This window comes from Haliotis cracherodii, unplaced genomic scaffold, assembly GCF_022045235.1.
Source record: "Haliotis cracherodii isolate W230 unplaced genomic scaffold, xgHalCrac1.p SCAF_1, whole genome shotgun sequence".
Lineage (NCBI taxonomy): Eukaryota > Metazoa > Mollusca > Gastropoda > Lepetellida > Haliotidae > Haliotis > Haliotis cracherodii.
In genome coordinates this window covers 27,701,392-27,845,570 of record NW_027266264.1, presented here as the reverse complement: position 1 = coordinate 27,845,570, position 144,179 = coordinate 27,701,392, and the positions used below count along the sequence as shown (strand labels likewise).

General features: G+C 39.8%; 4 protein-coding genes and 1 pseudogene across 7 annotated transcripts; 3 read left to right on the top strand and 2 right to left on the bottom strand.

Annotated features, from left to right (window-relative positions):
• The first annotated feature begins 1,341 nt into the window (after window positions 1-1,341).
• Window positions 1,342-55,845, top strand: LOC139475416 (protein PHTF2-like). Of its 2 annotated transcripts, none has more exons than XM_071258638.1 (17): window positions 1,342-1,419; window positions 14,869-15,028; window positions 33,221-33,277; window positions 35,636-35,711; window positions 36,038-36,134; window positions 37,494-37,605; window positions 38,846-38,973; window positions 39,781-40,900; window positions 41,253-41,441; window positions 43,585-43,633; window positions 44,274-44,529; window positions 45,619-45,715; window positions 46,944-47,075; window positions 48,124-48,210; window positions 48,511-48,666; window positions 50,907-51,002; window positions 51,496-55,845. In XM_071258638.1, the coding sequence occupies exons 1-17, from the start codon at window positions 1,406-1,408 to the stop codon at window positions 51,646-51,648; spliced, it is 2,979 nt and encodes a 992-aa protein (XP_071114739.1). In that variant the 5' UTR covers window positions 1,342-1,405; the 3' UTR covers window positions 51,649-55,845. The 2 variants fall into 2 exon arrangements, with proteins under 2 accessions (XP_071114739.1, XP_071114734.1); XM_071258633.1 differs by having other exon boundaries at window positions 1,356-1,419; window positions 14,866-15,028.
• A 13,839-nt stretch (window positions 55,846-69,684) lies between these two features.
• LOC139475384 (kynureninase-like) lies at window positions 69,685-124,908 on the top strand. Of its 2 annotated transcripts, none has more exons than XM_071258612.1 (12): window positions 69,685-69,878; window positions 107,911-108,080; window positions 109,265-109,385; window positions 110,025-110,107; window positions 111,083-111,144; window positions 111,717-111,788; window positions 114,436-114,510; window positions 114,899-115,144; window positions 116,851-116,977; window positions 117,315-117,400; window positions 119,035-119,274; window positions 124,517-124,908. In XM_071258612.1, exons 2-12 carry the CDS (start codon window positions 107,921-107,923, stop codon window positions 124,673-124,675), a joined length of 1,431 nt encoding a protein of 476 aa, XP_071114713.1. In that variant the 5' UTR covers window positions 69,685-69,878; window positions 107,911-107,920; the 3' UTR covers window positions 124,676-124,908. The 2 variants fall into 2 exon arrangements, with proteins under 2 accessions (XP_071114713.1, XP_071114706.1); XM_071258605.1 differs by lacking the exon at window positions 69,685-69,878 and adding an exon at window positions 105,675-105,750.
• On the bottom strand, window positions 74,485-78,463 carry LOC139455080 (uncharacterized; annotated as a pseudogene).
• Window positions 82,421-106,126, bottom strand: LOC139475400 (putative ankyrin repeat protein RF_0580). 2 transcript variants are annotated; one of them, XM_071258619.1, is made up of 3 exons: window positions 106,039-106,126; window positions 84,184-84,340; window positions 82,421-83,667 (listed from the first exon to the last, which is right to left on the bottom strand). In XM_071258619.1, the coding sequence occupies exons 2-3, from the start codon at window positions 84,329-84,331 to the stop codon at window positions 82,535-82,537; spliced, it is 1,281 nt and encodes a 426-aa protein (XP_071114720.1). In that variant the 5' UTR covers window positions 84,332-84,340; window positions 106,039-106,126; the 3' UTR covers window positions 82,421-82,534. The 2 variants fall into 2 exon arrangements, with proteins under 2 accessions (XP_071114720.1, XP_071114726.1); XM_071258625.1 differs by lacking the exon at window positions 106,039-106,126 and having other exon boundaries at window positions 82,421-83,757; window positions 84,184-84,274.
• Window positions 124,909-134,975: 10,067 nt separating the features above from the next.
• LOC139462610 (uncharacterized) lies at window positions 134,976-141,856 on the top strand. Its single transcript, XM_071244447.1, has 7 exons — window positions 134,976-135,071; window positions 136,675-136,720; window positions 137,012-137,162; window positions 138,543-138,696; window positions 139,396-139,604; window positions 140,268-140,416; window positions 141,633-141,856. Exons 1-7 carry the CDS (start codon window positions 135,032-135,034, stop codon window positions 141,775-141,777), a joined length of 894 nt encoding a protein of 297 aa, XP_071100548.1. The 5' UTR covers window positions 134,976-135,031; the 3' UTR covers window positions 141,778-141,856.
• The last annotated feature ends 2,323 nt before the right edge of the window (window positions 141,857-144,179 follow it).

Below are 144,179 nucleotides of genomic sequence, written 5' to 3'. Positions count from 1 at the left end.
TTATATTTTGGAAAATGTATCTGTCGCATATAATACGCACAGACTCTTCTTTTGTTTCATTTCAGGCTGTTAGCATAAATCATGAAATTTACGATCTTAAGAGACCCCTATTTCTGATTTTGAGAGCGCCCTGGGCGCTTATTACGTCGAATACGACATATATTTCGCGGTCATCATGCAGGACCACGGCTATGTGTTACACCATGGTAAATATGACGTTTGATATATCTATTTATTTTTTTTAATTTGAAAAGAGAACATTAACACTTACAGGAAACTCTACACACCACACTCTGCCAGATATGTCTTAGTCTCTCTCACAGTCCCTGAACCATGGTGTTTGAACCCATATTAAGTATTAAAAGCGAAAAATCAATCTGTTCAACACTTCGAGTGGCATCAGTCGTCTGTGTGCAAAGTCGAAAAATCTTTTGAATTACAAGAAACAGACCCCTTAGTTACTTACAGGAGTGGAAACAACTTGCAGATAACATTTTATAATATATCAAAGGTATTATAATGCGTGTCTATTGCCATATGGCCTAATCTAATGTCGATTTCCATTTCAAGTTGTTTTATTTGTTAAAAATGTACATGTATCATCCGTTGCGTATTAAACGCAACAATCATCCTTTGCGTATTAAACGCAACGTATCTATCTTGGGAAATAATCAAAAATAAAATATTAAAAAAATTAATTTTGTTTGAACCTTTCCCCTCAACCCTTTTGGTAATGCAAAAGCCCTAGATATAGCAAGTCTATATTTTCCTCAGTTTTTGTTTCTTTTGTTTTTTAAATTTTAATGGAGTTACTTGTTTATATCAACATTACATGTTTTCAGAGACTAAGCGTTAGTTCAAATCGGTTGCAACGATTGTTGTTTCGATCCTTTCATATAACAATCGATTCACTTTTTTATCTGATAGATTTCTTGTGCTGTGTACGTAGATAATGCGTGTATAAGTTAATATAGACATATTCTGACCATACGACTAACAACGTGAACATCGGATAAAGCCATTCAATCAATATTTCCGACATTTCATTCGTAACGTGGGTAATCGTATCGTGGACATTAGCTGCCTACTGTTTTAGATTACGGTTGTTCATAAGTGAATACCCAAAAATATCTGCTCAATAGCATGTCGAAGCTACATTTGCTAGATAAGTGGCCACGCATTTATTGATTATAACAACATGCATAAACACGTGACAGGGCGTAACCTATTTCGTAACTGTCTATCAGAGGTCCGTTGTGGCGTTCGTTCTTATTCCGACAGTGGGTAGGAGAATAGTATGACTGTTCTGGCACTCTTCAAACCACCGAGATAGGAAAATTTTACCCTTTCAGTTTGACAGGTGTTACTGGGTATTGTTATCATCGAGAAAGTCACCGGAACGTGAATGAAAAAAATAAGGTAAATACGTATGTTTGTTGATAGGATGACGATTGAATTTCTAGTGTTTCTTAGTAAAATGGGTTTTGAGTTCTTTTCGAATACGATCTTGTACATTGTCAATAGGTCACATTGACACTGGGTGTCCACAGATGTTCCTAGTTTTCAGCGAGTGACATTGTTTTGATTTTGAAAGCATATAGTTCTGCAACGATAAGATGGTTACATGTGGTCGATTTCTACAGAATGCTCAATCTCTTTTTCCGGTCTTCCTCCGTTTGGTCAAAGGTGCTACTGTATGATTGTGAGTGTCAAAAACTAACTAAAATGTCCGGTGTTTCTTTCTCTCTTTTTTTTCAGAATCAACACATGATCATGTTTTGGGAGAGCAATTAGGCCTACTGACTTGAGATATAGTCTCATTCTTGGGTTGAAGGTCCTTTGATGGGAGTTATATTTTGTAACTTAAAAAAGTTATATATTTGTATACTGGCCACCAATCTCATTACAATCAGATCTGTTACTCCGATATGATACCTCTCCGCGTGATGATCTTAGCAAGTCACGTCAGGTGAACCTTCTAATCAGACTATCAACATGGAGGCTTCTAAATTCTGAGTGAGAGAAGTTTTCAGACCAGTGTATCTAGTTTCTGTATCTCAAAATGAGATTAAGTGACATTTCCTGAGTGTACTCTACCACATAATGAAGGCTTTATCATCGAATTGTTGTGAATATCTTATACACTCTGTCTTTTTTTAGCTCTGTGTCAACTACCATGTCTACATTTAAAATGGCATACCATCAAAGGCATGTGTATATCCTGCAGGGTTTTTTTTGTTTTTAAAAATTGAAATTTCCGAAGTGAGTTGAAGTGAGAGAAATGAAGCCAAATCATTTTGGAAAGCGTGACATCTGATTTATCAAGAACCTGTGCCTCCTTCATTTTGTGTGTCGAATCCAACTCACTCACTGACAAGTTTGTTTTGATTGGGTGGTCATTGGTTGCTCAGGGTTCACCTGACACAACCTTCTATGAAGGTGTCCTCATGTTAAAACTGGGGGACGGGTGGCCAAGTCGTATAAGGTGCCGCACTTAGCTGCTCAGAGTTGCGATCCTTGGGCACGCCAGAAATCTATGATTGTGGGTTCGAATCCCGGTTCACTCCAATAAGGTTTCAAGGCTTGTCAGCACCATACCCTTGCTTGTGGGTTTCACCGATGTGGTAAACGTCTAAGACCTTCATCACTTCGAGCTTTCCTCCCACATTAAGATGTCATGCCGTGATATAACTGGAATACTGTTAGAAGCGGCGTTAAACACAACTCACTCACTCATGTTAAAGCAGAGTTATGGTATTAGATTATTATAAGATCTTTTTTAACATGTTTAATGAGACTGTCTGCATATGTCAACTGAGCAGTTGTCATTATTTTTCAGAGTTGTTCTGAATTGTTTCAAAATATGAATTTGAATGGGTTTTTTTATCTAGAAGCAAAAGTCTTCATTTCGGATCGTGTAAAGAGTTGGGTTTTTTTTCTGTTGTTTCGTAATGAGGGAATGAAAACAGTGGAATAAAACATTTCTGTCAGATGAGTTAATACATGGTTTATAGTGGTTGATTAATCTATTGGCTATTCAGTTGATCAGGGCATTTAAAATGACTATCGATTGCCAAAGTGTTTAATCGATAAAGCAAGGCTGTGCACTACTAGCCATTGATCAGATATTGCAATTTTTTCTGTGTTATATCTGAAATATTCAGAAATTTAAGTTTACTTTGCCACCTACTTTGATTTGTTTTACAAGCTCTGAGTGTGATGTGAACATGCACAAGCTTATTTCAATCTGTTAGTGGAGCGGCTGAGCAGAGAAAATGTGCTTTTAATGATAAAAGCATGAAACTTTGCGCATTTATAGACTGATGCTTAGGGAACATTTTCAGATGTCGAGGCACGCGAAATAATTTCATTTTGCACATGTGCAGTAGATAAAGAAAATGTTGCTTTTCCTGGCTCCAGTTGTAGCTTTGTAACTACCTAGCATGCACTAAAGTGACGGTTTTATGAAAATATACTGATCCACATACTGGTTAAATGTGTTGAAAATAAAAGAGTCAGGTTTATGAAAACAGGTCCTCACACCAACAAAATCCTCTGTATTAAAGTGAGGGCTGTTTGCACTTGCATCAATTGTTACACCCCTTTCTGCGTCCACAAGAGACCAACTCTTGACAAGATTTTGATGCGTGGCGTAGTGTCACCGAATTGGGAGTATACTGACCACTTTCCTTCTGTCACAGTCAGTTGGAGATGTGAGTTCAGGCTGTGGATGGAGTGACTGACCATATATGACCTGCCTGGTAGCTGCCCGCGTGACAGTGACATGCTGTACAAGAGTTGCATGCGTTGGATGGCATGAATTGAGTATTTCATGTCAAACGGTCTTTCTGGCTTGATCAACATTCATGTCAAGGCTTGTCATGTCACACATCAGCATTGATCAGTATGATGAACCTCTCAAAGATGTTCAGCATCTGTCATGCTTCCAGGAGCACAAGACAGAGCAACTAGAGCCTGCATGACTTCTGGAAAGACTTGCCATGTAGTCCAGGCCATCTTCGTACCATGTCTTTCAAAGGCTGAGACAGTATCACATCCTGTCAGAGCATGAAACATTGGAAAAGCACATGATTAATCTGGTCCAAGACATGCTTTGATTTCATGATCTGCCAAGTAACGGAAACTTTTTCCTGTCCAAAAGGCTAGCCACAGTTCCAAATAAATTGACAAGCTGATGTGGGAAACCATAATTGCAAGCACTACAACATCTGTATCTACTGTTCGCATCATATTCTTGTCATGGCCATGTTTTTCAGCATGAACAATGTGAAACATCTTTGGCTTCTGCATGGTTGCCAGGCAGTTCATGTTACTGAGGAACACTCAGTACCTGTTCTCCTTCTGTGACAACAACTTCCATGTCCTGCTCCTGGACAGACTGAATAAAAGCCTTTGACAAAAATTGGAAAAAGTTCCTATTTGTTGCTATCTTCATGTAAATAACTCTGCTAGTTTCCTGGTAAAGTTGCGGTGCCAATAACACGACTATGAACACCTGAGCCCCGTTGAGCTCTGACTGCTGCTTTCAGACTGTTGTTCATGTATCTATCCCAGATCAGATCCACAGTGTCACATTTCGTAGCTGTACATGGATGAGTGGTATGAATACTTCTCCAGCATATCCATCAATTGTGTTGACAGTACCAGGTTTCAACATTGAACAGTTGCAGCTCCATCAATGAACTAGTAACAGAAGGCGCTTCAGATGTTGCTGCAAAACTTGTTTCAACACGGATGGTGGAAATGTCGGATTTTCATGATGGGTAAAAAAAACATCTAAAATTTCCCCCATGTGTTTGACATCCAATGTGCAACCTGGACAAGGGTTCCATGTCAATCTTCATTGTTTTCAGTTCTTCTTCACCAGGATTTACGGCTTTCGGTTTTGAGTTCAGCCATGCTAAATTGTTGCGTGAAATGACACTGTTGATTGGCTATGTTCTCTCCACCAGGCGCTCCTTTTTGAAAAAAACTGCTCTTTTCCCAGCTGTTGTACACACTTGTCGGATTGCAGAATCTCAGCATCTGCTACTTATACAGTATCAAGGACAAGCAAATCCAGACTGTACACAAAGGGCCTTCCGAATTCTTGGATGACAGCTACAAAAGAACAGACATCCTTAGCAAAAGCTTTCTGTACACTAGCAGTCTGATCATGGTGGTGTTCCATTTTGTCTCCCCTTTTGATGTCAGGCATTCTCAAATTCTCCAATCACCCAAGACACCTCTGGTCCAGAAACCATCCAGAGCCTAAGAGCACAGCACCACCATCCCCCTTGACACAGGCATTATTGTGTCTGTCTGACAGATGAACTGGTACCCAACGTGTGTAGTGAGTGCGATCCAAGGCAAAGAACCAAGGAACAAGTTCTGTTGGCACATCCAAATACATGGCAAAGCTTGTTTCCCTTAGCGAACACACTTGTGCCAGAGGCATCACTTCCCTTTGTACACCAAGCATTAAAATCCAAGATGGCATTCCCTTCTAGAGTAGATGAGGTAACACATCTTCAATATGCATTATGCTGTATACTTTTCAGTGAAGTTGTTGTGATTTGATGAGCTTACTTGTGTGAATAACATGTGTTCTGCAGTTTTTGGTGTGACAATCATCTGCTTGTATAAGTGCATGTATCCCTCCACTTCCTGACCTCACGTCACAAGCAGTTTTTAACGCAGCCATTTCAATATGAAGACCCCAAAACATTATGACTAATTTGTTTTCGGGATACTTCTCAGGCCATTTCCCCTGTTTTCCCATGGCTACAGCATACAAAGGCTGATCAATTGTAATGATGCAAAACTGTCCTGGATTCAAATGCTCTACAACACTCTTCACAACATTCTTTGAGCGTTTGATGATTGACACTGTGAGAGCACTTTCCTGAAACAGTGGAAGAACTGATTGGGAAATGAAGTTATCTTCGTTGTTGGCATGATATGCAGCCCAAGATACATTGATGTGTTTCATCTGTTGTCTTGATCATCCTTCTGGTGTATCTGAGGAAACGGAAGGGACATTTGTGTAGTAGTTTGTCAAATGTTTTACTTTCTTGGAACTAAAGTGCCCGTTCATAGTGGTTGTTGCACCATTGTTACCTTCACTTTCAACACTGAGCTGCTGAAGCAGCAATATGCCAGTTCAATGAAACAAATCTTTGGCATTTGACGATCTTGGGTGATGATCAATATTGTCAACAGCAGCTGTGAAGACTTCACTTTGCATTGTTTTTCTTACATTTTGTTGCCTAAATCAGTTGAGATACAGAGTACTCATGTTAGTGGTGATTACTGATAAAATGTAGTGATTTGTGTTTATTCTGTATAATACAGGCGAAATATTTCAAAATTGACTGTAATTGTTTTGTTTTGAAAGATTATCAGCAGTCTACCCCTGTCTGTGACATCACATCCAGTGACCTTTGCACAAACTGAAATATTGCTGTCAGAATTTACGATCTTTATTTTCGTTTTTCTCTCGTCATATTAAACGGAAAATGACAAATGAAACAATCTTCGATTGAGAAGATCGTTAACATTCGCCAAGGCATATACATAAAGACAGTGTAAACTTTGTTGATATTAAAATAGCAATAAGTTATGCCAAGGTCGGGCGAAGTGAGCCATGTTTGATGTTAAAACGTCTGCTAGCATCATGACACGGTACTTGTATTTTCGTATATCGTAAATATTCAACCAAAACACTTGAAATAAGGATTGGTGAATATTTATGAGTCATATATTGTTTCCTGCAAATTTGATAACGTGACATGTTAGATTAACTCGAATGTTCGTATTTCTGCAATTGACATGGTGACCTCGAAAATTTAGGTTTTTTTCTGTTTAACGTTTTGATAATAAATTTACAGAAATGGTTCATAATTTACCATCACGCTGTTATTTACCAATAAAAAACATCGAATTTATACTCGGTTAAAAATTAAGATATCGTAGTCTGATTATTGAAATCAGTTTGCACAAATTTAACGATTTGAAAAGGTTCCTAACATGAAACATAAACCACCTTCAATAACGTAATTCAGGCAAGATCACGAAAATTTACAAATTTTTTGTTCGTTTTGGTCTTAACCTTGGTATGGTTGAAAACATCAGGATTTTTTTACATAGTTATGTGTATTTTTCTATCAGGAATAAATGTGCAAAATATTTCTTCAATTGGTCCGTGTAAAATGAAGCACCAACTGTTTGAAATCACCCACCCTCTTTACGGCACCTTATGCTAAAATTAATCCAGCAGGCAGGGCTAAGAAGTGTGAAAACAATTCAGCAGGCTAAAGGTTAAGAGATGCCAAGATCATGTAACTTGTTGACCAACTCTCTTTTCCAAGTCTGATCATGATGCATCAATGCAATGTAGATAGAGACTGGGGTTTCCTTATGAGAGATGTGTCATGTGTAAGTTGCTGTTGTTGCTGCTGAGTGCCTGTGTCTGACACTGCTGTATTAAGAAGCTGAGGTATTGTAAGTGTTGCTTGAGATGAAGATTCATGACTTTGGTACTATTGGCACCTTCCAGTATCATTCTTGCTAAAGTAACCAATAAACATGGGACATCAGCTGTCGGTTCTTCAGTGTCCTGGCTGAAGAGAGCTGTCAAACACTTACTATGATATTTGGCTTCCAAGGCAACCATAAATTAGTGTTTTCATTCAGTGTTACACATTCTTGGAGCTCTTTTGTCTGCTTCAAATGTTGATGTAGAAATCAGATCAGGCTGCAGGCAGTTAAACAAAGAAACAGTGAGTTTTGTGAGTGTCTAAGTTACAGAAAACACAACTTTTGATAGAGGGGGTGTTCATTGTTTTTAAATGTTATTTATTAGTATATAATTTTGTATTTCTTCTCATTGTATGTCCCTGTAAATGGTTAACTAAGAATTTATTTGTGTTCATTGATTGACGTATTCTTTAAGGTGAAAACTTTAAGGTGAAACTTTGAAATTACAACATCATTGTTTAATTTTCTGCGCATGCGCACACAGTCAAAAGTTTAAAATGTACTGCACATGCGCACACAGTCAAAAGTTTAGGCGCCTCCATATCTGAAATTGTTTAAGACATGTTCTTCTATATCATGACTAATTTTGGCGCTTTTATCATTAAATGCACATTTTTATAATTAGATATTTGTTGTTTTCATTGAAATTTTTGCATTGCATTCTGCGTGTTATTGCATTCATTTCCCAATTAATGTAAAAAATTAAGCCACGCCCACCGAGGCGCACTACTTTTATTACTGAGGAATGTCGGGGAATCCCAATATTACAGTTGAGAGATTTCCCTTTCTGTTCATGTGTATCGACATGCACAGGACACTTAGCAACATTCATGCATATTCATTGTCCAAACTACCCTTTGAAACCAAAGGCAGAGAATGAATGAAACAGCAAATGTGCAGGCTCGATTGTTTTTTTCCACTCGCCTTGGTTCAAATTTCATGTCTTCAGGTTTCATTTCTAACTAGCATTTTGTCCAACTGTTTCCTGTTTTCAGGGAAGAAATGTTTGAATCTGGCAGTAACTGACCATGTCATTTGAAACAGCTGCCTTCTCCCGGACATAATTCTTCCGGTTTGTTACAGTCTGACTGTTGCAGTTCTTCTCGCCTCTTGCCTTAACTGACAGGTCAAATGAACATTGTTTCTATCCTACTCTCCATTGTTTGGCTACTGACTGTGTACACGTGTAGGCGTGTCAAGTTATGTGCATAAATTAAACGATCACCTGATTCATGTCATGCCACAGTATGTACTCATACACCTGGAATGTTTATCAATCTGTTCATTTTTGTCTGCTTTGATATTTACAACTGTTTTTTGTTAAACTATTGTAGATAAAACATGTTTTACGTTGTCAAATTTAATTATAAGCATTGACTGTGTATTTTTTTCGGTTCACTGAGGTATGAATCGGAAAAAAACGATGTGCAAACTGTTTTCCATTCCTTAAACATGTTAAATGGAAACCCAATTTTACCCACTCCACTATGTGGAAAGAGTGTCAGTCAACTTCTGTAATACCACCAACCACGTGGGGATTGCAGGCTGGAATAAGTCCACAGCAAACTGTGCTTGTTGTAAGAAGCGACTAAATGGATTGGGTGGTCAGACTCTGTGTATCAGTTGATAGAATGTCAAAGGGTGTGGATCGTTGTTCACAATATCATCACTGGACTGTTTGGTCCAGACTGCATATAGCTAGAATATTGCTCATTTAAACCACAAAGTTGTACCTCAAAGAGGAGTCGAAACCCCTGTCAACTTACTGTACAAGTTGTGTTGTCATCAGTGAACTGCATGTGATCATGGACACCTCTTCAGAACTACAAATTAATATTTTTATAATCTCTTGCATCACATATACATATTTTTTTCATCAGTCCATTGTGATTAATAAGAAAAATATGTTAGTAAACGAGTCCCCATTAGATACCTTTTTTATTAAAAGTTTATTTTAAAGCATATTTAACAAGCAAAAGTGAGTACGATACATTTTGCAATACACTTGTTATGATCAAAATGATATATCATGATATATGACTAGCCTAAATATAGTATTTATTTCATAGTTCTATGTTGAAAAAAACGTCCCTAAGATAAAGGTGGCGTATGAATGCAAAATTCATAGTTCATATTTGATCATGGACTGTTCTCCTAAAGTGGACACTGGGTATAATATTAAGTGTGCAGTTTTCTCTGTGATCAGTTGTAATAAAAGATAAAATACAGAAGCTAAAAAGATGTTGAAAATACCATAAACACAAATATAACCAAGTTAGAAACATCTGCATGGAACAGAAAAATCAAGTTCACTGATGTCAAACATGCTTCAGTGTAGACGAGGGGAGCCCGAGACACGGTCGAGTCAGTCAGTCATGTTATGTAAGATTGCATTGGTTGATATGGGAGGACATATTTCTAACTGTCCACTTTGGTCAAATTTAAGTGGGGCTACTCTCATTTGAGAAATGAAGTTGAAGGTCAAAAGAAGATGCGGCAATGAATGTTGTGTTTGTGTAATGGTGATGCTAAATTGAACCTTATGATGCCACAATGCTTGCAGTACTGCTGATACAAAAGTGCAGGTCTCTATGATCTCTCTCTTTCAAATGTTTCAACTATTTGTTCACAAGTCCTACACTAAATTACCGTATTCGACGTAATAAGCACCCTGCTCTAATAAGCGCCCACAGCGATATTTGCTAACATATTGGCTAGTGAACAATCCCAATTAGCACCCCTTCAATATACACAAGACTTATTTATTCGCGTACTATAATACACACTCGTGTATTATATGCACCTTTAATTATGGGCAATTAAATTCTGGAAAAATATATCTGTCATACAAAAACATTTCAGGCTGTCACCATAAACCACGAAATTTATCTTTCAACTCTTTTTTTTTCACCAAAATAATATTCTAATAAGAGCACCCTATTCCATAATTTTGAGAGCGCCCTGGGTGGTTATTATGTCAAATACGGTTATGATGGGCAACTGCAAAAAGTCATGGACAAATTCAAAGAAAGTATGTAAATAATACAGGGAATGTTCAGAAGCAGGCATAATATGTCTATGCATCTTTTGAGATTCATGAAAATTGGTTGTGTCTCTCATGATTAGATTATCCGTCTTGGAGTAGAGTAAACATTGTGCACAGAAGCAATGTGCTACCGACGCCCCCTTTCTTTAATAATGATCAGCTGATGACCAATACTGCCGTAATCACATCTGCTGTATGTTTATTAGACAGTAGGGCTGGCTATCGATATAGATTATAGAGATTGATAATCACTAACTATATATCGATCAATTATCAATAAATATTGGAGAAGTAACTTTAAACAAATATTTAAGAAATTTCGGTAAGAAATCAACATATTTCATGCCACTAATAGGCAGTGACACATGCATAGATTATTTCGTGGACATGTGAGATACAACAAAAACAGTGGCTTTCCTTCTTCGACGATTGACATTAACAAGTCTGTTTCGGTAAATCTAAACTTTATTTCATCATTTATGTAAGGTATTATCAATGACAACAATTTCATATCAATAATTGTTCATATTTCCACCCACTGATGATAATTCGGATTATCGATCTTATTCGCCAGCCCTATTAAACGTTTATATCAGAGGAGTAATAAAGGGGTTCAGCAATTTGACATCTGACGCAAAACAGTATTTCCTAGAGCTGATCTCCGCGTGCTTATCCATGACACTATTTTAATACTTTGAATTATGCGATATATGCAGGTTACTCGTGTTTGAAACAAGTGCTCAATTTGGTTCTTTCAGCATGTTCAGGGAAAAATGACAGATTGAAAGAAATGACGGAACTAAAATAATGTGCATTATCTTGTTGCGGTTTTTGTTTACATAAAATAAAGTAGTCACATTACACCCCCAGGTGTCGTTAAACAAGGTGCTTAACTAGCGTATTTGTTTTAGATGTAATGAGTCAATTTTGCATATTATGTCAAGTAATTTTTTCGCCCTCCCAATGAAGACGAGCAAAAGTAAAGTGAGTGGCAATCATGTGTGCGCTATAACAGGGGGCTGGCAATAATTTGTCCTCAGAGATAGCTAGTCCTAACCAGCATGTTTTCACTTTAAAGCCTGACCCACAATTTGCGGAAAGCAATTTTTGATCAGACAGTCGAGCAAGCCTATCACGTAACATAACGATTGTCGTTAATTATTTAAGAATTGACTTTAACTTTATGTGTAAGTTATGAACCTTCATAGAGGAGGTCTAATCTGTGTGAACATTGGAGTATGATTATAAACCTGCCAAATGGATACTGAGGTAAATTTAGAGATTGCTGTAGACTGTCAGTCTACAATGGTCTAGGTACGGTTCAACTCAATATTAGTTTGGGAGTGCATTTCTTCCTTTTGTTCACTAGGAAGGGTCGTAGTGAAGATATTCGTGAACGGACATTCAACGCTGAGTTCAAGATTAAAAGGTCCAAAAGATCAAAAACAAAACTTCTGTGTGTATTTTTGCATGGAATTACCAGGGTATTTCCCAGGAATGTGGAAGTAGCCCGTCAATGTTGATGTTATTTCAAGAAAACAGTCCCATGAAAAACATATGAACATCAAAAGGTAGCTTCATACACTTATGAGGTCAGATTTGTGGTTATATGACAGGCGTCTCATCTAACGGAAAAGATGTATAATGTAAACTTCACTATAAAAAAATAAATATATGTTTTAATTAGCATCTCTTTTATACATTCTTCCTCTTCATTCCACGAGAGATATTTTTCATATAAAAACTTATGGTAATAAATTCTGAGTATTTTAAAGTTAAACATTTTAAATAATAGTATATACAATGGTAAATCGTCATAAAATAATGAAACTGGGCTCTATTTCTTTCCGTCGACTAAAGCCACCACTTCCTAACTTCAGGTGCATTATGTTGTATAATTGCAAAAGGAAGAAACTCCAGTCATTATTGGTTAGAGTGATCAAAATTAAGCATCAAAGTTAAGGATTCACCCTAATACTTTAGACCCGTGAAGATTCCGGGGTAGAATAGGTCTTCAGCAACCCATACTTGCTGTAAAAGGCGACTATGCTTGTCGTAAAAGGCGACTAACGGGATCGGGAGGTCAGGCTCGCTGACTTGGTTGATACATGTCATCGATCCCAATTGCTCATAATATCAATCACTGGATTGTCTGGTCCAGACTCGATTACTTACAGACCGCCGTCATATAGCTGGAATATTGCTGAGTGCGGCGTTAAACACTTAGGGGCTAAAACTTTAGGGGGTCCCTAGTATCAAAAATACACAGGAAAATACCTCAAGGACCCCAGGACTCCCCTTCATTTTTGAACACTGGATTGTTAATCAATTAGAGAGATCTTATTATAAATATGAGTATTCGGGGTAACATCCAGCACTATTACTGCACATGATCACATGCCTCTCTCTGGTAACAGAAATTTCGTTTTGTTTTAATCTCGGGAATAGCATTCATATATTTCACTGATAATGATCTCTATGCATGGGGACAAAGTCCTAAGTGTGGTTGTAAATTCCTATTTTTGTTATGAATCGACAGGACAGTTTGTGCATGTTGTAAGCAGTGAGTGAATGAGTCATGAAGAGGCTATTGATGACCTGTTGTCTACGCCAGCCAATAACAATTGTCCAAACCTGACACAGACTTAACAGAGCACAACATCATCATGTTCAGATTAATATGAGTTGTACTTAGAGGTCAATTGACCATTTACCCGTGGTAATGTGGGGTCAAGTTACAGAAACATATATGATGTATGGCTATGATGTATGGCTATGATATGAAACCAGCAATATTGCAGCTACCAGGGCTATATGCTTGTACATAATGGAGGTGGCACGGGTGGCCCAGTCGTCTCAGCCATCGCGATTCGCTGTGCAGGGTTGCGTCCCTTGGGCACGCCAGAAACCTATGATTGTGGGTTCGAATCCCGGTTCGCCTCGATTATGTTTCTAGGTTTGTCAGTACCATACCCGCGCCCGTGGGTTTCACTGAAGTGGTAAAAGTCTGAGACCTATATCACTTCGGGCTTTCCTCCCACATTAAGCAGACACGCCGCGATATGTCTGGGATACTGTCAAAAGCAGCATTAAACCCAACTCACTCACCTGCTCACTGTACATAATGGAGCCTGGACTAGAAAATCCGGAGACTGATATTGTGAACGATCCAAGGGTATGATGACAAGCAATCAACACGTTTGACCACCCAGTCCAACAACCAATGTAGGTTGCTGGGGACCTATAACCTGGAAGCCCCACACCTGATCATTATGCTCAGAAATAATAAGACATTTGTGGCGTTTTTCAAAGCCTATTGCTGTCAATGTTTCAACTGTTTAGTCACATGCCAAGAGACAATAAAACCATAAATTATCCTGACAACAAAGGCCCACCCATACCTGACTATGCAGTCACTAAGTCAGTATCCTTTGCATTTTACATGTAGGTATGTTAGAAAGTCGTGTTTTGTATGACACAGTACTAGCGTAAACCTTATTTTCCTAGTCAGAGACCTGTGAAGATCCAGGGAAGAATAGGTCTTCAGCAACCCATGCTTGCCGTAAGAGGCGACTAACAGGATCGGGTGGTCAGGCTCGCAGACTTGGTTGATGCATGTCATCAACCCAATTGTGTGGATCGATGCTCTTGATATTAATCACTGGATTGTCTGGTCCAAACTCGATTATTTACAGACCGCCGTCATTTAGCTGGAATATTGCTGTATGCGGCGTTAAATAACAAACCAACCAACCAATCCTAGTCAGAGTTTGTAGCTGGTGCTGCTTTAAGTAGACTAAAATGTTTACAATGTTGACTTTTCTGTTTTATTCAGTTCCAATTTGTAGCAAGACTGAAGCATTGAGAACTGGTTGAGAAACATAGCCCTCAAATGCTACTCGTCAGTGAGGACTACCATATTTTGCTTGTCCTCAACACAATTTAGTAGTCTCAGACTAGCAGACTAGCATGAATGTTTAGAAGGGTGATCATGTACAGTTTTATCATTTGTTGTAAGGCATGCTATTCATGCTTATCATTATATGAAGCATGTCTAGTGATGACTTTGCTTCACTGCATACTAGGGGTGGTCGGGTCGCCTAGTGGTTAAAGCGTGAGTTCGTCACGCCGAAGACCTTGGTTCAATTCCCAACATGGTTACAATGTGTGAAGCCCATTTCTGGTGTCCCCCATAGTCATATTGCTGGAATATTGCTAAAATCGGCGTAAAACCAAACTCAATCACTCACTCACTCATGGCATGCTATGTCTGATTGCAGCAGCAGTTGTCATGGAAATTGTGAATCTTCGTCATGGCTGAATCCAGGCCTGTTTTTTGCCGATTGTGGATCCCAGGAGGGTGAGGCTCCGCCCCTCCCCCTCTCACTCTCACACTTGGGGATGGACAGGATTCAGGATGCTGTGGCGTGGTATCAGAAAAAGGTTGGTATGGAATGTATTGTTTTGTTCATAAGGCCCTGGGGGGCACGGGTGGCCCAGTCGTCTAAGGCGCTGCGATTCGCTGTGCAGAATCGCGTCCCTTGGGCATGCCAGAAACCTATGATTGTGGGTTCGAATCCCGGTTCGCCCCGATTATGTTTCTAGGTTTGTCAGCACCATACCCGTGCTCGTGGGTTTTACGGAAGTGGTAAACGTTCGAGACCTGCATTACTTCGGGCTTTCCACCCACATGAAGCTAAAACGCCGTGATATAACTGGAATACTGTTAAAAGTGGCGTTAAACCCAACTCACTCACTCACTCATAAGGCCCTGAATATCATTACAATTGCTTTCCAGAAGCTAGGTTTCAAAATACAGTCTATGGAATCTGTTGTTATGAAGCCATGAAAATAAATACAATGCCTCTTATTTGGGTTTGCGTATTGGCACAAATTGTATTGCAATATATATATCACAATACGGAGAGCTGTATTGCAATACATAATGCAATACCTATTGGGGCCAATATAATATATATGATCTGTACTTTTCAAATGGTACATCTTCATTCAATAATCCAGACTTCAGATTGCGAGATGGGTAGTATGGATAAACAAGACTATCTATTACATCATCAATATGGAATGTTAATGTAAACAGTGTGAAGTGTGTGCTGTTTACATAGTTTAGATAGAAACCCTGAGTCTTTTTGCTAATTTTCAGAGATATTTCATCTTCACAGTTATAATGGAAACTGTATTTTCAGTACTTGTGACTCGAATAATGTTGCAATTAATGTTACAAGATTATATGGATATATCCTTGGATATCCTATTTCTGAACATTAATTATTCCACTGTGCATATTTAAAAATATTAGCATTAGTATTAACAAAATATTACATTAGTACTTCTATTTCTGTTGACTAATATTTATGTATTTCTGTTTATTGGCGATTTTGTGAGGACAGTTGTAGATCATTAGGAGGCATGATTATTACCATCTGCTGTTCATTTTGTTGGCATGCAGGAGACAACAATCTGAAGTTATCAAATTTCGACAATGTGTGTTTAGTTCGTAACTTAATACAGAGCTCCAGATAACTATTTGAGCAATTGAGTTTTTACTCTAGGGTTTCTATTTTAATTGAGTTATTACATTTTTATTGGGTAACCAATATCTTTTCACTCATCTATTCATCACTCTATTGGGTTTTCCCAAAATTAGTGAACATTTGAAGATTTAAAAAAAGTGAAATAGTATTAGATGTATGACTGTTCTAAATATATAGGCTTAACTCAGAAAGTAAATTAGCTGGTAATTGTGTTTCGGAAATTAGCTCCTTTGTACACATTCTGACAAAGATTCATTGGGTATTTATGCGAGCTGTTTTTATACATTTGAGTTTTTCATTTAACTAGCCACTGACATATTTTGGTCAGACACTGTAAACACACTATTTCTTCTTAGGTTGTTTTGATACATAGGCCCTTTTTTGGCCTACAGGATCAACATAATTAAAAAAGAATTACAAATCTTTAAGAAATTATAATAGAAGCTATCACAGGTGTTAAGGAGAACCAGATTTAGTTCATTCAAACATACTTGCTTTGGAGTTTTGGATTTATGATAACATTAGTTATATACATAAGCCTAAAATGCATTAAAATAGCTGATTTTGGAGGTTTTCAAGATGCATTCTGTTAATTAGGGCTGGGATGATACACCAAGTGTGCGATATGATACGTATCACGATACTTTGTTCACGATCCGATACGTATCACGATACTTGTGTGTGCTCTTATCTGTGTCAATTACCTGCCACTCTGATGATATGCAGCTGGCTGTGTCAAGTATAGCGCAGTGGATCAAAATATATACTTTTTTTACTACTAATTAGTGTTTGGTGTAACAGTCATTTAAGTGAACGATTAAGGCATGAATGGATGTTTTTTACTTAGTGTGCGACTGTGTTCGATACTTGTGTTTGGAAGTAAAATGTCATGATCCAACAATGCATCGGTGTATTACCCCACCACTCCTTTTTATAGTACAACATGAGCAAATCTTTGACCCAAGTTGTGTTTCTTAGGAGATCTGGATAAAGACAGTTCAGTAAAACACGGACAGAGCGAACAAACGGATACAACAAACTGTTAGAAAATCCCTGATTTATCTCCTATGTAATATCATATAAACTTTACGTATATAACGAACTCTCTACAGCGAACTAACGGATACCTCGAACTGATATCTGATCACGGACAAGCCCATCACCTATCACTAACCAGTGATATGTATAGCGAACTGAGAAATGTTACTCAGTGTCAAGTGCCACTGACAATGGCCGTACGTAATCGGATGAATCAACACAATCGCAGCGAATCAACACAACCATCGGTGACGGATCAACCTTGTTATACGTAAATGAATGTTATGAAATGTTATCATTTGAATGCTATGAAGTGATCACTGCTAATACAAGTCAATGCTGCAGGTACGTGTTTTGTGTTTTGTTTTATCCAAGATGGCGGACGTTTCTGAGCGAAAATGTCTATAACAAACTGATTTCTCCGGTCCCTTGGAGTTCGTTATATCCATGTTTTACTGTATAAACAAATCATCTTGCTCATAGTTAGATTTGTTTTTGGAAGCAAACATTAACAGGAGAGAAAATTCTAATTATCTTAGAGGACAACAAAGTGTTAAGATCAATCGGATTACATGCAGGATTAGCATTGTTGTTTTGGCTGACAATGACTGAGCTTACTTCAAAGTGAGAGAACATCTGGTCCTGTCCGGTCTGGTCCAGCCCGGTATGGTCCAGCCCGGTATGGTCCAGACCAATTTAGACAGCTTCTTACAAGAGGACATTGGTTGTTGACATATCTTCCATTTATGTTGATTATCAAGGAAGTGAAATCAGCCTTAAACAGTTATTTATATTCATGGTAATTGTATTTAACAGTAACAGTAATCTTACACAAGTTAGGATTATTTCATTTTTGTGTCATGATATCAAGTGCATCACAATGAATGGTGAGATGTCCTAATTAGGTATCAAAAGAGGCAATGCACTGATGCAAATTAACATAAAACAATCCTGAATAGTGCCAGTGAACTCCCAAAAAGCAGGAATTCTAACTGTCATGAGACAAACTGACTCAATCCAGGTAGCTTGTGCCAAGTTGTGTCTCTGCCAGTAGGGACCTAGGCAAGAGTAGGTTCCCAAGGATTAACTTGGATCAGGTGGTGGGAATGTGTGACTTGCCTGAATGCATGACACCATTGCCCGAGTGGTTGTTGTTCATAGTTTCAGTTTCTGGTGCGTGGCTTACTGGCTGCATTGACAGCTGGCACCCGCTGAATGCAGTCATGTTAACAGTCACTAAGTCGGGAGCCTCCAACATTCTCTTTACCGGCCCTTGTGTTATCATAATTGTGGTATGATCTGTCATGAAGTGTTGGTAATTGATGATTTGTCACAAGCAACCAGGGGCGGTCGGGTAGTCTATTGGTTAAAGCTTTCACTCGTCACGCCGAGGACCCGGGTTCGATTCCTGACATGGGTACAATGTGTGTCCCCCGCTGTAATATTGCTGGAATATTGCTAAAAGAGGCGTAAGACCACTCACTCACTCACTCACTCACTCACTCACTCACTCACTCTCTCTGTCTCACTCACTCACTCACTCACTCACTCACTCACTCACTCACTCACTCACAACCAACCAACCAACCAACCAACCAAATGTAAATAACCAAATGTAAGCTTTCAGAAATATTTTTATAAGCTTTCACAATATAGAGTCCCAGTTCCCTATGCATTTATTGACTGATTATATATATGTCGTGTGTTGTTTTTGCACTGCAATCAACAATAATTGGAGCTATGTGAGGGCAGTCAAACCAGTGATACTGCACTCAACAATATTCCAGCTACGTGATGGCATTTTTAACAAACTACTGACACTATTATCAACAATATTCCAGCTATGTGATGCCAAAAAAAACCAGTGACACTGTGATAAACAATCCATGCTGGCGGGGTACGATGACATGCTATCAACCAACTCACTGAGTGACCCAATCCATTAAGTCGCCTGATTATGTATCCTAATTCCCTTTTGGCAAGGATCAACCTAATCAACATGATCAACAACTGGTTTGCCTGGTCAAGGCCCTTCTATTTTACTCAATCACTCACTCATATTTGGTTTGGTTGACATCATCTACCTACATCTTTAGTACCAAGTCTGCTGTGTGGTATATCAGAGCTCCAGATAAGCTGCGTATCTGCGTGAAATATGCATCAGAAATGCAGAAATATGCAGTAAAATAAAATCCAAGCATATCATATACGCAGCGAACATTACAGATACGCTACAAAAATGAAACTTGTGCGTATCATCAAAATATTGTGAAGTAACCATGCGTATTCGACTAGCTAATCAGCAACTTATTTTGAAATTATAAACGGGCATTCCGTCAACCTTGCCCAACTCAACGATCTGCTACTTTACATCATGATCATTTGCCATCACACTTTCTTGTGGAAGTATCGTGGTATTTTTGAGTCCTATAAAGCTCTCGAACCCACACGACACCAGTTTGCAGGGACTAAATGAATAGTGTTTTTAAATATTTAACTTAAATATCCACATGTGTAAAAACTAGTGGGTAACAGAAATTTGAATACCCAGATAGAGTTACTGATACCCAATGATTTTAAAAAGCATGGGTAAAATACCCACAACACCAAAAGCTTATCTGGAGCTCTGTATATAATATCATGAGGCTTCATTGTCACTTGGTACACACAGGGCTCGAGATAAACTTTACGCATGTTATCACTAACATTAGGTATTTCATAGTGTTATTTGGGTTCTATGCATTTCACTTCCTTGTGTCCAGCCTGTTGGGTATTTTTAGATCTATGTGAAGACATTTTAAAACAGTTCTGCTTAAAATTCTTTTTCGAGAAACTTCTAATTTTCTTCTGTTCGTGTGCTGTGCCTTGTCGTATAAGCTCACATCAGTGGTACATGTCTCAGTTATAATTAGCAGGACACAACCTTTCTGTGCAATACTAATACTCCCTGCAGTAGAGTTTATGAATACGTGATGTCTTCAAAAGATCAGTAAATAATAAAATGTAAAGCTATTCATGTCTGCAAGCTGATAAGGCTGTGCTGGGTAAGCATGCACAGTGTTATACCCGGTACTTTTTTTCTCATGTCAATTGTGTTTAAATTTTTCTAACTACCGTATTCGCCATAATGTGCCTCACTCCATAAAGCACACCCTGACCTGAATAGACTAACGCTTAGAAAATATATAATTTTGAAAGAAACAAACAACTCCATTTAAATTTGAAAGGAGCCACAGTGAGATTGGAAATTCAGAACCTGATCCTGAGATTAATCTAGACTTGCTTCATATAGGACTATAGCATTATAGTAAGGACAGGCACAAGGGAAAATAATATGGTTCAGGGACTGTGAGACTACCTGACCAACTGCTAGACCAGTTTGTAACATGTTATCTCTACAAACTTAGTTGTGTATGGTTTTAAAAAGTGCCAGATGTTTATTATGGCAAATGTGGTAAATCGTATTTATTTGATTGTTATTTTCAGTTGCATATAACTAAAGAATAAGTGGTTTGTAACAGATGGTACAATCATGACAATATTTATGTCAATTTCACGAGTCAGCAGTTTTAATTGTGTGTTGCAACAGGTCATGCATACTTTGTGCATGTCATGCAGCACAACGTGGTGTCTTACAAGGGGAAGTAACTCTTCCCGGAATACTCTTCACATTTATAATACATCGCTGAACTGATAATATTGTGTAGATATCATTCTTTTCAGGGTTTTATAAGTCTGTGCCATTGAGGTAGATCAATGGCCCTGAGGTTTTTTTTGTGTCTATTGGACTTTTAGCCCAACTAAAGATATATAAGGCCTTCCATGAGCTTTCTTTATATTTTAGGATGCTTCAATGAGTTCATGTCACAGCAGTTTGCAAAGAACCTTTTATCAAAGTTTGGTTCGTTTTTTCTAATTAAGCAAAACATGACACACTTTTAAGATGACTAGAAATGTTTACATTATAAAGCTGGGTATTTATCTGACAGACTGATTTTTTTCAGTAATATAGGTCAGAGGCCCGTAATACATATCACTTAGGTTTTTAGAGGCATTCTCTAGCATACTGGTTCATGTTCACATTAATACAGTATTAAACTAATAATACAGGACATCAGTAGAAGGATATTTTCATAATTAATGGTGAGTTTCTTATTTTTTGCACTTTACACAAGCAGCACCCAAGAAGTAACATATTTGTGTTTACACAAAACATTTATCAAGTACATGTTTTCAGTGATCAGTTTGATTTAATTAGGAGATGGGAAAACTTACTTATCATAGGGATACAGAGGATGTACACACACTTAACTTACTGAATATTGAAAGTTGGTACAATGTTCAGAAATTCAGCGGAAATGTATAGTAATACAATATCAAGTTACCGTATTCGATGTAATAAGTGCCCCGCTCTAATAAGCGCCCACAGCGATACCTGCTAATATATTGGCTAGTGAACAATCCCAATTAGCACCCCTTCAGATTGATCAATGTACACAAGACTTAATTATTTTCGTGTAAAATATGCACTCGTATGTTATATGCACCCTTAATTATGGGCAATTAAATTCTGGAAAAATATATCTGTCATACATTATTATTTCAAGCTGTCAGCATATACCACAAAATTTATCTTTCAATTCTATTTTTTCTTATTTTTTCTTATTTCTTAATTCTATTTTAATTTTGAGAGTGCACTCGGTGCTTATTACGTCGAATACGGTAATAATATAAGAGATCAATGCAAAGATAATTTCAAAATTAATGAATTTCTTCTCTTTGCACTTGATACATCAGCACCTAAGACAGTATCATCTTTGAGCAATTTATCAAAAAAACACTTCCGGCAAACCATTTGATGATGAAAGAAAATACTGTACTTGTTGAGGAGGTTTATAACTAGATATAAGATTCACAAACCGTTGTCAACTGCTGTATACTAGTAGTTGGTACAATACTTTTCAGATGTTCAGCAAATATTTCACAGTAAAACAGTATTCAATAAATAATACTGGTGATCGATACAATGATAGTTACAAAAGTAATTATGAATTCCATATATTTTACACTTTACACACATAGTGCCAACGACCACTATCATGTTTCAGTCTTCACAAGCCATTAATCCAATAAACGCTTCCAGTGAACGGTTTGATGTAATATAAGATGGAAAAAACACACCGGCCTTTGTAGGGATTCGTAGGTTTTACAGACCATTTTGTATACTACTGTTTACTAGTGGTTGGTACAATATGTTTTCAGAAGTAAAGTAATTATGTTCACAGTTGGTTGATGGTTTGTTGTTTAACGCCGCTCTCAGCAATATTCCAGCTATATGACGGGGGTCTGTAAAATAATCGAATCTGGACCAGACAATCCAGTGATTAATATCATGAGCATTGGTCCACGCAATTGGGATCGATGACATGCATCAACCAAGTCAGCGAGTCTTACCACCCGATCGCGTTAGTCGCCTTTTACGACAAGCATAGTCACCTTTTACGGCAAGTATGAGTTTGCTGAAGACCCATTCTACTCCGGAATCTTCACGGGTCATGTTCACAGTAATAGAAAGAACAATAGAAAGATAGTTACAAAGTAATCATGAATTTATTGTTTTATGCACTTTATACAAGTAGTGTCCAAGGGACGGTAACATATTTGTTTTCACAAGGCATTAATCAAATAAACCCTACCAATAATGCTCATGGGTACATAGAAAAGAAAAAAAAATTAAAAGTTACCATTGACAAAATATTCCTGGGTACATTTAGGGATGGTCGAGTAGCCTAGTGGTTAAAGTGTTGGATCATCACGCTGAAGACCCGGGTTCGATTCCCGAAATGGGTACAATGTTTGAAGCCTCTTTCTGGTGTCCCCCGGCATGATATTGCTGGAATATTGCCCAAAAGCGGCGTAAAACCATACTCACTCACTCACTCACTAACTCCTGTGTACATTTATACATGATAACAACATACAATGTTGAAATGCATTATTCATGTGTATAATGAGTGAATAATTGAGATATTTGAAGAATTACATGAATATATATTTAACATGTTTAGTGAATAGGCTGACGCTGACAGTTCTATCATCAGAAAGCACTATCTTTTAATGAAATACACCCTCATACTGAAGTATTTATATTTCCTATAGCCAGGGATCCAACTTGGCTGATGCCCACAGGGCCAATGTTAAAGCTATCCTGAGGAATAGTAGAAGTTCCAGCTTTTCGAGGGTGCCCTTGTCCATGACAGTTTTCAACTCTGCATCAGTGTATACATGGAATGATCTATTGATTATATTTGTATATGGTTCAATCTATACATGTTAAGGGGAGTCGTAAAGGAAGCCAACAATTGTTTAATAGCATTTAATACCAGCCGAAACGTTACTGCTAACAATTGACAAAGCAAATAGCATGTCAACAATTCCATGAAGTATGCCATCCCTGTTATAATGCTATTTTGTATTAATATGTGTGAAATGTATTTCTGACTTCAAGTAAATTTTAGTAAGTAAAATTATTCAATATTGTGTAGAAAGATTTTTTGCCATTATTTACTCCCATCAGTCAGATTACTGCTTCTTCGGGGATCGACTTAGGGTGCGATTCAGCGATATTCCTGCATAATTGTCATGATTATTGCATCAATGTTCATTTAGCACGATTGAAATTTGCATACTTCTTTCAATACTTTTATCTGCAATGACACTCTCATTTCTTTGACTTTGTTGATTCCTCATACTCATCAATCACTGGATTGTCTGGTCCAGACTCGCTTATTTGCAAGCTGCCACGAGTTAGCTTGAATATTTATACTGAGTGCGGTGTTAAACAAGAAAGAGGATCACCATGTCTCCTGTGAAGGAAAATTGAAAGTTTGAGCATATCCGATTTTGATTGATGGGAGTGGGTTCAGAGGTACTAAGTAGTTGTAGCTGTATCCCCCCTGTATGGAAGACTCGTAGCGAACACCGACTAACAGGCGTGTATACCCACCTTTGTCATCAATACTAGAAACAGTTGGCCACTTAGTCCTGACACACATTATCATGTGTCAATATTGTGTATTATACACTCTGTGTTACTTGCCATGCTTGCTGCTGGCATGGAATATAGAGCATGGACCAGATTACTTGATACCCAGTGTCCCGTGTTTGGTACCCTGACTTACATGTTTGATGTGTCTACTTCAGTGGGTCCTTGTTTAGAAAATAACTTTATGGTGCAATATGCTGTCAACTTATCGGTAGAATGAAATGAGATAAAATTATGAATTTTCTTTTTTTTTCCATTTCAGCATATTTAAGATTGGCGGTTTGGTTCTATAAGCAGGGTTCTTAAAGGCCATAAGCCTGCTTGTCCTGGATAAAATGTTATCAGGGTTGGAGAAGTTTTCGCCCAAAGTGTTCTAATAAACATCTTGTCCAAAATATTTGTTGTTTAGTGCCATCCTCAGCAATATTCAAGCTATATGATAGCCTGTAAACAGTTGACTCGGGTTTGGCCTGAAGCAACCTATTCTTGTCGTGAGATCAGGCTTGCTGACATGGTGGATGCATGTCATTGTATCGATTATTTACAGACCTCTATGCTATGGCTGAAATATTGCTGATTGCAGTGTTAAACAAATAATTGAGTCAGGAGGGTACAAACCAGTCATTGACATTATGAGGAATCAATCACTGAACCTGACCACTTGACAGCCCAAAATAAATTATCTGCCTGTAAAAAGGTTTTGTGGTTGTAGTGAGTTTGCAGGGTTTTTTCGCAACACACAAATGCGCATCAAGTACGAACAAATGTAGTGAATAGACCAAGGAGAAATATACTGTGTCCCAAGGCATGCACAATAACATTCATAGTACCTACAGCGCATCAAGAGTAGTTATTAGTGTCTGTTATTTCTTCCATCAGTCATGACTACCATCCTTGTGATCATTGATTCATTCCAGGCTCTAAAGTAATTATCCAAAGGTACAGTACACAACACCATTTCATTACTTTGCAGACCCTCATATTGTCTGCAAGGACCCTAATGATGAATTTTGGGGAGTCCCTAGTCTGTCTTACAGACCCTGATACAAATATATATCAAATACAGCCCATGCAAGTCTATAATGTTTGGCAAGTCTAGATCACTGCAGTATCAGAAAATGAAGAGAATCACTGGGCTCCCTTTTATAATATTTTTATAGTTATTTGAGATAACTGAACAACTGTTTTTTCTGTACGATATGTTCATTTCAGAGACTAGATGTTAGTCTAGGGGGTCCCCAGGGCCCCCACTTTTGTAAGTCAAGGTAACACCCTGAGTGTGTACATGGTGTATCTGAACTAGGCCAGTGTCACCAGGGAACACGGAGATGCATTACCACAAGGACACAGAGAAATGTGGAGCAAGTTGTAGTCTATGAGCATGTTTTGAAATGCACCCAAACCCCCAAAGATAGCTCCGCAACTGCAGCATTTGCGACTCACATGTCCGAGGGGACCCCTTTATTTTTTATACCAGTGCAAACACATGTCAAGACATTTACATTGTAACACTTACAGTTGTTCCAAAATCCCCAGTATGTATATATGCATGTTGATGTGTGAGCGCAATAATATGGAACATGGTGTTAAACCCCATTTCCCATCACCTCACCACACATTAAATCACCAGCGGTAGAAATTGACACTAGTCCTATAGTCCTTACCAAACTGCCCAGTAGCTAAGGTATCATCATAAGGCCTAGTAGAAATTTGCCACTTTTAAGAGTTTTGCCATATGTTAGTAAACATGTAACTGGATTCTATTCGCTGTAAACATGATAAAATCTCCACAAATATGTCACCTATTGTTATATGTTGTTTTTTATATAGAAACGGCTCCGTCCGTCCGTCACGTTTCGTTTCCGGAGCATAACTCATAAACTGTTCAATATTTTTTCTTCAAACTTTGCAGGTCTGTCAGGTACATGCTGAACTGGTGCCTTTTGCTATTGAGAAATTTTAGAAATTTGTATTTTTTACGTTTCCCTGGCAACAGGATGGACTTAGGTTCCAAACTCATCTTTTTTTTACAATTTCCATGACAAGTTCCACCTCGGTTAAAAAAAGGTTAGGGTTTGTTTAGATTTAATTATGTCATAAATTCTGCAACAGGGGCGGGGGATATAGCCACGTTAGTTGCAAACTCTTGTTAACTCTGTTTTTGTTATTTCAGATGTATCCCATGAAGGTTTAAGATTATCATCAATATATATCACCTAAAAATACCTGAATATTGTCAAAGCATCACTGATATAATGACAATTGACTATACAGACATGGGATGTCGACCTGATTCAGTGTGAAAAAGGACAAGGTAGAATTAAAGGGCTTGTTTTGGCTCAATAATAAATGTCAAATTTTAAACTTTGCAATATCAAATAATTGGTGTCACAATTATCAGGCATATTCAAATGACTGTAGTAAAAACATGTAGAAAATTGACTCTGTCAGTGACAACAAGAAATGGTATTTTAAAGTACACTCAAGTCTCTTTAATCCGACACTCGTCAATCCGACAATCGGCTTTATACGACACAAATGATAACAGATTGAATCAGTGTTATTTAGACCCGTAAATCCGATAGTCTCGCAGTCTGACTCCGACACACCTAATTTGCAACAAATTGCTGAAATCACTCATTAAATCAGTCTGGTTAATCCAACACATTGATCAGCGTACTCCATGGTCATCTGCCCGCGAGTACACAGCCCCGTGTTTTGATGCGAGACGAGTCTGCGAGTAGCTGCATATTTAAAGGGCTGCAGAGATAAACTTGCTTAACAATAAACAATTACTGCTTTAAATAAACAAAACAGGATTAGTCACATGCCTAGATTACCTCAATCTCATTAAAATCGGATACAAGTTCTCGCTACCGCTGAGGACATCCCATTACAGGTCACGTCAGTTTTGTGGTAAACTTTAGAGGTTGCATGATCAGAAAACATATTCCGCTAACAATGTAACACAACAATATGAATATTTCCTTTTTTTTATTATAACATGTTTGAATCGTTATCAATTGTGTAGTTTCCAATTTTTGATCACGATAAATCTTGTTTATCCGACATACTCATTAATCTGACGTAATCATATGCAACCAACAATGTCAGATTAACGCGACTTGACTGTATGTGTTTTTATATCACAGCAGTAGTAAACTTTAATAAAAGGGAACTGTTAAAAAGTATAAAACAGATAGATATTTAAAAGACTTATACTGGCTGGTATGAATGATTTCCATGCCCTGTTGGTTGTCAGCATCGGCATGCATAGTTTTCGGCCATAAGGTAGAAAATGATATTCCGAATGAAGTATATGACTGCTGTCATTTAATATCTTATGTGTCTTTTTGACAATTTGCTGCTCATAAATTTAGTTACATGTTGAAATTGGGACCTGAGAGTTTGCTTGCTGTACTTAAAATTGTATGTATTTTAGATTTATTTTGAACAGAGAGGCTTCCATACCAATAGTTAACATTAAAACGTAAAATGCTTCGAATAAATGTTCTGTGAAACAGAGAGAGTATTGTATTATCAAGTTTAAAATACCCGAGACGCCGTAAGAAATACAGTGTCACAGTCCCAAAAATGCATTGTGGAAAAGAACAAAGCTCAGATATTCATATGAATAACTTGATAACTTGCATAACAATTTCTAAAAGTTTAAATTAAGCATATCCTGTAGATATAAAAACGTACTTAAAGGGGCACTGATCTAACGCAATTCCCCGGACTGGTTGTTGCCTTTGTTATTGTTTTTCCCCCGTGAGTACCCGGATGATACCCAACGCAACTGAGCGTGACCAGAGACTGGGCTACCGTCTGCAAGGACAGCTAAATAAACTTGGAGGCTGGAGGCAATATTTGTTTTACGAATTTTTGCATAAACACTGATTGGTTAACTGTGATCTATAAAGATTTTGACAAAGGGCGCATGTTAATTACTTTCTTCAGCCTAAACAAACAGACAAAAATAACGGCGGAACTCATCGGATGTCGTCATTTGGAAATACCCCAGATGGTTATAGTTTAATACTAAAAAAAGTATCTATGCAGTGAAAGCATTTTCGGATTTCGGATTGCGTCGATAAAACGATTACTACTCCCTTGTTGTCATCCATGTTTTCTCGTATAACCCTACACTTGTGTATTTGTCGTCATTCACTTGATGCTCAGTTAATGAATTTATTACAGGTACAATTAGTGGTAGCACCACTTAGATTACCTGACAAAGGTTCCCATTTGGCATTTATTGTGTCTGGAGTAATTATTCAATCTAAATCTAGGTTTGAAGTGAGGTGAATTGTGTGTTATGTAATATGCACGTGGCAGACCAGCAAGAGGTGAATGATCAGTTGATTTACTTTTTTTTGTAAATCAACGGATCGTTCCTAGTCATCAAAGGATTAACAGAAAATACGTTGATTGATTAATCACTGTTATTTTGCACAGTGGATATGTCAAAAGTGAGTGTTTACATGTCTAGGTTTACTAAAACAAAGGGAATACACTCATATCATGGCGTGAAGCGCCGATGTAAAAACAACATACTTTGTTCAAAGGTTAACTGATAATACTTTGATTGATTGATCATTGTTATCTATCACTCAATGGATTTTTTATGAAAATAGTTATCACGTGGGCTTTCTCAGCCGACCCTTGAGACTTGACACCTATGTGAAACACTTGAAACAATCCAAGTTATCAGTTGAGAAACGAACACGGGTTATAATATCCCGAAACGATATATATCTTTTAAAATATTTGATTGTTACGGAACGTGACATCGAATAAGTTTCTTTGTACAGCTGCAGACGAGTGGGATATTGTTCCTTTGTGTGGATATTCACGGATACATTCCTCGAACAAGGAAGCTCCTAAAATTTATACACATAAATTTGGTAGGTTGCAATTATGGTATTTGCATTTTGTTTTCCTTCATTTGAACCGATTCGTTCTTGTTTCTCTACGTCTTGGTTAGGAAATTCTTCAATGCGCGATAGACGTTGTTTTCACAGGTCTTTTCCTTTGTAAGCGTGTATATATTACCGTCAATTTGTAAAACGTGATTCTCTCAGGCAATTTATAAAATGTGTAAATATTTCAGTCATTTTGACTAAAAAATCTGTCCACATTCATTAAGATGATCCAAAGGGCCTACAAACATCACAACAGATTATTTTGTAGGATTAGAAGCCAAACAACATAGACATGTACTTTTCAACGTAACATTTTCAGTCTCTTGGTGATGACATTAAACATAAAAATGTTTGGAATTCGTTATCATAATAACACAGATGGAAATGTTTTTCAGTCACTTTGTAAAATAACTAAATTATTTAGACTTTTAATAAATTTGAAAATGTTACACATTTTGACAGTAAAAAAATATACACACTATAAAAAAAGCAATGCTCAGGTGAAATATTTACTTTGTGTTGCAAGTCAAAATAGTGTAAACGAAAATCTCAAAATTACCAAGCAAGTGACTTCGTCACCATTACCGATGCTAAACACAAAGATACCTACATTTCCTTATTATCTCGAAAACTGTATTTAATTTTGTTGATCAATGTGACCATACGCCCTTATTACTACCTATAAAAGTGACTGATGCGCTTACGAATTGCGCAGCAGAGGTCGCGACCTAATCTAGATTTCGGCTATACATCCGGGTACACACTGGGAAAAAACAATAACAAAGGCAACAACCAGTCCCGGGGAATTGCGTTAGATCAGTGCCCCTTTAATCCTACGTGTCCTTTAGCTTAACAGCAGTAGACCCTGGAATCACTGAGGGAGTGTTTCACTGAGGTAGTGTATGTATGTTTAACTGGTGCAAATTGGCATAAATGGGTTAGCCTGGAGGTAGTGTCCTGCATCTTAATCACTTTCTGTCAGCATATGACTGTTGGTGTGAAATCAACATAGTCGGTGTAACAGATGTGAGCGACACTTCCCGAGTGAGCCATAATACATGACGTACACAGTGCATGCACAAACAGTTTTATTGTTTTGGCAGCAATACTTACAGCAGTGGGAGGATTACATTGAAATCCTTCTCAACCAAAAAAGCTTTGAAGACAGACTTGGAATAAATGGGTATAATGGGTATTAAAGACGTTTGTTGGTTATCATCAGACAAGCCTGTGTAGCTGCATGGACTACACTCTATCAGAACACACAGGGACAAGCAGTGTATTGGATATTCAAGTCTGTCGTCAGTGTGAGATACAGCACAACTGTACATCTTCCTGCAGGAAACAGATGAGGAAACGATACGAGAACGAGTACACTGTTTGCTGATGACACGTCATGTGGTAGGAAGTTTTCTGTAGGTTGTTTTGTAGAGGGAACACTGCAGTACACCAGGTGTCTATACCAGTATATGTTGAGTGACAGTGCTTTCTGTATTTGAATGATGTGGTTCTTACTGTCAGTTAAGATGACCCAGAAGCTCTGGAGGAATTGTTTCGATGCTGTGGAGTTATTAATATGGGACATTCTGGATTTAGTGTTCTATCCAAGATAGATGGTGTCATTTGATAACATTAATCAGGTATGGTTTAATATTTCCTTGTCTGGAAAAATCAGGGTTTCATACTTTAATTTGTTGAACTCATTCTTGAGATTCAAATTGTGACAAAATGAATGATTTTTATTTGCTTCAGCACTTGGAAGATTGGAGAATGATGTTGAGGAGGCTAGACTTCTTGCATGTTGTAATATTGTTTAAAATGACCATACACATGATGCATGTTGCAGCGCTTGTGATAATTTATGGAATGAAGAACATAACCACAATAATTGGTGTTTTTGCTTGTTCTCAAAGTATCCTTCGTGAAAACTTAAATATTTTGACAATTTATCAGGTTCCAAGCTGTGCTTCTATGTCTAATGTCTGACTTGCTATTACCATTAACATGCGATAATAAAATACAGATAAATGTAGTCAAACTATATATATATATACAGCAGACAGACATCCACAATGTAGATTATTGCGAAATACAAATCAGGATAAGACAATCGATTTGTAATCAAAGTTGTTAGATACTCCAGGAAAACATCAGTCTTTAGCTATGAGTGAGTGAGTTGGGCTTAATGCCGCTTTTAACAGTATTCCAGTTATATCACAGCGTGTCAGCTTAATGTGGGAAGAAAGCCTGAAGTGATGCAGGTCTCAGACGTTAACCACTTCGGTGCAACCCACGAGCACGGGTATGGATTGGTGCTGACAAACCTAGAAACATAATCGGGGCGAACCAGGATTCGAACCCACAATCATAGGTTTCTGGCGTGTTCAAAGGACTCAACATTGCACAGCGAATCGCAGCGCCTTAGACGACTGGGCCACAGGTGCCTCCTCTTTAGCTATGACATTGTCAGGTAAAGTGTCAAGTAGTTGGAAAAGCTTTTAGGGAAACACTGATGTAAGACTATGAAAGCCAGTAAATGATACTTGATGGCACTTTGTTACATCCCTGACCTATAAGGGCTTGGGTATATCGAAATGCTTAGGAATTTTTCTTTTGTGACCTACCGTATTCGATGAAAAAAGCACCCCGTCCTAATAAGCGCCCACGGCAATATTTGCTAATATATTGGCTAGTGAACAATCCCAATTAACATCCCTTCTAATTGATCATTGTACACAAGACTTATTTATTTATGTATAATACGCACACGTGTGTTATGTGCACCCCTAATTATGGGCAATTAAATTCTGGAAAATATATCTGTCGTGTATAATATGAACTTACCTTCTGTATAATTTCAGGCTGTCAGCATAAAACACAAAATTTACGATCTTTTCAACTCTCTTTTCTTTTCTCACCAAACTTATATTCTAATGTGAGCCCCATATTTCTAATTTTGAGAGCGCCCTGGGTGCTTATTACGTCGAATACGGTAGAACTTGAAAACTGCTTCCTAGATTCTTTTCAAATTTGGTACACACTTTTTATATCTTTAGGGGAGGTGCAGTGAGAAGTTTGATTTCAATATTTGGATTTTCTGAAAAAATACAGCTTTTCCATTTATTACTTAGAATTTTTGTACTGAAACATTTGTGCGACCTATAACTTGTAAACTACTTCATGGATTCTTTTCAAATTTTGGAAATAGTTTCCATACCAATGAAGAGAGGCAGTGCAAAGTTTAATTTTGACATGTGTATTTTCTTTAAAAGATATGATTTTTTTAATGTTTAGAATTTAGAATATTTTTTCACTTCAACATTTGTGCAACCTATAACTTTTCCAATTGGGGGTAAAGTGTCTATCATGTCTATACCAGTAAGAAAGGTGCAGTGCAAAGTTTGATTTTGATAAGAAATTTTCTGAGAAATGTTGCTTTTTTTCATGTTTTAAACTTAGAAATATGTTGGAGTCGATTTGGGGGTATTGTTGTTCTTTGAGAGTCCACTGAGCAATACTAGCAAAAACTGTATCTTTTTTGAAAAAGTTACCAACAGAAGAAAACTTATAAAAGCTGTAAATGTATGAGGTATATTGATTTTGAATTCTTCAGCCTAACTTATTACCAGCATAATCTAGATGTTAATGAAATATTGTCAGAGTTGCATGTAACATGGTATATTAGGTTAGTTCACGCAAACAGTTTTTGTCCACAGTACAGCGGTTATAAGACACTGTGCCTTTTCTCCCGACTACAAGTGATCCACGGCTCATTTGGGAAGAAAACAAACAGTCCTTTCAAAGTTACGCTGAGGGCTAATGGCAATGTCTAACCCAACTATGTCACATAGGACCGTCCTCCACCAGTGTCCCATGTCTTGTGATAGTGTCACTCACAACTCAGCATGATGAATATGTTAGACTTGTTTGTGTGAAAACTGTCACCCAGACAAGACAGTTTACATTTCAGTAAGAACATTCAAGGAGGTTTCGGTAAATATGTGATATGATTAATGACCTGCGTCACTTCGGCAACATGAAGCTAAATACTCAGTCAACGGTTATATTTCAGATTGGTTACAATGACAAGCAGTTGTGGGAGCAGTCTGTGGAGATGAAACTACAGAAGGTAGGAGAGACGTCCTGCTAAGGCGAGAGAATCTTTTTACATTAGTTTATGGATTCAGCTTACCCAGAAATATACAAAAGTAGGGAAATAATGATCTGAAAAGCTTATTTTATTTCACCAAATTTTCGTCACAAACATTTGTTGCATGCAATAGGTTAGTCGCCAAGACAATAATTTACCATGTTTATAATAGTTAATCATTAAAAAAAGCTTTGCTAACAATTGTCACACAACACGGTTCACATAACACTGTTCACATAATACATCTCTCATAACACTGCTCACACAACACTGCTCACACAACACTGCTCACATAACACTGCTCACATAACACTGCTCACATAAGACTGTTCACATAACACTGTTCACATAACACTGCTCACATAATACAGCTCTCATAACACTGCTCACACAACACTGCTCACACAACACTGCTCACACAACACTGCTCACATAATACTGTTCACATAACACTGCTCACACAACACTGCTCACACAACACTGCTCACATAATACTGTTCACATAACACTGCTCACACAACACTGCTCACACAACACTGCTCACATAATACTGTTCACATAACACTGCTCACACAACACTGCTCACACAACACTGCTCACATAATACTGTTCACATAACACTGCTCACATAACACTGCTCACACAACACTGCTCACACAACACTGCTCACATAATACTGTTCACATAACACTGCTCACATAATACTGTTCACATAACACTGCTCACACAACACTGCTCACACAACACTGCTCACATAATACTGTTCACATAACACTGCTCACACAACACTGCTCACACAACACTGCTCACATAATACTGTTCACATAACACTGCTCACACAACACTGCTCACACAACACTGCTCACATAATACTGTTCACATAACACTGCTCACATAACACTGCTCACACAACACTGCTCACACAACACTGCTCACATAATACTGTTCACATAACACTGCTCACACAACACTGCTCACACAACACTGCTCACATAATACTGTTCACATAACACTGCTCACACAACACTGCTCACACAACACTGCTCACATAATACTGTTCACATAACACTGCTCACATAACACTGCTCACACAACACTGCTCACACAACACTGCTCACATAATACTGTTCACATAACACTGCTCACATAATACTGTTCACATAACACTGCTCACACAACACTGCTCACACAACACTGCTCACATAATACTGTTCACATAACACTGCTCACACAACACTGCTCACACAACACTGCTCACATAATACTGTTCACATAACACTGCTCACACAACACTGCTCACACAACACTGCTCACATAATACTGCTCACATAACACTGCTCACATAACACTGCTCACATAACGCTGCTCACACAACACTGCTCACATAAGACTGCTCACATAACACTGCTCACATAACACTGCTCACATAACGCTGCTCACATAACGCTGCTCACATAACGCTGCTCACATAACGCTGCTCACATAACGCTGCTCACATAACACTGCTCACATAACACTGCTCACATAACACTGCTCACATAACACTGCTCACACAACGCTGCTCACACAACGCTGCTCACATAACACTGCTCACATAACACTGTTCACATAACACTGTTCACATAACACTGCTCACATAACACTGTTCACATAACACTGCTCACATAACACTGCTCACATAACACTGCTCACATAACACTGCTCACATAACACTGCTCACACAACACTGCTCACATAATACTGCTCACATAACGCTGCTCACATAATACTGCTCACATAACACTGCTCACATAATACTGCTCACATAACACTGCTCACATAACACTGCTCACATAACACTGCTCACATAACGCTGTTCACATAACACTGCTCACATAACGCTGTTCACATAACACTGCTCACATAACACTGTTCACATAACACTGCTCACATAACACTGCTCACATAACACTGCTCACATAACGCTGTTCACATAACACTGCTCACATAACACTGTTCACATAACGCTGTTCACATAACACTGTTCACATAACACTGTTCACATAACACTGCTCACATAACACTGCTCACATATCATGTTCCTTGCTGACTTGGTTGATGCATCTCATCGATCCCAATTGCATGGATCGATGCTCCTGATGTCAATCAGTGGATTGTCTGGTCCAGACTCAGTTATTTACAGACCGCTTTCATATAGCTGGAATATTGCTGAGTGTGGCGTTAAACAAACAAGCAAACAAACAAAACATATCATGTTCAGATAACCTTTTTAGGAAAAACAAGAAAACTAGATTCTATGTGAAGTGCTATACTTTATGTGATGTATTTGATTTTCAGCGACCTACAGTACTCAATGCTCCAAGAAAAAGTGCACGTTTAAAAACTGAATTCATTGATGTCGACCTCATTCGAGGTAAGTAGTGATGTCATGGTTATTTTATTGATGTCATAATTTGTAGTGTTTCGTAAATAAAGTACTATATTTATGTCATAAAGATGTACTTTGTTCCTAATAATGAACATGATGAAGTAGCACATAAAGGTGGTAAATAATCAGGTGAGTAACAGCACGAGCAACACTCTATCATGGCACTCTCCTCACTCTATCATGGCACTTTCCTCACTCTAATAAATGAGTGGCTAAAGTCACTATGTTATTACCAAAATATTGGGTCTAATTGAAGTTCCTGTCATTTAAGTGATTTCAGTGATGTGAGCACAGTTTCTCCTTTGTTGCAGGCTCCACATTCTCCAAGGCCAAGCCGAAGGTATCATGGACGTCCATCACAGGCAATGCTATCATTCGTGCGTTGCTCTTGCCAGTATACTTCAGATGGTATGAAAACCCATGTGATAATCCATGAAAACCCATTTTGTATTCCATGAAAAAACATGTGATAATCCATGAAAACCCATGTGATAATCCATGAAAACCCATTTGGTAACCCATGAAAATCCATGTATAATCCATGTATAATCCATGATAACCCATGTGATAATCCATGAAAACCCATGTGATAATCCATGAAAACCCATTTTGTATTCCATGAAAACCCATGTGATAATCCATGAAAACCCATATGATAACCCATGAAAACCCATATGATAAACCATGATAAACAGTCCCTCTGCTATTTTGGCTTCACAGGCAAAAGCTCATTGCCAAGACACTGTGGCTTGTCTCGTGCAGTCCTTATTGTTCACAGCTTGCCATAATATGGGCAGGATATAACTAACTTGGGCATTACTCTTACATAACTCACCTGTATTTTCCATGTCCTGTATTTCCAGAGTAGTCTCACTGTAGATTGTTTACCTCTTATTTGATTTGGAACTGAGCATTTTAGCTCGATGTTTCAAATGTGTAAGTAAGAGGTATCAAATCTACAGCAAGACCTACTTCAAATTTCAGAACACAGTAGGATATATCTCTTTTCAACCATAATAAGAATTAACACAAACTCTTTGGTGTTAACAAAGATATGTAAAGCGGCATGGGTTGAGTCCAATGGTTTGAGTTGGTTACAATCTGAACTAGGAGAACACTGATAATAGCCTGTACAATAGACACTGGAAAGGGTTTTGTTGCATTTAGTTGAACAACACTTTGGGTGTTTTTTCATATCATCATGCTTTACTCACTTACATGTATGACTGGCATTGAAAGGGTGTAGCACAGCTATATCCTGAGCCATCATGAAGTGGACACCTAATAAAAATGATGCAAACCTTCTTTTAAGTCAACTCTGCTTGTCACCTTTTTTATGTCATACTGCTCATTGTGACACAAAAGATAAGATGTCAGAGTCAGCTGCAGAGAAGAGCCAAATCTCAAGCTCTCTGTTGACCTCAAAACTTGAAATCTTAGTCAATATCTACTCTGTTTTCTGTTCAAAGTTTATTGTCACACATGCTAGTAGAACATTGTAGGAACGGAAACTCTGCATCCTGTAACGTCTAATTGTATATATCATTATTATAAAGTACCTACCAACAATGACTGAGAAAGAAGTACTGTTCTGTAAATATTAGCTTCCGTGGGAATCTAGCCTTCAAATCAGTTGTTTCAAAAAGGTGGTCATGTTTTGATACCTCTGACTGACCAATCAGAAGGGAGTAATTTGCAACTTCATGGTAGAACATGATCTCTCCCCTGGATGAGGAAGTGTTTGCCAACAGGTGCTTGGTGTTGCAGGTGGGTGCAGCAGTCCTCTGTATTGTTCTTCCTGTTCCTGTTGTACCTCTACACACAACAGCTAGTCACTATGGTCGTCTACTTCAGTACTGTTGGCGAGATCACGGAGGATGTGAGTAGAAACGCTGTCACAGATGTGTTCAATTACATACTCTTTTACATTTGGTATTTTGGCAGCTCCAGTTTTACAGATTGTACTTTGCCAAGTCGTATATGATGCCAAGATGCACATTTAGTTAATATATGTTATTTGTCATAACACTGTTCAAACAACTAAACACCTGTGTTAACCCATGTTAGAATATGTTCCAATACAGGCTGGAAAAGGCCTTCTTTAAATTCTCTAATTTTAAAGTCCCCCTGGAGAAACTTTGATTTGTAGTGTCATCGTTGAAAAGCCTTGAAAATCACCTAAATAGCTTTTAAATCCTTGAATTTGTAGAAAACGACATACATTTGTTAATAAAAGTATTAAAATTTATGACAGGCCTAATTTATTTAATTTTTGTTTGTGAAAATATATCTTGATGGAAAATTTGCAATGTTTTTCTCATGACTAGTATATTGACACACTAAGGCTTATAACCCAACTAGAAAAGCCTTGAAAATGACAATGGAAAGCCTTGAAAAAGCCTTGAATTTTAGTGTTCCATATCTATATGAAGCTTGCTATTAAGTTGGCAGTAACCATAGTAAGCTGTTCTTGTCTTAAACAGTCTGCAGCTTCAGTCACGAGTCCAAAGCCCAAGTCTAGTAAGCTCAGCTAAGAATTGTCCATAATATAACTCTGAGCAATGGAAGGGGGATATAGGAATGAGTACTGTCCGTCCATCACATTTTGTTTCTGGAACAGAATTAAGAAAACAAGAGAGATATCTTTACCAAACTTGGCACATAGATAGGTCTAGTGGTGAACTGGTGCCTTTTAATTGTATGGGATTTTTGAAAAAAATATTTTTTGAGTTTCCAGGGCATCGACTTTGACTTGACTGAAAATGATGGTAGTGCTCCTTTCCGGAGCAGATCTTGAAAACTGCACAATATTTCTTCACCAAACTTGGCACATAGATAGGTCTAGTGGAAAACTGGTGTCTTTTGATAGTTAGGGAGTTTTGAAAAATTTATCTTTTAAGTTTCAATAGCAGCCAGACTTGTCATATAAGCGGTGGGTATATGAGTATTTCATAATGTCAATCACTTCTTTGTCTGATTATTAACAGGATTGTGTGATATAGCTTGAATATGTTGCTGTTTTCTAAATGACTAAACTGAACTTGCCTCAGACTGGGGTAGGCATCTCTGTACAATGTTAACCGTTGACTGGAGGATGTAACTTGTGATGGCTTCTCCAGGAACTGTCTCTGTCGGAGGTGATGATGCCTGCCATACTGATGATGGTGCTGGCTTTGATTCACTCCCAGACTGTGGTGTCACACTTCTCTCACAAAACTCCACACAGGGATCTCAACAAACTCAACAGGTTAGTGCAAACTTCGCAAGCATCTTGATGTTGCATCTGAGAGTCTCTGAATGATCCAGTTCTGTTGTAAGTGCTGTTATTATCGTTTGTCAGGTAGTTTACCACTGTGGTAACTGGTAAGACCTCTATGATCTAGTGGACAGGGTGTATGCTCAGATACCAGGCTCAATTCCCTTGCCATGTCAGACCTAAAGATGTTAAAAGATGGTACTTGTTGTTATCCTGCCTGGTGCTACAACTAGATACTGGTTGGCTCGGGGTCAGTATAATGTGTCTGAGTGGGATATCTATGTTAAACTGCGAAAGTGTATCTGACTGGGTGAAGACTTAAGTCTAAAACCTGCATAACTCTTGACTTGTACAAGCAGCTTTACACGTATGCATGAACATCGCTATATTAGTGCAATAATCTTGTACACAATGTTAAACCTCACCCCACCTCACCTCAACTCACCTCAACTCATCACGGAATATGAATTTGTTTTATTGTTTTCAGCTAACTGCTTTTGGCAATTAATTCATCGCCTGGTCACCATGTTTATAAATATGAAATCACAAATTGTTTCCCTATCTGACTTAGACTAGTCATGTATGTTCTCAATGACCCATATAATTTATAAAAATAAGAAAAGAACTTTTGAGTTCATCAACAGTCTTATATACTAATATTAAAGAAATATTTCATCTTGATAATGTTGATACAGTTTCAAAATCGTCATCTCACATAACACCTTCATTTTGCTTGTTTTGAGTATACATTGATGTTGACTTTTACATGTATAAATATTCACAATTATTTCTTTTCAGAAGTCTCTCTAAATCAAAGAAACGTGTTAGTAAGGTTGGCATTTCTACAAGTAGTCAGAAATCTCAGGACAGCATTCCATCCGATTTGGCAGCGTCACGGTCACAATCAGCAAGGAGTTTTACGGTTGTCTCTGACACGTCCCTGGACAATGAGGCCTCTAGGTCAGGCAAGGGAAGTGCAAGGGATAATCTTAGTGGACAAGACAGGAAGGGCAAACAGAAAAACATGTCAGTTAAAAGAAACCCTCAAAAAATGGAATGCAGAAGAAGTATCTCACCAAAAGAAAAAAATCAAAAGGATTACGTAAAAGTTAACAATCAGAAGAAAAATCAACAAAATTATGTTCAGTTGGAGACTGGAAAATCTGCACTAGAATCTGTCTCTCATGAGGGTCATTTGAATGTTGACTCCAGGAACGAAGATTCTGTAGAGCAGATTTGTCACAAGGAAGGGTTGGATGTGAACACAAAGTGTAAACATTTGTCTGCAAATAGTGCATGTGATAAATTGTCTTCTGTTAATCATATTGATTTTTTGGAGGAAGACTTTTCTTCCTTTGGATCTGAATCTCAGGATAATGATTTGCATTTGCCAGGAGCAATAGGGGAGATAATCCTGAAGGGCAGTGCCAGGGATGGATTGGAGGAAGAAAATTTTGCTGATTCTGAAAGAATTTCTGATGATATTCATTCAGATTCAGAACATGAATCAAAAGTACAGTTAGGGGATTCGGGCCAATTTTGCAAAAGTTCCCATGATCTCAGGGATAGTTGTGGAACAGAGTTACCTCAAACTCAGAGTAAGCAGACACATTTAGAGATCACACGTAGATTATCAGACCTTGCAAAGAAATCAAGGCTGGATTCTGATGCAGAAGATGTATCGGAAAATGAGATTATCACAGATGTGAAGTTATCCATGTCTGGGACATCATTACGACGACGTCGGCGTGTTATTAGTGCCAATAAGAGTGCAGATCTCGGGGAAGTTGCAAGATCACGTGTTGTGCCAAATAACCTAGGACTGTGGCCTCAGTCTGTGAAGCCTGGTGCGGTGGTTGGAAGTTCCTCGGAGAACGAAACTACACCAGGTCCTGCAACTCCAGACACAGGAAATAAGGTGAGTAACACTTGTTGTGTCTGCTTGTTGTAATGCAGTTTGGAATATTTCAGGCAGGTAGTTAAGGCGGATACTGTATGTCAATATGTATGTTGGTAGCAAGGTTGGTGACTGGGTTTGCTGTGCATGTAGTTTTCAGAACATAGAACACATCACCATAAGTTGAGCACCATGAATAGCTGCTGGTGCTGTAAATAGCAATATTCACTCAGAGGTGTTATTGATGTCATATTGATAATTACTTATCATTTACATGCTTATACAATATATTTATGAATTTCAGTCCCTGTGTGCAAAGCTGACTTACATGCATCAAATGCAATGAACTGTAGGATATTGTTGCACTATGCAGGTAACAATGAGTTCGGAGGAGTGGGAGGACCGGATACAGTCGGACGTGACCACCTCCTCATCCTACTCATCGAGTTGCGGATCGGAGGCCGAGCTGACTGACAGCGGAGAGAACCAGGTTGAGAACGACGAGCTGCACACCCAAGGATGGACCACCAGCAACCTGAACGTCATCAACTTGTTACAGCCGGTCAGTAGGTCCAGACATGTTGGGCATAGCCTTTTGATTAATGCACTTCGTATCCAACACAAGAAAAAGGTGTTATAGCCCTCAGACTTCCTTCACAGTTCATATGCATGACTGTCATAACACATTGATTGATCAGTTGCAAATAATTCACCCAAGCACAGTAAGTGTAGGACCAGCAAGGTACATATTACCTTCCTAGCTTTGTCATACAAACAGATATTTATCTACATCTGTTCAGAGGCCATTATTCGACTACAAGTCAGCAAAAATTTCAAATGCTTGTTTATATAATTACAACTAAAGTCATGGCTTGGTCAAGATGGTTGTATTTAACTGATACAACAGGAACAATACAGACATAGAAGCTTTAATGCTTAATCTACATCATATACTTCAGTGGTAAATTAAGAAAAAACTGCTAAACAGTACCAAATTTTGTATAGATAAATTCCAGTTTGCCTGGCAAGTTCACTTAGTATGGATTCCGAGATGAATCCTTGCTTGGGGCATTGTGACTGATAGTACCTGGGTATCCTTGTGGTTAAAACATTTGTGTTTCACTCAGCATTCCTCATGATCCAAGTTTGATTTTTAAAGTCCGTCCCAAGCATGTTCAGTGATATACCTGAGTCCATCTAATTTCGAGTACAGGGGACCCTGAGTAATACATTTCAGGGTCATAGGCTTGTGACAAGAGGAGCATTATATGTCGTAAACTATGTTTGTTACGAACACGCTTATAACGAACAGATTCTTTGGGCGCAGACACTTACCATTGCTTACTGATTAAATTAGGTATACATGCTTATAACGAACTACGGTTATAACAAACTAAAATTAGTGGTCCATTTGAGTTCATTACAACCGAAGTTCACTGTATACAAGAACTGTATGAATGTCATATTGCACGAGCCCTGAAGGTTTAAGCATATTATCGCTTGGGATTTCAATGTCAGAGTTAAGAAAATCATCCATTGAAATCTAAAATACTAGCATCAGGAATAAAGATGTCAATTATTTGTAACATGCAGTTTGCAATTTATTATTTTATTAATGTATGTAGCCATATGGTAAAACCCTGCTTAGGGCGGTCGGGTAGCCTAGTGGTTCAAGCATTCGCTCGTCACGCCGAAGACCCGGGTTTGTTTCCCAACATGGGTACAATGTACCATTTCTGGTGTCCACTGCCGTGATATTGCTGGAATATTGCTAAAAATGGTATAAAACCATATTCACTCACTCACTCACTCACTCACTCACTCACTCACTCACTCACTCACTCACTCACTCACTCACTCACTCAAACCCTGCTGACACACTCACAGTATAAGGTTAGCATGATTGTTATCCAACATGGTTCAATATAGCAAGCAGCTTTGCATATCCATCAATCTCCATACCTCATGAAGAAGGAATCAAGTCATCAACATATCCATTGTAGCCACTGACCAACATACAGACCTAATTTCAGGGCCTATATGCACACAGCAATCATAGCACTTTAACTATTGTAACTTCTGACCAACATAAAGACCTGATTTCAGGACCTACATGCTCACAGCAATCATAGCGCTTTAACTATTGTAGCCACTGACCAACATACAGACCTAATTTCAGGGCCTACATGCACACAGCAATCATAGCACTTTAACTATTGTAACTTCTGACCAACATACAGACCTGATTTCAGGGCCTACATGCACACAGCAATCATAGCACTTTAACTGTTGTAACTTCTGAACTTCAACTTTTAGCATGTTTAGGCATACAATGGTTATAGAGCTTAGATCACTTACCTGGACTCGCTTGCACAAAGCGATCTTAGCGCTAAGATGATCGTAACTCTCACACTTTAAACATAAGCTTACAATAGTCGCAGCGCTAAGATCGTTTTGTGCAAGTTGGCCCTGGTGCCCTGGTGCCCTGGTCCCCTGGGTCCCGTTCCTCAAAGCGATCTTAGCACTACGATGATCGTAAACCTATGTTAAAGTATGGGACTTACGATCACCTTAGTGCTAAGATCGCTTTGAGGAACGGGGCCATGGTGTGCTGTGTTGTGAAGGGGTTTACCGTTGTTGAGAAACTGGAGTAGGGCCATGCGTATTCATTCAGATTGAACTGAACTGAGGTCTCTGTATTGCAGCCTACAGCATCTTCCACTGGTGTCAGCCATATTCCACCTCCTGATAAAGGTAACTTGTTAAAAGTCGCTGTGAATACAGGCATTTTTGTACCTCTTGGTTATTTTAGAATGGTGGAAAACTAAGGGTCATCATAACCCTCTGGTGGTGTTCTGCATGAGAGAGGCATGTAACAGAAACAAATCTAAGCCGCCCAATCGTCATCACTGAACATTCCCACAAAATTATTATTTTAACAGTGTATAAAGGAAAGGTAGGTTATCAAACAGCCAATGAGAGAGGTTGTTGCTTTCCTACTTGACAATATCATCATCGTCCAATCCAACTTCATGTTTTAAAGCGTAATATCACTTCTTAGTACAAGCAGCCAAGTACACACGCATGCACATCGCTATATACATTTTTGTACATCATGATCATGATATCAATCACTGGATTGTCTGGTCCAGACTCGATTATTTTCAGACCGCCGTCATAGCTGGAATTTTGCTGAGTGCTGCATTAAACAACAAACAAAAAAACAAACAAACACTAGTCTATTGAGTCTGCAGACACTTCAGATATAACTTTTAGGACTGTTTTCATCTCTTCCCTCGCAAGCAAGATGTATGCATTTGTCATCATAAGGAGTCATTGATGGTTTGTGGTGTGGGTTTAATACACATATTTGCAATGATGTATATTCTTTCAGTGAGCTGTGTTTTATGGGAAGGCAATGAATGTAAGAAGGTGGATCTGACAGCTCTGGACATTGGCTGGGCCATCATCGACAAGGTGGACAACATGCCCGAGAGCTCCGACTACATCATCATTGGCCTGGTCCTGTCCATCATCATGGCCTGTGTGCCGCTGGTGTTCCGGCTGTATCACATCAAGCAGCTGCCGGATCTGTTCAAGCTGGCCGGGATCTGCAGTTTGTGGGACCAGCTGCAGCAGAATCCCTGGAGGTAGGTGCAGCTGGAGACGGTGCTTCAGGAGGAACTCTGGGTTAGAATCGGGATCCAGCAACCTATGCTGGCTATAAGAGGCAACTCAATGGATCAGTTGTCAGACTCTGTGACTTCCTTGATTGAATTCTATTAAACTCAGGCAGCTCGGTTCATTGCAGTAGCATTTACTGTCTTTGTTCATCTGAATACACACGTCAGTGAATAGACGATGGCTTTTAGAAATTGGTCAAATGTAACATGTTTCTCCACCCCAAAAGAACTAAAATTTGTACTTTACTGAGAAAGTGTAATAAAAAATTTTCCACATGTAACTCATGTCATATTCTACAAGCTGATTTTACTGGACAGTCTTACACTCCCTATTCCTTGTTCAAAATATTTACACACCCACAACAGTACTCGGCCAAATACATCCTGGTATCTGCCTTGCAGATCAAACATCTGATAACATTCAGCACCAATGGCCCTTGATTGGTAATGTACTGCCATTGATCATCTCTAGCCAGTCTCTTCAAAATTAGATATGTTACTCCAATATGATATCTCTCTGTGTAAAGTTCATACAACCCCTTCATAGGTGCTCTCGTCAGATTGATTTTCTTATCAGCCAATCAACGAGGAGGCTTCTATCTTCTTGGTTTGAGCGGACAAAGCTTACAAGCAAGCATCTGATTTCTGTATCTGGATCATGTTGAATATAAATACAATCAAGGAGTTCTGAATGCAAAAACATCAAGCCGCTCTTTTATATTGTCAGCATCTACACCCATAAGGATTGACGGTTGAGGGTATATTTGTGTTCTGCAGCGTTTTTCTTTTGCAAAGATCAAAATTTCAGAATCATGACGGTAAAGAAATGAAGGCCGAATTGTTTTAGTAAGTTGACATCTGTTTGGCTGAAGGAATTATGTATCCTTCTTTTAGATTGGGCAATCAAAGTTTGGAGGGTTCACCTGATGTGACCTTCAATGGAATTGCCATGAGATATTGACACAGTGAGGTATTGTATTGGAGTAAATGATGTGATTTTTAAGAGATTGGTCTTTATCAAGTTGTGAGTTGATGTGTATTCCATCTCTGTTTCAGACGTAGTTTATTTGCTGTGAATGGTGTTACGCAGAGGTTGTGCCTTAGTCTCATCTTCTTCTTCCTGCTGTCTGTGGCTGACAGGACATTTAAACAGGTTAGTTGGGGCATGGCAGTCACACAGATATATCCAGATGTAGTCACTGAGGCCTCTACTTTGTAGGCTGTAAAGTTTCATCAAAGTATCATTGCAATAATTTGAGCCATGGTACAATAATGAAACATGCTTATATAAGAGGACATTTTATATATGCTTCTCCACTTTTAATTCTTTTATCTTTACATGATGCACAAAACTGAATCTCATAATATGTCAAGTGTATGTTTAAATAAAGTGACATACCTCGTGATCCCTATCAAAAGTTGAGTAGTATGGTACAATAATGATTTATAAAATACACCTTTGGGATGTCATTAAAATCAGGTGTTAGTTCTCGCAACTGCTAAACAAAGATCTGAGGACATCCCATTACTGGTCACGTCAGAAACACCTTTCGACCAATCAGAGTGTCGCTTACCAGATCATGAAAGTGACACTCGGAATTTGTTTTCTAATCATGCATCCACGAAAACATTTGACACAGGGTATTTCGAACAACAGTTACATGCTTTATGACTGAATCCATACAATCAAGGTCATCAATTAGACATTCCAGAATGTTCTTTTGTTCAGTTTTCAAATTTTTAATCAAGAATTTGTCAAAATATGTCTTGAAGCGAAACTAGTGCCATAAATTACGAGAAAGCTGCCTTCTGATTGGCCTATGTAGACTTCTTGTCAGGCATTCCATTGGTTGGTCAAAGTTCGCGAAAGGTCATTCTTATGTGACCCATAATGGGATGTCCACAGATTTTTGTTCAGTACTATCGAGAACTAAGATCTGCCTTTGATGAGATTGGGTAATATATATATACATTCTTTCTAACTTTTGATGGATTTAAAGCTGGCTTACTACTGTAGTATCTTTTATATCAGAATATCTTTTTCCATCCCAAGTAAATTGATGATCATCTGACATTTTTGCCAGTTTGAAAAATGTTTGAAATGCCTAATTTGCATACTTGACTAAAAATAGACACGAACAGTTTCTTTAGTGTTGAAGGTTAACCAAGCTTGAACCACCATTCAAATTATGTATGTACTATTACATTTTTTATGCAGTCATGTCTGGCTTGTGTGCTGACTTGTAAAATGGCTTGTTCATGTTATTATACCCTGATCAAGGGGAGATAAGTACACTGATTTCCTACAGTTTGTGTTAAGAATTCAGACAAGATACACACAGACAATCTTATAAAACCTGATATACTTCTTCTGTTTGTAGCGCCTGTTGTATGCCAAGCATTTCTGCTACCTCACATCTTCTCGTCGAGCCCGCAAATTTGACATGCCGCATTTCCGTCTCAGTAAAGTCAGAAACATCAAAACATGGCTGTCTCTGCGATCTTACCTCAAGGTAACATCTTCATCCCCGTCTATCTTGATGTTTTGATGATTGTTGTACAACAGTTTGAGGACATAGTTGTGATGGATATAGGTCAACCACCATATAAACATTACCTGTATATATCTGTAATAGCTGGAATATTGCTTAGTGTGGCCTTAAACAACAAACAAACAAACATTACCTGTGTATCATGGTGCGTGGTTGCAGCAGATTGTGCCAGGGTCTAGGATGGTGTCTGAGTAGTGGTAGGAATATATCCTGCCATCATTCATTCTTGTGTTCAATACACTCTTTTTCAATAATGACGCAAGAATTATCACTCACTCGCATCATGGTTCCTAATACAAAGGATTGTCATATATATACCTCAACATGCATCATTTTGACATAAAATTTGTTAACATGCTTGTTTTGCCAGTATTATATTGGGAAGTGAACAGTGCGTAAGGGTACGAAGCTAGCTTCATCACAGTGTGTGAGGCCTTCATTACACTATCATATCATATCACTGGAATGAAGTATTAGGGGACGGAATCTTGTGATGGTACACTCCAAGGCAGGGTGATTAGCAAACCAAATTGCAAGTGAAGGAGCGAACCAAGCAGAGCCTTTCTGTCGTGATGACAAAACATTGTCCCAAACAAACTGCTTTTTCCAAGAGAAGTGGTTAGTTATATTTTTTTGGCTGCTGTTTGACCAAGAATAGATTTTCCTACAACATGAGTTACAATATTCAAGAAGGATCCATCATTTCATGCAAATAAGTGTTCATTCAAGTTGACAGAAAAGAAGGCTTTTAGGCCCACTATTGACAAGAAAGTGGGGTCATTTCAAAAGGGGAGCCCCAAACCACTTAGTGGCCATAGCCTAATCATGGCATGCCTTGTTTGGAAAAGTTTATAATTTTGAAAGTAATTAATTTCCTAGTTTCTGAAAATTGTTCTTGTATAAGTGATATGTTCGAAAATGTAATAAGAAATCAAGTTAAAGGGAGACTATGCTTCATTGAGTGGTACCAAATTCCTGTCCCTTTAAATATTTTTATTATTTGTTTCAGCGCCGGGGGCCCCAGAGATCTGTGGATGTTATTGTGTCTGCCACCTTCCTGCTCGCTATCTGCATCGTTACACTCATGTGCCTACAGGTAAGTACGGTGTAGTGAGAAGATAAACATGTGTTTTCAGATTTGCAGGTGTTATTGAGTATAATGGCAAGAACATGACTCCAGGACCGAAATTAGGACTCTTTTTTAATGTCCACCATGAATTTCATGAATATTGCTAACAGCCGCTAATAACACAAGTGCTTGTTGATGTGAACAAGTTGATTGGAACAGCTGTCCAGATTAACAGGTCATCACTGTAAGTGTAGAGGATTGTGGTTAAATGTTTGAGATGTTCACGTGTTGTGGGACAGCTGCATCCCAATGTTACCATGGTTACAGATGCTGAAGGATGCAGAAACATACTTGGACTTTGAGTGTAACTGGGAGTTGGTGTTCTGGTGTCTCGCTCTTGGTGTCTACCTCCTCCGCTTCATGACCCTCGGTCTGAAGATCAACAAGAAGTACCGCAACCTGTCAGTGCTCATCACAGAACAAGTGAGTTCCTGTTCTTGCATCATTGGTAGAGATGTCACATTAGTCTTAGAAAAATAAAAGAATTGGTTCTCAGGCAAAGGATTTTGAAAATATAGTGCGGGTGGGCTGTGTTTTGTTTTTTTGTCTTTTTTTTTAGGGAGGTAGGGGGGGGGGGGGGGGGGGGGGGGGGGGGGAATTGTTCAAACCAAATAAAGAGTTGTGCAACCAAATAAACTTTTGCAAACAATCAACCTGGGAAAGGCCTACATAAAGTATTACTGGAATACACTATTTAACAACCCTTAGACTTGGAATATGTAAGGATTTTTTAATTTTTTGGGGGTAAAAATGGAAATAAAAACAAATGTACGGCAAACTTTATGATGATGCGGGTGGTCCCTGAGCACCAAGACTATTATTTTTTTTAGCCTTACATTAAAACTTTATTCAGAAGACACTGATGAATAACTGTTTATAAGCTAAGAACTGTGAATGCCATTGAAATTAAAGGATATTTTTGCATAATTATGTAAATTTGATTGCAGAAGAATTCTTTGTTGGGATTATGCCCAAGTGACTCCTACAGACCTTGTGCAGTGCACAGGAGTACTTCCAGTCAAGTACTTGAATAAAGAGGGTCCGACACACTTCACCCCTTCTCCTTGTGTCTATGAGACTACTGTGTATAATGATCACTTGATAACAGTGTTAGAATCTACACCGAAACGTCACTCCTAATTGTAATAAGGAAGTTGTTCATACATATGTCTTATCCTTACTTAGTACTCCCAACTTCTAAATGCATCTCAAAGAAATGTACTAGGGCTGGGATGAGTCCAATTTACTACCCAGGTACCCGCCCCCTATTACCTGACCCTACCTGGGTACCCGCTTGTAGTTCTCAAGAGATAGTTCCAAATGTCCAATTGGGAATAGTATGACCTCAGCCCTGGTAACATTTATTTAGATAATCGTATGAAACAATCTGGTCATGCATACACTGAAGTTGACTGAAGTTTTATCGTTATTCAAACATATAAAGTCAGAAGGAATGTTTGGATAGTCTGAAAGAAATGCGAACACTAGTGACTTGTTGTGTAACCATGGAGTGCTAGATAATTTTTGCCATTAAGCAATATATAACTAACCACAGTCAGGGTAGTCCTGTGGGTACCTGGGTTCTACTCTGTACCCACCTGACCCGATTACCTGGGTTACCTGTCCCAGCCCTAAAGTACAATGTATTTTAGTGACTATCTTGTAGAAGCTGTGAAGTGAGGGTGACGGATGTCAAATTTCAACATATTGATGTCACAGTGGTGTGAAGTTACATCTGTGTCTCACTTTACATCTTCCTTTATCTCCAACAGCATTACCTTATCTCAGTATAACAGGGACGTCCTTAGTATCAACATTGACACACTAGGTTTGGTTTACCCCCCAAGTAGGTTATTCTACACTCCTTATCGACATTTCCTCCAGATTCTTTTTGAGGCTTGTGGTACTCCAACACAGAGCTGTTTGTACGTTAATGTACTGCCTTGTTTCAGACCAGTCTGTAGCTCTGGTGTTTGTACTAACATTTACTTCCTTGTTTGGGATCAACCTGTAGCTCTGGTTATTTTCACATATCCTGGCTTGTTTCTGATATACCTGTAGCTCTGGCTATATTCGCATATACTGCCTTGTTTCCGATATACCTGTAGCTCTGGCTATATTCGCATATACTGCCTTGTTTCCGATCAACCTGTAGCTCTGGTTATTTTCACATATCCTGGCTTGTTTCCAATATACCTGTAGCTCTGGCTATATTCGGATGTACTGCCTTGTTTCCGATCAACCTGTAGCTCTGGTTGTATTCACATTCACTGCCTTGTTTCCAGTCAACCTGTAGCTCTGGCTATATTTGCATATACTGCCTTGTTTCCAGTCAACCTGTAGCTCCGGTTATATTTGCATATACTGCCTTGTTTCCAGTCAACCTGTAGCTCTGGTTATATTTGCATATACTGCCTTGTTTCCAGTCAACCTACTGCTCTGGTTGTATTCACATATCCTGGCTTGTTTCCAATATAACTGTAGCTCTGGTTATATTCGCATATACTGCCTTGTTTCCAATCAACCTGTAGCTCTGGCTGTATTTGCATATACTGCCTTGTTTCCAATCAACCTGTATCTCTGGTTATATTCGCATATGCTGCCTTGTTTCAGATCAACCTACAGCTCTTCATCTTGTACTAACATTTACTGCCTTGTTTCAGATCAACTTGTACCTGCAGATGGAGCAGAAGCCCCACAAGAAGGAGGAGTTGATGCTGGCCAACAACGTCCTTAAACTGGCCGAGGAGCTTCTCAAGGTAATATCAAGCTCATGGTTCACACAGGCTTTATACAGCCTTTCATTTGAATCTGCCTTCAAAAGGCACTAAAATAGTTAAAAAGTGTGATCAGTACCTCGATAAGATCTTCAAAAGACCCCAATTTTGATGTGCCATGGGTTGAATCAGGATAAGCTTCATTGTAATTGTAATGTGAGACATTGCCCTCTGTTATCTCCTTCTGTCCAGCATTGCTGTATGAGATCTGGTCATGAGGATTCATCCAGCTGATGTTGTATGCCCCCTTCAGATCAGACTTGGATACATTTTAAGCCTTGTAGAACAGTAAAAAGAAGCAAATATTTTTCCTTCTTTGCCCTTTTTTTCGATCACCATCTAATCATGAAGATTATGAACATATGAAATGTACACCTGAATAGTTTTGAAATATTAATTGACAGTTGATGTTGTTTTCCAGTTTAAAGACACCTTCATATCTTAGATCTACAGAAACAACTGTTTCATGTTTCAGGAGTTGGAGAGTCCATTCAAGATTTCTGGGTTCTCTGCAAACCCTCTCATCTACAATATCACAAAGGTTGTTGTTCTCTCAGCATTTTCAGCAGTTCTGACAGAGCTGCTTGGTTTCAAGTTGAAACTCTACAAGATCAAATTCAAGCCTTGAATATGGTTGTGGTCACAGTAAACTCAGACAGAAGTGATTATTGTTTACATGCTATGCAGTTTATGGCTTTATCAAAACAGTTTTGTACATCTCAGTACTACAGTGTGAAGAATCATGTACTGTTGTGTAAGAGTTTCTCACTTTCCTATTCTCCAATGTTTGACTCAGTGAACACAATGGCGCCACTCTTTATCAAAATATTTTATACAGTTATGACTTAGAACAGTGGATGATTGTTTTTACTCTGTGAATTTTGTGATGTTTTCCGTACCTGTATCTATCATGCAGTTAACAAATGGCCAGGGATATTCAAACTGTTTCAGTTTGATTTGCTATTATGAATGTGAATGCAGGACTCAATGTTAGAAATTAAGAACAAAGCCAGGGGTCCTTTTCATTTGTTGAGAGTATAGCTATTGGGGATCCTTAAATTTAAGAACTTCAGTTAACTACAGTTATAACGAACTCAAAGCGACCACCAATTCTAGTCCGTTGTAACCGTGGTTCGTTATAAGCATATGTACAGCTGCTGGCTCGGACCAAAGACCAGTTCGTTATTTTCGTCAGTTCGTTATAAACATAGTTTACTGTATATCCACTTCTCTGATCCTTTTATTAGCTTGGAGAGTCGCCTCCCTTTGCCATGCTATGATCTGCTGATCATGGATTTACATCCAAGTTTTTTCCTGTTAATCTTAACTATGATCCATGGTCCCATCATCATGGCACCTGGGCTTTTTGGTTTCACCGTATCTACAGGTACCACCCCAACATTTTGGACCTTTCCTCCTTCATTATGTTCTGAAGTTCTGGGGTAGAATAGGTCTTCAGCAACCCATGCTTGCCGTAAGAGGCGACTATGCTTGTCGGTGGAGACGTCTAAAGGGGTCGGGTGGTCAGACTCCCTAACTTGGTTGACGCATATCCACGATCCCAATTGCGTGGATCGATGTTCATGATGTCAATCACTGGATTGTCTGGCCCAGACTTGATTATTTACAGACTGCCGTCATGTAGCTGTAATATTGCTGAGTGCAGCGTAAAACAAGAAACCAATCCAATCCAATGCTGTCATGCTGGTTAATAAGCAATGTTAAGCCCAAGTTACTTCTTAAGCTTGGTTCCCCTTAATTTCTAACACTGATACCTGTGTAACTGGCACATCCACAGACAAGGTGGGACAATACAGATCCTAATCGTCTTGTGTATGCATGAAATCATAGAAGAAGTTTAGTGCTGATAGATTTGTTTAGAAGGATCAGCTGTTAAGGCTTGTGGTTCTAGTGCTAGTGACATCAGCTAGTGCTAGAGGAATCAATTAGATAATTGTGTAATTGTTATATCATTAAGCAATCTCCACCAGAATAGCATCCCGTTTTTAGTCATTTGTTTGTGCGGACATTTCCTTACTATCTGTAGTTTTTGTTAATATTATATTATAGTGAAGTATTCTGAATATCCACTTACTTAAAATAGGTACAGTAGGTAGATATTAATGAGTGGCCACCCTTGGAAACACTGGGCACTGAATACATCGAACTTGGTACGTTAAAGTGCAGAGTACCTTTGCAGTTGAATTTGTAAAAATATAGGAACAATGCTGGTCATCTTAGTGAATACTTGTCTTGCATGTGTTCTGATTTGAAATACCTGTTCTTCCATTATGTATTAGAAGTAGTTTTAACGTTAGCAAGAGATTAGCTTTGCGCTTATATCAATATCCTAGATTCACACATATGCTATAAACTGCAGTTAGAGAATTGAACACTGTTGCCCGATCCTTCGGGGACTGCTGAATTATCAGCTATGGGATTTGTGTATTATAGGTAATTGGGATAAATAACAATGGCATTGCCCTGGACAATCAGAGGAACAGACTGGCCTTATGATTATGTGATTATTATTTTGTGAAAAACAGCACACACACACAGACAGACAGACAGACACACATACACACACACTCTCTCTCACACTCACACACACACACAGACAGACAGACACACACACACACACAGTCTCTCTCACTCACACTCACACACACACATACACACACACACACACCCCATTTTTGACAGAATGAAGGTAAATATACCCCCAAGTTGACGAGATGGAGGAAAACTAAGCTAACCCCAAAGTTGACAAAGGGTGGAAGTAAAGTCACCTCCAAGTTAGAATAATGACCACCTCCAATTCATGATCATTTGTTATCTACAAGGTATTATTTATATGTCCGTGTCACTTGACTGCCCCCACCAAAGCAAGAAGAGCTGCTGGTCGCCATCTCGACCAGCTGCTGCCAAATGTATTGTTACAGTGCATGAAGATACTTATTATTTCAAAATGTTTTCCAAACTTTAGGCAATATGCCTGAATCTATGTAATACTTATGAAGCATGTGTGTGTCATGATTACCGCATTCTTACCAAAGTCAACTCTCATTCCAACATGGATGTTAATGTTTGTTCGACTGTTACGATGTCCATAGTGAATGTTGTCATAGCCCAAGTGCCAAGTGGTAAATAGCTCAAGTTCTAACATTGTATGTTATGTCTATATATATATACTCATTGCCTTGAAAGTATTATGACAGCTGTTTTTCATTTTGTTCAAGCACATCTTGATAAATTGCATTCTCTAAGGTTGAAAAGAATCAACAGCAAGGGTTCCTCAGGCAAAGACTTACAGAAGATTGGTGTGGGCAGGCAGCCTTTTGTATGAATGATGCTTTATATATATACTATTTGTTTCTTCGTCTGAAAATGATGCTGTCACTGGAGGTTGCTTTAGTGATTTGGAAATTTCCTGACAAGCACTTTGTGTGTGTGTGTGTGTGTGTGTGAAGAAGGAAGTCGAAAAGTTTATATTTTGTCTAAAAATATTGGTGGTCATGTGAATGTTTTCTGATGTCAATATTGCCTTAGATGCACATTGTTATTAGGTTTGTATTATGCTGAGTTAGTAATATTATCCAGCCTGCATTTTCCTCATGCTTATTGTCATCACAGCATCACAGTTCACAAGTCAGAGTTGCAACCCTAAGGCATACCAGGTCTATGATCATGGGTGCGATTTGCCCTGATTATGATTCTTGGTCTGTCATCATTATAGTCTGTTTCTTGTGGAGTAGCTTGTGGCATATCTCCCACATGAAGCTGAGGTGAGGCGGTATACCTGACTAATACTGCTCATTGCGGCATTAAGCTCACTTAGATTTAAACTTCACATCATGAGCTACATACAAAACAGTTGAGGAATCAGCATCTTTGCAATGGAATGTGATTTGAAATATACATATTGAGGTGTATGTAAAAGGCATATCCGAGAGAAATTTATTCATTAAACCATTTAATTAATTTGTTTACCACACATCAAGAACAAGAACAAGAAGGTCACAAAGAACTATACAGACACATGCAACCAAGGATTAATGCTGCATCCTTCTTGATATGCTCGATTCAAGGAACTTGATTTAACTTGCACCAAGTGCATGTTGACATGAAAACCAGGTTGTGCCTTGTATTGATCAAATGTTTCGTGGACAAGGGTTACTGAAAACAGATTTGAATTTTTTTACAATAAATAGTAGCATGCATTTTTCAATAATAGGTTGCTCAGGTGCATGTTTTATGGAGCCAAATCGAGCCCTGAAATTTGCAAATATAATCTAAATGTAACCATGGTCAAGGATACATGAAAAGAATAAAAAAGCTAAACACTTCAAAGCCCACTGAAGACAGCAAAATGTTTGCCACTTGCCGCTGTTATAATATGAATTAATCTACACAAGGTAACTATACATATTCAGTTGGTTCTGTTCTCATTGTTTTCTGTTGCCGACTCCCTGTGTATTGTAGACATGTGACAGTTTATTGTTGCAGTCAGTGAGTTTTCAAAGGTAGGCCTGATATGGTGTCAGTACTCGTGGTGACATCAAAGCATTCTTTGCATGACAAACATTGTGATTCTGTAACAGTAGTCAGACTGAGTTTATGGTATGTGTGTCATGTCTCGTGTTATTTATCGAGTTAAGGAATCTTGCTGACAATCATCGAGTTAAGGAATCTTGCTGGCAATCATCGAGTTAAGGAATCTTGTTGGCAATCATCGTGTTAAGGAATCATGTTGGCATTCATCAAGTTCAGGGTGCTTGTTAGCTATCATATATTGTGTCCATGATGCTTGTTAGCTGTCATTACATCCATGATGCTTGTTAGCAGTCATGGCATCCATGATGCTTGTTAGTCTGTCATTGCATCCATGATGCTTGTTAGCAATCATTGTGTCCATGATGCTTGTTAGCAATCATTGCGTCCATGATGCTTGTTAGCAGTCATTGTGTCCATGATGCTTGTTAGCAGTCATTGTGTCCATGATCCTTGTTAGCAATCATTGTGTCCATGATGCTTGTTAGCAATCATTGTGTCCATGATGCTTGTTAGCAATGATTGTGTCCATGATGCTTGTTAGCAATGATTGTGTCCATGATGCTTGTTAGCAATCATTGTGTCCATGATGCTTGTTAGCAATCATTGTGTCCATGATGCTTGTTAGCAGTCATTGTGTCCATGATACTTGTTAGCAATCATTGTGTCCATGATACTTGTTAGCAACCATTGCATCCATGATGCTTGTTAGCTGTCATTGCATCCATGATGCTTGTTAGCAATCATTGCATCCATGATGCTTGTTAGCAATCATTGTGTCCATGATGCTTGTTAGCAATCATTGTGTCCATGATGCTTGTTAGCAATCATTGTGTCCGTGATACTTGTTAGCAACCATTGCATCCATGATGCTTGTTAGCTGTCATTGCATCCATGATGCTTGTTAGCAATCATTGTGTCCATGATGCTTGTTAGCAATCATTGTGTCCATGATGCTTGTTAGCAATCATTGCATCCATGATGCTTGTTAGCAATCATTGTGTCCATGATACTTGTTAGCAACCATTGCATCCATGATGCTTGTTAGCAATCATTGTGTCCATGATACTTGTTAGCAATCATTGCGTCCATGATGCTTGTTAGCAATCATTGCATCCATGATGCTTGTTAGCAATCATTGTGTCCATGATGCTTGTTAGCAATCATTGCATCCATGATGCTTGTTAGCAATCATTGTGTCCATGATGCTTGTTAGCTGTCATTGCGTGCATGAGACTTGTACACTGTCATTTGTTGAGTTCAGAATACTTGATGGGTTACGACACTCAGGTTTCTTATGTATGCCTAAAAGGTGTGTTTGTATGCTTACATCATTCCAAATAACAGATTTCCCCTTCACGAGACTGAGTTACAGCTGCCTGGTGTATGTACTTCAGCATGTGTGTGTACTATGGCCATTCTGTATGTATTTTATTGTTTGTGATGTGTTGTCTGTCATATGCTTCAAAATCATCTCAAATTTGTCAAATACTTTTATCGTGTTCAGTTTTTAATGGCATTGGATTTACTTTAACCGTTGGAAGCAGCTAGAAAGGATGAAACACTACTTAGTTTGTACTGAGAAACAACTCATATGTTAGGTTTGGACAAGTCACTCAATTCACTGTCTGCTGACTCATTTTTTGTTACACTTGTGTGAAATGCAACGTGTGGCTTACTTCCATACTTCTGATAATATTTAAGTACTGGGCACACAGCCTAAAGTTAAAGTTCTGTACAATCATAAGTAGATGTGTTATGCTGTGCCTTTGTGTGTTTATTAATATTCTTTTCTGGTAACAAGGTAAATACTGGTAAATACAAATTGTAAGTAAGAGGCAACTAACAGGATTGGGTGGTCAGGCTAGCTGACTTGGTTGAAGCATGTCATCGTATCCCAATTGCGTGAATCGATGCTCATGATATCAATCACTGGATTGTCTGGTCCAGACTCCATTATTTACAGACCACCGTCATAAAGCTGGAATATCGCTGTGTGCCGCGTTAAACAACAAACAAACAAAACCAATTGTAATTTGTGTTAAATTATTATAGTTATTATTCTTGAGTAACTGAAAAGTTAAAGATTTGTTTCTTCTTATATTCATTGTAATTCAAATGTAATATGTGCTGTTTATTTTAATCCCTAAACTTGTGCCAATTACTTAAGCTTTTTGCTGATTATTTGGTGTGCAAGTTCGGCAGTGTATCTTCTGTTTGATGTCAATATTAATAATACCATTATGATCGAGAAGACAGGGTGTTAGTTAACCATTGTTCTGTTATTTATGTACTTCCTCTGTGTTTGAAAATGTGAGAGCAATATAGCAATTTATGTTAGCTCTCATCAATAGTCATAAGTACTTAATACAATATTACAGAGAGGAATCCGTGGGTCACCAGGTTGAAATAGGTCTCCAGGACTCTTTTGCTTGTAGTTCACAAAGGCAACTGAAGGAGATCAGGTGGTCAGACACCTCGATTTGCTTGATTTTGTGATTGTACCCCATCGTGACATGTTGCAATGTTGCTGATACATGTATATCAGTCTGCTAGTCCTATATGTATAGGGAACTATTTCTCAAGATATCCATCTGCTGTAGACATGTCAGCATTATTGTACATCGAAAAACAGCTATATTTTCAGTACAAGAATACTGAAGTATCCATGTGTATTGTCTAATCACATTTTGAAAGAGATATAGTTTTAATGTTATTTATTGATTTATGTTTAGCATGTATAATTAGCATATTTACAGATTGCTTGTAATTATCAGAACACACATTGATTCAATCATGTTGCCAGAAAGTGTTTAGCATGCAGTCCACTTGCCATAATTGAATGTTATATGCTTTCATATTTTATTTAAATATTGCGCCGTTCAAACAAGTGTAAAATATTTGATTTCAAACTCATGCATAGTCAGCAGAATTTATGTTTTTACTCAGTGCTGAAAGCATTCTGCCAACAAACGTGAAACAAAATTCCATGCTTTTGCCATATTCCCATTTGATTGATGTATCTTGTGAATAGGCAAAATAAAGACACATTTGAGTGTCAGACTGGGTTAGCTCTGGACCTTCTAATTTCAAGACATCATCTAACATGTGAATGTTGTGTGATCACATGCTTATTTCTTTAATTTCAGGGTGTTTAGTATGCATAGTGTATTCAAGAACATGCCAACGTGTTTCTTTCCAGCATACAGCAAATGATATTTACTGCGGAGAATTGCCATCATCAGTTCTTGTGATTTAACACTCTGAAAGTAGATATCAGTAAAATACATTTGAAAAAAACATTTATTAACAAGCGTCTAGTCAACCATAAGGAAAATAAGGTTATTGGTCAACTTCATCTGGCATCTTACTGGATATATCACAGGCTATGGTACAATGCACTCATTCATTTGCCTTCTACATCCTCTATGAAAGGGGAGACATGCATATTTCATGATGAATGTTCACAATAATATTCATTTAGTTTTTATGTAGTATTCAAAATATGATACATGGCATGAGACAGCAATATTGATATTGATTCTGTGTTATTGAATTCATTAGAATGTTTTTATGTAACTGTTTGACAACTACAGTAACATACATTAATTCATTCTGTTCCTCGTTTATTATGTTGTTTGATTTTGTAACTTTTTTGTGAGTTTGTAGTATGGGTTAGAGGTGTGTCATTAGCCAAGATAAATTATCACTGTGTGCATTTGAGACAATATACAGGAACCATCCCATTGTACTGAAGTGAAGTGTGAAAGGTGTTTATGATGTCCTTATGAATTTTACAGCATCTTTGAGAGATACCAGATTTATTAGATGTTTACTGTTAATAAAGTGAGAGAAAAAAAACTATACTCGTGCTGTTCTTTGTTTTGCCCTTTTACAGCTTACGTACATTATCAGAAACAGTTCCCAACAATTCCGGGGACATGAGTGACCCTATCATCTTAGGTGCAAAGAATTCACTATACGGATTTTCATCCGATGGGCATGCCAGAAACCTGTGATCATAGATTCGAATCCTTGTTTGCACCGACTCTGTTTCTAGGATCTAAGTTTGACAGCATGGTATGTGCTCTTGGGTTTCACCACTGGTAAAGACCTGCATCACTCCAGGCTTTCCAGCAACATTAATCTGACATGTTATATAACTTAAATACTGTTCAGGGGTGGTCGGGTAGCCCAGTGGTTAAAGTGTTCGCTCGTCACGCCGAAGACCCACTTTCGAATCCCGACATGGGTACAATGTGTGAAGCCCATTTCTGGTGTCTCCCGCCGTGATATTGCTGGAATATTGCTTAAAGCAGCGTAAAACCATACTCACTCACTAAATACTGTTCAAAGAAGCATTAAACCCAACTCGCTCTCTCACTCACTCACTCACTCACTCACTCACTCACTCACTCACGCCAAACACAACTCCAGAAATAATTGTGATACAGACGCACCATGTGTTTCTGGTAGACATTGGTTGAAACAGCTGGAACTGAACAGGTTCACGTCGGTTGCTGAACTGCCAGCTTAAACTGGAGGGTGGTCGATGAAGTTGGTACTTTTGATAATGTTCTTGACTCAAGCAGGATGAATAGTAATGTGTTTTGGAGTGGGTTGACACAACCAGGGACAGATTTAAAATCCTCACCTCAGCTGTAATTGACTAGGAGGTTGTTCAAAGTTCTTCAAGAGTACCAGTAGATGATCCACTTTCATCGGGTGTGTCTGAGAGTAGATCACGATCTCTACCTGTTTCCTCTCATGGCGACAGTCGGGATTTGCCCGGAGATAGGTTATCCCCATGTGATTGCTGCGTTCACTACTCTCATACTCCCCTTATGGAGTATTTGAAATAATAAAAGTAATGGAAAAATGTAGTCTGGAATTCTCTTGCGCAGATCGAAGTTGTATATTCTTATGCCTTGCCCACGTTCTCAGGATACTTGTGAACCTACCCCTCATAGGGTTGAATGTTGGGAGTCGGCTGACCATTCCTCAGTCGAAGGCTTTTCATCTTTCCTTGGCCTTCCTTTGTAAACAAGATTCTACAGCATACCAAGGAGACTATCTCTAAAGCTAAGGATAGATTGTTGTTCTCCCTTTCTAACAAACTCTTCTATAAGACGCACAAGGCACCAATTTCCAAAGCTCTTACCATTGATGAGGACTATCACAAATTGGTTAAGAACCCTACAACCAAGAGGAGTGTTCCGATGACCAGGTTCAGGGACATGGATGCTGCTAACAGGTAGAACATTATTGGTTTGCTGGGCGTGTTCACCATATGCTTCCTCCTATCAATGTTGCAGGGGTCTTCCAGTTGTCAATCCACTTGATATGCGACTAGATCAGGCGGGATTTGTGAATAACACTCTTGGAGGCATTCTCAAAGTGCAAAAGGATCTTCTGAAGTCCAAGGCTTGGTTGTCCGCTCAACCTGTGCTCTACTAAAGACACCATCTTTTTCTCACAAGTCAGGAACAGTGCCTTAGAATCTATGAATTCTGTTCTTTCACAGCCTTTATCTTCAAAAGAGTTCTTCAACAACAAGCTACGTTGTGCATGAGGTTAGTCGAGAGACGAAACAGAGATTTCAGGCTTCTACCTTCAGCTTAGCTGCAAGAGTGAGTGAGTATGGTTTTACGCCGCTTTTAGCAATATTCAAGCAATATCACGGCGGGGGACACCAGAAATGGGCTTCACACATTGTACCCATGTCGGGAATCGAACCCGGGTCTTTGGCGCGACGAGCGAACGCTTTAACCACTAGGCTACCACACTGCCCAAGCTGCAAGAGCTCAGAAGCATCCAGCTGAACCCATGAGACACGAACCTCTTAAGAGAAGGCACACCCAGGCTGCTGAGGATTCCTTCCACAGTCCCTCCTGGAAGGGTAGTCCCCCTTCACAACGACACGGATGATTCCAACTTCCAACAACGTTGCAGAGGTCGAATCCCCAGATGTAACAAACCCTGTCGACCTGGCTTTGTTTACAGACCTCAATTTCTTAATATCGGACTTCAACATAACGCCAATTCCAGGACCAGTGTGAGTACAACTCGTTGGAATGTACTGACATACGCGTCATACCGCTTGGAGTTTCAAGGAAAGGATACGATATTACTTCATGTTGAAGTTAGTGGATTAAGTGACATCCTGCTACGTTGTATTGGGACAAACAAACCCTGGATCATTACCATATTACCCTTTCTCACGACCAATAACGTTTATCACCACAGTGTTATCATTGGGTTCATATGAACTTTATTTCACTATTTGCTTCTTCGATGTGGATTATTAGACTGTTTATACACAAATATAAAAAAACTATCTTACCGGTCGATAATTGATATAAATGCGCCATTTTGATTGACAGTAATGACAAATCACTTTTTTTCCGAGGACATGACTTCAGCCCATTATGACGTAATTCGACCCGTGAAGATCCGGGGTAGAATTGGTCTTCAGCAACCCATGCTAGCTGCAAAAGGCGACTCTGCTTGTCGTAAGAGACGACTAACGGGATCGGGTGGTCAGACTCGCTGGTCCAGACTGGAATATTTACAGACCGCTGTCATATAGCTGGAATATTGCCAAGTGCGGCGTTAAACAACAAATAAACAAACAAACATTATGACGTAACTCAAAAAGTCACCTTTCATCTTTTAGGGAACCATGTCATAATACGTTCATCAAGAATATTTGTGAGAAGAAAGTTTCTGTCAATCATGAAATATTCACAGTGTAAAATAGTGACTTATATTATCATACCAGTGTCTGTTGCAAGTGTTTGATTCCTTTGATCTTTTAGATCTTATCATTACACCTGACCGTGGCTCTTGTTTGAATGTTGTGTTGTGTTGTGTTGTGTTTTGTTGTGTTGTGTAGTTTTCTAATGTATATTTTGCTGCCGTTGACATGACATTCCCACATGTATTCAGACTATCGTGTTTGCTGTTGTCATTGATAACAGATGCTTAACTGATTGTAGTAGTCGTTGTTGCCTGCATTTATTTATATGGCCAGTCATAGCACACGATTCTGAAATTGAATTAAGTGATACAGCTGTCAATAGCCTGAAAAACACCGGGGCAGACTGGTGTGTTGTGTTAATCACTTGCAGCTCTTTTCGATATATACACCTCGTCAAAAGTATCGCAAAACCACGATTTTTTGATAATCAGAAACGAGATTGGTAAGCAGAAGCTGGAAAGCGAAATAATTTAGAAGTGATACTTGATATCTATTGTGATGTTATTTTAATGAATAATAGGAAAAAATTAGCATAAGCAACAGAAAAAAGACATTTTATTCGTCAGCGACTACCAGGACTGTAATTGGGTATTAAATTAAAGTGAAGTCTGTATAAGTAAGGTCACTGTCGGGAATGAGATGGACACACCAACACGTACATGTCTTACTAACCTTGTGCCAAGGTTACAGCTAAATGATCAACAGTGTAAGTCAATATCCGGTGTAGCCACCCCGTGCACGGATCACAGCCGCAACACCTCTCATCATACTCACAATCAGACGCCTGATCCTCAAATGTGGAATGTGATGCAATGCCTGGGTTAATTCTTGGTGATTCTGTACTAGAGGGTCATTGGCTCTAACCCAACGTTCCAACTGATCCCATAGACGCTCGATTGGATTCAGGTAGTCTGGGCTTCGAGAAGGCCGAAGCAGAGTTTCAATGGCGTTGCTCCTGAAACGAGTTCCTGCTCGTTGGGGTCGAGCATTGTCCATGTCCATGAAGACAGGACGTCTGGCAAGAGCATGATTATCAATAAAACAAACCGTCCAATATGAAATCTTGGTACTTTTGTTCCTCTAATCTCCCCTGAACTGTGACCAAATCAATTTTGCATCCACAGGAGGAACATCCCCATATTACTGATCCGCCACCCCATGCAACAGTTTCCTGCATGTTGCTCTGATGAGAGGGTGTTTCCCTTTGCCCCCAGACACGAGTCCTACCGTCAGTGTGTTGCGATAAAAGCCAACTCTCATCAGACCAATGAATCCTCTGACCATGACCGCAAGTTCCTGTATAGCTGACGCCGGACTGGACGGCCCTGCATGTGTTGGGGTGAGAGGAATCTTATTGGTCTTCTGGCCCTTTAACCTGCGGCATTCAGTGGATACCTGATGGTTCTAAGGGATACTATGTTGTGGGTATGCCAGTGATGACGAAGAACTGTAATTTTAAGTTGGCAGCCGTACAAGGTAGTACAAGGTAGTACAAGGTAGTACAAGGACCCCGCCCTCTCTGACACGGGGCTTCCGTGGACGTCCTGATGTCGGAATGTCCCTCACACTAGAGACCATATAATATGGTCTCTGCTCACAGTCCAGGCAATGTGTATTTTGTAATGAGTCCACTGACTACAATATGATTAATGTTCAACAAGGAGGCTAAAGCCCAACATGATATGCCAGTTTGGTGCATGCCAATGATTTGCCATCTTTGATTTTCAGGATGGGTCAGGATCAGGATATTTGCCCTTGTATTATTATGAATATCCTACTATGCATACGTTAATATCTTTATTCACAATAAATGACATCATATTATTCCAGCCTGCTCTTGAATAAAAGTTTAATTTAGAAATTCCAAAACCAGTATAAAATGAAACGCTCTGCCACAATGTGTCTACATTATCCAATCATCTGGACTATTGGCCTCATGGCCAGGCCATACAAAATAAAATCTGTTCAGTACTGTTCTGTATGTAGGCACACGTGTGTGCACCAAACTCTCTACCCCCAACAGTACCTGGTCACTGGTAGTACCTCCCATTTCTTGTGGCGTATAATTACTTCTTTTTAGATTGTGTATAGGAGGCTCAACTCTGAAACATTTCTCCCTTCTTGTAGCTCACCGCAAGTAAGTTATCATCATTAAAATGTGTATGCCATATTTTTCAAGCATTGATTCAATGTCATGTTTGCGTTTGTCATCAAATACTGACTACTGCTTGGGTTGTGCTGGATCACCCCACAATGTGCACATATCCGTGGCAACAATAACGACTCCGTTGCCGCAATTTGGGAACAGAAATTATTAAAAGTTTTAACGTCCACTTCGGATGACTTTTCCAGTTCTTTACGTATTTGGTGGCCCAGTCGTCTAAGGCGCCGCAATTCGCTGTGCAGAGTTGCGTCCCTTGGGCACGCCAGAAAGCTATGATTGTGGGTTCGAATCCCGGTTCGCCCCGATTATGTTTCTAGGTTTGTCAGCACCATACCCGTGCTCGTCGGTTTCACCGAAGTGGTAAACGTCTGAGACCTGCATCACTTCGGGCTTTCCTCCCGCATTAAGCTGACACGCCGTGATATAACTGGAATACTGTTAAACGCGGCGTTAAACCCAACTATGTCATCCAATAGCTGTTAATGTTGACAACTTGTTGTGTTTTAGACTCTCACGAAGTATACTGGACAGCACATGTGATATTTTATTGATTTGTGCTTACATACCACCTGAAGGGTCAACATACTACCGACATAAGGACTCTGCTTGTGCTCTTGATCAGTTAGAGTCTGTTCTTATAGATCATGTATCAGATATTGCTAATTGTCATGTTCTTATATGTGGTGACCTCAATTCCCGATGTGGAAACAAAAATAACTTCAGTGACTATGATTCAGATAGTATTAATAATAGAGGTGATCTATTTCCAGAGGAAGGTGTCCCTATTCCAGATAGGGCGTCAGTAGACTCAGTTGTAAATAGATTTGGTCAACTTTTATTGAACGTTTGCAATGTTTTTAATCTGTGCATAGTTAATGGGCGTGTGAATGGGGATTTCCACGGAGAATTTACATTTGTAAGCCACCAGGGAAGTAGCGTTAATGATTATTTCATTTGCTCAGTTGATTTCTTCCTTCATATTTCCTTATTATGTATTGGGGAAAACCCCGTCTCTGACCATTTTCCTCTTGAATTATCTTGTCACACAAAACTAACAAGTAACAGTCTTGACCAGTGTAGTGACCAGCCTCTGGTCAAATATGTTTGGAATGATTTTCACGAATCTCGTTACTTGGATAATCTTAAGAGCTGTCTTAATCTGACTGAATTAATAGAACTTCTACATGTTGATATAGATAGGTCTTTGTCTAGCTTCGTAGACTATTTACTGAATTCCGCCAGCTGCATGAAGAAAGTCTTATGTTCTAAGAATGGCTACATGATTAACAGACTTTATAGCATTGAATGTATGCAGGCAAAACGTGCTACGAGGCGAGCACTATGGAAATTTAGAAGTAACAAGTCTGCTGTTAACAGAAAGAGTTACTGTTCCTTAAGAAATCGATATAAGTACGAAATCAGGTTATATAAGAACAAGATACGACACAATAGAATTGGACAGCTATGTAATGCAATGGGTAATGATAAGAAATTTTGGAAAGAGGTTCGATCCATTAACATGAAAAACATCCCTGCTTGTAGCATTTCAAAAGCTGAATGGGCAATTCATTTTAAAGAAGTATTTTCAACAAATGACGTATTTGATCATACGCTTTTTGATGACATATTTGATCCTATAAATGAAGATGATTTCTTTTCTGAAATAGATCGGGAAATCCTTGAATCTGATATTCAACGTCATGAGATACTGACAGCAATTCAGTCACTTAAAAAACGTAAATCCCCGGGACTGGATAAAATTCTTGCTGAAATGCTGCAATCATCAAGGGAGATAATTTTGCCCTATCTTACAGAATTGTTTAATATGATTTTTCGTTCAGGCGTATTTCCAAGTTCGTGGTCGAAGGGCATTGTTATACCTATTCATAAGAAAGGAGATGCTAGCAATGCAGATAATTATAGAGGTATAACATTAAACAGTATTTTGGGGAAAGTATTTTCGAGTATATTAAACAACAGACTAACGTTATAGGCCAATATGAGGGATAGAATTCCTGAATATCAGGCCGGGTTTAGAAAACACTATTCGACTACAGATCATATTTTTACATTAAATGCAATAATAGAAAAATATTTCATGAAACGGGGGAGAAAACTGTATGTAGCTTTTGTTGATTTCCGGAAGGCTTTTGATTCTGTGAATCGTCATAAACTGTGGGTGTGCCTTAGGAGAGCTGGATTACGGGGCAAAATGTACCTGATTCTTAAAAGTATGTACTCTAATGTCAGGGCATGTGTGCGTTGTAAAGGTGATTTCACTGACTTTTTTGATTGTCCGCTTGGCTTGAAACAAGGATGCGTATTAAGTCCCATTCTATTTTCATTCTTTATTAACGAATTGTGTATAGAAATATTGAATAGTGGCAAACACGGGGTCCAATTATGTCCGGATATTTTAGAATTGTTCTTATTATTGTTTGCTGATGATATTATTCTTATATCACACTCAGTCTCGGGTCTTCAGAACCAATTAAACATTTTAACTGATTACACTGATGATTGGAAGTTAACTGTAAACTTAGAAAAGACAAACATAGTCGTTTTTAGAAGAGGTGGCCCATTAGCTTCAGTCGAAAAATGGTTATATAAGGGTTCGAGAGTTAAAGTTGTTAGCAAGTATAAATACCTAGGTGTTCTGTTTACCAACACTTTAAGTATGGGTAATCTTGTTAAGGATTTATCTGTAAGGGGTAAAAAAGCCATGGTCATGTTATTGTCAACTTTATCTAAACTCCAGCCTTTATCCCCAAGTATATTCTTTAAATTGTTTGACACACAGATACAACCAATACTTTTGTATGGCTCTGAATTATGGGGTTTTAAACATTTTAATACAATCGAAAAAGTACATCTTCTTGCTTGTAAAAAAAATTTTAATGACTGGAGTCAACTCCCCTAATAATATTGTTTACGGAGAGTGCGGTAGATATCCTCTGTACGTTAATTCATATATTCGTTGTATCGGATATTGGCTAAAAATACTTACTATGCACAAACAGCGACTGCCAAGGAAAGCTTACAATATGTTTTACAACTATGATAATCTGGGTTACACAACTTGGGCATCAAATATTCGGGTACTTCTGTTCTCAAATGGCTTTGGCTATGCTTGGATTTATCAAGGAGTTGGTAACACCTGTATGTTTGTAAATATGTTCAAAGAAAGAATTGTAAATACCTTTTATCAAACATGGATGTCTAACTTAAATGCAAGTAGCAGATATGATGTGTATAGATCATTCAAATCCTTACTGGAGCCTGAAAAATATTTAAGTGTTCTTTGTAATTTAAATCTTCGTTCAACATTCACACGTTTTCGTATGGGACTGAGTGATATTAGAGTCAATACCGGAAGAAGTCAAAATACGTTAAAATCTATGCGTTTGTGTCCATTATGTGATATGGGTGTTGAGGACGAATTTCATGTACTTTTTATCTGTGAGTTTTACCAAGATGTCCGAAAACGTTTTGTACCCGCTAAATACCTTAAACAGCAATGTACCACATCCCTTATATCACTTATGCCTAATCAATCTTCTTGTGTAATCTACAGCTTAGCTCAATTTCTCCATCAAGCACTCAATATTCGGCAAGAACTTGTAAATACAAATGTATCCTAGAACGCACATATAAGTTGAAAGTATGTATACATTGTGTGTATTTGTATATAGGCCGGAGGCCTTTCATACAATAAACTTCTTGTCTTGTCTTGTCTTACAAAACAATGTATTGGAGGAAACACTGACGTATCTTGTTTTGTCTCACACTGCTCACACCCAAATCGATTATGGCGCCGATTATGGCGATATTACAGTATAACTTTGGTATCTCAACAACGGGCACCTGTCATGGCCGCCTCATTTACAACATGGTATGAGAGAGTCACAAGGGTGCTCTGCTGATCACTGGGACGGTTTAGTAGCCCTGTATATAAAACGGACGCTCGTCAAGCCGAAAAAAGCCCGGGTCGATTCCCCACAAGGGAACAATGTAAATAAGCTGGTGGCTATGCCAGTTATTCAAAAATAGTCATAACCTCTTTGTACATATCAAAGTGGATGTTAATCTGAATAAAGTTTGTAAAATCTAACAGATCGACAGAAACAAACTCAGAGGAATAACGCTCGTGTGGGCATCTTAACCTCTTGCCGTGAATGACATAATATGTATAAACAACTACAATGCCTGCGACACAATTTTGCTATCCATGTACTTTGTGATGTCGAAATGACGACATACATTTCTCACAAATTTCCACGTGGAGAACATGTGGAGGACATTTCCAAATTTGATGCATCAATTCTAAATGATGTTCGATGTAATTCCCAGTTGACTTTTACCATATGTTCCCATGTTTAAACGACCGCCTCTGTGGTCTAGTGGTAGAGCGTCCGCCCGGAGAGCGGAAGGTCCGGGGTTCGATACCCGGCCGCGTCATGGTACTTGTTGTTACCCTGTCTGACGCTTGGCATTAAGGGGCTAAAGCAAGGACTGGTCGACTCGGAGTCAGTATACTGTGTCTGAGTAGGGTATTCATGTTAACCTGCGGCATGGTATCTCAGTGGGCTCGCACTATAAATCGGCATCAGTCCGGTCTACTACAAGGAGACACACACACACACACACACACACACACACACACACACACACACACACACACACACACACGTGCATGCACGTCGCTATATAAGACGCAATAATCTTGGACGCGACGTTAAACCCAATTTCACCTCAACTCACCCAGGTAAACAGGTGAACAATTGGGTTTGTGACGGGTTCCACAGGGACAGGATACATTCCGGGTGGGATGGGATACGCTCACCTTTTCGCGAACACCTGGTGTCATCACTATGTGATAGTATTTCGTAAACAAATGTTCATAACATAGTCGGCCTCGTAAATCGTCTCGAATCGAGATTTCTTATAAATATGGAAACAGTTTGATCGCTTTTATTTAAATGGTCACATATTAATTGATTGATTTACGATAGTTGATTTATGTGCTCTAGATATATTGTATCAAAGAACCTTAATCCTTACGCGCATTCTGAGTGGTTGGTCATATTTTCCCACATAATATTGATCGATATGGGGACGAGTCTCTTTACGGAAAAGTCGAGTGGTGACGATTGTACCTTTAAGACAGAGCCCATGACCCACATAGGCCACGCTTGCTGTGTAGAAGGACTGCGCGAGTAGCTCGTTTCTCTTTGGTCATCTATCATAGGACCCGTAGATGACATACAGCACAGGTGTTGCATCCAACCACAGTGAGACTTGACTCATACCAGAGAAGAACATCCAAAACACCCAAGATCACTTCAACACTAATTCGATTGGGGGTTGTCAACCACACACTGACGTGAGTATTATTGTTCTATGTATGATAATATTAATGTTGTATATATGCTCTATCATGTATTTATTTGATATCAATATAATAATTATCGATTGTGGTGCGTATATGTTTAATAGAACAATCGTGATATGTATGCGCGTGGAGGCTCGCGACTGTTAATCACGTTGATGTCGTGTAACGGGCATGGTTGATGTCCTTTAACGGGCATGACGTGTTAAGTAGATAACAATGCCTTGCATGTGCCGACCTGACATATAGTGGCGTTCGGTTTTTTAAAAGTGTTGCATATTACAATTTAAATAACGGCATTAATCACGACACAATCCTTTACACAAATCGTCCGATCTTGACCTGGTGACTGTACTTTCTCAGTACAGTAAACTACGTTTTCTAACGAGCACGCTTATAACCAACTGACGGATATAACGAACTCATCTTTTAGCCCCGGTCATTTCTTGTATATATGCTATATGTATGCTTATAACGAACTACGGTTATAACGAACTAAAATTAGTGATCCCTTTGAGTTCGTTATAACCGTAGTTGGGGTGACAGTATTGATAACACACATATTTCACGACACACACCAAAAAAACCCCGTGTTGTCGTGTTTAGGTTTTAAATTGTTTGGTTAAATGTTCATTTGTTTCATTACCATAATAAACCTCGTAAGGCATGACCTAATTCGTGGACAGTGAGTTGACCTAACCCAGCACGGAATGTGGGTTACAAACAACAGATCTCCACCCTTTTAGGTCAACTCGAGTCAGGGAAAGTCTCAAAATATTATTTTAGCAGTAGTATTAAAGAGACCATATCTATGTATCTGAAATGACACAATGTTAGTATATCATAACGCTTATTGATTTAATATTATAGGGTAAATATTGTTTATGGGTGTCTGATATCAGAAATATTCTTTGTATGTCTGGTTTTTCTCTTGCATGGATATCTCAAGATGTTGGAAGTGATAAACTATGTATCTTCATGCTTAAGGAAAGATTAGTTGATATATTTTCACAAGATTGGCACTGTCAAATATCATCCTCAAGGTTTTTATGCCATTATACGAATATAAAATCTTTACTTGTTCCTGAAAAATATGTATCTGTACTTCAGGATAGAACTTTGAGAAGATCTTTGTGTAAATTACGTATATCATTACATAATTTTAATGTTAACAAACTCAGAAAGAAAAATGTACAAGATAAAGAAAGTAGTTTATGCCGTTATTGTAATGAAGGCAATGTTGAGGATGAGTTTCATGTACTTCTCATTTGTAAATATTATCAGTTTCTTAGAAATAGATACCTCCCTATGATTTCAACTATGTACAAAGATGAACAACTGATGAGAAATTTGTTGAACTCCTGCAATGCAAATACATTATCATCTCTGTCAATATTCCTGAAGAAGATTTTTGAAATTAGACGTTAATTTTTTATGTAAACTTATTATTACCTACACGTGACTGTACAATGTTGATACAAAAAAACAACACTACTGTACTATAGGTCATATGGCCTAAAATATTGAATAAACTTCTGTCTGTCTGTCTGATTTAATATTATACCAAACCAAACAAAATAACTTTACGTTCGTTTACCAGCCTAAGGTATATATGTCCTTTACCATTTCACAGAGAAATTTCCACATTGCGATTATTGCGTCTCCCCTAACAATAACATACACGTGGGTCAGACGGGATTTACTGTCTCCTAAATAACAACTTACACACACGATTGACAAGATGCGAAGGTTGGCGTGGAAGAAAATGTTAAGATTCTTGTGTCTTCTAAACAATAGCATAAGGTAAATGGAATAAATGCTACGATTGGTGTGTCTTCTATGCTATAGCATACGATAAATGGAATAAATGCTACGATTGCTGTATCTTCTATGCAATAGCATACGATAAATGGAATAAATGCTATGCTTGCTGTCTTCTATGCTATAGCATACAGTAAATGGAATAAATGCTACGATTGCCGTGTCTTCTATACAATAGCATTCAGTAAATGGAATAAATGCTACGATTGTCGTGTCTTCTATATATAGCATACATTGAATAAATGCTACGATTGTTGTGTCTCCTTAAGTACAGTATACAATAAATGGAATAAATGCTACGATAGTTGTATGGTGATTTGACACTTTCGTATTCAAACCGTCACAATATCTAAAATTAGTCTTGGGGAATTCGCTCGGGATCGGGCACCACCTTCAAAGAAGTGTCTATGGCCAACTCCTTTATTGGGAATTTCTCGACAGTCTGTTTACATTTTTTTGCATATAAAGTACAAAATCATCTAGAACATTTACAGTTTTCACAAAAGAAGCAGTTATCACAACCGTGTGTGATATTAAACAATGATTTTACATAAGAGTGTAAGTTTCATGATAAACAAACGTACCGTGAGCTAAGTGATAAAACAACCAATTACAAATAACAATACAAAAGTCAGTCTACAAAGATACCTAAAAAGAAAGCTTACATAATCTTATGTGACATGTATTTTCAGCCACTCCTATTTATGATTACGCCTTGTTAAATGGCACTGCCATAAGGCACACGCATAAACCTAGTTAAACTCAATATCGGTATCAAATGTACGAAGATTTAAATATAAATAACAACATGTGTTGGCTGTAACTTCTGAGCATTTGTTTTATGCTGGTATATGTTATAGGCCATATCTATAATTTATCTAAACTACCGCAGCAAACAAACTATATCAGATAGCATCCACATACAACGGGCCAATTAACAAATGTCCATTCCCATAACTGAAAGGTACAATATATGGATATATGGATATTTTAGACATTGCTCATAATGTCGACATGTTTCCTGAACCTGTGTTACAAGTACAAGAGAGTTACCCATCTTATTTGTACATCGCTAACAGAAAATCTAAATGATTACATGTATATTATAACTGGTTTTAGCTCTGGCTTAGTTGTGCTATTAGCATACATATGTGGGATGCAAATACATCATATATATTAGCTATAATAATTAACGTTTAATCTTATAAACAATTTTTAAAGCATTCTGAATTCTGTTTATGAACAAGTAATACATGCAATGTATGGTTCATGATAGAATCCTTACATTAAAAGATAATGTACATACCTCGTGTGATATAAAAAGTTTGATCAAAGTGAGTTCGTCTGCATTTACACGACGTTTTCACATATACAATATAACTGAATCACACTAAAATATTAACATGCAGATAAAATACACAGCTTGCTACCACGACACCCGATTGTTCCCACCTTATTTCTGACTCGGAACATGTTTGATATTCAATAAATGTTATACCATGGAGTTAATACTTAAACGATAGTTTTGTCTACGTTTTGTAACGTACATTTGACAGATAATTCCGTCAAATAGATACAACCCACTTTATATATTTGCCCTTATACAAGGTCAGTCACATAAGATTAAATACCTTTACAGCTGATAATATTGCTCAATATATGATACAAATTATAAAACAATTTAACTTATAAATTTAGAGAAATAGTAAAGTGAACATGACTTACCTTCAAAGAAACCAAACAAAGTGTCTATGGTCAACTCCTTTATTGGGGATTTCTCGACAGTATATATACTCTATATACTCTAAACACCTTGAATGGTCACAAATTTACTCCATGTTCAATTATCAGTTTGATGAGAAAATTTGAGTTTGTGCGCCGAGAATAGGAATTAAGGCTTTCCTTAGTAGTTTGACCAAGTGATGTCCACATAAGTTGAATAATAATTGATAAGTAGTCCGAAAATATTGATATGAGTACTTTAAGATTTTCCAACAGGGTGAGGAGATGGCTTTCAGCAGTTTTACCTATGGTGGGTTTTGGAAGTAAGGCAGTGTCAATATGAAGATGAATTTCTTTACCCAAGAGAAGATAGTGAGGAGAATAGCCAGTGGAGTGACATGGTGTTGAACGCATAGCCATCATGACACAGGGAATGAGTTCTGCCCAATTGGATTGGTCAGCCTTTATGTAGGCTGTGAGAGCTTGCTCTATGGTGCTGTTGCGGTGCTCACACATACCATTGGTGCAGGGATGGTAGCTTGATGTATACTGGTGCTTGATGTCAAGCAGCTCACAAAGTGTGTTTACAAGCTTTGAAGTGAACTGACAACCTCTGTCAGAAAGAAGGGTACATGGGGCACCATAACGAGTAATAACTTCATTGAAGAGAATTTTGGCAACCTCATAAGCATCTTGAGAACGCATTGGAAAACCCTCAGTCCAACGAGTGAAAGAGTCATCTTAAGCAAAACATATTTGTTGCCATCTTTGGTTTCAGGTAAGGGACCTAAAATATCAATATGCATACGGGAGAAGGTGTCCTCAATTGGCATAGGAACCATAGGAGCAGGTTTGACATTTGTCTGACGTTTTGATCTTTGACAGATATCACAAGACTTGATGTAGTTTTCAATGTCCTGATACATGACAGGCCAATAGTACTTAGCAAGAAGAACCTGTCTAGTTGAATCTCTACCAAGATGGCAGCCACCTACTTTGGAATCGTGATAGGAGTAGAGGAGATCTTTGTGGAGAATCAAAGGAACAACAACCTGTCTCATAGAAGGAGGGCGAATATTTTGGTGCCCTTGTTCTTTGCCTGGTGAAAGTGATACAGAATACCATCCAACATTTCAAACTCTTGTGCACGGCCTCGAAGACCTTTGACCTGAGAATCTGTGTAACTGTTTGGAATTTCACCTTTCTGAAGATAGTCAATGATTGGCCTGAGGTCAGGGAGTTATACAGCTTAGAATCAACATGTTCATCATCAAAATCAGTGGAGGCAGACAGGATGGCTTGGCAAGTTGTCATTGATTCATTGGTGTACACCAAGTCAATTTCTAAGGAGACTGGATCTTCAGGAATAGGGGCTGATGGTGCTGGTTCAGTAGTGGTCAGTGGTATATGTTTGGAATATAATGAAGGGGGACTGTAGCATACATTAGAAGTGATTTCTTGTTTGGAGGTAGTTTGGTCTGATGAGTGAGATGTTGATGTGAAGGGTTTGGGTGTACTTTGACATGCTATGACTTGAGCATAAGTGGGGGTTGCAGACGGGGGTGGGGGTGTGGGTATGTCATCTGTGAGTGGAAGAGTTTTAGGTTCAGGATATTTATTGCATCTGCATTGGTATTTGATTTGCCAGGACGATGTACAATTTCAAAATCATATTCCTGTAGCATGAGTGACCATCTACCCAAACGACCTGTTTCTTCCTTGATATTGTGTAGCCATGTGAGTGCTTTGTGATCTGTATATACCCTGAATTTGTTGCCTGCAAGATAAACTCTAAAGTGCCTTATACCTTCTAAAACTGCTAGACATTCAAGCTGTGAAACACCCCAATTTTGTTCTGCTGGAGGCAGAGACCTACCACCATAGCAAATCACATGTTCTCAACCCTTTAGAGTCTTTTTTACCTAAAATGTACCTAATAGATGTCTTAGATGCATCTGTGGTGAGAATGAAAGAGTGAGTAGGATTTGGATAAGCAAGAACTGGAGCAGAAGTTAGTTTTCGCTTAAGTGTGGTGAATGCTTGTTGGGCTTTGTCTGACCAGAGGAATTGGATGTCTTTCTTGAGAAGCTCATAGAGTAGAGATGCTATTCCTGAAAAAAAAAGACAAATTTCCGGTAGTAGCTTGCTAGGCCTAAAAAGTACCTAACATTATGAACATTCTTTGGCTGAGGGATTTGATTGACAGCTTCAATTTTGGATTGGTCAACTTCCACACCGTCTTTGTTGAAAATGTGACCGAGGTACTGAAATTGTTTTGCGGCAAATTTACATTTATTTGGTTTCAAAATGAGGCCTGCTTGTTTGATTTTTGGAAATACACACTTCAAATGGGTCAAATGTTCTAAAAATGATTTGGAAAATACGATGATATCATCAACATATATTAAAATATACTTCCAAATCATTCTTTCAAAGCTTCTGAGATTTTACTTTGAAATGCCATTGGAACATTTTTAAGACCAAAGGTGAGTCGATTCCACTCAAATACACCATCTGGAGTAATGAGGGTGAATTGTGTTTTGTGTCAAGATGGAGTGGAATTTGCCAGAAGCCACTAGCACAATCAAGAACACTGAATATTTTGGCATTACTTTCTCCAACAACATCAACAACATCTTCAAAACGAATCAAAGGGGAACATTTGGGCTTAGTGACGGCATTGAGACGGCGATAATCGACCGCAAAATGAAAAGAATTATCCAGTTAACCACTGGTGAATGCCATTCAGAGGAACATGGCCTAATAATGTTAGCATCAAACATTTCTTTGATCTACCTAGTGCATTCTTTACGAATTTCAGCACTTTGACGGTAGAAGGGAAGTCGGACTTCTGACTAGATGCGGATGTATTTTGTGAATGTTCGGATGAATGTTGATGTGACCTGATATGTTTGCATTGGCTTGATGTGACAAGTTGTGGTTATGCCTGAAGATAATGCATTGATATGATGTGATGTGATTTAATGTGACCTAAAGGTGCAGAAGTGCTCTGTCTAAACCTATGATTGTTGAAACCCAAGTTAGCACTGAACTGACGGGACCTATGATTGATGTTATCTGATATGTTAGAGTTGACCTGGTGTGCCCTATGGTTGATGGGACCTGAGGAGGGAGGTTTGACCTGATGTGACCCCTGTGTACTGTGAGGGGATGGAGCTGGATTGACCTGACATGACCCAAGGTCAGGGTCAGGAGTATTGGAGAGAACTGATACACTTGATGGGTCGATTTCTGAGATTTCTGATCTCTTTTGGTATTTAGATGTACTGGTGAGTCACTGGGATTTAATAATCTCATGTATACCGCTTTCTTGGAATTGGTTACAAGGCATCTACCACCTTGAAGTTTGGTTTTGGACAGTTCTGCTACTGTCTCAAGTAGGAGAATGGAGCCGAGACATATGGACATGGACAGCTACTTGACGAGAGGGGATTATAACTGACTTCCTGCACCTAGCATATCCTGCACTGGTTTCCACTAGAGCTACTGAAATAAGACTTTCATGGATATACAGACATTTGCAGGCAAGACAAACTGTAGCTTTGTTCAAGTCCAGAAAGTTCATGCCTAAAATAAGGGAGTGATGGAGGGAAGAGAAGACATGGAAGGTTTGCAACAGACATATGGCCAATCTTGATATCTAATGATTTGCTACCTTGCACTTTGTGAATTTCAACACCTACTCCTTCTATTTCTGTTTAATGGGATTCTGACGAATGTTTTTTTTCCAGGTAGCCAACTTCATGGAAGAAGCGCATACTCACATAGCTGATTGAACTACCAGTGTCAACAATTGCTCTTGTCTTCACTTGCTGCACCTTTACAAAGACTGTGTTCTTGAGTAAGGGTGCCCCAAGTGAGACCAACGGTTTCTTGTGCCTGACCTCAGTGAACTGCAAATCAGGCGCAAGTCCCTATTGCCTACGAGCTCTACTCTGTGAATTAGGAGCTCTCATGCAAACATTGTAATGATGTCCTACCCTGTTACAGTATGAGCAGATTGTTTGAAAGAACGATTTGAGCAATACATACCACAACCAAGACATCTTTGCTGGGGGGATGGAGGGGATGTGGAGTGGGGTCACTGTTGATGTTGTTCATACTGTCTGTAGCGACGCTGTTGTTGGGCCTGGTGGAATGGAGGTGGCAGTTGAATAGACAACTGTGGTCGTTGGCATTGACAGGACTCATGTGGCTGATATATCAGTTGTTGCTGTTGCTGTTGATACGAGGCCTGGGGAGCTGGAGAGGCAGCCTCAACAGCTGGGGCCTCAGTCTTCGAGATGACTTTAGCCATCATGTTGACCTCTGATGACTGCACGCTTACCAGTTATTTCTGGGCCAGCTCTGCCTGGTGACGGACACCCTGTAGATTGATGGGCTCTTTGTTATATACCCACTGATGGATGTTGGGACGAGGGCCATTTACACCTACAGCCACAATGACAGATGCCAGCAGCTTCAGGTGGATGGTTGCTGTCTCGACCCGGGTGTTGATGGATTCCTCCTGTTCCTGGGCCAAATGTAACAACCGACATCAAAGGCTGATGATTTCATAAATCTTTCGGTGAAGACTTCTTTCACCTTAGTCGTATCTAGCCTGTCACCCTCAGGGAGATTTTGATACCACAGCTTGGCTACACCTTCAAGGTAAAATGGCATGAGTCGACACTTCTCATCATTATAAGAGAAAAAATTGGAAAAGTAAACAAAGTCATCCGACCACTTTGGGGCATTCTCAGTTCCTGAGAACTGTGGCAGTTTGATGTACGGCATGGGTGTTGACATCTGCTGATGGAGGGTATTGATGACGATGTTGATGTAGATGTAGATTGAGATGTAGACGAGGAGGCTGCTGTTGTGGAAGTTATTGATGTGGTTGTAGCAGGTGACACAGGGATCGGCGTTAATGGTGACTGTGAGACTGGAGCTTGATGAAGCAAACTGGTCAGGAGGGCCCTTGGCTCAGGCCTGCGCAACTACTCTCGGTGGTTTGAAGGGGTGTATCCGGTCATCTAGAAGTCTCCTTAAGTATAGCATACATTTAAACAAAGTTACGTGAACTTTAGTACAGTTGGATAGACGCAATCATTTTGCTAAAACTCCAATAGTTTGAGTAAGGGTACTAAATCGTCACATAGTTTTCCTTGAAAGGTTCCCCTCCCATAGTTAAACAAGAGCGGTCACCCTCCCATAGTAATGCATAGTATAGTGAATATCACTAAATTCTTGAAGATTAGTTTGGGACATTAACTTGATCGAACTTTGTTTTAAGTAGGAGAAAGTCCTCAACCCGCGATTATTTTCGCACGTGAAACTTGTTCTCGGCCTAACGGCCTTGAACAAGCTTCACGTGCGAAAATAATTGCGAGATTGAAGACATTCTCCTATACATAAATGGAATAAATGCTACGATTGTACCGTCTATGCTACAGCATACGGTAATTGGAATAAATGCTACGATTGTCGCGTCTTCTATGCATAGCATACAGTTAGTGGAATAAATGCTACGATTAATGTACTTTCTATGCCACAGCATACGGTAATTGGAATAAATGCTACGATTGTGTCTTCTATACTATAGCATACAGTAAGTGGAATATATGCTACGATTGTTGTGTCTTCTACAGTTCAGCATGTGGTAAATGGAGCATATGCATATACGACATAGAACTTAAAGGAAGGACACGCTAAGATTGGCGTTAAAACTATACTGCGACATACAGTGCCGCCTGTGCTACATAGATAATAGCTGGATTGTTTCCAGGCCGAATTGAAATAGCTGGAATACAACTAGTGCGGCGTTAAAATATGGTTCGAAACCACGAGCATGGCTTTGGTACTGACAAACAAATTAAACACATCTGAGCTTCAACGGATGCCAGCTTGAATTGTCTTTTCTGCATATCCCTAAGCACTTGAGTGGTTGAGTGAGTTGTGTTTAACGCAACTTTGGACAGTATTCCAGTTACATCAGCTTGATGTGGGAGGCAAGTCCGGAGGTCAGGTCTCACATCTTTGGTGAAACCCAAAGCAATTCATAACATGTCCTGGGTTTTAGCGGGCAATATTTAAATGTCTACATTGAAGGAATGCAAAGATATTCATGTTGTAATGCGCGGTGGTTAGTGTCGCAACAGTTAATGCATAAGTGGCAATGCCACTAATAGTCAACACTGCCCATTAAGGGTACAAACTCTGAAATATTCCGTGGCCAGTTATTTATTCAACATACAAAAATAAATGGTAAAGCAATCCAATAAAATAGATATATCATGAACCAGTGCCGAGATGGAAGGCCAGTCCTCTATTGGTCCAGACAGTCGCTCACATCAGAGTGAGTGAGTGAGTGAGTAGGGTTTAACGCCGCTTTTAACAGTATTCCAGTCATATCAGGGCGTGTCAGCTTAATGTGGGAGGAAAGCCCGAAGTGATGCAGGTCTCAGACGTTTACCACTTCGGTGAAACCCACAAGCACGGGTATGGTGCTGACAAACCTAGAAACATAATCGGGCGAACCGGGATTCGATCCCACAATCATAGGGGGCGGTCGGGTAGCCTAGTGGTTAAAGCGTTCGCTCGTCACGCCGAAGATCCGGGTTCGATTCCCAACATGGGTACAATGTGTGAAGCCCATTTATTGTGTCCCCCGCTGTTATATTGCTGGAATATTGCTAAAAGCGGCGTAAAACCATACTCACTCACTCACAATCATAGGTTTCTGGCGTGCCTAAGGGTGACTATGCTTGTCGAAAAAGGCGACTAACGGGATCGTGTGGTCAGACTCGCTGACTTGGTTCATGCATGTCATCGATCCCAATTGCGTGGATCGATGCTCATGATATTAATCACTGGATTGTCTGGTCCAGACTTGATTATCTACAGACCGCCGTCATATAGCTGGACTATTGCTGAGTGCGGCGTTTAACAACAAACCAACCAACAACCAACACACTAGTGCCGCCGGTTGCATTCCCTGGACGCAGCTATTCAGCTATGGGCAAGTCTCAGGAACACGTGTTCAAATATATAGCAAAGGAATTGTGTAGCTGAAATATCAGACTCTGGAGACGCCCCAGGTTGATCCCTGAAACGGCAGCATATGTGATCATTTCCCTCATAATAGTCGTAGTCTTAAAGTAAGGTATGTTTAATGTGCCATATTGCAGGCTTATGTGTATGTATGTTTTCCCATCAGGACTTACTTGATTAATCGCCTCAAATTCAGGAATAGTTCTCATATATTTATGTTCGTTATAATTCCCGATCACCATCTTGGTCATCGTTTACAGATTATGATATATATGTGATTTGTCTGTCGCGTGGCTGATTGTTGAATTTGTGGCTGGAAACATATATAAACTAGTTATTAACCTAGGTTTGCCAAGTTCATGTTAAACGTTCAAAGATGAGCAAAATATTCTCCCTACAATACGCAATTGGTATTCAAATATGGTGAGTGAGTGAGCGAGTATGGTTTTACGCTGCTTTTAGCATTATTTCAGCAATATCACTACGGGGAACAACAAAATTGGGCTTCGCACATTGTACCAATGTCGGGAATCGAACCCGGGTCTTCGGCGTGACGAGCGAACGCTTTAACAAGGCTACCCGACTGCCCCTTTCAAATGTGGCTAACGAGTTGCCCCGGTCATATGTGTTGGTATAAAACAAGGAATTTGTATGTAATACGTACTCGAGGAATGCAAGTAACGCCTTGGTTGCAAACAGTCTACCTTAATATTGACTCATTTGGCTAACTCTGTAACTTTACCTGTGTTTTCACGTGCTGTTTATCCTCGGATGTGTCCTCGGATCTCAGTATCGTTATCGTACTTGACCTGTGCATCACTTAGAAAGTGGGGGCTGTATTTACCTGACAACATTTATCTTCCAAGGGCGGTCGGGTAGCCTAGTGGTTAAAGCGTTCGCTCGTCACGCCGAGGACCCGGGTTCGATTCCCGACATGGGTACAATGTGTGAAGCCCATTTCTGGTGTCCCCCGCCGTGTTATTGCTGGAATATTGCTAAAAGCGGCGTAAAACCATACTCATTCACTCACTCACTCACATTAATCTTCCCCAGGACACAACTAGAAAGAAGTAATTTAACCTACTTTACGATAAAGCAAAACTATTGTTAGATTGAATTTAGTGTATTATAGATGCCGACTAATCTCTCTTGATCCGTTAAATAAATTACCCTCGTCTAGAAAAATGACACAACGACAATAGTTTTAGCAGCATACATCTTTGTGTAGTTGGCAATCTGTCATAACATTAGGACTGTACATTAGCCAAATCGGTACAAATACTTCTTACCGAAACATGTGTAAAGGCTTGCTAAAGGCTGATCGTCCGTATGTTGTATAAGTGCACGACCAGTCGAGCTAATATGAAAACGTTCCAAAACAAGATTCATCCGAAGATGACAAATCACCCCTACCCCCACAAATTCGAAAGAACTAATTATCTGACTGCTACTTCAAGTCCAACTTAATGAGAGAATTTCTATTTAATTGGCCTGTCCGTGTACAAGAGTAGTTATTGAGCTATCAAAGTTAAACTTGTTGCCATGGAAATAGAAGAAAAATCAAATTTTGAAAATAGCAAAAGGCACCACTACAGCCCTTGGTTAATACATGTACCAGGTTTGGATGAAGAGTCTTTCACGGATTTCAAGTTGTGCTCCGAAAACTAAATCCACCTCTCTCCCCCAACACACACATTCCCACCTTTGAGAGTACAAATTGTTTCTACGAAAATCGAGAAATTAATTGCCAAAAATCCGTAAATAGCACAAGGCAGGGTCTGATATATGTCTGCCAAGGTTTGTTAAAAACTATTGAAAGTTTTTCGAGTTCCCGAAACGAAAGATATCAGGCGGACGGACAGACGTGGCGTCGACTATATCCCCCCGAAATACTTGTCGGGCCGATAAGAAGCGATATAACAATTGTTCAGGAAACGAAATAGAAACACACACAACATTTTTACTTTCATCCATGTAAAGGCACAGGCAAAATGGGCAAAACGAAACAATGACAAGTCCGCCAACCATTAGCACGTGTAGAGGAAACAGGAAAATCATACCCGATGTTCAAATTCCACAATATTTAAGTAATCAATGAACTTCCTGGGCAAGGGGAGACATTTCACTGCTTCACTAATGTTTCGCGTGTGGTGCAGATGACACCGAATGACTCTGCGGCATATTCTCTGAAGTGTCGTCTGCATGGCAAACTCCGCCTCAAGCCAGCTGGGGCAGTCGGCTTCCCCTCCGAACAGATGGGTCAGCAACACCATATCATAGTCAATGTGCGCGCCACACAGAATAAGGTACTTCAACACCACTGGATCTCGCGTCATGTGAACAGGGCGGGTCTGGAAGTCGTTAACGGCGTTAATGTCAGCCCCTGTGTTTACCAGCAAGTCGATCATCTCAAAGTGAGCCTTGTTCTCTCCCTGGAGAAGCTGTTGGATGTCCGACGTGGGTATCCGCCTCATCCGTCGATAGAAGTCCACTGAGGTGCACAGCATGGTTCGTATGTTGGACCTGGACAATCTGTCACAGGCAACGTGCAACGGGGTGTCCCCCTTGTGATCCTTATAATTGACGTCAGCACCCCGATGCAAAAGGAATCGGGTACCTTCAAGATCGTTACCCATCACGCAAGCAAATAACGGCGTCCACCCGTACCTATCCGCACCGGATAATGAGATTCCGTAATTGAGGAGGAGCTCCGCAATGTCCAGATGCTTGCCTTCTATCGCCCTGTGTAGGGCATCTCGTTCCACGTAATCTCCAAGGTTCATTGAGGCACCGTAGTGGATTAGGACGTCCACGATGGCTCTGAAACCAAGGTGACAGGCGTGGTGAAGGGGCGTCATACCGCAGCCATCCTGTCCATCAACCTGGGCTCCACTTCTCAGAAGTGCTTCCACCATTCTCAGGGAGTTCTTCAGGACCGCCATGTGCAGAGGTCTGCGTTGCCAGGCAATGGTTTCTGACTTCTCCAGGTTGGCGCCAGCATCAACCAGCAGTTCGGCCACATCGTCATAGCCCTGTTCCAAGGCGTGGATGAGGGGGGTTTTAGCATAGAGGATAACACAGTCAATGTTTACACCGGACTTGATGAGATGCCGGATCTTCCCAAGGTCCTGTTTCTCGATGGCCCCAACCATACGGAACTGCATCTCTTTCTGATACCGCTTGGACCCTGAAACAAGGCGCCGTTGTACAAAGCAATCTTAGCGCTTAGGTGATCGTAGCTCCCATACCTTAACATAGACTTACGACAGTCGTAGTGCTAAGATTGTTTTGTACAACGGCACCAAGAATTGCACATTTAACCCTCTGGGTCTAACATTCAAAATAAGTAAGTAAGTGAGTATGGTTTTACGCCGCTTTTAGCAATATTCCAGAAATATCACGGCGGGGGTCACCACAAATAGGATTCAGACATTTAACCCATGTCGGGAATCCAACCGGGGTCTTCGGCGTGACGAGCGAACGCTTTAACCACTTGGCTAACCGCTCCCATTCAAAATAGTACACAAGAAAAGGTTATACGAAGTAACACAACAGCCTTTTCGGCTCACTGAAAGTGTCAAAGTACAGAAAACTTTGAACAATTGGTTTAAAACATTAGACATGATCAAATAACTGACATATAACCTATTTCTTTCTAGCACGTTGTCGACTTCTGACATGATTATTATCGCCACAATCGTACCTATTACACAGCTTAAATCCATCTTCACCTTCAACTGTCGGTCGGACTCTTCATCATGGGCTTCAGATGGGGTATTCATGGGTGGAAGAGGTGGGGGGAGAGGAGGAAGAGACGAGGGGCGTATATCCTCCGAGTCGTGATCCGCCATTATCTAAAACTGTAAATGTAAATGAAATATTTTCATGTAATTTCTCATCATCTGTTTCAGACCTATTTCACAGTGTGTTTTTGTTTGTTTAGGAGATAAATGAACAATGCCTTCAATTTAGACCAAGTTGAGGTGAGGTGAAATTGGGTTTAACGTCGCGTCCAAGATTATTGCACTTATATAGAGTGTGTGTGTGGCTGCTTGTACTAGTGCTAGCCCACTGAGATACCATGCCGCAGTTTAACATGAATACCCCACTCAGACACAGTATACTATAGCCGACCAGTCCTTGTTTTAGCCCCTTAATGCCGAGCGCCAGACAGGCTAACAACAAGTACCATCTTTTAACGTCTTTTGGAATGAGGCGGCCGGGGATCGAACCCCGGACCTTCCGCTCTCCGGGCGGACGCCCTACAACTAGACCACGGAGGCGGTCTTCAGACCAAGGATACCTGTAGATTAAACTGCGCTAAAATGAATGTGAAACGAACGCGCAGGTACGTTTATCTCTATTCTGCCAAGACAAACCTAAACACGAACTCTTTGGGTTTGGCCAAGTTATTGAGTGACGCGGCACTGGATTGGTTCATTGTGTTGAATGCGTTATCGATTTCAGTGCAGGAAACATCGATATTAGCCTTTGAACAAAACAAGACGAAGATGTACGTGTTCGGAGCAAGCAATGACGCTTTATGTTTTTTTGTTTTATAACGCCGCACTCAGCAATATGCCAGCTATATGACGACGGTCTTTAAATAATCGAGTCTGGACCAGACAATCCAGTGATTGACATTATAAGCATCGATCCACGCGATTGGGATACGATGACATGCATGAGTCAAGTCAGCCAGCCTGACAACCCGATCGCCTCTTACAAGCATAGTCGCCTTTTACGGCAAGCATGGGTTGCTGAAGACCTGTTCTTCCCCGGATCTTCACGGGTTTGCGAAGATATTGAGTGAAGCGGCAATGATTTAGTTCATTGTGTTGATGGCGTTATCGATATCAGTGCAGGAAATACCGATAATAGCAAACCACATGTACGTGTTTGGAACAAGCATTGGCGCTTGAACGTTATCTTTTTACATGCTTCACTTGGCGATCAGGGGTAGAATAGATCTAGAATTAAATTTGTTTTTTTAATAGTATCATTCAAAAAGCAACGTCAGCCTAATTCTCAACTGGTCATGTGATTTTGACTAATCAATATTAACCGCTTTGTTAGCTTATCGAATTTGACGTGATGTTTAATATTTCTTTTAAAAAGATAAATATTTGTCCAGATAATCGCGCGGAAACCAAATATTATGGCAGGACGGACGACCGGCTGCCTGTAAACTGTAACTGCACAGCAACATTCGCTGACATGTGACCCATTGACTGTGTGTCATAACATACGAGGGGGACCCAGGTGGCCCAGTCGTCTAAGGCACCGTAACTCGCTGTGCAGAGTTGCGTCCCTTGGGCACGCCAGAAACCTATGATCGTGGGTTCGAATCCCGGTTCGCCCTAATGATGTTTCTAGGTTTGTCAGCACCATACCCGTGCTCGTGGGTTTCACCGAAGTGGTAAACGTCTGAGACCTGCATTACTTCGGACTTTCCTCCCACATTAAGCTGACACGCCGTGATATAACTGGAATAATGTTAAAAGCAGCGTTAAACTCAACTCACTCACTATTGTGCAACATGGCAGTAAGAGGCTACATTACTCGCCACTTGAAATTGAATCACTAAATATCGCGATGATTAATTAACGAATGTAGCTACAGTAAAGTACGGTTATAATGAACGCTTATAACGAACTGACGGATATAACGAACTTACCTTTTTGGTCCCGACTATTTGCTGTGGTTATGCTGTATATATGCTTATAACGAACTACGGTTATAACGAACTAACATTAGCAGTCCCTTTGAGTTCGTTATAACCGTAGTTTACTGTATTCTCACGATGAGGATATTACTTGGCCTACTTGCGCGGCGCACATCGCCAAAGGCTATTGCTGCAGGCTTCCCATCTATATACGCCTTTACTTACAGTAATGACAAAATTGCAAAGTGCGCTTTTAAAGAAATATCCATTTTCTGGCGATAAAAATCATAATTGAGTTTTGATCACGTGGTTAGTATCCGGGTTACCTTTGGCAGTCAGGTGACCATATTTAGGCAAAAGGTGGCAGCGTACGCACATTACAAGCACGAACTGAAAGGAAAAAACGTGCAGAAGTATTCAAAGCGCCATGGCCATGACAAATATACCGTATTGTGTGACCAGTTGATCAGAACTCAACGAAAATGTTTATTGCTATCAAAATGGATATTTTTTTTAAAGCGCACTTTCCGATTTTTGTCATTACTGAAAGTATTATTTCTTACCGGTGGAATGGCTTGTTTTCATTTTATAAGTATTAGCATACATGCAGCTATATTCCTCAGAATAGGTCTTCAGCAACCCTTGCTTGCCGTAAAAGGTGACTATGCTTGTCGTAAGCGGCGACTAACGGGATCGGGTGGTCAGGCTCGCTGACTTTGTTGATGCATGTCATCGTATGCCAATTGCGTGGATCGATGTTCATGATGTCCGTCACTGGATTGTCAGGTCCAGACTCGATTATATCACGGACTATATATATATATTACAGATAGCTGGAATACTGCTGAGTGCGGCGTTAAACAACAAACCAACGAACGTTAATTGATCATCGCGATATTTCGTGCTCTATTTCAAGTGGCGAGAACTGCAACCCGCGTGTCATTCACTTGGCAGTATCTAGGTCACCCTAACCACCATACAGGTGCTATCAGTAGAGTTTGTGAACTCGCATATAGACAAATGTTCATACGTGTCTGTATGACTTGTGCAATACAGTGTTGTCAATCCTTTGGTACAGTTTTGTTTTGTTTTGGTTGTTGTTTAACTCTACTCAGAAATATCCAGCTGTATGACAATGGTTTGTAAATAATCGAGGCTGGACCAGACAATCCAGTGATTGACATCATGAGCAGTCTTGGTAGAGTATTTCATATATATATATATCAGATCAGTGGGAATAAACGCAGGTGGAAGACCTTTACTTATTTCGTGAAACCAAAAGGCGTGCTGACAGGCGACGGATCATAATCGGAGCGTATAAAGGTTTCGCGGATCCTGGTACGAATAAGGGATGCATATCTAAACACCCATTAGATCGGTTGGTTCAGTGAATAAATACTACAAACAAAAACACAGGGGCTTGCAAAAATAGCAGCTACAAGACATAAGGTCACACCCAGTGTCAGTATACTATATAAAAGGATATAGTTAAACGTAGCTATTTTTTGCGTTACAAGCCCTTGTGAATAAAACACAATTGGAACAAACTGTTCATAACATCTAATCTCTAAAAGGTAGCTGTTTTCAGATTCCTCATTTACAATACATGTTGGTTACGGTACTTGTTTAAAGGCGGGCGTATTCCACATCTGCGTCACACATTTTGACGCGCGGGTATGTTTAGTGCATCGAGGTCTTCTTATGTCACGCGATGACTGATGTTTGTAACAGCAAAGATGTAGTGTTGCCTCCGTATGACAAGTAAGGAACACACACCATGTGTTTCAGCCAGTCGGCATCCCGGGAGTCGGGAGAGGTGAGGTCACTCACGTCACGATAGGTGAACTCACGTGAAATAGGGTTAAATGTTGCGTTCAAGATTATTGCACTTATGCAGCGATGAACATGTGTGTGAGGTGTGTGTGTGTGTGTGTAATAATTAGGACCAATGCCGGTTTTGAAACATGGTGCTATCCCAGTGAGATAGCACGCCACAGTTTAACATGGAGTGACTGAACTGGGTGTAACGTGGCTTTTAGCAGTTTCCAGTAATATGACGGTGTGTCAGATTAATGTGAGAGGTGAGGTGAAATGGGGTTTAACGTCGCGTCCAAGATTATTGCACTTATATAGCGACGTGCATGTACGTGTGTGTGTTTGTGTGGCTGCTTGTACTAGTCCTGACTGATGCCGATTTATAGTACTAGCTCACTGAGATACCATGCCGCAGTTTAACATGAATATCCCACTCAGACACAGTACACTGACTCCGAGCCGGCCAGTCCTTGTTTTAGTCCCATAATGCCGAGCGCCAGACAGGGTAACAACAAGTACCATCTTTAAACGTCTTTTGGTATGACGGACGCTCTCCGGGCAGACGCTCTACCACTAGACCACGGAGGCGATCCCTTAATGTGAGAGGAAAGCCCGAAGTGATGCAGGTCTCAGACGTTGTTTTTTTGTTTTTTTTCCACAATGGTGAAACGCATGAAAACGGGTATGGTCCTGACAAACCTGTAAACATATATAATCAGACAGAACCCATGATCATTGCCTTTCAGTCGTGCCCAAGGCACGCAACTCTGCATAGCGAATTGAGGCACCTTCGACAATTAGGCCACGTGTGCCCCCAGACACAGTATACTGACTCCGAACCGACCAGTCGTTGTTTGATCTCGTTAATGCCACATGCTAGGCAGGGAGCAACTCTTGGTATCACGCGACCGGGGATGGAACCCCCGACCTTCCAACCAGGTGTCGTTCTATCCACGAGACTCCCCGGGGCGGTGCGTCGGGAGCAAACCTGACAGCGTATTGCTACACAGGGACTTCTAGTAAAACTGGTACTAATACATGTAAGTTACGGTCTCTAACACTGCACTCGGCAGTGGGGTGTAGGTGGGGGTGGGGGCGGGGTCGATTGGTCAAATGGGGAGAAGGTTCGATGAGAATGTACTTTCTATTGCTGTAACACGCATATCATTTAAAAGAATATAAAAGATAGCAACCTATCCTTGGCGCCGTTGCACAAAACAACCTTAGCGCTACGACTGTCTTAAGTCTATGTTAAGGTATTGGAGTTACGATCACCTTAGCGCTAAGATCGCTTTGTACATCGGCGCCCTGGTCGTAATAGGCGACCCACTGGGACGGGGTGAGAAACTAAGTGTGGCTTCCACTTTGGTTTATTGCCTGTCATCGCGACCCGGAGGCTCGATTATTTTGCGCCGTCAAAAGACAACAACACTTTTAATAACATTTCTCTTTGAAACATTCCGAGAGCAGAGTCCTTTTCAACATGTCTATAACATATAATCCTACCAACAATTTTCACCTATAAATGATCATCCCTTAAACGCAATGCTGTGACCTATCTGGTAATTTACATATTGGGAGGCTATAGGTAGGTTACAAATACTCTGGCGGTGCGTATAACACAAGAGTAATCGAGTCATACACATTTATAGGTAATATGAAACAGCACCTGGCCATAGAAAATTATCCGTAATTGAGTTGTGATGAACATATGACACGTTTAAGCTGTAGCACAGAACACAATTAATACGGCTATTTAAGTCGCCTACAGTGTTTAGAACACCCGTGGACCAGGGGTAGCAGACAAGGCTGCACTGCAGGGTCACCTCGGACAATTCTTATTCTAGTTTACTAAGGTAAGCCCTTGGGACGCAATGCATTAATTATTAGATTAGAGCAATGGTTTTCTTTTACATTTTTTAAAATAATTCGTATGAAAAGCTTGAGTTAATATTTTGGGGAAAATATTTTTTTTGTAAATGTTATTTGACTAAGTGTTTACCGCCGTGTTGATGCATCGCATCAAACGTTTTCTTGTCTGTTAATGAGATGCCGAAACATCTGATCATTCTAGGCACTTCTAGTAGATATGGGGAAAAATAAATCAGACAGACAGACAGACAGATTTATTCGGTAATGTGGGCCACATAGCCAATGTCAGTACAATATAAATTTAGTCACGTTTTTCTAGATTTAAATATATTATACAGGTATACAGAAGTCAGTTTTATTACATCGACATTATTGCAGTTAAGAATATTTGGAAGTGACAGGTAACCGTCATACATATCCTGTAGTTGGGTAATATAATGTTTCCATAAAGTCTGGTAATAATCACAAGTGAAAAAGACATGGTCTTCATTTTCAATACAACCCTTGTTACAATATCTACATACACTATTTTCATTATCTGAGGTTTCTTTACGTAGTAACTGAACATTAAAATTATGTAAGCTAATCCTAAATTTACAGAAGGTTCTTCTGAGAGATTTATCCTGCAAAGAATCAATATATTTTTCTACATTCAGCAAAGATTTAACATTTGAATAATGAGATAAATATTTGGAAGCAGACAATTTTGCAAACCAATTTTGAAATGCAACATCTTTTAGTCTTTCCTGAAATTGATACAAAAACATATTTACATCACCAACATTTTGGTAGTCCCAGACATATGAAAAACCATTAACATATAAACAATTTTTAAGATCTGTCACCCAACTGTGCTTACCTTTCTCATCTAGCTTTTTAAGGAAGTAATAACATTGTACAGGATATCTATTTGATCCCATGTGCAATAATTTTAGCCAATATTTTATAGCTCTGATCTGACTCTGGACAAACATATAGTGGCGGCCAGTTTCCCCTAAGATAGCTGTGTTTGAGGCATATTTACCTACACCAAGAAAATATTTAAAAAATGAAGTTTGAACTTTCTCTATACATGCAAAATACCTTAGCCCCCAAATTTCTGCACCATATAAAAGTATAGGACTCATTTTACAATCAAATATTTTACAAGCTGTGGAGAATGATAGGAATGAATTTTTTTGGAATAATTTATAAACAGGGATGAATGCCTTAACAGCCTGAGCTGCCAGGTTCTCACATGATTTCGTCCAAATCAGTCTAGAAGAAAATATTTATAATATGAAACTGTTTTTAATAAACGGCCGTTATAGTACCATTTTTCAAAGCGATTTAAAATACCCCCATTTCTAAAAACTACAATTTCTGATTTTTTAAAGTTTATCTGGAAACCCCACTTAAAACAAAAACTTTCTAAAATATCTAATTGCCTCTGAAGACTTACAACATTATAAGCAAAGAGTACAACATCATCCGCAAAAAGCAACAGCATCAAATCCTCAATATCTTGAGAAATAAATATACCATTTTGACAATGTTTGTACATTTCAGTGACAAGATCATTTATAAAGAAAATGAATAATATCGGACTCAACATACAGCCCTGTCTAACACCCACCGTTGTTTCGAAAAAATCTGTTTTACCAGAATTTACTTTAACACATGCTTTCACAGAGCTAAACATACTTTTAAGAATAACATACATTTTACCATGACAGCCTTTCTGGAGTAGGGCATATAGTAGTTTTTTTTCTGTCGACATAGTCAAAGGCCTTTTTAAAGTCTATGAAGGCAGTATAAAATCTTCCTTTTGGTTTAGAGAGATATTTAGTAACAAGAGATTGCAGAGTAAAAATGTTGTCCGTAGTTGAATATTCTTGTCTGAACCCGGCTTGCGCTTCAGATATCAAGTTGTTTATTTCCATCCATAATCTTAGCCTATTCTCTAGTATTGTAGTAAATAGTTTGCCAGTTGTATTCAAAAGGGATATTCCTCTATAACTTGATGTGTCCTTCGTATTTCCAGATTTATATAACGGGATAATCATGCCTATATTCCAAATGTCAGGAAATATTCCTGTATCAAATATTTTATTGAATAAAATGTTCAAGTACGGTGTAAAATATGGCTGTGACAGTTTATAGAAGGAGTTAGGAATACCATCTTCGCCTGGACTTTTGCCTTGTTTTAAGCCTGTGATAGCATCAGTAATCTCTGTATCTGTGATAACACTTGAAAACGACTGGTCAGTAAATGGGAAGTCTTCGCAGTTTTCACAAGTGTGATTTTCAATGAAGTCTGTAACTATAGTCCCAAATTCACATGTTACACATAATTCCGGATTTAATAAGTTTTTGAAATAAGACAACCAATTGTCTGGAGAAATGTTTAAGTTCGAAGAATGTTTGCCGAGAGCATGTTTCAATGCTGTCCAAAATGTTTTACAGTCTTTACCTACAGCAGCTTCAGAAATATCAAAAGCTATTTTCTTCTCATGAGCGATTTTCTTCTCTTTACAACATTTCTTGAACTTGTCCTTTGCCTCAATATATTCCAGCCTATTTTCACTGCATGAGAACTTTCTAAACTTTGTTAATTTCCGGCTTTTCTGTACCTTAAGGTCTTCACACTGTGTGTCAAACCATGGAGGTTGCTATCTAGGTCTAGATTTACCTGTTGATATCTTTCCCATATTTGATGCACAAAACAGGACCATGTCCTTTAATTTGGTAACAGCTAGATTAATATCGGTTTCCAAAGCAGTTGTAAAGTCATCCACAATTTTGTTGAAGCTATCTTGAGCCATCAGTTGTTCAAGTCGTTCCTTGTTCTCATGTAATTGTCTGATTTTAGGGACAGGTTGAAATCTTATTTCTTCAGTTATGAATGTAGTGGTGTCACAAAATAAATTTTCGAAGGAACATAGTAGTGGCAGATGATCAGAACATGTAATAGTATCGACCGAAAGGTCTGCAATACAATGGAAAATGTTACTAGAAACAATAAAATAATCGATTATGCTGGCTCATTTATGAGAAACGTAGGTAAAATTATTTGGATTGTCCCCCTTCATTCTTCCATTTACAATATGAATTTCCATATGTTTACAAACATCTAAAAGTTGTCTTCCATATCTGTTTGTTTCTTGGTCACAATTCACTCTCGGGAGATCAAATGGGTCCTCACTGTAGTCATAGACTGGTAGATAGTGACTGTTGTCGTCCATAATGAAATCTGGTAGGTCACTAGTTCTGGAGTTAAAATCCCCACACAGAATAAATGATACATTTTCTCCAAAATCAAATATTATTTGCAGTAATTTATTTTCTAGCATTTCAATACCCGTCTCTTCAGAACTGTTATATTTAGGCGAACCTTCTGGGTGTATGTACAGGAACCCAAAAATTAACTTCTGTTCTTTGTGATTTGTGTTGACAATGAAAAATATAGAGTTTGTATACAGGAAAAATAACTCGCAGTTTAGCAAAGCCCATTGTAAACAGCTGTCAGGTCAATATAAAACAGTGTTTGTGAGTGTCGCAGGTTCCGAAAGTCGAGCTTGTGAATTACAACAACTGTCGTAGATCGGTGGAACGTTCTGTTTGAATGCGTGTAAACAATTAAAATGCCTGGTTTTTTTCAGTTCTGCGTTCCGAGGTACGTTATGGTCATATCTACCACATATATTTGTAAGCATTGTGAACGCAGAAAATATCGACCCAATAAGCTACTTTTATGTGTTTAGGGTATTTGTGATGCTCAGTCATAGTCCTTCGGTTTTCGTTCGTGTTCCAGGACATTCGTGACCAACTCGTGTTGTTCCCGGACAAGCCAAATAGCATTCGTGACCAACTCGTGTTGTTCACGGACAAGCCAAATAGCATTCGTGACCAACTCGTGTTATTTGGAGAACTACTAGGTCATATGTGACATATCATGGATATATTTGAATACTACTTGATAAATATGTACCATTCTAAGGTGCATGTTATAAATTCAGCAAATATATTTCATAATTATTCATTGACATGTTAGTGAACTAATTGTTAAATCAAAGTATTTTAAGTTCATAACACTGTGATGTGATGTCAAAAACGCACGCAAACAAACAAGCTGAATCTTAAAATACAGCAAATAATACGGAAACATCAAACTGCTGAAGTTTGGAAAATACAACTTACAAGTAAACTGAAAAAGTTATTGCAATTTTTGTGTAAAATTTAATTTTTCAAGATGCATCTAGTCAATTTCCAAGAGAGAGAAAAATAATATTTCGCCTCTGTTTGTCATGTCCGTTTTTTCATTCTATTTACATTTATTAAATCTACTTTGGTCCAAGCATTTGTGATAAAGTATGCCCTAAAATATACAAAGTTGCTATGTTGAGTTTATGATCATTAAGTTATTCAAGATGACTGAATTTCATGACATCTTTACATTCCTATAGATCAGTGAACATTTTCAGAATATCATAAATACCATTGTTCAATGTCTAACAATGCTATGGATACATTAATAGTTTCAGTTATTGATACAGTGGAATTGTATTACAACTGTGTTGTTGAATGTACTGCACCGTGAAATACAACTAATCAGGTACTGCACCGTGAAATACAACTAATCAGGTATCAACTGTGATAAAAGTCCTCATACTGTTCACTGGTTAAAAATCCTCTTTCAAGCCTGGACCCTTTAGACTTGCAAGGCTGTACACCATTATAGTGAGTGAGTGAGTGAGTTGGGTTTAACGGCGCTTTTAACATTATTCCAGTTTTATCACTGGTGTCAGCTTTATGTGGGAGGAAAGCCCGAAGTGATGCAGGTCTCAGACGTTTACCACTTCAGTGAAACCCACGAGCACGGGTATGGTGCTGACAAACCTAGAAACATAATCGGGGCGAACCGGGATTCGAACCCACAATCATAGGTTTCTGGCGTGTCCAGGGGACGCAACTCTGCACAGCAAATCGCGGCGCCTTAGACGACTGGGCCAGCCGTGCCCCCACACCATTATAGTGAGTGAGTGAGTATGGTTTTATGCCGCTTTTAGCAATATTCCAGTAATATGGTGGCGGGGACACCAGAAATGGCCTTCACACATTGCACCAATGTCGGGAATCAAGCCTGGGCAAATGCTTTAGGCACAAAGGCTACCCGACTGCCCCTGTACACCATTATACAAATGGAGTAATTGCTTCTCAAGTGCATCCCTGCCCTCCTTATGTGATGCAGGTCTCAGACGTTAACCACTTCAGTGAAACCCACGGGTATGGTGCTGACAAACCTAAAAACATATTCGGGGCGAACCGGGATTCAAATCTATTATCATAGGTGTCTGGCGCATCCAAGGGACGCAACTCTGCACAGCGAATCGCTGTGCCTTAAACGACTGGGCCACCCATGACCCCTCTTCTCATGAATTAATATACTGCATATAATCAATGTTTTCATTATTTTAATGTAGGATTTTCACAATGCACTTATAGGTGAGTGTGTTTATGTGGAAGGCAGATGAGGCTTTGGTTTGGTTTGTTGTTTTACGCCGCACTCAGCAATATTCCAGCTATATGATGGCTGTCTGTAAATAAACAAGTCTGGGCCAGACAAACCAGTGATTGACATCATGAGCATTGATCCACGCAAATGGAATCAATGACATGCTTAAACCAAGTCAGCCAGCCTGACCACCCGATCCCCTTAGTCGCCTCTTATGTCATGAGGCAGTCACAGTGAAAAAGGTTGTCAATTAGTGTCAGTACTTGCATCACTTTCAATAAAACAAGAAATAGTACTTAGTATCTGTTTGCATGAAATTACTGGAATCATCAATTTCTGGGAATGGGGATTGGAATATAACTTAGAGGTCATGATTCATTTATCAGCAAGGGGCCCAGTTGTCTAAAGCAAGCTATTTGCTTAGGAGAGTTATGTCCATTGGACATGCCAGAAACCTATGATTGTAAGTTCGAATCACAGGTCACTGATTATGTTTCTAGGTTTGTCAGCACCATACCCGTGCTTGTGGGTTTCATCAAAGTGGTTAATCTCTGAGACCTGCATCACTTCGGGCTTTCCTCCCACATTAAGCTGACACAATGTGATAGTGAGTGAGTGAGTATGGTTATACGCCACTTTTAGCAATATTCCAGCAATATCATGGCGGGGGACACCAGAAATGGGCTTCACACATTGTACCCATGTCGGGAATCAAACCCGGGTCTTCAGCATGACGAGCGAACGCTTTAACCACTAGGCTACCCGACCGCCCGACACAATGTGATATAACTGGAAAACAGATCATTCAAAACATAATTCACAAATTGGTTTGAGAACTGACAAGATTTATAAAAAGCAGTGGATTCAATTATTACGTATTACATCTCTTATCGTTAGTGGTTAAATTGTTTTATGACATTAAATAAGTCAAGTGTTTTATTCATCTCTCTGTCATGTAGAGGTAATCAGAGCTCCAGATAACTTTTTGAGCAATTGAGTTTTTACTCGAAGGTTTCTATTGTAATTGGGTTATTACATTTTATAATATTTTCACTCATCTCTTCATCACTCTATTGGGCTTTTCCCAAAATGAGTTAACATTTTGAGATTTCAAAATAAATAATAACGTTTTAGATGTATATAACGGTTCTAAAGTTCTATAGGCTTGACTCAGCAAGTAAATTCACTCGTAATTGTGTTTCGGAAATAAGCTCCATTGTACGCATGCTGAAATAGCTTCATTGCGTATTTACGCATACCCTTTTTATACATTCTCATTTAAAGCATGCATTTCTGTACGCAAGTTGATTGAAAGTAATTGGATTTTTAATACTTTTTTTGGGGGGGGGGGGGGGGTATTTTTTGCAAACACACAGCTTATCTGTGGCTCTGGGTAATACTATACAGCTGTAACCAATACAATACAAGTCTGCAAAGGGGGTCGAGTACATTATGCATACAAACATAACAGTTCATGTGCTATGCAGCTGTTGCTGGGGAAAATGGCATAACAAGCATGACTCTTATCAGAGACCATATGGTCTCTGCTCTTATCAACTGTCGTGTATATCGAGATCGTCTTCCATATGATCATATTTCTGACACCTCTGAGGCTTGGCTCACCTGTTTCAGTTCCTTGTCCAAATGGGATACATTGTTTGGCGACAAACCTGTAATTGAGTAATTGGACAACATGGGTGATGAAGCTTATCTCTCCCTCACCTTCCATTAACCTTTTCTTTCACTCTTCTTTCATTATTTCACTCTTCTACCATTCTTCATTCATCTTCCTATTATATAATTACTAGATTTAAATGTGAAATCGTGTCTTGTATATGTGATAATAAATCCTGAGAAAAAACAAAACAAAACGTTTAATGTATTAAACTACAGTCACACTTCTAGATACCGAGCTGTCGGATTAATGTTCAAAATTCACATTATATGTAGTACCTACAAGCCATTTGAAAATTTGAATACTGTCACTGCTTAGCCTGGTGAGTGAGTGAGTGAGTTTGGTTTTACGCCGCTTTTAGCAATATTACAGCAATATCACGGCGGGGGACACCAGAAATGGGCTTCACACATTGTACCCATGTCGGGAATCGAACCCGGGTCTTCGGCGTGACGAGCTAACGCTTTAACCACTAGGCTACCCGACCGCCCCTTAGCCTGGTGAGGTGAGGTGAAATTGGGTTTAACATCGCGTCCAGAATTATTGCACTTGTTGATTATAGCAACGTGCATGTACGTGTGTGTGTGTTTGTGTGGCTGCTTGTACTAGTCAGGACTGATACCGATTTATAGTGCTAGCTCACTGAGAAATGATGCCGTAGTTTTAACATGAATACCCCACTCAGACTCAGTATACTGACTCCCATCTTCCCGAGGCAAGAGTTTTAACTGACTTTAAAAATCCAGTTACCACCCTTGCAAAACTAGGCTGGAATTCCTGGGCTCCATCGTAGCGCCACCAGTGGTTATTACGAGTCATGTTCCTTCTAAGCCTCTTCTATGGACCAATCAGATTCCACCTCTTGTAACACTTGCATTTGCTTCAAACAAAATGGCAGCGCCCAGTCAAGACGATCTAATCGATAATCAAGATCTATATTGTGATAAAATGGTTCTTACATCGCGAAGTGCATCAAATCATGTGAACACCTTGGTTAAAAGCATGAAAAGATTTGGAAAATCACTGTTGACAACGAGTTGGCGGTGCACATCCTTTACAAATCCTGCAATCGACCGAAATCTGCACAACAGTTTACGAACCGGATTTCAATTTCGTTAGTCATGCCGAGATGTAACTCCATAATACCAGCCTAGTTCGACAAGGGTGGAAACTGGACTTTTATAGTCAGTTAAGTCCCCTGCCTTGGGGAGATGACTGAATCCGAGCCAACCAGTCCTTGCTTTAGCCCCATAATGCCGAGTGCCAGACAGGGTAACAACAAGTACAATCTTTTAACGTCTTTGGTATGACTGGGATGCAAATCTCCGGGCGGGCGCTCTACCACTAGAACACGGAGGCGGTCTGCTTAGCCTGGTGAACAAACATCAACTGTACTTTGCCCATCAAGAGTGATATAAATAACTAGGGATGACTATTGGGGCTATTTTATCTATGCAATAACTTTGCTATAGTCAGATAGTAGTAAGCCAACTTTAAGGCTTGAAAACTTATATTAATATGTCTCAAGGTCTATTGTTTGTAACTAATGGCAACTATTGAAACTAATGAAGTTTTATGCACACTATTGACAATTCTATTGCCATAACTAAATTCCTATCAATGTAGAACTATCATAGGGCAAACAACTGCAATAGTTCAATAGTCGAATATATCTTTACACTCCTATTAAAAACACTTCCTGTTCGTCATAATGTCTTAATAACAGATTTGATAGAGGCATAAGAAAACAAGGCTCTTCTGAATTTAAATGGAACAGTTTAAACATTCATCCAGGTAGAAGTTAAAAAGAAAATATGTTACTTATACAGGACTTGAAGCCATTTTCTCAATGCTACATGTAAAAATGACTGAATAATGTGCAAAGATGACAAATTTCCACGTGGCTGCCATGTTTGAAACTGTATCAGACTCATATTATGAGCAAATGTAAAAGACACAAAATAAGCTTATATTGGGAATGGGGATATGTAAACGTCAAAAGCCGTAGAGTCAAAAACTAAACAACCGGGAGAAAAACAAATTTTCAATATGGCCACTGTGGTGGTCATGTTCAAAATGGAATCTGCAGACACCTTAATGATGTAACCTTTGAAACATTTCACCTTCATGGGTATTATGGTTTCAGGGGAGAAGTGGAAAATGTGAAAGTTCACAACAGATAGACAGACAACTCAAGGCCTCAACATAGGCTTACCTAGTTCAGGTTAGCTAAGCACTCACTGAGATGACACCACTTTTATCAACAAAATAACTGCAGTTCAATAGAAAAAAAACTCCACTGGAACATCCACAATACAGGTCATGGCATCTGAAAGAAATTTGGATTAAAACTAATGAGTGAGTGAGTTGGGTTTAACGCCATTTTTAACAGTATTCCAGTCATATCACGGCGTGTCAGCTTAATGTGGGAGGAAAGCCCGAAGTGATGCAGGTCTCAGACGTTTACCACTTAGGTCAACCCCACGAGCACAGGTATGGTGCTGACAAACCTAGAAACATAATCGGGGCGAACCGGGATTCGAACCCACAATCATAGGTTTCTAGCGTGCCTAAGGGACGCAATTCTGCACAGCGAATTGCGGCACCTTAGACGACTGGGCCACCTGTGCCCCCTTTAAACTAATGAACTGTCTAAAAGCAAACAGTATAAAAATGACTCATTACAGGAAATATACAAATCTTACTGTGTTACATGCTAAACCCTAAATGGGCCTCAGACAGAGAATAGTATAGGGGAGATAACTCTCACTAGCATTATACTGAGTGCAAGCACATGGCACCAATGAAACTCTTGTGTACAGCTACAATTACAGTGATTAAACATAGTTAATGAATGAAGACATCTGTGTCACATCACCACATGGTGTCAGAAGAAGGATTTTGTCATGGCAAGCTGTCAAATAACTCCTCCTGAGAAATTGGATTTCTCTAACCCAGACGGATGGACAAGATGGATCCGTCTATTAAAGCAGTATTGCATCACCTCCAAGCTTGCAATATAAGATCAAGAAACCCAAGTAAATCAGCTCATATACCTGATGGGAGCAGAAGCTGATGACACTTTGCCGACTTTCACACTCTCTGAAGTGGAACAGAAGAGCTATAAGTTTCATCAGTACCTTTGCGTTCGTAAAAATGTCATATTTGAGCGAGCTTAACTTAACCAGCATGTAAAGAGAAACTGTAGACAGTTGACAGCTTCATCGTGGATCCCTATTCTCATGCAGAAAACTGTAATTATAGTGCATTTCATGATGAGAAGATTCAACACAGAATTGTCGTTGGAATCCGAGACGTCAAATTATCAGAAAAACTTCAGCATGACTCTGAATTAACATTACAGAAAGCTGTCACAAGTACCAGACAATCGGAAATTATCCACAAGCAGCAACCTGTTATCTGAGGCAATGTGTCTTCAAGACTAGCAAGTGGAAGTTCTAGAGTTAAAGAACTTGTCAAACCTAAAGGTAAAGCAAGAAGCCTTGTGGCAAAACTAAGCCCAAGACTTCACCTTGTCCACTTTTTACAAAGCAGAGCCTAAACCCACATGTTCATACTGTGGTAGAGATTCACATCCAAGAACAGAATGTCCTATTAACCAGATCAACCTGTCGGAAATGTCCGGAAGGTGGACTCTGGAATGTAGTATTCAGGAATCAAACTCAACGGTGTGGGCTATCTGAGATTCGATTCTAACGCAGGCCTTACCAATGAGGCAGAAACTGCATTTCCTTGGATCCATTAGTGCTGATCAAGCATGCTCTGATCTATCACAGCCCTGGCTTGTAATTCTTGAGGTCAACTCATGACTAGATCGAGACTGATTGACACAGGTGCTGAAGTTACAGTCATTCCCGATGACATTCAGGCGCCTCATCTTCCCGAGGCAAAGGAGTTAACTGACTATAAAAGTCCAGTTTCCATCCACCCTTGCCGAACTAGGCTGGTATTATGGAGTTAGGTTTTGTCTGCACTAACGAGTCTATGCATAGTCCAATCAAAATCGCACACCAAAATCAAATTCCGGTTCGTAAACTGTCGTGCAGATTTCGATCGATTGCAAGGTTTGCAAAGCATGTGCATCACCAATTCGTTGTCAGCATATATTTTCCAAATCCTTTCATATTTTTAATCAAGGTGCTCACAATATAGATCTTGATTATCGATCCGATCGTCCTGACTGGGCGCCACCATTTTGTTTGAAGCAAACGCAAGTGATAAAAGAGGTGGAATCTGATTGGTCCATAGGAGAGGCTTAGAAGGGACATAATTGGTAATAGCCATTGGCGGCGTGACAATCGAGCCCAGTAATTCCATCCTAGTTTGGCAAGGAGGGAAACTGGAGTTAGTTAACTCCCTTGCCTCGGGAAGTGAGAGAGTTTGGTTTAATGCCGCTTTTAACAGTATTCCAGTTATATCACGGCACGTCAGCTTAATGTGGGAGGAAAGCCCGAAGTGATGCAGGTCTCAGACGTTTACAACTTCGGTGAAACCCACGAGCACGGGTATGGTGCTGACAAACCTAGAAACATAATTAGGGCGAACAGGGATTCGAACCCACAATCATAGGTTTCTGGCGTGTCCAAGGGACGCAACTCTGCACAGCGAATCGCGGGCCTTAGACGACTGGGACACCTATGCCCCCTTGCCTCGGGAAGATGCAGGCGTCTTTTCCAAAACTACAGCACAGTGGTAAGAGACTGTATCCCCAGATTCCTCACTACTTACCCGTTTCATCATACCCTTAGGCATCTCGTCAGCACCAGAACTTTTTCAGAAGAGAATGCATCAGATTCTGGAAGGGCTAGATGGGGTTGTGTCTCAGATGGATGATGTCCTGATTCATGGTCATGATGACAGCGAACATGATCAGAACGTAGAGGCAGCCTTGTGAAGATTGCATGATGCAGGCATAATGCTAAAACTGGAAAAGTGTCAGTTTTCAAAGAAAACAGTGAAATTCCTTGGACACATAATTGGCAGCACTGGCATTTATGCTGACCCAGACAAAATTCATGCCATTACCGGGATGAGTGAGCCACAGAATGTCTCAGACATCAGGAGATCGCTCTGTATGGTTAATCAGCTATCAAAGTTTGAACCCAATCAAAACACAACCTCTTCATGAACTCCTTGTCAAGTACAGAGCTTGAGACCAGGAAGAACCACAGCATTTTGTGTTTCAGTCTATCAAGGAGGTCATCTGCTCCAGTACACGAACACCATGATCCAAATGCAGATACTTGTGTGTCAGCCGATGCTTTCTCATTCCATTCAGCAGTACTCTGTCAGAAAAGACTGCAATGGAGTATATAAAGCAGTGGCCTACTGCTCTAGATCAAAGACGGACACAGAAAGGCATACGTACAGGTGGAAAAGGAGGCGTTGGCAATTACCTGGGCTTGAGAACGTTTTCGTGACTACCTGCTGGGTAAACAGTTTCACACAAACAGTGACCACAAACTGCTCCTTTTTCTGTAGGGAAACAAGACCTTGGATCAATTGCCACCTCGCATACAGCGATTCAAGATGCACCACCTGTTCCAATACTATATCATACATACCAGGGAAACAGCTCTGTTCAGTAGATGCACTCTCTAGAGCGCCGATGGATATTCCACTCTCAAGCCAAGAGTCTTGTCTTCTGAGGGACACAAATATCTATGTTGATTCTGTTCTTGCTACATTACCTGCAACAGATCAACGACTGGATGAGATACGTCTCTAACTATGTAAAGACCCGGGATGTGAACTCAAAACGAAATATTGTAACCATATATGGCCAAAATACACATCTCTGCCGGACTGTGCACAAAACTACTCACTGTAGTAGATGGACTACTCATGATGGGAGGAAGACTGTTCCAGTTTGCATGAGAATCAAAATGCTCGACATTTTGCATTCTTCTCACCAAGGCATTACTCGGTGCCAAGCTCGAGCAAACAGGTCAGTTTGGTGGCCAGGCATCAGTTGACAGACAGAGCATGCAGTCAAGAGTGTGTGATTCTGACCTAACCCACCTAATATCTTCAGAAGTTCCATCTCACCCATGGAGTGAAGCATAGACATACCTGTTTGAACTGGATTCCATACCATACTTACTTGTAGTGGACTACTACTCAAAGTATATTAAGATAACAAAACTCGCCAGGCAAGCGTGGTAAACCATCTGAAATTTCTTTTCACAAGACTTGCTATTCCGGACACTGATTTCCAACAACAGTCCACAGTACCCATCCTATGTCTATTGCTTCACTCATACCACAAGTAGTCCGAGGTACCCTGAGTATTGTGCGGCCTAGAGAGCGGTTCAAACTGTGAAGCAACTATTGAAGACATCCTCCGCTCCTAACATGACACTCCATGCCTATAGGAGTACACCTTTACAGAATGGATTCAGCCCTTCACAGCTCTTGATGGGACGCAACTTGCAGACAACTCTCCTAGTTCATACATCTCAACTTGAGCCCAATCAACCATCTTCACAGGAAGTGAAGTTTTCGTTTACCAAAATCCAACAGCATAAAAAAATCGAACTATGCCTCTAGTCACAGATCACGCATTCTTCCCTAGGTAAAGGAGGGAGATAGGGTGCTGACAGTGGAATGACAGTCAAATGCACAGGGAGGCTGAAACTCCAATATTCTACATCAAGGCAGGTGATAGCATTCTGTACAGGAATCGTAGACCCCTCACTCCCAGAAAAGCAGCCAACAAACACACGCCAAGTCACAGCCATTGAATGTCTTGCCTTATGTGCCATCAAGTGTGCAACGTGACTTACCACCTAATGTGACTCTGACCAGATCCGGAAGGATTTCAGTTAAACCTGACAGATTTGATTTGAAGAAAAATGAACAGTAGTCAGTCAAGAAACATTATTGTTTCATGTTAGTAGTTAACAGTTCAGTAGATTTAAATCTACATTGTTTGTTTTTAGTAAAAGAAACAGGATCAAATGAGTGTTACTCCAAACCTGGAAAGGACATTATTATTTGTGATGTATAGTCTAACAGTTGTTCTTTTATTTCTAGCTTTTAATGTTAGACAACTGTCATCTTTCTATCACGCTTAACAAAGGGAGATGTGGTATTAGCTAAACCCTAAATGGGCCTCAGCCAAAGATGGTGTAGGGGAGATAACTCTCACTAGAATGCTGCTGAGTTCAAGCACATGGCACCAGCCACATACTTGTGTACAGCTACAATTACAGTGATTAAACATAGTTACCTATTACCACACATATAATTTAGAGAAAATATATGGGAAACTGAATTAGGTGCTACTTCGGACTGGTGGTTCACTTAAAATAACTAAATTCGGGGATGTAACAGCTTGTCTCACTAGGTTTTCAGGAGTCAAGAACTAGTGGCTGTATCTATCAATTTCTATACCTCCCAACATGTCCAAAGACATGAATTAGTCAGGGTACTTTAATCCTCCTCTTATCCTAGTATTATTGTCACTCCTACTCTTTGTGAGTACAACTGATAAGTACTAGTAACATTAGCTAACTTTGATGAGTAGAATCTACAGTTAACTTGAAGTAAAAGATTCGTCCCTGCGTATTCCATCTGTATTAACCATTTTCGATTGTGTCAAACCTCGGATAACTCAAAGTATTGACGTAACATCCCCAACAATCTATACCATGTCACCAAGACTGATTCATTCAGCTGCCCATCTTCCTGAGGCAAGGGAGATAACTGACTTTAAAAGTACAGTTTCCACCCTTGCCAAACTCGGGTGCAATTATGAAGTTATATTATAGATAGACTATAATATCTATTACTGGGTGCAATTGGACAACAAACACTTTTTGATGCAAATTGTGAGTGGAAGGACATACAGTGTAAGATAAAGGGTTAACTGTGTCGTCAACTGTGACGTCATACACACGTACAGAAGTGATGACGTAACATGCATGTACCAAATCTGATGACTGCCATGGTTGTTGTCAAATCTATTACAGACAGGACCTGCTTACCCTTTTCAAGAACACCTGGTGTTATCACTTACTTTCAGTGATCCATTCATATTATTTTCATCCCTATGTTGCATTTTAAGCCAATGCATGGTATCTTTTTTGGTAGATACCATTAATATTAAAACCTAGAGCTCCAACTTGTTGCCATGGAAATGCAAAAACAATATTTTTCATATTCCTAAATAGCAAACACCACAGTGCCTAGCTGCTAGTTGTGGAATACAAAGTTTCATTAAGAAATACTGAATATTTAAAAAAAAACATTTCTAGATCTTGATCCCAGGAAAAAATCTTTCTTCCGTAATTTTTTGGGTGGTGGGGACAAAATTGTACTCACCAAACTTATGGTAACGCACTCTCCCTGTTGCTGCTTCGAACTTAACAGGGAAAATGCCCGTGATGTGACTTCTTATATTAGGGAAACATGGGCGTGCATAATCTATAAATAACAGTTACAGTGTGTCCCAACGTAAATATATGGGACAAAGTCATGTGTGTGCATATATCTATACAAGTCGGTTTGTATACACACACACACACACACACACACACACACCCCCCCCTCCCGATATATTACACACACATTACTGTTTCATCACTCTTTTCTTTAGCACCGTCCTATGCACTGTTCAAATATAATAATTGATCACGTACACAAGGTCAAGGTTGATGTGATGACATTGACAAGTTACTTTTCTCTGCAAACTAGGCCTAACACCGGCAGATTGTGACATCAATCGGTAAGTCGACTTAGTTAAATATATATAACGTAATTCGAACAACCACTGACATTCCTTCTCTCGTATTGTCGCGACAGCCAGATGGTAACACACACGCGGCTATTATTAGTTTCAACACCGAATGCCGCTAAGAGATCCCTTCTTCAGTTGAAAGCGAAGCTGAACGTGTCTGACTATATTTAGCCACTTTCCGTGTACTTGTGTCAGGTTGACATGAACATATCAAACACACGAACCACAATTTGGAACATAATAGGGAAATAATAAGCATAAATGCAGCAAACTTACTTCTCTGTAAACCGAGACAGTTTCCTTTCCATCACCGGTGCGTTGGACGTTTGCTACCCATGAAATGTGTCAGACAGGATGTCGTGTCTCGTGCACATGTATTTATTTGCAGAACGTGTAGATAGTCCTGGATACGGGTTGTTATATCCCGCAACCCGTTTTGCGGGAGTAATAAATGGACACCGTCCATCCGTGCGTCCGACCGTGCAATATTTCGTTTCCGGAGCAGATCCAGAAAACTGTAAAATTTACTTCACTCAACTTGGTACATTGATAGATCTTGGTCTAAAAAAAAGGGTGCAGGCTAAAACGGCATCTCAGCAAAACGTCACCGATTTCTCTGGCGAAAAATATATAAAATTTCCAGGATCCATGGCAACAAGTTTCATATATATATTCACGACAAGTATTTACCATTGCGAGGGATATCGATGGCTTTGTCCTCTTAAAAATTGTTTGTTTTTGGAAAAGGAGGGGACACTTTTAATTGTGACCACAACTTATCATAACCCACAAACAGGGAAAAAGACGTGAAGACAAAACGATCAAATCAATGTATTTGGACTTTTTATTTCGTCGTCATGCTTGCAGTCCTGCAGGATATTTCCATGGTATTCGCGTAATTAATCGTGAAAGACATATAACAAGCCATGACGTCAAGCAAAATGTTCTCCGTTTTTCTGTAATACATTACATTGAATTTTTTGGTGAGACTAGTGTTCCATTAATAATGTTGCCACATGAGTCAAATTACATTTCCACAATGAGGAGAACTCGACTGGCTCAGAACTAAGTTACGTCATGTTAGATTGGGCCATTCATTCGGTATTACTTTTTTGTAGTACTATAGCAGTGTGTATATTACATTACACTTTTTTATATTTTACACAAATTAAACTTAACCAAGGAAATTCTAAAATTCAGAAGTCGCAAGACCAGTATTTCTCGTATTTGTCGGCACTGGTCGGCCATGACGGCTGGCAAATAAATTACGTAATCAAATATATCTTCGGCGGGTTCGTCCGCACCGGCCTTTATTCTCTTGATAATGTTTTGCTGCCAGCTGGCACCAGGTTTTGACCATAATCTAAAACTGTAATAAAAATCCACACTTGTTAGGCAATACTGAAAGTGTTGTATTACCACATGTTTTGTGTAATCAACTTTGACAGCGTATGGCAGATAACATAGACGGAAATTACAACATCAATGTAATTGTTCATGTGATACGAGTAGAGCTGTGGGGGTATATAACTCCTTGGGTGTTGGTCCACGGCACACTTGCTTGAATAAACCCTAAGGACCTCACATCTCTCTCCTCTCTTGTTTCAAGGCTAGCTCCCGATAGCCAATTCCCTATATCGAGGCCAGACAGTTATTTGACCCCCAGCAAGGTGTCTTAAGTACCATTTTATCATTTCTTATGATTTGTGATGATACAAAAAAAACCTACGGTTTCAATACCGGACATTTGTGTTGGGGCATTTTGGTCCCCAGTGAGCAAGACAATACACAAATATACTGTCGTGATCCATGGCATATTCTCACCAAGCGAGTGGAGTTACAATGGCGTAGTACATATTCGTTGTCTGGTCATGTAACGACGGCCTACTTTTATCAGGGAGTGCGTTGTGCACCGACCGAGTCGCGGTTGTTCACCGACCTTCGCAGCCGAGTCGTGGTGGTTTAGTCCCCGTGTATACATGATATACCCCAGCATCCCCTAGGACGGCAGCGTTCAGGGGTATGGCGTCTAGCATTAGAATCATGATCAGTATATGCATGGTAATTTGCATGGTCAAACGTTTTGTTTCACCATGCCTGTAATTCATTCTTATTCATTATTGTTAATTCTGAAAACTCTTATTTTAGTTTATCAACAATGTCCAAGCAAAGTCCGTCAGAACGTCTGTTTGCCCTTGCTGTTGAGGCTGGTCTACAAGTGACGGATCAGCGGTTTGCCAAATTCATGGACGAAAAGGATGAACTTCAAGCTTTCAGGAAAGAATTCCACTATCCCAAAATGAAAGACATCATGTTTGGTAAGTAGAAGTAGAAGTTATAACACTGTGACCCCTCAAGGATCACTACAGCGAACAGCCGCGCTTTAGTTAATCCCGAAGTCTGAGTGAGTGAGTGAGTTGAGTTTAACACCGCTTTTAACAATATTCCAGTCATATCGCGACGTGTCAGCTTAATGTGGGAGGAAAGCCCGAAGTGATGCAGGTTTCAGACGTTTACCACTTCGGTTAAACCCACTAGCACGGGTATGGTGCTGACAAACCTAGAAACATAATTGGGGCGAATCGGGGTTCGAACCCACAATCATAGGTTTCTGGCGTGCCCAAGGGACGCAACTCTGCACAGCGAATTGCGGCGCCTTAGACGACTGGGCCACCCGTGCCCCCTCTGAACTCAGAGGAACGTATTCGAAATTGCAAATTGAATTACATTCCTGTGAAAACCTGTTAATCCAGCCATACGTGCGAACGGTTAGTTTTTGGAACGTCTACATGCATGTTCAAAGGTCATTACTCCTTAGCTTTACTCAATAAAACGAAAATCGGTATATCGGAAGTACGATTCACTATGAACAGTAAGTAGGCGGTGGGGTAGGCTAGTGGTTAAAGTGTTCGCTCGTCACGCCGAAACCCGGGTTTGATTCCCAATGTAGGGTACAATGTGTGAGACCTTTTTCTATGATATTGCTGGAATAATAATAAAGCTCACTCACTCACCTTGCACTGGTGATAACTCATTTTTATGTAAATGTATGTACTGTGATATTTCTCATTTTTGCTCATATGTATGTGACGTCCTGTGTGTCTCGAAGGCCATAATGGCCGGATACTGTACACACTATTTGTGTATTTTTATTGTCATTGTTGTCCAGTGTGTGACACGTAAATAAAATAATTTTCTTCTTCTTCTTCTCTACTCTAAATGGCAACGTCTTGATTTACTTGGTTTCGTATCAGATCGTTTTGCACGTCATGGAAACAGTTTTACTTATTTATTTGTTTATTTGTTATAGAAATGCTTTGTTTCAGTAAATACGTATAATCATCTGGATACTGCCAAGTTATCATTGTACTTTGTTGACAGTGACCCATCGAGGCACACTCCTACTTTTGTTGAATTTCATGTTCGTTAAGATTATACTGTGAGATGTAATACAGTCAATGTTCTGTAGTTCGTAAAATGTCCATGGGTTTATTGTTTGTAGCTGACCAGTCGCTAGTCGACCCTGAAGATGACTGTGTTTATTTTGTCGGCAACTCTCTTGGTCTCTGCCCCAAGAAGACAGAAGAGTATATGAAGACACAGTTAGAAAAATGGTCCAAAATGTAAGTCTAAGAGGATTCTGAAGCTCCGTTAATAATCAAGGCGTATCGAATACGCTCATGACGGCGGCTGTGATGTCTGTGACTGTCTGTAGATTCAGTTCAACTCACCAACCCAAATCTGTTAGATGAAAGAACAGAGATGGATTCGTACTCCCCTGTCAAATCAACTGTCTTTATTTCAGACATGTGTTGTGATTTCATACCCTTGTCATTTCCCGGAACGTTGATTTGGAGGGACATTCTCGGGGTTTAATTATTCTCAAAGTAGCACTAAAACGTTTTCCCGTCATTACTTCTCATGTTATTCAAGACAAATTTCCTGTGAAAGATTACATTGATTAGATGGTGATTAATATGAAGTTTATACATATCATCCACAGATCTAGGCGATAACACGCCCCTATTTTAAAAATCTAATGATGGTCCGTGTGTCGTTGTAAAATCAGCTATATCCTTCTTTATCATATTCACCACATATGTATTAATTTTCATCTTTTTAAATGGCGTTTTCGAAAGCACCCCTAACTCTCGCAATTCTGAATTGAGCGGCTAATGATTATGTAAAGCAGTTAGGTCTTTTGTACAGGTTGGGATATAATCGTGCAATAAATGTACAAGTGAGACACACTCCTATTTCAGTGCCATCCACGGCCACCAGCACGGCGAGTTGCCCTGGGTTAGTTGTGATGAGTGCGTTGATGGCGACATGGCCAAGGTTGTAGGTAGGCACAGTCAAATAGATTCTTTAAACACCAATTAAATTGTGATGTTTTTAATTATGATATTGTGATTTAAAAAAGCAAATGACTCACCACTCATCTCTCCGTTTTAAAGAATTAACGTGTGCTGTTTTTTTTAGCAGAGCTGAATGTTAATGTGTTGTTTGTCGTAACGGCATTGGTCGTTGTTTATGCCACAACAATTGTGTTTTCCCTGTCCAGACTTAGTTATGTACAGACTGCCTTTATAAGACTGAAATTACGTTGAACAATATTCATTCATTCGAAAGTCAGGAATGTTAAACTTTGTTCCATGTAGCCCGACACCAAAACCTGAAAACATTGATTATATGCAGTATATTAATTCATGAGAAAATGGGGTACGGGTGGCCTAGTCGTCTCAGGCGCCGCGATTCGCTGAGCAGAGTTGCGTCCCTTGGGCACGCCAGAAACCTATGATTGTGGGTTCGAATCCCGATTCGCCCCAATTATGTTTCTAGGTTTGTCAGCACCATACCCGTGCTCGTGGGTTTCACCGAAGTGGTAAACGTCTGAGACCTGCATCACTTCGGGCTTTCCTCCCACATTAAGCTGACACGCCGTGATATAACTGGAATACTGTTAAAACCGGCCTTAAACCCAACTCACTCACACTCACTCACAAAACCTGCTCCTCTCGCTGACCATCGAGGTTGTAAGAACAGGTCTGAATAAGGCAAACAGTGAGGCATGGTTCTTCATTTCTTTGAGTGGCATTTAGAAGTTAGAGTACTAAGTAAGAGGGGCGATCGGGTAGTCTCGTGGTTGAAGCGTTCGCTCGTCACGCCGAAGACCCGGGTTCGATTCCCGACGTGGGTGCAATGTGCGAAGCCCATTTCTGGTGTCCCCAGCCGTGATATTGCTGGAATATTGCTAAAAGCGGCGTCAAACCAAACTCACTCACTCACTTAATGCCTGTTCATGTTCATCCTTTTCCAGGAGGCCAACATGGCGAAGTTGCTCTCATGAACGGATTGACCGTGAATCTTCATTTATTGCTGGTAAGTCTACATTGGAAAAGAACTATTAAAATACATAGGGCACGGTTGGGCGAGCGAATCCATGTGAAGACTCTGATTGATTCCTGATCTTTAGGAACGTGCAAGTGTATATATAGGAAACAGATAGGTTTGAGTGAGCAATGTTATGTACGTATCTCCCTTACTTTTCATTCCGTTCTGTCATTTAATGTATTATAATTGTAAATAAGCATCTAGAGACGGCGATCTAAATTGTGGTAACATGTGCCCAATTCCTTTAAGTAGGATAAAATATGCCAAAACTAACTGAACAGAACCAATTCCTGTTTAGTCAACACACGAGTTTCAATACATTTGGAAAACGTCCAAGACCTGCGTCAATTTCGTCTTTCCTCCAACATTGAGCCAACTCAATCTCTCACTCACCCACTCAAATACACTAACATTTACAGAAAGGTAAAATTGGGTTATATACTTTCCACCAGGCATGCCAGTATTAGGTTGGTCTGGGACTATTGACCCACAAAGCCTGGTGTTCCACCCGTTAGGTGGATGACAAGGTTTTGACCTGATTGATTTCATTCTTTGTCTAGATCTCATTTTACCGACCAACCGCCACAAGACACAAAATTATGTGTGAAAGCAAGTCATTTCCATCTGATCACGTGAGTATAAGTAATTGTTTGTTTTTCTAACGCTGTTTAATGAATTCAAATTTTGAATACAACATTTCTATTTTGAAAAATCAGTGAGTGTGCATATTTATTGTTAATGATTAGGGCCATCGCCATATCGCCTTGAGATATCCACGCGATATCGCGACAAGGCTATGCGATATTGCGATAACACGACACGACATGGCGACATGGCGATGAAGCGTAAAGGCGATATAGAAATGCGATACAGGGACGTAGATTAATATTGAACATCAAATAATACGATAGCGGGAAGTAAGTGAGACAAACGCACTCATAAACCCTAATCAGCCACCATGCATATAGGAATTTATTTCTGATAATTTTATGTGATTAAAGTTTGATAATAGCACTTGCTGAAATGGAATGCGTGTATTTTGTGTGTTCATGTGTGCATATATACAAGGCGACTCCCATGGGAAGAATGTGTTCGCGTTATACCCGGTTACGCGTTAGCGCCCTGACTGTGTTGTGGTGAGGTGAAATTGGGTTTAACATCGCGTCAAAGATATTGCACTTATATAACGACGTGCATGCACGTGTGTGTGTGTGTGTGTGTGTGTGGCTGCTTGTCCTAGTCCGTAATGATGCCGATTTATAGTGCTACCACACTGAGATACCATGCCGCAGTTTCACATAAATACCCCATATTCCAGCTATATGACGGCGGTCTATAAATAATCGAGACTGGACCCGACAACCCAGTGACTGACATCATGAGCATCATGTGTGTTGTTAAATAGGATTCGAAGCGCAGAAATCTTCGGAATAATTGTTATGATATGTATGATATTTGAAAATTGAAAAACACGTGACTTAGCATCCGATATATAAAGTGTTTGATTAATACTTCGATTTTGTTGTGTTTTCTTTGCATTCTGAAAACAAGGCTGAATTAGTTTTCATGGAAGCATGTGGCGTCAGTTATTGTTTTATGACGCCATAGTATTCACGATTGACATCTAAACTGGCCCCATCGTTAGTACGTATTGCACGAATTTCCGGTTTCCATGGAAACAAGTCAGACTAAGCAAAAACGAAGGTAGGTAGTTATAAAAAACAACTATTCAACATTTTTCATCCAAACTTGGTTCTGTATTAAGCAGGGACTCAAGTGGTGTCTTTGTCTATTTAGAAAATTAATTGTTTCCTGTTCCATAATTACAAGTTTGACTTTGACTCTGTTCTTTTTGGTGCATTTGTCCGGACCATATCTCTAAAACTAATAGGTATTCTTTCATGAAACGCTGCACGAACGGTTTTTAGAATATATATTTTTCCGTTTCTCTGGCAACAAGTTTGACTTTGACTCTGTTCATAGTGGTGTGTTTGTCCGGACCATATCTCTAAACCTAACAGGTACTCGTTCTTGAAACTGTGTACACACAAAGACCAGAGTGCTGTTGTACAAAACAACCTTAGCGCTACGACTGTCGTAAGTCTATGTTAATGTATGGGAGTTACGATCACCTTAGCACTAAGATCGCTTTGTACAACGGGACGCAGGTTCTCAACTGGTGCATGTTGGGAGTTTTAGGGAGTTTTAGAATTTATATTTTCGTCGTTTGACTTTGACTATGTTCATATTTTTGTAATAACAAGAAATACAAAGTTCCGAATCCAAATTCCATTGTATTCTGATAGCTCAAGAAATAATCTTGTATACCGATAGACAGATTAGAAAGAAATTCTCTTACCAAGTTGGACTTAGAGTAACACACAGATGATTTGTTCTTTAGAATTTGTTGGGGACGGGGGATTTGTCATCAATGCCATGCGGAATACCACATATTTTATGTTATCAATAATTGTATTACAAATTGTGTAGTGGACGAAATAAAGGCATCGAATCTCATTTAACCACTTCTTCAATCCACCAGACTACAGCACGCATTCACACACAAAAATATGAAAAGAGGATGCCTCATTTTTTTCCCAAATCCAAATGTGTGTCATCAGCAAGCTTAAAAAAGCAACTTGCAACTCAAATTGTAATATTGTATCATTCTTTCAATGTTAACCAACAGGACTAATGTCGGTTTCATAGTGCAAGTCTACTGAGATGCCATGCCGCAGTTTAAAATGGTTATCCCACTCAGACACTGTATACCGACTCAGACCCGACCAGTTCTTGTTTCAGAGTGCAGACATTTTCCGGAAATGGACAATTCTCGACGGATTTTAACCAAATCTGATCTTCTTTGACATAGAATGCATTAACTGTTTGAGTGACCTCTTTCCCACAGCGCTTCGCTTTCTGACAACATTTTTGTCTTACTTTACCTATATACGAGTGGAAAGGTACACGAAGATCGAATTAATAGTAAATGTAAGAAAACGCCCTCTGGAAAAAATGTCCCAACTTTGAGTTGGGACATGTCCTGTTGTGTAATGTCCATTCGGGGAAATGTCTGGATCCCCTTGTTTCATCCCCTTAATGTTGAGTGCCAGACAGAGTAACAGAGTTACAACAAGTGCAATATTCTTACTTGGAATTACGCGAGCGGGGATGGAATCACCTCCCTACTGGAGGTTTCCAGCTGCTGTATCCTCTAGACCAGGTAGGCTGTCCAACTGATCTTGTCACTGCATCAGGTTTTATTTTATTTTGTTTCAGTATGCATTTGAAAGTCAAATAAAGCTCCATGGTTACGACCCAGCTGAAAGTCTAGTCCTTCTGGAACCCAGACAGGTGAGGCCACAACACAGCGTCATTGTTTGTAGCGATGGTGGGTTATTGAAGGCTCACCGAAACTACATTACGTTGACTTTAGACAAATTGGAGCTCTGCTACGATTTCCGATTCTCTAAAATTGTCGCATTGTTCCACTTAAATCTATCCGTGCCAGAACTCTATGATAGGATTCGAATTCCAACCTCGTCCTAATTTTCACTGTTGGTTTGACAACACCATACCCGTTCTCGTTGGTTTCATTAAGTTTCAATTAAGTTGAAAACGTCATCACTTTCATCACTTTGTCCTTTCTCTCACGCCAAACAGATAGTACCGAAATATGTTAAATGCTGCGTTAAACTGAATTCACGCATTCCATTACAAGTCCTAACGTTTGCTGTTTAAGGGGGAGACTACCCTGCGCACAGAAGACATAGTTGCCAGGATCCAGAAAGAAGGGGACTCAATAGCGGTGATCTGTCTACCCGGTGTGCAGTACTACACAGGCCAGCTGTTTGACATGCCCACCATCACCAAGGCCGGGCAGGCCAAGGGTTGCTATGTGGGATGGGATCTAGCTCATGCTGTGGGCAATGTCGAGCTTCATCTCCATGACTGGGGGGTGGACTTCGCTTGCTGGTGCACTTACAAGGTAACACATGTGTGATATGCAATCCTCCTCAGTTTGCGTGATGACCCTGGTTGTATTCCCGGGCAAGTACCCTATTACCTAAATAACGAGGTGGTTACGATTGGTTGGTTGGTTGTTTTGTTGTTTAACGCCGCACTCAGCAATATTCCAGCTATATGACGGCTGTCTGTAAATAATCGAGTCTGGACCGAATAATCCAGTTATTGACATCATCAGCATCGATCCACGCAATTGGGATCGATGACATGCATCAACCAAGTCAGCGAGCCTGGCCACCCGATCCCGTTAGTCGCCTTTTACGACAAGCATAGTCGTCTTTTACGGCAAGCATGGGTTGCTCAATACCTATTTTACCCCGAATCTTCACGGGTCAGGTGGTTACTATGTGTGACTAGGCTGATTGTGGTCCACATGACCCGTGGTGTTGGTCGTTTCAGATGGTTGTAAGTACTTTTTTGCCTTGCCAGACAGCTGAAATATTGTTAACTGCTGCATAAAACAACATTCACTCATTTTGATTTGAAAAGTCACGCGACACAGACTAATTTGACTTCTTACAGTTATTGTGGTCCCCTGTGCTGGTTTAATTCTTTTATAATTATATTATCAATGATCCATAAAAGTGTGTGTGAAATTAAGATATTGTTCTTGTGTAACACAGTTACCCTTAAACATTTAGATCTCAAAATTTGAGCTCGTCTACAAAACAATGGTGTTTGATAGTTTTGGACCAAACTTGCAGGACTGCCAGTTAACCTGTAATTGTTTATGTCACGTTCTACTAAGATCGAGATGTAGACATGGCAGTAGTCCTGTCAACGGAAAGTAGTTTGGATGGTCGACCGCGTTCGGAAGCTTGATTCCAGTGAATATCTAGAGCTTCGGTCCTGCCTCTAACTGACGCACATGTTGAATATGTGGTGTCTCCTCGAGCAAGTGACGTTCAAAATATGCCTCCCAGCAGTGAATGGGTACCCAGTGACATGGGAACGAAGCCCAGACAGCGAATAGGACTTCTCTTCTAGTCGAACCAACCCATAACTTTTCGGAGAATGTGAAGACTCCCCAACACTGCAGCCTTTTGCATTATCCAGATTGTCAGAAGGGCTGTATTCCTGGTAGCAAACCCGGGTACTCTCCCAATGTCAGTCAACAGATTGGGAGGTACCAAACCTAAGGCACCGAGAACCATGGGGAAATCGGACAACTTGGTACTTGTGATGCGAGCATGACATTTCGAAACCCTTTTTGCCATGTTTTTCCGGAATCTTGTCAATCACAATCATTTATATAAATATAAATATAAATGATTTCATTGGATTTTTCAAGAAGGACCAGAACAGTTTTGTTGGCCTGGATATGCCTCAGGCTGTATTCGGGCCTATTCCAAAGAATTTTGTATTGTTTCCATGACGCCCTCTACATATTCATGCTGTACCATGGATGGACCTCTGCGTTATAACCACAAGCATAGCGAAGACGGTAATAAAATGATAGAGCCACTCCACTATGTCGCTTAAGATACTGTTTTTGTGCCAAAGCTGGGCATCTACTAACAGTTTGTTGGACAGTCTTATTAAATTCATTGCATAATCTACATTTCTTATTTACATTCTGATGCAAAATCACACACATTATTATCATCATTATCATTATCATTTCACAAAACTTGTCTGATTGAGCATCCATTTGGTACTTTCTTTCAGTACTTGAGCTCGGGAGCTGGAGGTATTGGAGGAGCTTTCCTGCACAAGAAACACGAAAAGAACGACTTCCCAAAACTGCTTGGTTGGTGGGGGCACAATCTGGACACTAGATTTGTCATGGACAATGGTAATTAGAAACAATGCAACAGAAATATAACACATACGACAGGGTTCCAAAATAATATCTCAAATGAATAGTGGAATAGTCTTGAAGGTAGCTGTGCTTTGCGTCACTTCAAGTGATCTTTGGTTAATAACGATGCTTCAAAATAAATTTATGTTGTGCAACAGCCATCGACAATACTTTGTAGGCACTACGTTCATATATCAACCCGTGAATTTGCAGTGTTGTCACCATGTTAAACCAATGACCCAAACCACGGCCTAGTTCCTGCGACATGTTCTAATGGGCACTTGAGGTTGTTGCCCAGCATGGGCTGATCTTATTGTTTTTTCTTTCACAGATATGGATATTTCCCCAGGAATATACGGCTACCGTATTTCCAATCCTGCAGGGATGTTGTTCCCGTCGCTGAAAGCAAGTCTAGAGGTAAATAACAACACACCAGACAGTATGGCACAAGTTCAGGTGTACAGGACGTACTGTCATTGTGTATAGTGTTTGAAGAAACACGCGTGCCGTACGTGGAACGTATCGAGGCCTGCGCGACCCCTGGGGATTTGGAGGAAAAACAGTTTGTCTCCGTGGTGAAGAATTCCCAGTAGAGTAGGCCCCTGGTGCCTCATGCCCGATGTTTGTCTCCGTGGTGAATTCCCAGTAGAGTAGGCCCCTGGTGCCTCATGCCCGATGTTTGTCTCCGTGGTGAATTCCCAGTAGAGTAGGCCCCTGGTGCCTCATGCCCGATGTTTGTCTCCGTGGTGAATTCCCAGTAGAGTAGGCCCCTGGTGCCCCATGCCCGATGTTTGTCTCCGTGGTGAATTCCCAGTAGAGTAGGCCCCTGGTGCCTCATGCCCGATGTTTGTCTCCGTGGTGAATTCCCAGTAGAGTAGGCCCCTGGTGCCTCATGTCCGATGTTTGTCTCCGTGGTGAATTCCCAGTAGAGTAGGCCCCTGGTGCCTCATGCCCGATGTTTGTCTCCGTGGTGAATTCCCAGTAGAGTAGGCCCCTGGTGCCTCATGCCCGATGTTTGTCTCCGTGGTGAATTCCCAGTAGAGTAGGCCCCTGGTGCCTCATGCCCGATGTTTGTCTCCGTGGTGAATTCCCAGTAGAGTAGGCCCCTGGTGCCCCATGCCCGATGTTTGTCTCCGTGGTGAATTCCCAGTAGAGTAGGCCCCTGGTGCCCCATGCCCGATGTTTGTCTCCGTGGTGAATTCCCAGTAGAGTAGGCCCCTGGTGCCTCATGCCCGATGTTTGTCTCCGTGGTGAATTCCCAGTAGAGTAGGCCCCTGGTGCCTCATGCCCGATGTTTGTCTCCGTGGTGAATTCCCAGTAGAGTAGGCCCCTGGTGCCTCATGCCCGATGTTTGTCTCCGTGGTGAATTCCCAGTAGAGTAGGCCCCTGGTGCCTCATGCCCGATGTTTGTCTCCGTGGTGAATTCCCAGTAGAGTAGGCCCCTGGTGCCCCATGCCCGATGTTTGTCTCCGTGGTGATGTTTGTCTCCAGATAAGTGATATTTATTAACTTATGGACGCACTTTGAAGCCAACCCCTGTTCACAACCCCTGTCAGACAATTATTAATGTATATTTATGTTGAAAACATCACACAGATATACAAAATCCCAGAAGATTTGACCAATGCATTTGAGAATGTTTTGAATTTTAGTCATACATGTTTCCTTCACGTTGAAGGACGAGGTAGGACAATGGCATTTCGCCCTCTGGAAATGCCAAATGCTAAAGTTACAAGCAACGTGGAAATATTTTCATGAAAAATATCAGAAATTATTTTCGAATGGCTGGTAGCTTGCCTATTTCCTTTCCTTCCCTTCCAGGTTTTCTGACATGATCAAATACTTAGGTATGCTAACATACATTGCTGTACCATACATTATTTATTATTATTACAAAACATTAATGTTAAAATGTGCAGTCTTTGTGTTCAAATGAACACAGCTGATGCCTTTCTGGGCGATTTCTAATTGCTTTGCTCATTTATTATAATATGCAGATCCGGTTGGTCTGAAAGAGGCTAGTACTACCTCCCTTTCATATTTGCTTCCAGCTGTATAACAAAGCCACCATGCCTGCTCTGAGGCAGAAATCCTTGTTACTGACGGGGTATCTGGAGATGTTGATAAAAAAACAATATGGCCGCCCAGTTGAAAAGGCAGAGGATCCTGATGAAGTGTACGTTGATATACTGACCCCATCTGACCCTGAACAGCGAGGGGCCCAGTTATCACTTGCATTCAATGTCAACATTCATCGCGTTATTGATGAACTGTTCAAGCGTGGTGTTTCTGTGAGTATAAACTACGTTCTATATGTTGAAGTGATTCAGTTATACCATAAGATATAATAGTTAACTGTTAACCATATATGACATTTTGCATAGAGAGCATGACATTAGTATCCGGGCTATGTATCAGAGAGCAATCACATGCATTCTCAGCTCCATGGGGAGGATATAACAAGTAGTATTTATGGTGTTCAGTTACCGATAATTATAGGGACTGGATAAAGGATCAGGCCAAAGCGGATCAATGACGGCTTAAAACGTCATTTACTAATTAACTTGGCGTACGTGGAGCCATAATGATAATAACTATCATCATCATAATAATCACAATACTAATTACATTAATAACAATAGCAATAATCATCATCATCATACTACTACTACTACTACTACTTAAAATAATCATAATATCGTGGTTTGATTAATGTGGAGGCTCTTCATGATAGAATTGTTTTGTGCACTCTTGCACACATTTATTTGTTTGATGATCCTCTTGTGAAGCATGTCAAGACTCATGAAAACAAGGCATTCCACAGTTTTCTAAATCGTGCCAAGTATGTGGGACATAATCTCAATGTCGGTGTTGATTTTGTTGATGGTTCTGTACTGCTGGACGGTACAGAAATGAGTGTCAACCAAGCGAAGTGCCATATCAAATCGGCCCAGACTCAAGTTTTTCAGTTTTTCAAGGAGAGGCTTTCTGAACGACCACTGCATCGAGTTTATGTGCAGTGTGTTGAGAAGATCAGCAATCCTGCAGAGTCCTTCGCTTTGACGAAGTCGTCTGGCCTGAAAAGTGAAGCAGAAGGCTTTCAGTTTGCTGCTCAGGACCAGTCACTTCCAACTCGAAACTGTCAATGTGTGATTTTGCATCCAAATGCGAATAAGAAATGTAGATTATGTAATGAATTTAATGAGACTGTCCAACACGTTGTGAGTGGATGCCCAGCTTTGGCACAGACACAGTATCTTAAGCGACATGGTGGAGTGGCTCGATCATTGTATTACCGTCTTCGCCATGCTTGTGGTTTTGACACCGAGGTCTATCCATGGTACGACCCGGAATATGTAGAGGGCGTAATGGAAAATGATAAATACAAAATCCTATGGAATAGGTCCATTTACAGCCTCAGGCATATCCAGGCCAAAAAATCTGATCTTGTCCTTTTTATAAATCCAATGAAATCATTTATATCATTGAATTTTCTTCCCTTTCGACAGTAATGTGATTGACAACATTGAGGAAAAACATTGCAAATGTGCAGACCTCGCTTTCGAAATGTCACGCTTGCATCCCAAAGTTCCAAGTTGTCCGACTCCCCATTGTTCTCTGTGCCTTCAGTCTTGGGTAAGGGGCTTGAAGGGCCATCTGGTTTTCTGATCAAGGAGTTCTCGTAGGTTTTTACTGAGAAAGCAGCTTGGAGAGATAATTTGGGGCAGCAGAATTAAGGCTCTTCTAGGTGAGACGGAGGACTTTGAAATGGGTCGCGATTCCAGAGGCAGACAGTGGAGAGATTGATTAGTGGTAGAGCAGTGCATACGACCATGCCTTAACACAGGCGGTCTAAGTTTGCAGGTTTAACTATGTTTAGCCAGAACTTCGTTTTAGCTGGTGCCAGTCCGAATTCAATGCATGAGAAATCCTGGAGGTGTGCTCACTCACACTCTTCTCACACACATCTCACTCGTTTACCTACTTCTTACTCACACGTCTCACTCACTCATACTCTTCTCACACACATCTCACGCGTTTACCTACTTCCTACTCACACGTCTCACTCACACTCTTCTCACACACATCTCACGCGTTTACCTACTTCTTACTCACACGTCTCACTCACTCACACGCTTCTCACACACATCTCACGCGTTTACCTACTTCTTACTCACACGTCTCACTCATTCACACGCTTCTCACACACATCTCACGCGTTTACCTACTTCTTACTCACACGTCTCACTCACTCACACGCTTCTCACTCATATACACACTCCTCCCTTCTTTACACAATGTTTACGCATTCACACACTTCTCATTCATTCAAACACTTCGCATTCATACACACACTTCTCATTCATTCAAACACTTCGCATTCATAAACACACTTCTCATTCACTCATTGACACACATCTCACTGGTTAACGCACTCCTCCCTCCTTCATGAAAAGCTTCCGCATTCACACACTTCTCATTCATTCACACACTTCTCACTCATTCGTTCATACACTCCTCATTCATTCACACACTTCTTCGTCACGTCACACTTCTCATTCATTCACACACTTCTCACTCATTCACACGCTTCTCACTCATAAACACTCCTCCCTTCTTTACACAATTTTTACGCATTCAAACACTTCTCATTCATTCAAATACTTCACACACTTCTCATTCATTCAAACACTTCTTATTCATTCACACAATTCTCATTCATTCACACACTTCGCATTCATTCACACTGTTCTCATTTATTCACACTCTTCTCATTCATTCACACTCTTCTCATTCATTCACACACTCCTCATTCATTCACACACTTCTCATTCATTCACACACTCCTCATTCATTCACACTCTTCTCATTCATTCACACAATTCTCATTCATTCACACACTTCGCATTCATTCACACTCTTCTCATTTATTCACACTCTTCTCATTCATTCACACTCTTCTCATTCATTCACACACTCCTCATTCATTCACACACTCCTCATTCATTCACACTCTTCTCATTCATTCACACACTCCTCATTCATTCACACACTCCTCATTCATTCACACAATTCTCATTCATTCACACACTTTGCATTCATTCACACTGTTCTCATTTATTCACACACTTCTCATTCATTCACACTCTTCTCATTCATTCACACACTCCTCATTCATTCACACACTCCTCATTCATTCACACTCTTCTCATTCATTCACACACTCCTCATTCATTCACACGCTCCTCATTCATTCACACTCTTCTCATTCATTCACACACTCCTCATTCATTCACACACTCCTCATTCATTCACACTCTTCTCATTCATTCACACTCTTCTCATTCATTCACACACTTCTTCGTCACGTCACACTTCTCATTCATTCACACACTTCTCACTCATTCACACGCTTCTCACTCATAAACACTCCTCCCTTCTTTACACAATTTTTACGCATTCAAACACTTCTCATTCATTCAAATACTTCACACACTTCTCATTCATTCAAACACTTCTTATTCATTCACACAATTCTCATTCATTCACACACTTCGCATTCATTCACACTGTTCTCATTTATTCACACTCTTCTCATTCATTCACACTCTTCTCATTCATTCACACACTCCTCATTCATTCACACACTTCTCATTCATTCACACACTCCTCATTCATTCACACTCTTCTCATTCATTCACACAATTCTCATTCATTCACACACTTCGCATTCATTCACACTCTTCTCATTTATTCACACTCTTCTCATTCATTCACACTCTTCTCATTCATTCACACACTCCTCATTCATTCACACACTCCTCATTCATTCACACTCTTCTCATTCATTCACACACTCCTCATTCATTCACACACTCCTCATTCATTCACACAATTCTCATTCATTCACACACTTTGCATTCATTCACACTGTTCTCATTTATTCACACACTTCTCATTCATTCACACTCTTCTCATTCATTCACACACTCCTCATTCATTCACACACTCCTCATTCATTCACACTCTTCTCATTCATTCACACACTCCTCATTCATTCACACGCTCCTCATTCATTCACACTCTTCTCATTCATTCACACACTCCTCATTCATTCACACACTCCTCATTCATTCACACACTCCTCATTCATTCACACTCTTCTCATTCATTCACACTCTTCTCATTCATTCACACTCTTCTCATTCATTCACACACTTCTTCGTCACGTCACACTTCTCATTCATTCACACACTTCTCACTCATTCACACGCTTCTCACTCATAAACACTCCTCCCTTCTTTACACAATTTTTACGCATTCAAACACTTCTCATTCATTCAAATACTTCACACACTTCTCATTCATTCAAACACTTCTTATTCATTCACACAATTCTCATTCATTCACACACTTCGCATTCATTCACACTGTTCTCATTTATTCACACTCTTCTCATTCATTCACACTCTTCTCATTCATTCACACACTCCTCATTCATTCACACACTTCTCATTCATTCACACACTCCTCATTCATTCACACTCTTCTCATTCATTCACACAATTCTCATTCATTCACACACTTCGCATTCATTCACACTCTTCTCATTTATTCACACTCTTCTCATTCATTCACACTCTTCTCATTCATTCACACACTCCTCATTCATTCACACACTCCTCATTCATTCACACTCTTCTCATTCATTCACACACTCCTCATTCATTCACACACTCCTCATTCATTCACACAATTCTCATTCATTCACACACTTTGCATTCATTCACACTGTTCTCATTTATTCACACACTTCTCATTCATTCACACTCTTCTCATTCATTCACACACTCCTCATTCATTCACACACTCCTCATTCATTCACACTCTTCTCATTCATTCACACACTCCTCATTCATTCACACGCTCCTCATTCATTCACACTCTTCTCATTCATTCACACACTCCTCATTCATTCACACACTCCTCATTCATTCACACACTCCTCATTCATTCACACTCTTCTCATTCATTCACACTCTTCTCATTCATTCACACACTCCTCATTCAGTCACACACTCCTCATTCATTCACATACTTCTCACTTATTCATTCACACACTTCTTCCTCGTCACGTCACACTTCTCCCTATTTCACACTCTTCTCATTCATTCACACACTTCTCACATATTCATTTACACACTCCTCATTCAGTCACACACTCCTCATTCATTCACATACTTCTCACTTATTCATTCACACACTTCTTCCTCGTCACGTCACACTTCTCCCTATTTCACACTCTTCTCATTCATTCACACACTTCTCACTTACTCATTTACACAGTTCTTCCTCGTTAGGTCATACTTCTCACTAGTTCACACACTTCTCACTTACTCATTTACATTTCATACTCACTGTGTCGTTGTAATGTACATCTTGAGTGATATTATGTACGATATGTTACGGGTAAACGTAAAATAGAATTAGAAACAACCTCAAGTGAGAGATGAGTGTTCGGTACCATTTCAGTGTGACAAACGTCTTCCTCGTGTCATCCGCATCGCACCCGTCCCCATCTTCTGCTCTTTTGAAGACGTCCACAGGTTCATGAAGTACTTGCAGCAATCTCTGACAGCAGCCAAGGCACAAGGGAGTGTGGACCATCGTGTCGACAACAATCATGTATAAACCAAGTGTACCAAGTCACACCTGTACTAGATATGTAAAACGTAAACTTCTTGAGTTTATATTACTTTTATAGCTTACTGCATAACAAATGTGGTCACTACAGGTATTTACACTCAGCGACTCATTACAGTCATTTTCATCTGGGTATTTTAACCGCTTTTATTAAAACATTGTGCAACAAAATCACTCTTGTGATGATATCATGCTTCAGAATATATATATTTGTTTTGTGGACAGTTCCATATTAGGAACCAAGTTGTTGTCATATTGAAAGCTGGGATATTTACTGGTGTTTGGTCAGATTAGGTAATGACCTTTTCTTAATAATCAGAGTGAAGATATTTGCTGGTCAAGCAGATCATTACGATCTCAACTTGAGTACACGGTTCGGTCTTTGTGCTAAGGGCTGTGATATTGTTTCAAGACGACTACAAGTAGCTTTACAACTTAATCATTCACTTCATTCTAAAGAAAATTTATTTCAATATAGTTTTTATTTGATAATTATGAACATTTGAAGCTAAGCGTATGATACAAATTTGTTTTTAGTTCAATATAACAATTTTGGCAAACGTCTGTCAGACTGACTTGGGCTCTTTCACGCTAGCATTTGTATGTTAGAGCTTGAAATTTGAATTCAATCCTGACTGTGAGAAGCAACCAGTGCAGGGCTTATCAAACTTCAGGGTCTGTTATGAAGTCATCATGAAGTCTGTTATGAAGTCACCCGAAAGTTTCTGTGTAAAGTGTAATCGCATTCTACTGGCACCATTTTCACAAAGCAGATCTGTGAGAGTTAGGATTTGAAATCTGAAAGTTTCTGTGTAAAGTGTAATCGCATTCTACTGGCACCATTTTCACAAAGCAGATCTGTGAGAGTTAGGATTTGAAATCTGAAAGTTTCTGTGTAAAGTGTTATCTAATTCTTCTGGCACCATTTTCACAAAGCAGATCTGCGAGAGTAAGGGATTTGAATGTATGGGATGTCGAAAAATAACATATACAGGTACCAGATGATAACATCTCGTCATCATTTACTTATGCATTTATCAAAACCTCTTAGTTGTCTTGCAGGTGCTGAATTTATGGTGTGTGTGTGTGTGTGTGTGTGTGTGTGTGTGTGTGTGTGTGTGTGTGTGTGTGTGTGTGTGTGTGTGTGTGTGTGATGCATCACATGCTATACAGATGACAATGTCACCATTTATCTACGTGTATGACTTTGGCTACATGTATATGATAAACGTTATGAGTCATATGCTTGTTTTGATGTTTGTTTGACCCTTAAAGAAATTTGTCAAATTCTACACCTAATGTCAATTAACCATAACAAGATGCTTTCCTCAATATCGGCAGTGATGTTGTACGAACCATTTGTGGAAAGATGGTTTGATATGAGGCTTTACTGCTATATGTTTGCCCTGGGTATATAAGGGTTTTAGCTAGGGTTAAGGAAACATTCTTTGTGTTAACGACTCCCTACTGATACGTGGTGTCGGTTCAACACTTACACCTTGATGTTTATGTGTTATCAAATCAGGTAAAGCCTCTGTTGTGCGATTCAATCACGTCATTATGGACTGTTCTTGATATTGTATTGTCGTGATCCATTTAGGCTTATTTCATATTTTCAGAACATCGTCGATCTGCCTTCAATGTATTGTGATTTTATTTATGCCTAAATCTTCAGTTTTGTTTCATTTTGCTACTGTCGTGTTGAATGTATACATACTATTAGTACTAGTGCAAAGGATTACACTCATCGAGTGTTTTTTTCTATTAAGATGAAATCCCTCCTGGGGAACAGAGTTCTCGCATCGTTAACATATATCTGATATTTAAGCTGATTTGTTAGGTAGAGCTGCGTGGAGAAAACAAGGATATTCTAAAATTTGGCACGGATTTTGTCAATGAAGTCGTAACTCGTAACAAATGGATTATTAATAGAAGAGATTTCATCTTTTCTCATATTTGTCGATGGTGTCATCCTTCTTATCATTTGATATGTTAATTTCATGCTGTTATTTTATGAATTGGTGTTCATGATTGTTGAATTGAACTGAAGGTATAGTATCTCTGTGCAGGTGTGGTACAGTATCTCTGTGCAGGTGTGGTACAGTATCTCTGTGCAGGTGTGGTATAGTATCTCTGTGCAAGTCTGGTATAGTATCTCTGTGCAGGTGCGGTTTAGTATCTTTGTCCAAGTCTGGTATAGTATCTCTGTGCAGGTGTGGTATAGTATCTCTGTGCAAGCCTGGTATAGTATCTCTGTGCAGGTGTGGTATAGAATATCTGTGCAGGTGTGGTTTAGTATCTCTGTGCAGGTGTGGTACAGTATCTCTGTGCAGGTGTGGTATAGTATCTCTGTGCAGGTGTGGTATAGTATCTCTGTGCAGGTGTGGTTTAGTATCTCTGTGCAGGTGTGGTACAGTATCTCTGTGCAGGTGTGGTATAGTATCTCTGTGCAGGTGTGGTATAGTATCTCTGTGCAGGTGTGGTATAGTATCTCTGTGCAGGTGTGGTTTAGTATCTCTGTGCAGGTGTGGTACAGTATCTCTGTGCAGGTGTGGTATAGTATCTCTGTGCAGGTGTGGTATAGTATCTCTGTGCAAGTGTAGTATAGTATGTCTGTACAGGTGTGGTATAGTATCTCTGTGCAGGTGTCATTTACCGGATACCATTGCGTCCGATGGAACCGTTTAATGACATCTGTCCACAACGTCACTGCCTGGATTGAATCAACTCTGTCCCACCACCTGATTTATTGGAATTATATGCAACTTAGTTATAATTCGATACGCCATAGCCTCAATATCGTGTGGGCTGTTGCTTCAAGAATTATTTCCCCCAGTTATTTTTACCCCACCTCCGAGGATAACAAGTGGTGAGTCCTATATAAATAGAACATTTCTCCTTTTCTTTACCGAGCTATATATGTTTTTAATGAGACCAATTTGATAAAACAACATCTTGGCATAGTTCACAGGTTACGCTTTGGGATTGTCGGTAAGTTACTACCTGTGTATCGTGTTTCGTTGCCGCCACTCTTGAATGTAATACATATATATCGCTACGACAGGAAGACTGTTAATATTTAATTCAATTGTTGAAGACACGAACTACAAACAAATTGCAACTGATATTAAATCTTTAACCCAGCATTTCAATGTCACCAGTGAGTGTATGTTACTGTTAGGTATGTATTTTATGCATGTGCTTTTGCATTTAATTTCTCCGCCAAAAGTATTATCTTGTAGTGCTTATTGAAAATATTCTTTACATTTTTTCCATTAAACAATGTATCTCATCGTATGTGTTCTGTGATGTTTTTCAGGAACAAATGTGTAACCTCTAAGTAGTCACCAGACCATTCACTTAGGCCTCATCACTACTCGTGTATGGTTACAGAAAATAAACCATAGTGGTACTTGTCAGAGTTCACATGATCAAGGTGTATTATACCACTGAGGAATATTTCCTAAATGATTCCTAAATTGAGGATTCTGTGACGACCACGAATCTTGATGCTTCTTCGAGGGGACGGTGTTCAGTCTGTGTAGACTGGGTATGTGCGGGATGCTGAACGTGAACGACTTGGCCGAGGCAACTTCCTCTTCATGTCTTTCATTGGCGCTGACGACATCACTGGAATGAAAATGTGAGGCGAGGGGAAATTGGGTTTAACGTCGCGTCCAAGATTATTGCACTTATATAGCGAGTTAGGATTTGAAATCTGAAAGTTTCTGTGTAAAGTGTAATCGCATTCTACTGGCACCATTTTCACAAAGCAGATCTGCGAGAGTAAGGGATTTGAATGTATGGGATGTCGAAAAATAACATATACAGGTACCAGATGATCACATCTCGTCATCATTTACTTATGCGTTTATCAAAACCTCTTAGTTGTCTTGCAGGTGCTGAATTTATGTGGTGTGTGTGTGTGTGTGTATGTGTGTGTGTGTGTGTGTGTGTTTAACGTCGCGTCCAAGATTATTGCACTTATATAGCGAGTTAGGATTTGAAATCTGAAAGTTTCTGTGTAAAGTGTAATCGCATTCTACTGGCACCATTTTCACAAAGCAGATCTGCGAGAGTAAGGGATTTGAATGTATGGGATGTCGAAAAATAACATATACAGGTACCAGATGATCACATCTCGTCATCATTTACTTATGCGTTTATCAAAACCTCTTAGTTGTCTTGCAGGTGCTGAATTTATGTGGTGTGTGTGTGTGTGTGTATGTGTGTGTGTGTGTGTGTGTGTGTGTGTGTGTGTGTGTGCATCATGCACGTTGTGTTTCCTCATAATAAAGAAGTTGACATCCATATATTCTCTTCCTTATGTGTATCTTTTCTCATTGCCATTCAAAGAGGTAATAACGCTACCATATTATTCAAACCGAATTAACTGACACAAGCCCACTTAAATGTTACAAACCAATCTTGACTTCACTTAAATATATAATTGCCTTTTTATCCACGAGGTTATCAAATGAATACTCTGCTACTATGCGAGACGAGTCAGACCAAATAGTAACACCAAACTGCCTGAAGCAACGGGACTTGGTTTCCTTTTTTGGAGTCGATCTCCAGCACCACTGACCTTCCGTATGAACAACTGAACCGAAGCCAAAAAAGGGCTTTGCTATAATTCTTTCACAATTGGAATAACCACAAAGACTTGACGTGATCCTAATACGGAAGCGTAGTGGGGCCACGGTAAAAATGTTTTTTGGCTAAGTATCTCCTACGTAGGACTTAGTATTTAAAACTTTCTACGTAGGACTTAGTATCTTCTACGTAGTATTTTCTATCTCCTACGTATGACGTATCTCCTACGTAGGACTTAGTATGGCCTAGGATTACTATCTCCTACGTAGGACTTGGTATCTCCTACGTAGGGCTTAGTATATCCTACGTAGGAGATAATAAGTCCTACGTAGGAGATACTAAGTCCTACGCAGGAGATACTAAGTCGTACATAGGAGATAGTGATTCTAGGCCATACTAAGTCCTACGTAGGAGATAGTAAGTCCTACGTAGGAGATACTATGTCGTACATAGGAGATAGTGATTCTAGGCCATACTAAGTCCTACGTAGGAGATAGTAAGTCCTAAGCAGGAGATACTATGTCGTACATAGGAGATAGTGATTCTAGGCCATACTACGTCCTACGTAGGAGATAGTAAGTCCTACGTAAGAGATACTAGTCCTACGTAGGAGACACTAAGTCCTACGAAGAAGATACTATGTCGTACATAGGAGATAGTGATTCTAGGCCATACTAAGTCCTACGTAGGAGATACTTAGACAAAAATTATTTTCACTGTGGCCCTACTACGCTTCCGTATCCTAACAACGTGCTATCCATGGTTTATTTTTAACTTCGATAAAAGAATTAAAAGCGGTTATCTTATCACGTCATTCACGAATAACAGTTTGCCCTGTTAAAGTGCAAGAATCATGAAAAATAGTAATAGATGTTTCTTACATTATTATTTAGCCAGTATAATGTACAATACGAAGGCCAAGAAAAAAATGTGAAAATGTCAACGTAGCGCTGTTGCGCTTAATTAAAAGTACGTATTTCGAGCTCTGTATTTGTCACAACCCTAAGGAATCTTGAGTCGCAAACGAGGAGGCGTGGTTTAATGAGCACGGCCGACTAGGTCTGCAAGCAGATTGGATATTACCATCAACCAGGTACAGAATATACGCGACCGTTTCATTAGTTGTTGGGAGACCTGTGCAGTATATAACATACTGGTCGGGATTTCACGTCTATCACAAGTATGGCTAGTGGGGGCGTGTCAAGTAACCTTGATTTAAAGTGAATTATATAATTTTAACACCGTAAGATATTTTCATTTTCCATTTTGGGGGCGCGTGTTCCAGACACACATACTCAATCCGTACCGTTATAAAGATAGACATCGATTGACCATTGTACCCAATTAGTGCTAATTAACCACCACGGTATTTGTCACCTACAGTCACTCATCTCACAGCAACATGTAACTGCAGTATAATCTGTGCCCCAGCATTCAGCCATGTGTATAGTTTGATGCAGCACGTTAGTGATAGACACGGATTCAGAGTCTGTGACATGTCGCGCCATCTTAATTGTGCTATTTCAAGACAACCACGGGGTACTATGATTTGGCGAAAATATACTAACGCCGTTTAACGCCGCACTCAGCTATATTCCAGCTATATGAGGGCGGTCAGTAAATAATCGAGTCTGGACCAGACAATCCAGTGATTGACATAATGAGCATCGATCCACGCAATTGGGATACGATGACGTGCATCAACCAAGTCAGCGAGCCCGACCACCCGAAACAGTCTGGGTCTTGCAATCACTTGTAATCAATGCGTCCATGATGGGGGCCATCCTGATTATTTCTGTCACTGTTGTCGGTCACAGGTAGGGGTTCATTTCATTCGTCACCACTCGCCCCTTTCCGTGACCTGCAAGAAGACTCGTCCCCCCCTATCGATGAATGTTATGTGCGAAAATACGACAAACCAATCAGAATGCGCGTATGATTTCGAGTTCTTTGTCAAATAATCCCTCAGAAATAATTTTTGATTTTACATGTCTTGCATCTAAGATTATTACCAAGACACATTTAAATGTGTTCAATCACACTGTATAATTCCGCACGTCCCCATGTGCTTTAAATTGCATCTTAAATATATATAATATATGGGGAAATATATGTGAACCATTACGCAACGAGTTGACAATTGTTTAAGGTATGCCCGTTTGCGCTAAGACGGATGCCGGTCGCAAAAATGGCCACGAGTCGCTATTCGGCTTGTCCCGAAATAACACGAGTTGGTCACGAATGGGGTTCATTTGTTCTCTTCCGAAATCCCCAATTCATCTCCCGAAAAACATTCACACATTCCATGATAACTCGAATACTATTGTCACTGTCAGAGTGGGACATATCGGCACGTTGTGATCAGGATACCGCAAAAAGGAACAAAGTATGTACCATCGATGCTTCATCATTTTATACACAGATCTGCGAATATTTCAAAACACAGAAATATCTCACAACATAATAAATAAAAGTACACATTGTTTTCTCACTGAATAGTGAACTCAATTTGTGATGTGAATGGCATTTGTCACTTTTCCGTCGTTGAAAGAAAGAGGAGTATATTTCAATCCTTTAATGCCACTCATACTCACGCCTGCTACAGTGCGGACGGAGGGGCGGGCTTGTGCGATCTAGCGTGTATAAGTTAGAGGTAATTTCCCCATACAAGACCATATATGGAGCCTCTGTGTTAAAGGCTCCGTTATGCCTTTGAAATTGGTAGACAAAAGTGCAAATAAACCTTATCTACGCGCCGTTTTCGATGTTTTGAAGACGATATTTGCATTAACGATGTTGTATATGCACGTGAGATTTGCACTTTAAGGCTATAATAAGTGATATAAATCCAAATCAGCTGGACATTTGGTAATAAAAGCATATTTGGCACACCTGTTTGACATATTGCTTTATACTTTTTTGTGTACTTGTATCGAAGAATTTGAAACATTCTTGTACACTGAATTGGCTTTTCACCGTGTGCTCATTTCAACATTTATGGAGAAAGGATCTATTCTTGTACACAAAGAAAACAAAATGTACAGGAGTTACAAAGTTGTTCATTGTTGATTGTAGTTATAATTCAAATCGACAACATGAACTCTCCTATCAACTTTGTAACAAATATTGGTATCTTCTTGTAACGGATGATTCAATCAATGACGACATGTGTTGGACTGAGTTCTTTATTATCAGTTCGACCTTGTGGGTACAATGGGCCTGTCAACATTATCACATCTAATATAATAATCTTCATAGCAACTGTAACTGACACAGCCAGTTACCTACAATCATATACATGTAGTTGGTTGCACATTTCTTTGGTACAGAACATACACAAAAACTTAATATCAAAATAACATTACAAGATACAAAACATTAACAAAAGGTAGATGGCAAGTGACTGCTTAATAAGAATAGATATATTAGCAACTGTAACTTTACCATAATTATTGTGGGATAAATGACAAGAATATATACAACACATAATTTCCAACTGTGGGCTGAACCACGTGTTCTCACGAGAGGGTATTGACCTGGTTACCACTGTCATTTGTCCATCCTACAGTATATCAAATACACCAAATAGTACAATAAATAACTGCATAGACAAACCTGCAAAACATTTACAGTTATTCTGTACACAACTACACACTTAAATAATCCAAGTTAAGTTATTACCCAATTTCATGAGTGAGTGAGTTGGGTTTAACGCGGCTTTTAACATTATTCCAGTTATATCACGGCGTGTCAGCTTAATGTGGGAGGAAAGCCCCAAGTGATGCAGGTCTCAGACGTTTACCGCTTCGGTGAAACCCACGAGCCCGTACGGGTATGGTGCTGACAAACCTAGAAACATAATCGGGGTGAACCGGGATTCGAACCCACAATCGTAGGTTTCTTGAGTGTCCAAGGGACGCAACTCTGCACAGCGAATCGCAGAGCCTTAGACGACTGTCTCAGGGACGCAGGCTCATCACGGAAATGCCAACACACACTCACTCACTCACTCAATCAATCACTCACTCACACACTCACACACTCTCACTTTCACTCTCACTCTCTCTCTCACACACACACAGTAATATAAACCTAATATTTATATGTAAGCTTTAAAATAATTGCTAATGATAAATCCATTCCAATAGATCAAGCTATAAACTATATAAATTACCGAAAGCACCTTATAACAATATGGTTGCTTAACACTAATTACACTATATTCTAATTTGTTACTCTAGCAATGACTTAGTATCACAATACACACTAATGTATCATGACTTTGAAGAAGAAGTAATATATTTGCAACATTGCATATCACGTGGATCATACTGAAAATTATACTATATAACAAATATGCAATTAAAACGATAAAAGTGTACTAAAATATCAGATCCTAGCCTCCTAATGATGAATATAAATACTAAAGAAGTCCAAATTAACTTACCCCAATCAGTGCAGTCCTGTGAATCATGCAGAGTTGTAATGCAGCAGTGACCAATGAAGAGAACTATTGAAGTGTTTAAAGCTAAAAATCTGGTCACATGCTACAGAAACAATAGGAAAGGCAATCACTGGCCAAGCTGTGGCTAAACCATATCACTAATGACCTTACATAACTATACCCCGTACTTTACCTAAGGATTAGTAGAGAGTGTTCAGGTTGGTTTAAGGAGCTATTACCATACTTAACTCAATTATTTACATAAGTTTAAAATACGTAAATTAAAATACACACTATTTTACATTCTGCTACAATAAGATGTTACATGTTTATCTCTTGAATATCAAAGAACCGTATATAAGTCATGCACATTTCTACAATCGAATTTTGCTGTTATTGCATAAAGCTTCGGTCATTTACAGGAATAATTCGGTCACTTGATTTTATTACCCAGATAACTTATGTTATGTTAAAGCTATTGTAATGAGGACCTGGGTTATTGATTATTTGTGAAATACCAAGAAACACACCCATCAAGTGACACGCAACACTTCATTCTTCACCAATCTCCCCATTCAGTAACCTGCAAGAAGACCCGCCCCCCCTAGCGATGAATGTTATGTAAAAATACGACAAACCAATCAGAATGCGCGTATGACTTCAGGTACTTCGGTCAAAGATTCCGACAGGAATAATTTTTACAGGTTAGTTACACATGTTCTGCATCTAAAACTATACCCAAGATACTATTAAATGCGTTCAATCATACTGTATAAATACCGTAAGTCCCGATGTGTTCTTAGAAATGATCTGGAATAAATAAGAATTTATGGAAATATACGTGAATCATTACGCAACGAGTTGACAAGTCTTTTAACTATGCCCATTTGCGCTCAGACGGAACCCAGTCGCAAAAATGTTCACGAAAGGGGCACGAGTCGCTATTCGACATGTCCCGGAATTACACGAGTTGGTCACGAATGGAAATATTTCTGAATATTAACGAAAATAAACAGCCTGAACCAACTGCAACGTCTATCATGACACATGAATGACACAAACATATGCATCTCGCCATATAGAGCTGTGTAGCTACATTTATACACAGGCTTTGCATTTCATTCGTCAAACAAACGGCTAAGCACCGAAGCTATGATGTCAGTCTTTTGAGAGATTCAAGAAAGTCTTTTGGACTATTCTATCACGTCCTTATCACATGTGAAGACAAACCATTTGATAAAAACCTTCTGATAACGCTATAAAACAAGGCAACAAGGCAACAAGGCAACAATCTAGTTTAGGTTATGGGTACCATGGTGTTGGTTCTGTTTTTGTGCATCGCAGGTAAATATCAATTGACTACACCGTTCTTGAAATAATGGACATAATTTTAAACACGCGCGTAAGATGTGTATCATAGTGACATGATGTATTATTTATATATATAAAGATATTAGCGGAAAAATTTCCGTGCACCATATAAAATCACATAAAACTAAAATTGCCTTGGAGTTTTCAGAATCATTCATGATGATTACAAACTCTGTTTCATGATTTTTCATGACGATTCTGAAATTGAACGTGTATCTGTTCATTGCAAGCATAAAATCCCACGAGTAAGAAATTTGTCACACATTCACAGAACACGTGGGAACGAGTCTGTTCAAACACAGAGTAAATCGTGTTTCAACTGGGAACAGCCAAGTAGACACAATTTATGGATAACAACTTTTTCAACACTGTAAAGGCGACGTTTCGGTATAGATCCTTATACCGTTGTCAAGCAAGGGAACAGCAACTTTGTTGACGGACAAATCTCCGTTATACAACGACTGTCGGAAAATGAACCTTTGCGTGGTATTGGCATGGTTGAAACCGATTTGCACAAAAAGTTGTACAACAACAGTAACTTTTGGGTCGGCACCAACATACCTGCATCATGACGGACCGACCATGTTGTGGACGAAATCGGGTTCAGACTGCAAATTTGACAGATCAGTGCAAAAACTGTGAGGAATCGAATAGAGCATAATATCCGACCACGACGTCCAGCTGTAAGTCTAATTTTGCTGTCACGTCATATGCATCACTGGTATGAATAACAGATCTAAAGTACAGGCTACAGGACTGAAGGTTAGTTGTCTACACAGATAACTCCAGGTTTCATATTTCCAGTAGTGATGGTCGTCAGCGGCATCGAGGGAATGTTACGCGGACGCGTTTGTTTCAACTATTGTGTTCAGAGATGGCAGCGTAATGGCATGGAGTCATCACTGCAGATCGCATGACACTACGATGGTAATTTGGCACGACTTATACGTCGTTACGTCCTCCCGTTCCTTCAGACCCATGGATGTCAGACCACTTCTCAGCACGCTCGGACGTTGCACGTCTGGTCACATGAAAGCAAACATCACCAAATCCCATTAGCCTACTGTTTTGTCAGGTCTGTCGAAAATCCGACATGTGTGGAATAAAATAAAAAATCGTTTACGCGGATTTCTGTGATATGCATCCCACAAGCCTACCTCAACCATCTTTTGTCGTCATTGGGGTACCGTTGTCAAGCTAGTGTCACTGCTAATGATGGTCATACCCCATACTGACCTGTGTGAACTGACAATTTGACCCCTCGACAGTTTCAGTTTGAGATGATGTTTACAGAGGACATGTGTTGACACTGTCACGATGATTTTATGTTTCATAGACATCAATATATTATTCTGCTGCAGAATCGTTCTTTTATTTATGTATTTCCCAGATAGTCGGTGGTGTACAGAAACTGTTCCCGCTAGTACATAAAAAAGTATTGCCAGTTTTACAACCTCAAGTCATGTGTGTGTGCATTAAATTAGTAATTTGATCTGTAAAATGGTATTTCGTAAATCCATCAGACATACATTATGGAAAGTCATATCTTTGACGTTGTACGTTTTGTCACTTGCAGGCGTGTCTGCCTATTCGCCGCTCCCAGATGATGTGGTGACTAACAGGTACCTTGCCCACCATTAATTATTGATAGACTGGGAAATTAGTTTTATTTTGCGTTGAAGTTGGAAAATATACCTTCAAAATAAGCGCGGATAAAAAAGGTTTTAAGTTGTTTCCATTACATTTTCCATACAATATGGTGATTTGAAAGTTATGTTTATTCTGTGCCGCGCGTTAATCCTTAAAATAAATTATTGTTTGAAACCTCACACTGATTCTGGATTCAACGGATAGTGAAAACTGCTCAAAGCTCAACATCAGAGACGCCTTAAACCCTTGCATGTTCATATCAGAACCGAATGGATAGCCACCAACCGCGCAGCAACGTCATTTAGACACAAGTACGTCACCCACAACGGCGGCATAAATGACCACACGTTCAGTACCCTCCCCTACATCACCATCACAGCCACCAACCACGTGTCGGATGCGGCTCTACACAAGGTAAGGCGTTGCTTGGTGTCTACATTTCACAACTTTTAAGGTAAACCGAACACTTTCTTTGTACGAAGATTTCAAAGAGCGTCATATGACTCTTGTTAAAAATTAGCTGGGTCAGGATTATAGCATCCATGTTACAGCGTTTAGTGTGGCGAGTAAAGTAAAAGCCATTTTCAAATTTGACGCAGCTGATGTCCGATGCAATTCCCCTTTTTCCACTTGTGTCATTTGTTCCCGTGTTGTGTCCGGTGAACATTTGAATTGATCTTTCAGGTGGTTTTGACAGAGCCATCGGTGGGGCATCACCTCATCACGAACACCTGATATCATCACTATTTGATAGTGATTCATACTACACATGTTTATGATATAGGCGGGGCGGTCGGGTAGCCTAGTGGTTAAAGCGTTCGTTCGTCACGCCGAAGACCCGAGTTCGATTCCCGACATGGGTACAATGTGTGAAGCCCATTTCTGGTGTCCCCCGCCGTGATATTGCTGGAATATTGCTAAAAGCGGCGTAAAAAAACATACTCAGTCAGACTCAGTATGATATAGGCTCGACCTACAGTTCTTGAAAACGGTAGAGCGACAGTAAACTTATGGGTTCGATGTCAGACCAGAACATAGGGTCAACTATCCAATTGTCTTCTGTTAAAAATATTGGTAATAAAATAATACAATAGACACCACATGTTCGCGTAACCTGATTGTAAGACAATACAATGACCGCTACCTACAGATTCTTATAGAGTCATCGTATTGACGCATGTAATATATGTCATGCCGTCATTGGGGATGTGGTTTGCTTCTCATTAGTTTGAACTAAAGTGAGTGAGTTGGGTTTCACGCCGCTTTTAACAGTATTCCAGTTATATCACGGCGTGTCAGCTTAATGTGGGAGGAAAGCCCGAATTGATGCAGGTCTCAGACGTTTACCACTTTGGTGAAACCCACGAGCACGGGTATGGTGCTGACAAACCTAGAAACATAATCTGGGAGAACCGGGATTCGAACTCACAATCAAAGGTTTCTGGCGTGTCCAAGGGACGCAACTCTACACAGCGAATCGCGGCGCCTTAGACGACTGGGCCACCCGTGCCCCCAGTTTGAACTCAATGAAACACACTACAAACCAGAGTGAGACCTATTTTCAGCAATACTGAAGTAGAATTTGTGGTCATATATCTTTCCTACGTTGGAAACAAACATAAGGAGCGTATGTTTTAACTGCTAAGCTATCCTAATTACTTATAAGTGGCAGTGACGTAAATTTTGATTACTAAGTAATGCGTATAGAAATGTTCATATACAATGACTTGGGGGTTTTGCATGTCGTGTTCATTGTTGTAATCCTATGTATGCATTTGTTGGGTTGTATTCCAGGCAGCACTTGATGTCAGCTACATGGTACGCAACATGCCTGATGACGTGTTTAACGGTATCGCCACGTCACACGGGGTAGGCATCTTTTCCAAGTCCGAGGGGATGGTGGTCTTCCCTGAAAACGCCCATCTAGCTGACACTGCAGCATGTAGGGGTATGTTGATCATGAAGGAGTTACATAAAATAGTGAACGCTATCTAACTCCACTGAGTTTGAGTGTGATGACAATCTCATTATAAGAGTAGATGGTGACGGTGGCCTTCTCCCAATGAGTAGCAAAATTTATTACCATAATTTCATTTTGTATAACTGGCATGTCTCTCAAGGCTATACTCTGAAAACTATAATATGTTCACTAAGACAAAATTGTTGTGGATGAGCAACTTCTTTATTACAATTGGGCGACGTTTCGGTGTAGATTCTAATTTTGTCTTAGTTACCATTCCAACTTCTTAATGCCACTCAAAGAAGTTATAATATGTTCATGTTAAAGAATACCGAGGTAGGAGGAATTTTGGTAACATGCTCCTCAGAATGGGACATTCCAGTGTTATGGTTTTGAGTGACCTTTATTGAAGGACGAAGTCACTGGATTAGTCATTCTGAAGGGAGATCTGCCTCATTGTGCACCGCTCCAAGTGGTGAAATGGGCATGTTTGTAATATGGCTGAACCTGACTTCCATCAGAGGGGTAAATAGTCAGGACCTGTATTACTTTGAGCTTTACCTTCCTAATTAAAGGTACACCTTGAAGAAACGCAGTCTTGAAGAAAGACCAGTGAAGGTGCTTTTTTCTGCAAGGTTTTGCAAACACATTTCTCGTGATGTTATTGCATATCCTCTTTGATGCCAGGTAGATGCGACGGAGGATGCAGCCACACGTGTACTGTTGACCACCGGAAGTGGTCCACTATTGCCGGTCTGACCAATCAGCGTAGCTCTGTGCTGGACGACAATGTGTTGTGTGACTCCGCCGATCAGTATCATCACCAGGAGAATCTTGTTGTCCACGAGTTTGGCCATCTGACAATGAGATACATGCCCAAGCACTGGAACGCCAAGGTCAAGCAGACATATAGCACTTACGATGATTTACTAGTAATGTACCCTACGCTCCACCACTGCAAATACAGGTGCCTTGTATTACTCTGATACGGCTATGGCCAACTGAGGAATCTTTCCGAAATATTTCTGAGGGGCCGTAACTGTGCAGAAACTTCTGTTCGTTGGTTCGAATCCCGTTTCGCCCCGATTGTTGTAAGGTTTGTTACACTATACCCGCGTGGGTTTCACCAAACCAGTAAACGTCTGAGGCCTGTATCACCTCGGGCTGTCCTCCAACATTATGATGTGACTGGCGTGGTTACAAGTTGAAAGTATGTTACCAGCTTCAAGTTTATATCGCATGTTTACGCAAATGTTGACGGAGCACTGACAAAATCAATGAATTTGAATTTCGATCTATACTTCGAGTTCAAAAGGCGCTTTTCATTTAGGAAATAAATCATGGACTGGTCGGCTCGGAGTCATTATATTGTGCCGGAGTAGAGTGTCGACGTTAAACAACGACATGTTATCTCCGTGGGCAAGTACTATAGATCCTGCATTAGACTACTACAAGCATACTGATATAACTGTAGTATCCAGTTTGTGCATGCACCCTGTTACAGCTGTAATATTTCTACGGCGTACAATAACATTTGCTGTCTTTTTCAATAACTTCAGATTTTAGCTGCGTACAGTAACGCTCACAGTCATCGTCTGTGGACACTTGGCGAGTACGGAATGGTGAATGCTGACGAGTACTGGGCTGAGGCAACCGCTTCCTTCTTCATGGCTATCATTAGAACGGACGTAAGCGCTGGAATGAACCTGTGAGTAACCAATCCATCCATGTTATTTATGATGATGACGATGACGATGACGATGACGATGATGCTGATTTATTTACTTCGATAATGGAGTCTCTGCCCTCCCCCCCTCCTACGTTGCAAAACCAACTTATAACAGCCGGACACAAATTCCTGTACACCATACAAAATCACAATAAAATAAAAATGCCATTGAATTTTCAGGATCATGCATGGTAATCACATGTACAATCACTTTGTCATGATTAGCCATGATGATCCTGATATTACACGTGTTCCCTGAGTAAGACCACGACGTCCAACTGTAAATCCATTTTTTTGCTGCCACGTTATCGAACTGCACGCCTGGTATGGTCAAGACTTCTGAGGCTCAGTTTATAGGACTAGGGTTTGTCCTCTTCACAGATGAGTCCAGTTTCCATCTTTACAGCAGTATTTATCGACGTCGGATGGAACGTTACGCTGACTTTTGTGTTGTTGAACGTTCTGCATCTGGTGGTCGGAGCATATTGGTGTGGGGAGGTATCTATCACTGCACATCAAAGGACACCTTCGGTGATCATCAATAGCAATTTGATAGGTGAACGGTACCATGGCAAGGTTATCTGTCCTCATGGCCCACCGTTCAGGCCCATGATGTCACAACACTTTACAACAGGACACATTCGTGACCAACTCGTGTTATTCCGGGACAAGGCGAATAGCTACTCGTGCCCCTCTCATGGCCATTTTTGCGACTAGGTTCCGTCTCAGCGCAAACGGGCATATCTAAAACACTAGTCAAGTCGTTGCGTAATGGTTCACATATATTTGGCCATATATTATATATATTTCAGATGCAATTTAAAGCACATCGGGACGTGCGGAATCAAACAGTGTTATTGAACACATTTAACTGTGTCTTGGCTATATTTTTAGATGCTGGACATATGTAAAATCAAAAATTATTTCTGAGGAATTCATTGATGAAGAACTTGAAATCATACGCGCATTCTGATTGGTTTGTCGTATTTTTGCACATAACATTCATCGATAGGGGACGAGTCTTCTTGCAGGTTACGGAAAGGGGCGAGTGGTGACGAATGAACAGGACAATGAACGACTTCACGTTGCACGTGTGGTCATAGACGTTTATACATTTCTGGTTTAATCACACTGATATGAAATACATAAGGCAAAAGTGAATATTTGATAGTAAAACATTAATTGTCTATTATAGGTGTGGCACATCTCGCGCATGTTCGTCCGAGGCGGCTGCTAGAGACTACTTAAAGAAACATGACCCGCGATTGTATGAAGTCCTGGAATACGCCTACACCAACAATAGGCCACAGATCAGGAGCGGCCTCGGGCCATGCATTTAATGTTCTGAAGATGCAGATAATGACGATGTGTGAATTTGTATAAGAGTATGTGTTGTCGCAGTACAAGTTTATCACAGTGTGCGTTGTGTTTACTTTTCAATTAAATTGTGTATTTGAGAACTGCATTGTGCATTCGTGCTTTTAGTTACATATAACGGCAGGAGCATACACCACACAAAGAAAGCCATTTACAGACACACTCTTTACAAGGAATATATAATGGTTTTCCTAATTACATTAGAGTCAATTTTTTCGTGTATACAAAAAAATAATTTTTTTATCAATTTAAATCTGAAATCTATATTACGGGAAGATTCAACGAATTCAAAGTATTGTAGAGTTTATCTCCAAATTGAAACACTTGGTTAGCCAAGACATAACATGTCCGTGCAGGGAGGCCGCTATATATTACACGAGCCCGTCATTTGCTGCTTCTAACAATCATCTGAATCAACACCACAGCCCACTGGCACATGAAAGGGTTCCCATTACAAATGTCGAACGGCTCTCAGAGCCGAAGAAAGTGAAATATGCTATGGAAGCTTCCTATCAATAACAACCATGATGATGACTCGACAGTTGTTTGAGAAAGAGAGTAGCGTGGAGCATGAACACGTTCCGTGATCTGGGTCAGCGACGTTATCTCCGCCACATTCTGGAAATGCCATCTGTTAGGTACGGCACCTGCGCATGTTCTAGTAAATTGTACGAAAGGGCAACGTGACAAAGTCCTAGACGACGACCATGTTCGTTAAACCCACGAGCAGGGGCTTTGGGCCGACGAACCAAGAATCAAACTCAGGGCAGATCTTGAACTCAAAGGATTCTAAAATGACCAAGTGAATAAACTCAGGGAATCGCGGCACCTTAGACATATAGGCCACGTGTTTCCATAAAGAATCCTTTGCTTGTTGAACGCCGCACCCAGGTATATGACGGCGGTTTGCAAACAATCGAGCCTGAACCAGACAATCCAGTGATTGATATCATGAGCATCGATCCACGCAATTAGTGAGTGAACATGACCACCGATCCCGTTTGTCGCCTCTTGCGACAAGCCATGTCGCTTCTTAAGGCAAGCATGAGCTGACCAAACAGGTGAGGTGAAATGGGGTTTAACGTCGCATCCAAGATTATTGCACTTATATAGTGACGTGCATGTACGTGTGTGTGTGTTTGTGTGGCTGCTTGTACTAGTCTGGACTGATGCCGATTTATAGTGCTAGCTCACTGAGATACCATGCCGCAGTTTAACATGAATACCCCACTCAGACACAGTATACTGACTCCGAGCCGACCAGTCCTTGTTTTAGCCCCTTAATGCCGAGCGCAAGACAGGGTAACAACAAGTACCATCTTGCATGTACGTGTGTGTGTGTTTGTGTGGCTGCTTGTACTAGTCTGGACTGATGCCGATTTATAGTGCTAGCTCACTGAGATACCATGCCGCAGTTTAACATGAATACCCCACTCAGACACAGTATACTGACTCCGAGCCGACCAGTCCTTGTTTTAGCCCCTTAATGCCGAGCGCCAGACAGGGTAACAACAAGTACCATCTTTTAACGTCTTTTGGTATGACGCGGTCGGGGATCGAAGCCCGGACCTTTCGCTCTCCGGGCGGACGCTCTACCACTAGACCACGGAGGCGGTCCACTGACCAAACAAATAAATAAGAGTTGTAGAAAGCAGATGTGTGCTACATCCGTCATTCAGCAATACATATTGCTGTAAATTCAAATGTTCATCAATCATATGAGTGTTCCAAATAACTAGCACTGGTTGAAGGTTATCAAGGTAATAAAACCTATGCTTTTCCGAAAATAGATAAAGATGTTTCTCAACTAGAACTAGAACGCTTGCTGACCAAGGCCCCTTATCTATAAAGATAAGCGAGTGCACCGTCCGCCTTAACAATATGAACACGACTGTGGTTTTGTTCTTACATATTGTTTGTCTCTACAGGGGCGATAGGATAACGCGGTTGTCACATCCGAACTGAAGAACTGGTTTCGAATTCTCACATAGATACAAGGTGTGAGATCCGTTCTTTTGTACCATACATTGGACTAATGCCAAAAGCTCCTTTTTGCACACAGCCAGTCCTGTCTGAATGGGTGCATGATTGAAAAGTTATCTGTCAAGGTTTCTTTATTGTTCAATCTCAACTAGGGCCACGGGTGGCCGAGTGGCCTATTTTCTGTGCAGTGTAGCTTTCATTATTGGTTCCAGGATCTGAACACAGTAGGTTTGATACACAGTCAGTCCTGTCTGAATGGGTTTATGATTGGAAATGGACAGGTTATCTGTCTAGGTTTCTTTATTGTTCACACTCAACTAGGGCTACGGGTGGCCCAGTAGCCTATTTTCTGTGCAGTGTAGCTTTCAATATTTGTACCCTG

What these genes read in the sequence shown, in the direction of transcription:
- LOC139475416 (XM_071258633.1), top strand. An exon ending in TGGAGATGAAACTACAGAAG is followed by an intron (nt 33,278 to 35,635) that starts GTAGGAGAGACG and finishes TTTGATTTTCAG; the next exon opens with CGACCTACAGTACTCAATGC. An exon ending in GATCTCAACAAACTCAACAG is followed by an intron (nt 38,974 to 39,780) that starts GTTAGTGCAAAC and finishes ATTTCTTTTCAG; the next exon opens with AAGTCTCTCTAAATCAAAGA.
- LOC139475400 (XM_071258619.1), bottom strand. Translation starts at nt 84,331, where the DNA reads ATGGCGGATCACGACTCGGAGGATATACGCCCCTCGTCTCTTCCTCCT. An exon ending in GGATTTAAGCTGTGTAATAG is followed by an intron (nt 83,668 to 84,183) that starts GTACGATTGTGG and finishes GCCTTGTTTCAG; the next exon opens with GGTCCAAGCGGTATCAGAAA.
- LOC139475384 (XM_071258612.1), top strand. Translation starts at nt 107,921, where the DNA reads ATGTCCAAGCAAAGTCCGTCAGAACGTCTGTTTGCCCTTGCTGTTGAG. An exon ending in AATGAAAGACATCATGTTTG is followed by an intron (nt 108,081 to 109,264) that starts GTAAGTAGAAGT and finishes TATTGTTTGTAG; the next exon opens with CTGACCAGTCGCTAGTCGAC. An exon ending in CGCTGAAAGCAAGTCTAGAG is followed by an intron (nt 117,401 to 119,034) that starts GTAAATAACAAC and finishes ATTTGCTTCCAG; the next exon opens with CTGTATAACAAAGCCACCAT.
- LOC139462610 (XM_071244447.1), top strand. Translation starts at nt 135,032, where the DNA reads ATGGGTACCATGGTGTTGGTTCTGTTTTTGTGCATCGCAG. An exon ending in CGGATGCGGCTCTACACAAG is followed by an intron (nt 137,163 to 138,542) that starts GTAAGGCGTTGC and finishes GTTGTATTCCAG; the next exon opens with GCAGCACTTGATGTCAGCTA. An exon ending in CCAAGCACTGGAACGCCAAG is followed by an intron (nt 139,605 to 140,267) that starts GTCAAGCAGACA and finishes CAATAACTTCAG; the next exon opens with ATTTTAGCTGCGTACAGTAA.